General features: G+C 41.3%; 4 protein-coding genes and 1 pseudogene across 5 annotated transcripts in view; 2 read left to right on the plus strand and 3 right to left on the minus strand.

The window, feature by feature from the left end:
• Positions 1–31,011: 31,011 nt before the first annotated feature.
• Positions 31,012–48,550, minus strand: LOC105938068 (ATP-sensitive inward rectifier potassium channel 12). Its single transcript, XM_036148063.1, has 2 exons — positions 48,363–48,550; positions 31,012–32,626 (listed from the first exon to the last, which is right to left on the minus strand). The coding sequence occupies exons 1-2, from the start codon at positions 48,548–48,550 to the stop codon at positions 31,012–31,014; spliced, it is 1,803 nt and encodes a 600-aa protein (XP_036003956.1).
• Positions 48,409–52,945, plus strand: kdelr3 (KDEL endoplasmic reticulum protein retention receptor 3). The gene is made up of 5 exons (XM_012879682.3): positions 48,409–48,822; positions 49,180–49,280; positions 50,691–50,849; positions 52,026–52,278; positions 52,377–52,945. Exons 1-5 carry the CDS (start codon positions 48,732–48,734, stop codon positions 52,418–52,420), a joined length of 648 nt encoding a protein of 215 aa, XP_012735136.2. The 5' UTR covers positions 48,409–48,731; the 3' UTR covers positions 52,421–52,945.
• Positions 52,946–53,304: 359 nt separating this feature from the next.
• LOC105938037 lies at positions 53,305–55,150 on the minus strand (annotated as a pseudogene).
• Positions 55,151–59,509: 4,359 nt separating this feature from the next.
• Positions 59,510–89,146, minus strand: LOC105938065 (ankyrin repeat and fibronectin type-III domain-containing protein 1). The gene is made up of 19 exons (XM_012879681.3): positions 88,972–89,146; positions 82,937–83,242; positions 79,957–80,224; positions 79,645–79,845; positions 74,260–74,373; positions 71,436–71,533; positions 71,065–71,155; positions 70,381–70,488; positions 68,078–68,177; positions 67,625–67,754; positions 66,348–66,467; positions 66,002–66,111; positions 65,699–65,813; positions 65,427–65,593; positions 65,135–65,312; positions 63,978–64,140; positions 62,398–62,564; positions 62,031–62,235; positions 59,510–61,280 (listed from the first exon to the last, which is right to left on the minus strand). The coding sequence occupies exons 2-19, from the start codon at positions 83,096–83,098 to the stop codon at positions 60,574–60,576; spliced, it is 3,204 nt and encodes a 1,067-aa protein (XP_012735135.2). The 5' UTR covers positions 83,099–83,242; positions 88,972–89,146; the 3' UTR covers positions 59,510–60,573.
• A 5,981-nt stretch (positions 89,147–95,127) lies between these two features.
• The window catches only part of LOC105938036 (meiosis inhibitor protein 1), a 110,176-nt gene continuing 61,124 nt past the window's right edge, over positions 95,128–144,179 (plus strand). Inside the window, exons 1-15 of one of the 2 annotated variants that reach the window (XM_036148702.1) lie at positions 95,128–95,186; positions 95,354–95,511; positions 95,662–95,785; positions 105,104–105,154; positions 105,845–105,918; positions 108,613–108,718; positions 115,544–115,753; positions 122,816–122,994; positions 123,953–124,067; positions 125,858–125,977; positions 129,512–129,611; positions 132,700–132,834; positions 138,001–138,115; positions 143,671–143,762; positions 144,054–144,179. The exon at positions 144,054–144,179 is cut by the window's right edge and continues 22 nt beyond it. In XM_036148702.1, coding sequence (XP_036004595.1) covers positions 95,368–95,511; positions 95,662–95,785; positions 105,104–105,154; positions 105,845–105,918; positions 108,613–108,718; positions 115,544–115,753; positions 122,816–122,994; positions 123,953–124,067; positions 125,858–125,977; positions 129,512–129,611; positions 132,700–132,834; positions 138,001–138,115; positions 143,671–143,762; positions 144,054–144,179 — 1,691 coding nt within the window. In that variant the 5' untranslated portion in view covers positions 95,128–95,186; positions 95,354–95,367. Of the gene's footprint in view, positions 95,187–95,353; positions 95,516–95,661; positions 95,786–105,103; positions 105,155–105,844; positions 105,919–108,612; positions 108,719–115,543; positions 115,754–122,815; positions 122,995–123,952; positions 124,068–125,857; positions 125,978–129,511; positions 129,612–132,699; positions 132,835–138,000; positions 138,116–143,670; positions 143,763–144,053 lie in introns of those variants that run through there. The other variant, XM_036148703.1, reaches the window with a different exon arrangement.

Raw genomic sequence — 144,179 nt, forward strand, 5'->3', positions numbered from 1 at the left:
CTATTTTGACAGTGAATGCACAATTTTACTAAAGCTTTATTTGCTAAATAACATTTAGTTTTATCGGTTTAGCCTCAAGCCTATTTTTTAAGATTCTAATAACATTAATTGTGGCTCTGTGCCTGAAAACGATATCCGCTGTTATCAATGTAATCAGTATAATCTATTTGCTGTTGTTATAAAAATGTGCTACCAATCATCAAGAAAAAGGTCCTTTAGCTATTAGCAAAAGTTGTAAAATCAGTTTAAAACTGATTTAATTTTAAAGACGACAGATGAAAGATGGCCTACTCTTCTTAAGGTTCTTTTTCTGTGTATGTAAATTTAAACTTACCGATTTAAACTTACTGAGCATAGAATTAATAATCGGTTTATGAAGTTTGCCCCTAGGGTGTAGCTACTGATGTTATTTTTTGGTGACAATTTCCTTTGATGAGTTCTTTATTATATAGTAGCCTACTTTCTTTCAGGCTAAATTGTTTATTTTGTGTTTGAAATAACCCCTTTTTGTTTCTTTGCTCGTTAATTGGCCTAATTAAACTCTACACATGTGTAAACTCCACCTCTGACATGCTGCTGTCCACAGGGCTGTCTCAAAGCATCTGAAATGCATCACACTGCTGAAGACTGAGGCTGGGCTTGTTGGCAGGTGCTTGTTTTGTTACAGCCTTGCAGGAGTTTCTCTGGCCCGGTACATCATCACGCCTCTTGTTGGTGTGTGCGTGTTTTGTTTTGTTTTTTTTTAACTGGATCAGCACCTTTCCACAAACTGAGACACGAGCGCTCGGTCAAATCAAACAGCGCTTGTATACACACAGAAAGGAGAGACTAGAGGGGACATCATGGGCCGCTCCGACACAAACACAAGCGCTGTTCCTCTCCACAATGACCCCCTGTGTCCCCGCCATGCGACTCACACCGGCCCCACGATCCAGAATTCACCACGTTTTTCATTAGCAATGAATGTTGACTCTGATAAGAGAGTCCTGGTTATTCTGCAGCCTCTTTTATTCCTAGTCTCCCCTCCTTTCCCTGTACTGTTTTCCCATCTCAGGTGAATTCTTATCATGCGATCAAAACGAGCGCCCACTTCCCCTTGTGAACAGAGAGAAGAAGGGAAAAAAAAACAGAACAAAAAGAAGTTTTGTGCAAAGCTATATGGATGGGGTTGGGGAAAAAGACGGCATGAAAACAGTAAAAAGGCTCGCGTCTTGTCTCAATCCTGACACCGAGAAAGAGAGCCTTCAGAAGCAAGGCGGCCTGGCCCGGAGAGCCGGACGGGACAGTCCGCCTCATGGTTCTGTGACGCGGGGAGCTTCAGAGCGCCACTCCGGGAGAGGCTGGTTGAGGACGCAGCTGGGGATGCGCGGCTCGGCCTTTGGTTTGCTGGGGAGTCCTCTGGAGTGCGTATTTGTGGAGTGATCGTGGCTGCCAAGAGAAGATTTAAAAACGGAGACACTCATAGGCGAGTACAAAATGATAGGAAAACGCTTTTTAATTTATTTATTTTTGCATTTTATTTATTTATTTTTTTACCAGCTCTTGGAGAAGATTGAAGCCGTTGTGTGGAAATTGACAGTATGGTTCAAATATCATTCCTGCGCTCTGAAATAAATAAATAAATAAATAACAAAACAAAATACAAAAACTTGGAAATTTGCTTTCTTCACATTTAGTCAGAGTCGAACAAAGAGCCGCAAGAGACCACATGAGCTATGTTTTTTTTTTATAACCTACTCCTTTTTTAAATAGAATACAATAGAAATTAAATGTTTCTGTCATGCAGTGATAAAACAGTGGAACTAGACTGTAAAGGCATGCTTCATCGGCATTGCAAAAGTTAATAAAATTCTAAATATACTAAAACAATCAATAGATGCTATTAACAGCTGTTTTCTCCTTGTTCTCTGAAGATGTTGGTACTGAATAGCTATGAACAAATGAAAATTCTGTAAAAAAAAAAAAAAATCTTATAAAAAACATTTGCACATCTAACAAAAAGTCTGACAAACATTTTTTGTATGTTAGGGGGAAAAAAAGACTATTACTATTCTTTTAATTAGTTATTTTTTCTCTTGCAACGCTTTTTAACTAAAAAGCATACAGCAACAACAAAAACTGTTTATTAGAGCTTTTGGTTAAAACCACTAAAATCCCATGCTAATATGGGAAATAAAGATAATGAAGTGGTTGGTTTGGTTTAAAGGAATAAAATGATCAAGTTTTTTTCTAATTTGTGAAGAAATACTCATTGTGAAAATTATGGATTTTTTTCTGCAAAAGTTTGAATGTAAATGTAAGTTTTCTATGTGAGAGGTTTGTGAAAGGGGTATGAAACAGATATGGCGCACATTTGAAGACAGAACTACAATTTCTCTAACTATAGAGAAAAAAGAGAACGGAAAGGAAAGGAAAGTATAGCTGGACCTGCACAAAAACATTCAGAGATCAAAGCATAACATGAACAGAGGAAAGGAGCTGCCAGCAGTGTGTCTGCCGTAAGGTCATCCTCTCTGACCATGTGACCTCAACCCTGAGGGACTCTCAATGTCAGTGCTTTATTAGTTAGACTATTGTAATTAACACGAATGTGCACCCAATCCTGATATCTGTTAGCCTCGTGAGACCATCCTGATCTCGCGAGGTTTCAAGGTTTCACTCGCAGATCAGTCTGGATACTCTCCGTTAAAGAAAATTTGGAGCCGTTCACCAAACGAACGTCCAATCAGCGTTGGCTTTGAGGCAGGTTGCGGTGTGACGCAACGGGAAGCGCGTCAGTTCAGTCTAAACAACATGGCGGCTTCAGCCGATGAAACTAGCGTTAGCGCGGCTATCGAGCAAGTTTTATCGGAATTACAGAGTATTTCTCTGCTGAGCTAACGAGCCTTTACTTGCAGCAGCAAGAGTAGCTTGGCTTGTGGTTGTGTTTTCGTCGTCGCTCTGTTACGAGCGACGACGAATCTGATTGGTTTATTTGGCCCGTCTATCACCAACATAGGCCAATCAGCTGACCAGTATTTTCACCCCTTCCCAAAATTACTTCAACGGAAGGTTTCCAGATGGATATGCGGAGCAAATCTATCTGGCGGAGTCAGGTAAGATATCTGTGCCAACAGATTCATTTTCTGCTTGGTTTTCAAATAAAAATTTAAATAATTTAAATAAAAAAAGGACAAAATCATCAAATAACTTATTCTGAACCTATTTCAGACAGGCTTTCAGCTGCTGAAAAGTGAGCACAGAAACTGGATAACTTTTAGTGCCTATTTGGTTGCTTGGATTGTATTCAGTAAAGTTCTCTGTACAAAAACACAGCCATAGTATCAAGATTATATGTGAATTTCCTTGGACCTTTATCTATATCACCTCACATGTTTGGTGGTAAGACATCTCCCGAGCTTCTTTACTCTATTAAAAGTAATTTAGGGGGATGCTAAACATTAGCCATTAAAACTTTTACACATTTCCTTCAAGCATAATAATTTATAAACTTAATTTTCAACAGTAGTTTCAACTGTAGCTAAATTATTTTGGGAATAAATCCTAGCTAAATATTTTGAGTAGAGTTGAAATGAAGATGATGATTAAGGCAAAAGTCAACCATCCTCATTCACCATGTGCAGCAGAGAATGGTAGCCAAACTGGGTTTTTTTATATATGGGCTGCATGAATGAATAAACAAACTCAGTAAATGTAAAGAACTGCTATGTGGCTTGTGACTGAGAGCTTTTCTGTATTGGAACAAGAATTTGCATTTGTATTCAGCTTTAAAGTCCAGCGACAGCGCTAATGCTAAGGCCAAAGCTTTGCTTCTTGATTCTAAGGCGGTTGTTACCAACGAACAGCACATCTTGGCTAAGGTCATCATAGAAAGGGTTTAAATACCACCTTCTTAGAATAGATTTTCAAAGTTTATTGCTATTTTATGCCTTATTTAGTTTAGCAACACTGAAGCTTAAGTCAAACCTGCTAGCATGCGGAGTTATTTAACCCTGAGGCAGTTTTTGCAAGACACGTGTTAGCAGTTGAAAAAAAGTTTCAGAGAAAAAGTTTGAAGAATTGATTTACAAATTTGAATTGTGTTCCATTAGCATCCTGCCCCAATATAGCAAAAGTAAACATTTTAAAGTCCCATTAAGCTTTATAATCCTTTAAAAGTCACTGCAAATTAACGAAACAGGCGGTCTGGGGAAATAGTTTAGGCGCATACTTTCAAAATGCAAAATACGATTTTAGCAACATTTTGTGCCTGGCTAGTTTTGTAACAACACTTTGTATAACTTGCTGCACTTCTTAAATGTAAGGCAGTCATTGGCGATGGTCAGCACACATCTTGGCTTTGGTTGTCATGAAAATGCCACCTTCAGTTTACCAGCAGTGCTAATGCTAAAGTCAAACTTGCTGAGCTTCTTAAAGTACGATCACACCAAACGCCAACAAGACAAATTTTTCCTGCTTGCCCGTTCCTGTCTGTTCAACTCACCGTGGCGGACATTGGTTTTACTGAGCAAGTTACGGTGCTGTATGTAATGTGGGAAGACAAAAAAAATTGCATCAGCATCCCTGGGTCCACCAGCACCGGAGACGCACCCGGTTCTGTGAGCACCACCACCTGTAGCTGCGTGTGGATGATGGTCGCTCTCAGCGGTACTTCTGTCTTTCTAGGAACCCAGTATGCGTTGGGGGCGGATCACAGGCCTCTTAGGTCAGTAAATCCATCATTGTTTAATAGAAATATAGCCTGATTGTACTGTCTAAATATGTAGCATATAAAAAATATTTTTGCTCTTAAATAAATGGACGAGGACCCTTAGCATGATGCGAATTGACAGAGAACTTCAGATTGTTGAACTTGAGCAAAATTCTGCTTCGCTCTAGACGTGCGTCCACATATTCACAGTTATGCTTCGCTCTATTCACACATCTACCGCATTGTTCGCAGTTTCGCTTCATTCTGTTTGGTCAGTTTGCAGCATTTGCATCACTTGAAACTTGTCATTTACATCACGGACCGTTAATTCGCTTCTGAACGCGCCTTTACTTCCACTCAGTTTGGTCGCGTTCGGTGTGAGCGCACCTTTACTCCTTGGTAGCTCCTTTCCAGATCTTTGGAATAGATTTGAAAAGTTCACAACAACTTTATGGGTTAAAAACAAATCCATACTTGTTATTCTTTAAATTGTAGGATAAACCTTAATCTTAATGATAAATCTGAATGTAACTATTTAAATCACTGAGCAAAATTTAAGACTTGCTTGGACATTAAACAGTTACTTTACCTTTTTAGAGGTTGAACCTACGTAATATCAAATCAAGAATATTGATTGAATAGTGATTGAAATGCAAATTGCCACTTTTATTGATTGAATCTTGAGATTTTCAAAACCAGTTTAAGGTTGTTTTATATTAGAGTGGACCTGCCTATCTTTTATGCACCTGTGTGGGACACAGCAGGTGGGTCTCTAACTGCCCTCACTGAAGTGGATCAACCAACCCTGCACAAAGATCTGGTATTAACTGAACCGTTATTTAGTCAAATCAGCTCCGCTTTTTTGCTGTAATTCTAGCCTGACTTCCTCTGACAGACAAAAAAAAAAAAAGATATATTAACAAGATACTGATCGATCCCCTTTAATTGTCCTACCCAGAAGGAAGAACAGGGTTAGGCTCGCCCACAGAATGAAACGACCGGAACAGGGTTTGGCTTTATTGATGGAAAGCTGTAAAAATAGTGTTTATGTGCAGATTTGTGTACTTTACCAAGACTGCAGTGCAGCTGGGGAAGGAGATCTTTTTATATTCGTAAATGAATGCAGGAAAGTCTGTGTGCACAAGCAGAATCGTGTATGTGTGTTACTTTAATGAATAGCCCATTGTGTTGTTCTGTTTCATGTGTCCACTCAACAACCAAAGGAGAGGGTCCAGTTACCTCTGCTGTGTGAGAGGAAATTGATATATGGGGGTTAATGTGGGTGGATTGGGGGGGGGGGGGTATTTGGGGTGAGTGTCCCAGATGATCCTGCTGGTATTCTGTAAGCATGTGTCTGCGAACCTGACTACATATGTGTCACCTCTCGGTCGTACCCAATATGTCTATGTGCTCGGGTATTGCTCAACAAACTGCTTCTAGATGAACAAGATTTAAGCACACCTTGTTTGTGCTATATTAGAGACTCTGTGGACTCTACTTAATTGCCATTTGTTATTCTGTAACAAATGAAAACTAAATGATGCTCAGAACCTTGCAAAAGTATTCAAATCTCTTAAACTTTTTCTGCATTTTGTCATATTACAACCATAATAGATCATTTTGGACTTCATCTGATAGACCAACAAACAGGCCAACAAACAGTATCACATCAGTTTGATATTAAAGGGAGAATACTATGTGGTTTTCACATACTATTTAGTATGTTTGTTAGAATAGTATTCATGAAGAGGCCTCACAGTATCATACTAAATATACTAAATATACTATTTAGTATATTTAGTGGTTAGTATGTGGTGTACATTTGTAATCAGCACCCAGAGTGAGTACTTTGCAAGCCCACATTTTTGCTACAACAGCAGCAAGCCTGGGTATGTTTCTACCAGCTTTGCACATTTACAAATTAGATTGCATTGAGGCTCAAATCTTAAATTTTTTATCACCTGACCGGAGAACCTTCTTCCTCATGTGTGCAGTGTCCCTCACATTACCAGTGGCAAGCTGCAAAAATGGCATTTTATGGCTTTTGCTTTTTTTTCCTTGCCACTCTGTCATAAAGGTCCAATTTGTGTAGTGCACAACTGGTAGTTGCCCTGTGCAGCTCCTCCAGAGTCACCATCAACCTATTGCTGATTAAACAGTGCTCTGTGAGACAATTTGGGGGTTTAATATCTTCACCCTGGTATAAGCTTCTCCACAATGTTAGGCTTGACCTGTCTACTGTTTCCCTTGGTCTGCATGATGCTGTTTGGTCATTGATATTCGCTAAAAACAACCCAAAGGCCTTATGGGAGCAGCCGCATTTATACTGAGAATTAATTCCACACAGATTTGCCATTGAGCTGACTTCTGTTTGGACATTATTGCCCTCAACTTTATTTAGGGATATTACAATAATGGGGTTGGAATACACTCACCCAGCAAATCCTCCCCACATCACCATATCTTCTCCTCTGTGCTTCCCAGTCTTGACAGATTGGAGACAAATGTCAAATTTGGACCAAACAGATATCATTATCCATGTATAGATAAATGTTAGATGGGATTCTGCTGTCTTTCTCTGGCGGTCACTGTGCAAGGAGTGTGGAAAGGTGTCTAGTCCATTGCCAAATTCAGACATCACTCTTTCACCCTGGAAAAAATAAGCTTTTAAAATTCTTCATTAAAAGCCCCAAACGACATTTGTGACATTCATCATCTTGTGTAAAAAGTTCTCATCTACAAGGTAGTAACAAGTCTTTTTTAATTAGCATTTTCTGTCCTTTCCCAACGTTACCTCTGAATTAGTTTTTAAACAACACATTTGAATAAAACACGAAACGTACAGCGACAGAATGAGTTGTTCCTGCAGTTTTCTAAAAATAACAGTCTTGAGGATATTCCCTTATTTTGTCGCATAATGCAACAGATACAGATTGAGCAAGTCCACAATCATTGGTTTTTCAGTTTTTACACAATTCTGCATTCAGATAACTGCAGCCACAGATGCGCTGAGCATCCCAATAATGCTGTGACCATTAACATTAAATGCTTTTGTATGACCCACTAGCCCATAAGGTTGTGTGCTGCTCAGCGCTGCTGCAGCTGCGTCTGTAACAAGAGGCCAGAAACACAGGGGGAAGGACAAATAGGAGACCTCAATGGTTCCTTGTGTCCCCTTTCTCCCTTGGGATAAAACCAGCCACTTTTTTTGTCACCGAGTTGCTCCATGTCCCACGAAGGGGAAATTAGTACATTTGTTTGCTTACCATTCTTATTATGTCTCAGAAAACTAGCCAGAAACTCCCAAACAGCTGATCTCCAAGGGAGGAGAGGACGTGTTTGAAAAATGGTAATTGAGCGGAATGAGAGGCGAGGGAGATTGAGTCATTTGAAGGGAAATGTAGAAAATGATGTTCAAGAATTCAGCTTTGGGGACAAGGGTGTCCTTTGTTGGACGGTTTCTGTCTCATGTCTGGCTGGTTGCTGTTTTGGAGTTAATGTCACAGGGATGATGAGCTTCTCTAAAAATGTTCGGTTTTAATGGTTTTCCAGCCCTCTGGACACGAAAACAAAATTCTCCATAAATAATTAATTTAGTTTGGTAACCTTACTGGTAGCTGAACAAAAAACAAAACATGCTTTTAAAATGTGTCTATTTGATTTTTTTTACTGGTCATAAGTATTAAAATTTTATGTTACCTTATACAATTGATCAAAAGTAATCAAACTTTTCACAATTTGCTTTGAACAACAAACTTCAATGTGTTTCATTCATAGACCAGTGGTCTGCAACCTGCGCCCCTGGAGCCGCACGTGGCTCTTTGGACGTTCCAAAATGGCCCCCAATAGCTTTAGTTAAAAATGAAAATGACCTAATTGTGTTTTTAAATTTAGATATAACAAATTTTTTAGCTTTTAGCAGCTTTTAGCAGCTTCTCAGATTTTTTCATGGGATAATTGCATTGCGTTCCAACAACAAAATGTCATGTGCCAGTATTATTTGGTTTTTGTCATATGGTTGAAAGTGATCAGCTTTTTTGACTTACAGTATTTGCCACAAATATCATCACACCATAGAAGAACATGTATCCATCATCTTTTTTGCAAATGGTTTATATTGGTCTTCACTTTAAGACCTACAAATATTAATAAAACAGAGGTTCTTTAAAAATGACAGCTAATTTCCAAAATTATAGGTTGTGTTTTTTTAAAAGGTCATGCAATATCATCAGTTCTAATTGAGTTTTATTGAAAAGTTGCAGATCCCTGTATAGATCAACACAATATAGTGCATAACATAGGTGGAAGAAAAAAGGTTTTCAAAGTTTGCTTTTTGTAGAAAACTGAAAAAGTTTGTCCGTCCGTCCGTCCGTTGTCTTCCGCTTATCCGGGGTCGGGTCGCGGGGGTAGCAGCTTCAGTAGGGAGGCCCAGACGTCCCTCTCCCCAGCCACTTGGGCCAGCTCCTCAGGAGGAATCCCAAGGCGTTCCCAGGCCAGCCGGGAGACATAGTCCCTCCAGCGTGTCCTGGGTCTTCCCCTGGGCCTCCTCCCGGTGGGACGTGCCCGGAACACCTCTCCAGGGAGGCGTCCAGGAGGCATCCTAACCAGATGCCAGAGCCACCTCAACTGGCTCCTCTCGACGTGGAGGAGCAGCGGCTCTACTCTGAGTCCTCCCCGGATGACTGAGCTCCTCACCCTATCTCTAAGGGAGAGCCCAGACACACTACGGAGAAAACTAATTTCAGCCGCTTGTATCCGGGATCTCGTTCTTTCGGTCACGACCCAAAGCTCGTGACCATAGATGAGGGTAGGAACGTAGATCGACCGGTAAATCGAGAGCTTCGCCTTTTGGCTCAGCTCTCTCTTCACCACAACGGATCGGTACAGCGCCCGCTTCACAGCAGACGCTGCACCAATCCGCCTGTCGATCTCCCGCTCCATCCTCCCCTCATTCGTGAACAAGACCCCAAGATACTTGAACTCCTCCACTAGGGGCAGGACATCCTCCCCAACCCGGAGAAGGCACTCTACCCTTTTCCGGTTCAAGACCATGGTCTCGGATTTGGAGGCACTGATTTTCATCCCGGCCGCTTCGCACTCGGCTGCGAACCGCTCCAGTGAGAGCTGTAGATCACGCCCTGATGAAGCCAATAGGACCACGTCATCCGCGAATAGCAGAGACGCAATCCTAAGGCCACCAAAGCGGATCCCCTCAACACCTTGGCTGCGCCTAGAAATTCTGTCCATAAAAGTTATGAACAGAATCGGTGACAAAGGGCAGCCTTGGCGGAGTCCAACTCTCACCGGAAACGAGTCCGACTTACTGCCGGCAATGCGGACCAGACTCTGACACCGGTCGTACAGAGACCTGACAGCCCTTATTAAAGGGTCCGGTACTCCATACTCCCGGAGTACCCCCCACAGGATCCCCCGGGGGACACGGTCGAATGCCTTCTCCAGATCCACAAAGCACATGTAGACTGGTTGGGCAAACTCCCATGCCCCCTCAAGAATCCTGCTGAGGGTGTAGAGCTGGTCCAGTGTTCCACGGCCAGGACGAAAACCACACTGCTCTTCCTGAATCCGAGATTCGACTATCCGACGGACCCTCCTTTCCAGAACCCCTGAATAGACCTTACCAGGGAGGCTTAAGAGTGTGATTCCTCTGTAGTTGGAACACACCCTCCGGTCCCCCTTTTTAAATAGTGGGACCACCACCCCAGTCTGCCAATCCAGGGGAACTGCCCCCGATGTCCACGCAATGTTGCAGAGCCGCGTTAACCAACACAGCCCCACAACATCCAGAGCCTTAAGGTACTCAGGGCGAATCTCATCCACCCCCGGAGCCTTGCCACCGAGGAGCTTTTTAACAACCTCGGCAACCTCAGCACCAGAGATGGGAGAACCCGACCCAGAGTCCTCAGGCTCTGCTTCCTCAATGGAAGACGTGTTGGTGGGATTAAGGAGGTCTTCGAAGTATTCCGCCCACCGACGCACGACGTCCCGAGTCGAGGTCAGCAGCACACCACCCCCACTGTAAACAGTGTTGGTACTGCACTGCTTCCCCCTCCTGAGACGCCGGATGGTGGACCAGAATCGCTTCGAAGCCGTACGGAAGTCTTTCTCCATGGCCTCTCCGAACTCTTCCCACGCCCGAGTTTTTGCCTCGGCGACCAGCAGAGCCGCCTGCCGCTTCGACTGCCGGTACACATCAGCTGCTTCCGGAGTCCCACAGGCCAAAAAAGCCCGATAGGACTCCTTCTTCAGCTTGACGGCTTCCCTCACCGCTGGTGTCCACCAGCGGGTTCGAGGGTTGCCGCCACGACATGCACCGACAACCTTGCGGCCACAGCTCCGACTAGCCGCCTCAGCAATAGAGGCGTGGAACATGGTCCATTCAGACTCAATGTCCCCCGCCTCCCTCGGGACGTGTTTAAAGTTCTCCCGGAGGTGGGAGTTAAAGCTCTGCCTCACAGGGGACTCCGCCAGATGTTCCCAGCAAACCCTCACAGTACGTTTGGGCCTGCCCGGTCGGACCAGCTTCCTCCCCCGCCATCGGAGCCAACTCACCACCAGGTAGTGGTCGGTGGAGAGCTCCGCCCCTCTCTTCACCCGAGTGTCCAAGACATGCGGCCGCAGGTCAGATGAAACGACAACAAAGTCGATCATTGAACTGCGACCTAGGGTGTCCTGGTGCCAAGAGCACATATGGACACCCTTATGCTTGAACATGGTGTTTGTGATGGACAATCCATGACGAGCACAGAAGTCCAACAACAAAACACCACTCGAGTTCAGATCAGGTGGGCCATTCCTCCCAACCATGCCCCTCCAGGTCCCACTGTCATTGCCCACGTGAGCGTTGAAGTCCCCCAGCAAAACGAGGGAGTCCCCAGGAGGGGCACTCTCCAGTACCCCTTCCAAGGACTCCAAAAAGGGTGGGTAATCTGAACTGCTGTTTGGCGCATAAGCGCAAACAACAGTCAGAACCCGTCCCCCCACACGGATGCGGAGGGAGGCCACCCTCTCGTTCACCGGGGAAAACCCCAACGTGCAGGCACCGAGATGGGGGGCAACAAGTATGCCAACCCCAGCTCGGCGCCTCTCACCATGGGCAACTCCAGAGTGGAAGAATGTCCAGCCCCTCTCAAGGAGACTGGTTCCGGAGCCAGAGCGGTGCGTCGAGGTGAGTCCGACTATCTCTAGTCGGAACCTCTCAACCTCGCGCACAAGCTCAGGCTCCTTCCCCACCAGAGAGGTGACATTCCACGTCCCAAGAGCCAGCTTCTGCAGCCGAGGATCGGAACGCCAAGGTCCCCGCCCTCCACTGCTACCCGTTACACATTGCACCCGACCCCTTTGGCCCCTCCAACAGGTGGTGAGCCCATCGGAAGGGGGACCCATGTCGCCTCTTCGGGCTGAGCCCGGCCGGGCTCCATGGGCAAAAGCCCGGCCACCAGACGCTCGCCAACGTGCCCCACCTCCAGGCCTGGCTCCAGAGTGGGGCCCCGGTGACCCGCGTCCAGGCGAGGGAACACGAGGTCCAATAATTGTATTCATCATAAGGGGCATCATAAGTATAATCAATAGAATACTAAAAAGTTTGTATCCCTTTTAATCCTCTTTTCAACAGATACCATCTCCACAGTGTGATATGGTGGTAGCAGGGAAAAAAAAAACTTTGGGAAAAAAAAGTATGGAACTACATAAAGGAAAATCCTGGAAACTGCAAAGTTCTAGAGTGTTAACCTGACCCTAGCCATATGGATGTTGCTCCGCCTAGCTTCACTCACATCCATCTGGGACCTCTTTATAGGAATTGCCTTTATTGAAGGCTGGGTCTTATCAGAAATCCTTGCATGTGATTGGATAAGCCACTTGTCTGTCATCTTTATCGACGTTCTATTTCAACCACTCACACCGAAGCTAACGCTGTGAGAGCGACGCAGGAAAAAACTAAACTTTTTTTTTTTTAATGTGTTTGCGGCTCTAGTGGCACGCGTTTTATTGACAGTGAGCTGACAGGAAGAGGGGGGAAGACAGGCGGCAAAGCGCCGCGGGTCGGAGTCGATCCCGGGCCGACCGCGTTGAGGACTAAAGGCCTCCTAACATGGTTCGCGAAAACATGGTTTCCGCCAACAAAAGCCTTCAGAGGCGTTCTCTGATGTTCTTTTAATGAAACAATATTAAGTAGATTGGACAACACGGAAGAAATAGCAGCATCAATGTTAACGCTTGCTTCCTCGATGCGAGCCGCCATTGCTATCAAAACAGTCTCACGGTCGCTTCTCCACTACGTCACATCTATGAAACTCCAGCCCTGCGTCCTGATTGGCCAGACAATAAAATTGGTTGGAGAAATCACTCTCTATGGGAGAGGTCCCAGATGGATGTAAGTGGAGCTAGGCGGAGCGAAATCCATATGGCTAGAGTCAGGTTACTAGAGTGTAGGCCGGAGGTTCAACCTCAGTCAGTCCAGACCTAAATTCAGTTGAGTGAGACTTAAAATATGCTTTTCACAGACACTACCCATCCAAGCTGACAAAGTTTGAGCTATTTTTGCAAGAAGCATAGGCACAAATGTCAGTCTCTATGTGCAAACAGCTTGGAAGTGTAATGGTAGTGAAAAACAGTTTTGCCAAGTTTTGAGTTGCCAAACACTAAAAAAAAAAAAAAAAAAAGCGCACCACAGTTTTTACTTGCTATTTGGTGTTGGTCTTTCAAATACAATCCTGAAAAAATATATTGAAATGTGTGACTGTTATTTAACAAAATGTGAAAAAGTTCAAGTAATGTTAATACATTTTCAAGGCACTAAAATTTGTGATACCACTTTTGGTGATTTGTTTTTTTAAAGAGAACACTCTTTAGCTGGTGAAGATTTGCTTAACATAAGAAATACTGTATATGGAAGAAATTTTGAGTATTTTATTTTTTCCCCCACTTTGACAATATATTTTACGCAAAAAAATGAAAAACGGTCTCATGACAGCGGGACATTGGAATTAGGACCGGCTAAACACCGAGGCAAATTCGATGCTGCTGGGTAATTATTATACTTAAGTATAAATGAAGCAATACTGGTTAGAACTGTACGTCAAGATACACACAAATGCCCTCAATAAAATGCGTGGTCCAAAAAGACGTCCGATGGTCTTAGATTTACCCTGACCTAAATCTTAGAACTGTTGAACAGTACAGCAGTTTTTGGAGCTAGACTGTTGTATAAAGCATCACCAGCTTGAAACTGATTCACGTTGTAATGTGATTCAAGCAGTCACTTTGTGTTTTCAGGAAAAAGAAATTCAAGTGAAAGGATCAATTGTTTTGTTGTTTTGTGGTAAGTTACAATAAGACAATAGCTGTAAATGTAAATCTGTTGTTATGCAAAGCATTGTGCAATGCCTCTTATCAACATTTATGTATTTTGGTGACAATGACAGAAGAACAGTTGTTTAGTGGTACAAGCATCACTATAATGAACTCAGGTTATGTGAAAAGCGGTCACCGTTTTTTTGTGTACTCGTGCATTTCTTTATAATCTTATCATCGGTTTGATTGTAGTTTATGTATGTCTTACATTTGTGACACCACATGCATTTTTTTATGTTTATTGCAGTAGCTTAGGTTCACTGATGGTTGACCAGTCATATAAGTTTAGCATTTCATTTTTGTAATAAGGGTATAGTATGTGAAATTACTGCCATGAACTGTTCTGATAAGTACCCAAATTGTAGCAGTTACATTTTGTACCAATTTGCTAAGAATCTAGTCAACTAAAATAGATATAAACACACACACACACACACACACACACACACACACATTATATATATATATATATATATATATATATATATATATATATATATATATATATATATATATATATATATATATATATGGCTATGTAGCATACATAGGCTTGATTTTCAGCCAAATCCAACAGCAAAATATTTTAAAACATGTTTTTTTTTCTTCATCTGTGGCTTTCAGAGATGCAGTTTAATATGCTGCACTTTGGCTCCACTGCTGCGACATTCATGAAGGTGATTCTCAAATGTCACAGCAAAGACCCACTCCAAATATTACTTAATCTTATGCAAGACTATGCAGACACTCTGTCTGCAGGGAATATTCTCTCACTTCAGCATGCTTAATATTTAAATTGGCTTCTACAGGAGAGCAGTCCAACAATCTTTGCGATTATTTCAGCTAATAATTATTTGACCAATTGGGTGCCGTCAAATAGACTGTATATTAAACATTTAACTTTCATCCACAGATGGGCAGGCACTCTTTATGTATGGATAAAGCAACTTATTCTGTTCTGATGCAACAACCCCACTGTATTTTATACCCTTTATTCATTCCAATACAATGTGCAATATACAAAAACGGGGTATGGCTGATGCAGAGCCATGATGAAAGATGGATTTAATGAGGAAAATGGAGAAATTTCCAATAACCAGGGGAAACGAAGAGCAAGGAAGTGACAGACAGAAGAATCCAACGGGGACAAAACAGAAACTAGGAACTTAAATAGAACTGGAGAATAATTAATTATGTGAAAACCACGTGAGTATAATCAATAGAATACTAATCAGCCGGGGGAGGGGAGGACAAAGGCAGGGAACTGAGGAACGGACAAGACAGGGAATCTAAATATACGCAAATAAAATTGAGGATCATGACACTGTGAGGCCTCTTCATGAATACTATTCTAACAAACATAAGCATAAGTAAGTCAAAAGTTTAGAAAACATGGCTTTATTTGTTACTGGAGTCTCTTAAAAAAGTAATGTAAAGGACAAATTAACCCCCGGATGCCTGAATTAATCTAGAATTTTTAAATCATAAATTATTTGTTTCTGCCGTCAAAATTCTGAATTTAAAATAAATCTTTTGTTTGAATATAGCACAAATACTAAATATAAATGTAGTATTTTGTAAGCAAATTAGCTAAATTAAACAAAACTGGGCATAAGTCTGATTACTAGACAGCAGCATAGTAATTCCCACATGGTCCTTGGTATGTGTAGAATATGCATCAGCAGGCAGTGTTGGTGTATATATGGCATTATGGCTTTGTGGGGTGGTTTCAGGTGCATTTGTGATTATAGCCTACAATAAAGCCTACAATAGCATAATGTGATCCTCCAACCACAAATGTACAGAAATCTGGTGCTGTTGCTTCCATAAGTTGTTCTTCATGTCTTCTTTCAAGGAAAGTCGCTGCAAATTTAATCCGGATGAATTCAGTTTGGACCCTTGTTTTTTCCGACTTGGTACCTTTGTCTTCCCCTCCAACTTTCCGTTTTGTACCTGTGAATAAACCATTTTCAACCTGGAGAGACTCACACATACAAAAAGAGGCAATTAGAGAGATTTATTGACATAAATTAGAAAGGTTCTTTGGAGCTCGGACCCCGGCTGAAGACGTGAAAGCTGCAAATGTGTATGAGCTTGGATGTTCGTTTTAGGAAGAGGATTAGTGAAGTCTTCCCCCCGGGGTCAAGACACTGTTGGTGGAGGTCTTAGGGGAGAAGTAGTCAGGTGAAGCTTGAGAGCGTGAAGGATAAGAAGGGGTGGAGGAGGGTCGAAGCTCAGCTGAAGAGCAGGAGAATCCATGAGTGGAGCGCCTTATAAGCAGTCTTGTGGGATGGTAGGATGAGGATTTGATGCAGATTGGCGTGTGGAAGCTTGACGAGGCAATCAGTGGATGCAGGTGCCCAGGGGGTGAGTCTTCCAGCTTGAACTTTCGTTTAAACTTCGTTTGTCATAACATACTGGAACCATTACAAATCATTTAGTTCTAGTGAAAGGGATAGTATGTCAATCAGAAAAAAAGTTTTTATCTGAGGAATCCCTCCTTCTGAGTGGGTATGTTTCGTTTTCCTTAAGGTGTTCGGTTTGTAGCTATAATGACCACTTCTTAAATCAAATAAGTGAATGCACACCTCCTAACAGATAGTATTTTTGTAGTAAGACAACCATATTTCATTTTAGATGTGGTGTAAGACTACTTCTGGTTTGTGCAAAATTCTGGCAAAACGACCAAAGCTACATAAGTAGAACAGCGGTGAACGGATAATAAGCTGCAAGTGTAAAACATTTAAAGCATTGGCCAACATGCCATGGTCTGATCATCCAAGCAGGTTTACCCAGAAGTGAAGGCTGAAAGAAGTCTCCCATCTGAAAATGGCATCATTGCTGCTGTTGTTATGAAAGTGAAGGCCTCTACAACCAGAAAGACACAGAAGTTTAACCTCAATCTGGGGGTGAGAAAGGAACAAACCTTTGCCCTCTAAGCAAAAACAAGAAGGCAAGACTAAAATTTGCCCCACACACGGCAGAAAAGCAGCAGGACATATGGAATAAAGTTGTTTGGGCCGATTAACTGGACCCTAGAGGACATGTTCGGCATAAACCTCATACCAGCTGTCAAGCATGTATGTGGAAGGTTTGGGGACATTTGCTGCAGCACGACCTGGCTGGCTCACCATCATATACTGCAACATTAATTGGCTATTATGGGAAAATGCGTGAGCAGAACTGAACCCTGCAACATGACAGTTGCCCAAAACACAAGTAAATCCTCCAGGGACTGGCAGAGATGCCCGTCAAGCCTGTCACTGGTGGAAGTAAGGAAACTTCCTTTTTAGAGTGACGTAAGGGACTGGTAGATGGCTACAAGAAGATTTTTTCTTAGAAAAACACACTTTTGCTATCTTTAAAATTAGGTAAATTTTTGGTATTCACTTTCTTTTCTAGGTGTAAATAAACCAATGGTAGAAAAGATTATGACTGAGAACATATGAAGAAGAGGTAAAATGACTTTGCTTGGTTGATATTACGCCTGTCAGTCAATTAGGTTTTGGTTCAAATAAGTAACCAAACACAGTAATCCAAGTCTGAACACTAAAGTGACCATCATAACATTATAAGCTTTTGCTTTCTGGTTTTTTTTTTTTTTTTTTACAAAATGGTGCTCGGAGCACAAGCATGCCGTCAGTATTTTTTGTTTTTAAAATACTGCTTTACTCTGTCCTTCATTGCAGAGAGAGTCGACCCCAGCTTTACTTCATATGTGTTGACGGGGCGTAAGTTGCTCTGATGTAACTAAAAACCGAATCATGCAGAGCAGGAAGATAGGGTGACATTTTCTTAAAGATGTCTAAAAGGAAGATCATTTTTTTTAAAAGTCATTTTCCAATCATGAGTTTCTCTCGGAACATCGAGTTAAGCAGCATGAACGGTTCGAGGCCTCCGGGGTCTGGGGGTGGCTGGTGGCAAAGCAGGCTGGAATCAAAGGGGCCGTTGTCTGATGCTGGGAGCCGGAGATGAAAGGGAAGAGGAAGATGGCAAGTTTCTCCAGCATCAGTGTCCTATCGCCTTCTCACCCTGCGGCCCTCCCTCGCTCTGCCCATGTGAGCCAGAGTTCAAACACAGGACCCACAGCTGCGCCTGAGCATATGGACGTCCACTTGTTCCAAAACTCCTGCTTAACTAAAACTTGCAGATGTGCAGACCGTGACACGAGATGTAGAATCGTGTTGACGTTGTTTACGAGGCGTACAATGACATTCACCTGAAGGTACTGAGCAAAAGACAGGCTCTCATCTTAGATGAACAATTATACTTTGTGGGGGTAACAAGTCATGCTTTAAAACATAACAAGATTTATTTATTTGCTGTATTAAGATGTCATGGTTGGGCTTTTGAGCCTAAATCGATTTGTTTAATCTGGTCTGCAGAGACACATCCTAAATACAAAGGGCAGTGTGGGTCAGAAAAAAAAACAGCTTGCCACGTGTTCAGCTGATCACCAGCAGGACGAATGGAGATGGGTGTGGGGGATCCATTTCTAACATAAAAGTCTTTCAAAAGACTGGATTAGTTATATAAAAGTTTATTTTAAGAAGCGAGAATGGAGTGACTCATTCTATCCAGGAAATAATTACGGGAAGGCATGATAAGGGGGGGATCTCATAATTTTTTAGTGGTGACCCGCACTTGAGTGAGATTACTTTCATAAATAACGAGAAAAATCAATAGAGAGCAGATTTTAAAATGAGTTTGTTTGCGATTGTAAAAGTATCTTTTGCATGAGACTTGCTTGGATTACAGATTATCTTGACTCCCACAGAACAGTTTGTTGATTGTTCTTCAATGTTCAAAAATGGCTGCATACACCTTCACGCTCCAGGAAACCTACGTTTATTTTTGATTGTAGTGCATGTACCATTGCCCTACGATGGTGGATTTTTCCTTTTCTAATGGAAATGATGGCCTGGTTGATAATATGTGGGGGATTATGCACAAATTGTGGAGGAGGGGCTGCATGGCAAATTGGTGAAGGAGCGGCCCAGCTGGCTGAATCAGAGTGAGAGAGCAAGGCAAGTTCCTTTGTATAGGACAATTTATACAAAAGCTAATTTGACATTATCTATGGGGAAAACAGAAACCAACATTTTAAAATGGCAAATTGATAAAAACTAAATAAATTGAGAATATTAATTAAAAGAGAAGTCTTCAGTCCTGATTTATAGAGCCAACGGTTTTTGCACATTTTATTAAAACCGAATTCAATTCAATTCAATTAAATTTTATTTATATAGCGCCAAATCATGAAACATGTCATCTCAAGGCACTTTACAAAATCAAGTTCAATCATATTATACAGATTGGGTCAGATTATACAGATTGGTCAAAAATGTCCTATATAAGGAAACCAGTTGATTGTTTGTTTGAATGTTACCTAAACACTGAGTTAACATATATCTGGCCAGCAACTCTGAAATTTATTTGGGCCAACGATCACTTTCTGCCTTATGGACCAGCAACAGAATTTGAAAATCTATGGCTGCATCCGAAAACATCTTTTGGGTAAGAACTCTTTAGTCAAAGCGGAAGTGTGTCAGCGGTGGCCATGATAAAGGCTGTCTGAATAGTGCAGTCAGTAAGGAAGGAGGTAGGAAAAGGAGCCTGTGTGCTTCCTCTCACAGCTCCTTTAGCATAGGAACCTCGTGATGTCCCTTACCAGCGCTAAAGAGCTATAGGGAATCCTTTGCATGACATGACATATTGGCACAGCCCACCTCACAGAAATTGACAAAAGTGCCCGGAGAGAAGAGAGAGCGCACTTATAATTAGCATCATTTACTCTTTCACATATTACATGACTTGTTGGTCATCCATGTGGATAGGAGGCCTTTGGCCATCTCCACCTTTGTTGTACTGCAGCAAATAAAATCCGATAGACAGTGTACCAGCAAAGTTTTAAATCAAAAGAAGGAATAAAATTGCCAACTGTAATGTGATGAAATGGGATGTATACACATGTTAACCTTGAAAATTAAACTGGGATTATTTATGTTGTACACATTGTTTATTTCGCATATAATGTGTATACACCATTTTCTGCTGAAAACACAACCCATACATAAAATGAAAACAAAATAAATAAAACAAAATCGTCACCAGTATGTCAACTCCGTTTAGCGCGACAATAACAAGCAATTGGACCGGTTACTGCTAGAACTGGAAAGTCTGTATAAGTTTACGCTCCTTCATCTGTTTTGGTTTGCTACATTTGTCTACCTTGCGTGTTTTGTAGTTCTTTTTATGGAAGGCTGTCGGCCCAAATTTCACTCGCATCATCCATGTGCGTTTCTGTCACGTAATGACATATGACATTAACGGCTGTCTTAATTTGGCAAAGTGGTCCAAGCTCCTTTTCTACCCACGACGGAGTTCTTACTGTTAACCCCATGAAAGGTCGAGGAACAGGACGCAGCCTATGCTTTTACAGACATGGAGCCACAGCGGTGGTTTCTTGTTTGGTTTGGCATGATCGATTTTCCTAATGTTGCCCAAGAATCTGGCAGCAACACTTTGGATGAAATCCAGCTAACTTTTTTTTTACTGCTTTTGGACTTTTCAGCAGCCTTTCATATCAGACCGCAATTTCCTGATATCTGGTTGGAAGACGTGGATATTAAAGGTGCTGCTCTGACCTGCTTAAAGCCGTACCTCACATACAGGAGCTTCTCTGTCAATCTAGTGACTTATTTTTCTTCTGCAGCTTGTTTTCATTTTGAGGTTCCCCACGGATTCATATTTCATTTTATTCTCAAGGAGGTGGAAATGTGAGTCTTTGGCGGGGTTTCCTAACGTTCTGGTACTAAGGAGCATATCATTCAGATTTGCCCAGTGTTTTGAGTTGATAACACTGAATTTGGTCCAGTTGTGTCGGAGTTCCCAGCTGATGAATGTGGGATTTATCAGGTACAAGCTCCAAATGAAAACCAGTGTTAACATGGAAGAGGGGCCAATGAGCCTTTCAGCAGCTCGCTGTTCAGAGGTCACCGTCTATGATGGTATTAATAGTAGGAAAAAGTTGTGAGAACAGGAAGGAGTCTTAAAGGGGTCAGCCAGTAACAGAGAAAGCAGCGGGGCACCGGTGCCTCGAGGAAGGATGGAAAGGAGAAAGGTGAATTGGAGGAGTGTAAATCCCAAGAGAGGGATGGAAAATACCAGGGCTTGATGGATTCTCACTGGCACAGACAGAAACACACGTCCCATAATTAGCATGCTAGCAGGCAGTTAAACGTCCCACACAAAGGCTCATTGTAGGGCTCCCGTTGCTCACTTTGGAGACAATGCACAATAGGAGTCAGCAGGAGCCCCCAAATCACCCTAATAGCTGACGCGGCCCAGTACGGCCTCTCGTATTTTACCCATCCACTGAACACACTCCTTCACTCACTCACTGACTCGCTAATGAAAAGCTGATAGCCCCAAGGCTTGAGGTTACTGAGCTGCTTGCCCCTTTATCCTCCTCTCCCTCCTTTCATCTGTTCATCAACCAGCAAAAAAAAAAAAATCCCTCTCCAGTTGTTTGGAAATTCAGATTCCAGTAAATAAAAGAACAGCCTTAGACCGACTGACAAAGATAAGGAACGCTTGATTATAGAAAGATTAGGACTGTTGTTCATCATTAGGAGATTCCTACACTTGTACCTATACAGGGCCGTCAACATTTGTTGTAGTAAAGTTGTAGCGTACAGAGTCAGGGATCTTTGAAAAATATCTCTATGTCATCCAGGGTCCTTGGTCCTCTCTTGTGCTCTCATCTATTGGATTCAGGTCCGGTGACTAAGACAGTCAGAAGAGGAGGATGGGTTTATGTCTGAGGAACCATTTCTGTGTTGATTTGACTGAACGTTTCGCACCATTATCCATTCAAAGACCCAAATGATGAACAATTTTCAGTTTTCTGGAAGAATCAACCAGATTTGTATGCATAATGTATTTCAGAGTTCATGATGCCATCCACTCAAACAAGGTCTCTGGACCTTTTTGTAGAATAACAGGCACACAGCATCACAGATCCCCCTCAGTCTTAGTCTCATTTGACCAAAGCACAGAATTCCCGTCAGAGTCCCAAAAGATATGCTGACAAACTCAGCATATCTCTGTTCATGATCATATAAAAGTGCATGTGGTTAGCATCTAATGGTTGCTCTGGAGACTTGGTGAACCCAGGATGGTACTTTTAGCAGGAGTACTTTAGCAGTGAGCTTCAGAAATGTTTACCTGATTGTCCTGCTTACTATGTCGGGGGAAGGAATAGCAAGGATAACTAGTTAGAAGTTACTAGAAACTCTCATTAACTCAAAAAACTGAAGTAGAACTTAAAAGAAAATACTTTGGGTGCAATTATTTACATATTGTTAGGATTACCAATGATTTAGCTAGTTATTGTGTCTCTAAATACATGCTAAACAGAGGGTAATCCTAGAGCAGGGGTGTCAAACATCTGGCCCGCCGAACAATTTAGTCTGGCCCGGTGACTAAATGCATTATCATTATAAAAAAAAAAATATATATATATATATATATATATATATTTTTTTTTTTTTTTTTTTCAGTGTCCTGTCTGGCAATGTGGCAATAAGAATTGTTGTCTTAATGCCAAAAAGAGCTCATCAGATTTGACTTTCACAAGTGGAGCAGTACTGCTTTTGCCATAGTGCTCCGCTTGATTTATGAATGTGAATAGTTTTATTATGATTCATGCTGGGAATATCTCAAATGATATGGACACTACAATAGTTAAGTAGGAGAGCAAAGAAAGAACAAGAAGAAAAAAAGAAAAGGTGAAAGAAAGAGGAGATAAAAGGAAGAGAATGATAAAACAATTATTGAAAAAAACATGTACTTCGTTTAAGTGAAAATATGCAGTTCCTATATTGTCCACGAGGGGCGCTGTGTTTTAATTAGCAGATTAAGCTTCAGGTGTGGAAAAATTTAAATCATTTGTTAATTTTTATTTGTTTGATGTATTTTGTCATGCAGGACAGTGTTTTTAAGTTCCAAAAAAATTGAATAAATGTTTTTCAACATTGTACAATCACTGTGATCAGTTCTTATGCATAATGCACAAGTAAATGTTTAACTGAGTAAAAGTATTGTTGAAATTGCACATACTTTTCTTAAAAACGCTGAGGTTATTCATAATATATTGTGTAAAAGTGAAATTAACTTAATATAAAAATCAACAACAAGTCCACATTTATTAGTTCTATTTAATCTTGCAATGAGTTAACTCGTGTGGCCCTCTTGAGATCAGATTAAGCTGAATGCGGCCCCTCAACCAAAATGAGTTTGACACCCCTGTCCTAGAGGGTAGCCTGTTGTAGGCTGCTAAGAACTTCTGGAGTTTCCTGTTCCACCATGAATACAACCTTAAACGTAGAGTCAGAGCTGCAACGCAAAGGTTTATATGGAAGCATATTCATAAGTTTGAATGGCCCAGTCAAAGTCCAAATCTAAATCCAGCTGAGAATCTGTGACAAGTTGAAATTAGTTTGAAAAAAATGGGGCAAAAAAATACAGTCTTTAGATAAGCTAGGCTGTTATAACAATAACCCTAAAGAATTTTGCAAATGAACTGTGGCGTCTCTGCATTTGGGGCTAGTGGGACATGGCCCCACCAGATGTCACTGTGGAGCTCTATGTTTGCAACACTCAGTGGGACCCGATCATTCTTTACAGAGTAATACTGTAAAAAAACATAGATTCCCTTACCAATAGAATTATGCTAGAAACATTTGTGTCTATTTTTCTAAGTCTCCCAGAAAACTGACAAGCTTGGTGGTCAAAATCCTGTTTGTTTAAATAATGGAAATCTGAAATCGCAGTGCGCATGCCCAACACGCTCTCAGAAGACAACCGTGGGGCACAAATACTACGGCCCCAAGCTCAGATCGTCCAATCAAACATTTGAATTGCACACGTTACGTTTACTTTCCACCGGATAGTGTGCGACCATCTAGGCAAGGTAAGGCAAATTTATTTGTATAGCACATTTCAGTACAAGGACAATGCAAAGTGCTTTACATGATTAAAACATTGGAAAATAAAAGCAGAATAGTTGGAATAAAATGTAGGGGGAAAAACAGTTGGAATAAAATGTAGGGAAATTTAAACAAAATAGCAAAATGGAAACTAAAAGCAAATATTAATCTAATGTCAGTTGACCTTGCTAGCTCATTGAAGGAGTGATGTGAATCTTTTCTGTTCAATAAATGAACATTATGAGTGAGCCTTTATTTGTAATTTTGTGTATAAAAATTAAAGCACATTTAGCTTACATAAAATGGCTTTTCTAGTGTGTTGGCTTATTCTAATTTATCTGTTTAATTTAAAATTGATCAAAATCAGGTTGTATGTATCACAAAAAAATGAGTTGCTGCTAATAGGTGTTGAGTTTTTGTGCCCCACTGAACTTATCATGTCAGAGAAACCACTGAAAACTAGTAATGTGAAAAGGCACACCATTCTGTAAAAATCCACAGAGCTGTGTGCAGGTTGGCGTTAGAGTGTCTCCTGTTTTTTCCTCTCATTACAGAGTATGACCGGCGGGTTCAGTCTCTACAGCTGGAGCTCGCTAAGACTCATCAGCAGGAGCTTAAGGAGGAGCTGGTTCCATGAGGCAGATGCCAGATTGTTTGGCTCACATGATTGGTAATCAGGCTCTGATCTCCTCAGTACTAATGGTCTTCGGGTCCGGACACTTAACCCTTTTTGTTTCTCTTTGACAGTAACCTGTTTCCCTTGCCTTGCTCATCACTTTGACTCCAGTGAGAAGCTTCTGCGTTCCTTGTGTCTGTTGGGTGATCTCCCCCAGACTCCTTCCTTGAATCTCCTCCCGGTTCATCCAGTAGCCGTCCTGGAACTTGCTCCCCAGAGTTCTTATCGTCACACTCACTCACCTGCTTGTCCACCGTCCAACGTTCAACTGTATCTCCTCACTATCCTAGAAGAGAAAGAAAAAGAAGACAATCATTCAGTCTGCCAAACAACAATTCCCTACCTCTCTTTGTATATACTTGCCTTTTCCTGCAACCTAGTTTCCTTCACCATCAGTAAGATCTATAGTCAGCTCTTTATTACATCCTAATTTTACTCTGTCCAATTATGAGACATCAACCACAACTTATCTCTCCTCTGCAATCCAGTCCTGAAACTAACAAGAACTTACCTTTGTACCCGTTTTCCAATTAACCTTCTGTTGTCCGGGTTTTTTGCAAGCATTAGAAGCTCTTTCTCAAACAACATGACACACTGTGATTTTTATTTGTAAAAATAGAATTATGCACTACGTGGGGTTGGCCTGTCACATAAAAGTCCAAGAAAATACCCGTTTGCAATTGAAATGTGACAATATGTGAAAATGTTTAAGGAACATGAATAGCTTTACAGAGGGCAGCGATTAGAAAGGCTCATGACCAAACATGAAACATCATCATCATTACTAATACGTTTATTTTATTAAAAGTAATAATATCAGCTCTTCGCTAACTTCTGTACATAGATGCTAGTTTCCCTCAGTGTATGTGTTTACAATAACATCTCTTTGGACAGCTGAACATTAAAAGTACCATCTCTGCACAATAAAAGTAAATGGACAAGTGGCTTTTTGCTAGTGTTGCGCCGATGCCATTTTTTGGCCCCGATACCGATACCTGGCTGTGCGGTATTGGACGATACCGTCTGTTTGAAACTGATTACTACTTAGGGTAGTAGAACTTTTTATTGCCTACCTGGAATGGGTGACAATAGTTGAATAAACTTTTGTCTCTCAAAGGCCAAAATAGTGCAACATTGGTGAAATTTTAACATGTATAATAGTAGTGCAACAGTAAGACTGTAAAATTACATTAATAATTGAATAATCTCTTTTAAACCCTGATTTTTGGCTCTCAAATGCCAAAATAGTGCAACTTTCATAAACTTATATAACATGTATAATACTAGTCGGGAGAGAGAATGCTGTGTTCAAGTGACATACAAACATCAAAATGGTTTCGGTGCCCTGTTTGTTGGTACTCGCCGATACCGATACCACCATTTTAGTGCTGGATCCGGGCCCTGTCCCATACTGGTATCGGTATCGGTGCAACACTACTTTTTACAACCAGCTGGGTGTCTTCTTTCAGATTAATTGGAGAATAAATTTTAAATCATCAGACGGGATGGAAAACTCTACTCTTCAGCTAACTATTATGATTGATGGACATCTTGGAAGATGAATACAGGCATACAAAGGAATTCAATTTGCTTTTTGGGGCATTATGTTAGGACCCCATAAGCTTTTTATGTGCTTTGTCTTAAGCCCTTTTCATATATGCCATTGAGAGACTGCTCTGTACAAAATTTAAACGGAAACAGTGTCCTACTTGTAGTTTACTGCGACAAGAATTTATCTTTTTTCTTCAGAACTCATCAACTGATATTAGTTCACATTAACCACCTGAACTAAGTAGCAATATGTTCTCTTGAAGACTGCTTCTAAAGGAAAGGATACAGCGGGTTCATTTGTTAAGCCAGATTTTACAACTGTCAGGTGACGTCGCCTTGAGCTTCCCACCACGGCGTCTCATCCCACCAACAGTGAGATCTAAGCCATATTCAAAAGAAAAGTGCCTCAAGATGTTCCCAAAGGAAAGAAAGTTCAAGATTCTTTTTGTTTTTTGGAAAGGATCCCGTCGCCTTTTTGGAAAAGTACTTCCCAGCTCAGACAATATGGAAAAAGAAAGCAACAGTATTGAATAAGATTTGCCTAAACAGTTTATCTCCTGTCCACGTGTTTAAGACGTATGTTCTTCATTTCTTGTGTCCTTCATGCCTTCATAGAACCTCCCCTCTTTGCTTGCTTTATTTCTTGCACCCTAACACCCTAAACACTAAGGGAATTTAAGTGCTTCAGCATTAAAACGACCACGGAGACATCTAGTGGCTGCCGATGGATGCAGCAAACTGTAGAGACGAGCTTCACAAAGATCTCGGCAGAATTGCTCTGAAATTCTCTTCTTTTAACAAGCCATGAAAATAACAAAGATATGTAATTACTTAAGCATTTATTTACATCATCAAAGGTGAACAATGAAAAATAAACTGCTCTGTTTCTCTAAAAGTTAATGTACAATTTATTCCAGTTAGGAAAATAATTAGCTCAGTGTTCAAGAACAGATTAGAAATAAAATAACAAGAGTCATTGGGGAAGGGGGGGGGGGCGGGAGCAATCTGTTGATTTTGCTGTTCAGGAAGACAGAGAAGCAATTTAGATTAAAAGTGTTTTCGTTAATATAGCGTTTTGATTTTGCAGATGTCAAGCATTATACAGCACAGCTTAAAACCGCATGCGGTATTAAAAAGGTTTTGGTCCACTTCCGTTACTTTTCTGACTGATTTCATGTAAATGAAGCATAAAGTGAAATAGAAAGTCAAGTTATCATTTGTGCTTCTGATTTGGAGGACATGGCCCACCACCCAGGATGCCACTCTGCAGAGGCCGAGAAAAGTGCTTGACTAAAAACAGTTTTTGTTTTGTTTTCTTTTGTTTTCTTTAACTAATTTCCGTTATTACAGTATGCCAAGATTCTATCATTCGTAAAAATAAAAACATTTTATTTTCTATCAGTATATGTCATTCAGTTTTAAGAGGAAGGTTCTCTCTCCCCACCCCCTCCCAACACTCATTTAATCCTTTTTCAAAAAAGGAATATCAAGAACTTTTGCTCATACTTTTGGTAATGATAAAACACATTTTCTTCAAACCACTGCATTAACATACACAAAAAATGATAATTGCTAAAAATAAAAAATAAATAAACAAATGAAGAGTATCAATCAAATTTGGAAAAGCTTACAAATCTCTATTCTGAGATTACGCTTTGCAGTATTTCCTTTGTAAAGCTGCGGTACTATGTTTGATAGCTGCATGTGTAAAGAAAACCTGGATGATGTAAAACCCCATGATGCATTCAAAACAGAGGAAAATCTTGTACAAAAATGAAAAATATTTTCAATCAGGGGGTTACCACAGAGGTTGATGGTGTAAATGCAGATTTTGAGTACAGTGAAAAAAAATTTGGGAACACCATAAATAAGGAGTTATTTAAAGGGAAATGTTTACAAATCAGCATAATTCCATTTTCAATCTCTTCCAAAGGGATTTAACTGTACTCAAACGACAAAAATCAAGACATATCAATGAAAACAGAAGGAAAAATTTAGGACACCCTAACCTCTAACAACTACTCGGAATCCCATTGGCTGAAATAATGTCAATAAGAAACTTCTTGTAGCCTTTTTTCCACTCTCTAGCATCGTCTGATGAACGTTTGCTCCACTCCTCACTTTTAGCCGTGAGATGTTTAAACGGTTCTTGCATGTACAGATTATTTCAAGTCACTTCCCAGCATCTCACTGAGATCAGTGACCAGGCTTTTGACTCAGCGTACTACTTTCTAGTGCCTGAATTATCAGCCAATCCTTGGTGGACTTATGGGAAATGTTTAGGGTCATTGTCACGTTATTGGATACAGTTCTGCTTTAGCATTCATATTTTTACAGATGGTCTCACATTTTCCTAAAGGACACTATGGTACTTGGTAGAAGAACAGGTGGATTTTATGAGGGTGAGCTGACCCAAACATGTCCTATATTGGTGTCCCAAAAAATTCAGTTTACACTTATTTGTTCATAGAAAAGCATTCCAAAGCTTCTGGTCTTTCATAGGATGTCCTAATTTTTTCACACCACAACTGCTCACCTTTGCAAGCTTTTGCACAAATGTGTGAATTCAATTTTAAGTATAAATGTAGCTTAAAGTGCTGCTTGGGATGACATCTTGAGAGAATTAAAATCTCAAACATAACATATTTTGTGTTATGTTTTTCTTTTCCGGTTTCATGTAATAATTCTTTCAAAAGGGTTTTAGTCCTGTAATCTCATCTATTACACAATCATTGAACCGACTCAGTCCAAAGCACTTTCCATGACATTCAGTTACTCTTGAATTAATCCTCTCTGTGCAAATCCAGCGACATGTTGAACATGTCCGATGACTGTCCCAGCAGCCTTCATCCCTTTTGTTTCCTGTTGTGCCTCACAGGCGTCCTATCACCGTCCTGCCATCACAGACACCAAGTACACTTAAGCTGCCCTGCTTTCTGCGTTATCCACATATGGAATCAGAGGCACTCTCCCTTTTACTCTCAAACTACAGACCTTTGGCAAACAGCACACACACAAGGTAAAGCCACGTCTAAGTGTCCTTTCTACTATCACAGGCCCCACCTTCACAAGAGAAATAAAACAGGGGAAACATAATTATTAGCAATCAAGCAAGTAATCAAGTAAAGAACCCACTACTTTGATTATTTCCAATTATAACAAATCAGTTTGTTTCCTGTCTCCATTACTGCTTTACCTAAACGTCAATTTAAGCAATACGCATTTGAAATGCAGAGGTTCTCTACTTTGTAAAAATTCAAAACAGGCAATTTAAAAACACTGTCTTAGATGAATTTTGCTTTCTTGTTTTTGTGTGGAGCGCTGTGGAGCAGTCACAGCCTGTCTCTGGCCTCCTTGCATCAGACAGCAGTCAGGGTAATCTCAGTTTCTAGAAGCGGGTAAAAATGCATGGTTCTCACATTGTGGTGCAGTACTACTGGTGGTACTTTGGGTGCCTTCAGCGGTAAAGTTATTTTCTTTTCCATTAGTTTGTACCTGTTAAAGAGTGAATGCACTCTTGCTAAAACATCTGACCGATGATCAGATGAGTTCACAGAAAGCTGTTTTCCAAAAGTTCTTCCTCTACATAATGTGATGCATACAGACTTCATACTGTTTTTAAATTTCCTTTTTTGTTTACTTCTGTCATTGCTCACTTTTTCTGTCTTTAGCTTTCTGTCTTGGCTTAGACTATAGAAACTGCAAGTCACAGCAGATCCAAGGCTAAACGTCATTCTACAAAGCTGGATGATCAGGGTTAGAGTTTAGCAAGAGAAGTTACAATTTCTTATGTGAAAGGGAAAAATATCTAATTATAATATCAAAATGAACCGCTATGTAATTTTTATTTTGTGTTATTTCAGATGGTTACTTTCTGAGTGGCTGTTAGCTTGACTCATATGAGAATGTTGGTGAGTTTCCCCAACTGAGATTACTCTGACTACTGTTTACTCCAGATTAGATAGTGACTGTTCATAATTACTCCACACAACTTCACTGAAGAAAAACCTGAACTGTTGCTTTAAGAAATGTTAATAAACCCATCTGCTACACTTAGAGGATGACTTTAGAATAGTCAAGTTAACCCTATCATGTTAAACAATCATAAGCGTCGGATTTTGAGCAGTTTCCAGCAAAGATGTGCAAATATGACATCTACTGCAAACTACTGACAATATGAGTCACAAGCTTTCCAACTGCTGATGAAATGGTATATCCTAACAACTGGCCCTTGAAGCTGTAAGCTCTGGGTTTTCAATAAAAAAGATAATCTTTAACCAAATCTCGATTGCTTTCTTCTAAAAATCGCTTAGTTACTCTTCAAATAAATCAGATATGTTATTCGAAGGTAATTTTCCTTGCAAAATATACACACATTCTAAAATATACTTCCTGTTCTTGGTTTTAACATGCCTGTGCTTTTGATTTGGTTATGAAGCCACAAAAAAGCCAACGTCTGTCAGAGAGATATTATGTCCGCATGCTGAATCAGTCTCCTTGGTCACTGCGGCTCTCCAAGCATCTTGAAAAAACCATATTGCCAAAATTAAAATACAATGAGTGGAAATACAACAACTTGAATAATAAAAAAAGAAAGCACTGGAAAGGCAAAATGAGTTTCAGCTCCCCTCAGCATGATGTTCATGCTGAACCCTTTCTGGGTTCACGCTGAACCCAGAAAGGGTTCATGCCGGAGCATGGGTTGGCCTAACCAACCCATGCAACAGTTTCTAGGCCTCTTGCTCACTCTTATAGGTGAAGGGATCAAGAGGAATCGCAGTATGTAGGCTGTCAAACTCCATCTGGTTATTGTCCATGTCCAGAACACACATGACATTGTGACTGCCTGAGGTTATGGTCGCTGTGTCATGAAAGACACTTTGAAAGTCAACGGACGTCCTCCTCTCCTCTACCTTCTCCTTCCCTACCATCTGGGCAGAGTCAAATATGTCTTCCTCTTCTTCCTCTGCACAGCTCAGGGCCACCTCGTTCTCATAGCAGAAGGCAGTCAGAGACCGTGAGATCAGGTCTTGTGTGGATCTATAGGCTGACGGAGGAGATGCAGGGAAGGATGCCTGGCTCCCAGCCTCGTCCAGCTCTTTTGCGCTGAGATGGGGTGTCGACGGGACCTCGTAGGTATTGTGGAAGCGTGCGTAGTCTATCTTGTAGCGGTCCCGGTCCTCGTAGATCACCGGCTCAAACCTGTGACCCCAGAAGATTTCTCTCGCGAGGTAAGAGCTACGAAACTGCGTGGTCATGGCTGTGGCCTCCACCATCCCCTCCAAGATCACGACGATCTCGAAGTCGTCTGCTTCCAGGTCTGCTCGGCTCAAAGTGTACAAAGGGCTATCCTTGTCTATTTCGTGGATTATAACCAGCGGAGACACTAAAAACAGCCTGTCCGTGCCTTCATCGTAGCCCACATTGAGGTCCATCTGCTCCAGAGGGATGAACTCGCCCTCGGCTGTGACGTATGACCGTATGAGCTGTGCACGGACGTGAGCCTCCACGATGTGGCTCCTCCGCAGGTTGCCCACCCTCCACATGAGGCACAGTTTGCCGTCACGCAGAGCAATGACAGCGTTTTTGGAGAACAGCAGGGTCTGGTTCCTCTTCTTTGGCCGAGCCATCTTCGCCATAATGGTGCCGATCATAAAGGAGTCAATGATGCAGCCAAGGATGGACTGTATAACCACTGTTAAAACAGCCAGGGGGCACTCCTCTGTGACGCAGCGCCAGCCATAGCCAATAGTAGTCTGTGTCTCCATAGAGAAGAGGAGCGCCCCGACAAAGCCCTGAACATGCAGTATGCAGGGCATCCTTTGTGTCTGCCCCACAACCGAGGGCCCAGAGGAGGGCCCGTACATTCCTGCCACCAGCCCACTAGCTTTCTGCTTAGGAGGCTCCTCAAAGTCCCCGTGTGCAAGGGCGACGGTGTAAAAGACTAAGCCAAATATCAGCCATGAGATGAGGAAGCTGGTGCAGAATATAAGTAGTAGATATCTCCAGCTGATGTCCACGCAGGTGGTGAAGATGTCTGCGAGGTAGCGTTGACGCCGGTCCTCCATGTTGGTGAATACCACATTGCATTGTCCGTTCTTCTTCACAAAGCGGCTCCGGACTTGGTTGGAGCCCCTCGTCAGGACCTTCCCGTTGTAGTTATTCATACCTCTTTGTCCGCTAGTGCCAGGCACCACTGTGGAGGCTCCAGGCCTCCTCCTACCGTCCTCTCGTTCGGCGTCTCTCTGCTCCTTCCCTTTGGCAGAACTGTGACCGTTGTAGAGTGCCAAACCAGAAATCCTCTGCAGCTCCTCCTCTGGTATGATGTCTGACACAATGCTGTACCTGTCAAAGGGCAGGATTAAGGTAAATATTTTATACGTGTACATAAAAAACACAGTAACAGTGCTGATGAACAGCTGAGCTTCTCCCAACAACTGCGTTAACGTCTAATTAGCCTGGGGCCTTTGAGGATGAATTTGATCTGTTCTTTTATCAAGGACAAACTGTCCATAAACCATGTAACAGAATAATATTAAAAAAAAAACAGGAGTTTGAATGTATTGGGTGTTTTCTAGAACCCAAACATGATAAAAATTTGTCACACATGCTCAGCCATACAGATTTAGTGGCCACTTTATCAGACACACCTGTTCAGACACTTGTTAACACAAAAACACAGATCAACCAATCACGTGGCAGCGACTCAATCACACACAGGTGAAGGGGACTAGCAGTTCTGACCAAGCATCATGGTTGGGAATTAAAGGGAATTTAAGTGACATTACATTTAGCCATTGCTGGTGGTGCCAGGCAGGCTGAACTGAGTGTTTCATGGATCTACTGGGATTTCCACACATAACCCTTTCTCGGGTTAACAAAGAATCGTTAAAAAAAGACAAAGGGAGTAACAAATATTCAGGATTTCCCCACTAATGAGCTAAATGCCATTTGTACCCCACAAAGCCCCCAAATAGGTTTCCCCTAGATTAATTGCCTTTCCAGTCAATGGGATATAACACCCCCAAAGGGGTTTTTAAAAGAAACTGGCCCAGATTTGATCTTCTCTAGTTTAAAATGCAAAATAATGACAGGTGTAGCTGGCTCATCTGCATGCGACCTGGCAGCTGAGTGTCTGTGTGTGAACATGTGGACAGCAAAGATAAAGTTAAAGTGTTGTGCACATGCACATGCACAACACTTTAACTTTGTATTCTTTGGGGCTTGTATTCTTAATGTAGGCCTAAATCACCTGGCTTATAGCCCTTCCCCTCATCTCCTCTCACGTTAAACGTGACAGTACCCGCTTCTGTTTGGCTTTATGCATAAGGATGTAAACTGTGTAAGGTTTTAAACTGAAGGATGCAACCCCCCCCCCCCCCCCCAAAAAAAAAAAACCTTTTCCATTAATAGTTGACATATGATCAGTTCACTCAAAAAGGAACCGTTCAAATGCATAAATAAAGGCCCAAAGTTAATATGGCATTCATTTCCATGGCATTTACCAACATTTCACCCACATCATATATGCTTCAGATTAATGCATCAATACATACATTTCCACCACTTGACGACTTATCTTGTCAAGACTTGAAACTAGAATCATATCAAGGAGTTGAGAGAACCTTGCAGAAAGCTGGAAATGATCTAAATTATCCAGGTACAGAACGCCAAGGTAAAAAAATCAAGGCCAACGCTTATCTTTGGGATCCCTGTGTAGGTTTTAGGGCACACAAAGGATCTGTGGCCTCTAGTAGCCTCAAATATGGAAACATAATTTAATTCCCACAGTTATATGGAGAAATTAAGCGCTTCTTTTTGTCTCAGAAACAATCTACTCAAATTTGCCAAATCACTGTTCAAAAGAGTGGCTCGTCCAAAGTAACCTGTCTCTCCTGGAGGATTACCTGCTGGGAAGGTGAGTTCAGTTTAGCAATCTGAGAAGGATTGCTGTCATCAGATTATGGGATTAGATTTGAATCAGTGTCAGTCTCACAACCTATTTTGGGCGTGACGCATGTTTATGTCATTTTGGTATGTGGGCAGACGGTAAAACTCCCAGTCAATCATCCGTCCCCCCCGGCTGAAATGTAATCGACGTGGTCCGGAGATGTTCTTTTTTTTTTTTAATGCATGATTGATGAAGATGTATAAACACCAATCTAGCAACATCAATGGACACTTACACCAAACTCTGAGAGAGGAACCAGTACACAGACATAAACGGACACAATCAATCAGAGCCTCGTGTGAATAAAACCTTTTAAGCTCAGTTATGCTGATCCGTTTTAGAAACCTTCTGCGTTAACGTTGCAAATCTGTTTCCGCTGAGCAATTGCTGTAGATCTCTGTCTGCCCACATGCAGGGCAGTGTCGGGTCGGCCTTGGCCTTTCTGCAGCTCTTCCTGCTGTAAATACCCCTCAGCTGAGGCTGACTCACCCGGCCAAGCCATATTATAAAGCACTTTGGGACAGTCACAGCTCCGATAGAAGGGTTTATGAAAGCGAATAACAACATGTAGTCAGTTGAACAACGCTTGAAGGTGGAGGCCGTTCCTACACACCCACCTGTTGGATCTACTTGTTCCCATGGCACCTGTCATTGCTGTGAAGGGGCCCCGGTGGGACGACAGACTGTGCCGTGGCCCCAGACATTAGGTCTCCATGGCTGAGGAGGTGCATCTGAAGAGCCAGTAAAGAGTTTAGGGAACCTAAGCAAGAGCAATAAATTAATATTACAAACACAGCATCAGAAGCGCCCGTGGGGATTTTCTGAATAAACGTTGTAAGATTCAGAATCACAATCAGATTAGTGGCATTCATATGCATTTTGTGGAACTACATATATTGAGTCGTGAATTTATATTTCACCGTCATATAACATTTCAAGAACGTAAAAAAAAGTAAACAATGTAGGAGTGCAACCAGAAATGTTCTGTTGTCTGCTGGCAGCATCCTGGCACTGGTGAATACTCTGGCCGTGGTTTGGCTCTGGCCGCTGCATTTCAATCATCGAACTAAATATCTGGATTTCTTTTTGATCCAATCATACAAAACATTCAGAGCCTCTGTGGACTTGTTTGACCTTCTCTTCTACATAAATACAGCGAAGACAGGATTATCCCGTCACGTTGGGTTACATTGCCCAGGGGGACGTCTCCATAGCGGGACATGCGTCCCATTCCACATTCCTCCATTAAAGTCAGACCAGTTTAGTATTTAGTTGAAAAGGGAGCATAAAACCCAAAATCTACAGCGCCTTACAAAAGTTTCCATACCCTTGAACAGGCCTTTCTCGTGTTTTTACGTCGTAACGACAGGTTTCAGTGATTCTTGGGATTTAATGTGACAGACCAACACAAAATTGCCCATAATTTTGTAGTGAGAGGAAAAAGTTTGACAGCTTTCGTTTTTTTCTTTCTTTTTCCCTCTTAGATTCAAGTCTTTGAGAAATTACTCTTCCAGCTGCTAAAGGCTATAATTTTCTCCAATTTCTTCTCTCTTTGAAAGCTCGGATCAGATGAAGAGTGTCTGACAACTTCAAACTTCACGCCTTGTCCCAGACTTTTGATTGGACCCAGTCCTGGACTTGGACTTGGTCATTCAAACTCTCGATTATGCTTTGATCTAAACTCAAGTTTAGGGTCATTGTCCTGCAGGAAAATTAATCTCTGGTCCTTTGAAACCTCTAGTAAGTTTTAATTCCAGCTTTTCCATGTATTTAGCTCCATGCATCTACACACTATGAGCAACTTCTCTGTTTAGGTCATTTCATGTTTCTTAGGTCAACACTCTTTCCATTTTCAGATGATGGAATGCTGTACGCAGCACAAAGCTGCATTTATGCTGACTTAAAGTCCACATGGGTAGACTTGCTCACTAATCAGGAGGCTTCTGAAGGTAGAAGTCGCACTGGACTTCGTCCAAGGGTGTCAGAATAGGGCCAGTGACCACAAATGCATGTCTGGCTTTTTCAGACATTTATCTGGTGAGCTTTTGTATGTTTTTCACCCCAGTCACAATTAATCGCCGCTGTGTGATGGTCTATCAAATAGAATCCCAATAAAACACATTGAGGTTTGTGGTTTTGACGTGACAAAACGTAAAACTGTACACAGGCCCTCCTGAGTGGTACTGTACTACTGTATTACCGAACCCTTGTAGGACTGGAAAACGACACCTGTGCACTGGTGCACCTAGAAGGCCACTGGGGTTCAAATCAACCTTCCCCACAAAAGAACAGCTGAGCTGGGATTGGGTGTTGGAAGATCCAGGCCCAGAATGCCAGTAACAGAGTCAGGCCTCTGCCAAAACCTTCAGGAATACTCCCCCTGTGCTCACTACTGGCTTCCTCCCACAAACGAGTTAAACTGGTTACCGGCTAAATTAATTAGCTACACCAAGTAATACTGTTTTCTTTTTTTAAATGTGTCTATTTGGACAGACGTTCAAGCGGAAAACATCAAAACAGACAGTGTTTTGCGTCTTGACTGAACAGTTTGAACACACTTGTAAACATGTTCCTGTACGTCAATTAGCACTTAGTTTTGAACTACAACCAATCGCACATTGATATTTAACAAAAACAAAAAAACAAAAAAACAATTTGACCAAGATCTGTCAATGTTTTAAATATGTATTTTGTTCAAATTCAGAGTTTTCCGAGACGTGCTCAAATTCTGTTTCGGTTTCATCTTTAATAAATAGCTGCATCGGTGTACTGGTTTTTTGGATTAAAACAATTTTCAAAGCTGTTTAAAAGCCCCATGACTACTACACTGAAACCGTGCTTCTCTTTTATATCACCTTCATTTTTTGTGGCCATGATTTTGTGTCACATAAAAATATTTTCCATAAATCATGTAAATACAGAAGAAGTTCAACTGAAGCTCCAGGCTTTTGGTCAGACATTTGTCATTTCTGCTTTTAAGAAGGAACATCTGAAACAATTCAAAGCACAAGTGAGATGCGAGCCGATTAATGGTAATCGGGTAAATCTGGCTTCTTTCTCTGAAGCCGGTTCCCACCGGAGAAACAGAGAAGAGGAGGCAGTGTTCGGTTATAGGCTTTAGAGAGGTGGTGGTGGGGATTCTCATACAATATTAAATGCTCTCATGAGTCTCAGGGGGATGCGGAGCTGGGATGGAAGAGCGAGGGCATACAGTGCAGCAACACAACACCTACATTTCACTTTAAAAATATTAAAATGGGTTACACTGTTTCAGAGTGAAAAAGCAATTGGGCTGAGTGGACCATTTAGCCGGAGTTACAAACACTCAAGTCAAAGAGCATCTTTCTAACACTTTTATCTCTGGAGGAACAGCCACAACTCTGGTTGTGTCTTTAAAGATGCATCTGCAATGAGGTTGCTGCATTGATAAGCAAGAAGAAGGAATAGGAGGAAGCACCCCAAGATTTTTTGTTGTTTTCACAGAAACTTAAGAAACTTTTAACTTTTTAACTTTAAAGACACATTGTAATATTAGACTACATATAAGGGATTACTTTTACTGTTACATTGGTTATTTCCTCATACTGAAGTCCTTTAAGCGGCAAATCCATTCTTCACTTGTGGACATGATGAGTTTGCATTGTACGGTATGAAGGCAGCCGCACCGTGGAAACAGGCAAAAGTTAATTATAGAATGAATTTTAATGAAATCGTGCATCACTAATACAGAAGTGAAAATCTGCTACCAAAATAAAATAAAACCATGACTAGCACAGCGTGGATAGCAGAGTGTTGGGTCCATGTAGGGCATCGCTAAATGACATTTACAGAAGCAATTATGCAAAGTAGTCTTTGGGCAGGTCATTAAAAGGAGGAAATGAAGTTACCGGCTTGGAAAAGGGTTTGCATAATTACGTGATGCATTCAGCAGCAGGTTATAGAGCAAAGTTTCCTGGACGGTTTTAAAATAGAAAATGACCTTTACAGTTGTGTTGCGACCTTCGATTTGATTAAAATTAGTCAACTCCAAAACGATTGGAAAATAACCTATTCACATTCATCCTTGGATAAAGCATTCTGCAAAGATTGTGTCTTCTTTAATTATGTAAAACTTGTTAAACAATCCTCTGTAACCTTTTTTTTTTTTTTTCATCATCCAACCTGCAGGGAAGAGCTCAGCCAAAGAGAGCTTTCTTCCCACGCTACTCAGATCCTACATCACCTCTGCTGTGGCTTCATTTTTAGATCACTTTTATTTTCTTCTGTTCTGTTTTCAGATATATTATATTTACACTTTTATTCGACACAGTGGCCAGCAGTACGCCAAACACACTAATGCATAATTATGCAAAAAGGTTATCTTGAAAATGATCTTTGGGACACTTTTATTTTCCTTTGGAATAACTAACTTCCCTCATCTTGAGTTTTGCATTTCTGTTTTTACCCTTTTGTGACATCACGGATCCGTATGTTTTACAACCTTTTTAGGGACAGTTTACTTTTCTCTCTGATTTGATCAGCGATGAACAAAAACCTGTCACCTTAAATTCCTCCAGATATACCTTCTCCGGAGCTTATGTTTGAGCTCCTCTGGTGCTTTTAAGCTGTGACTGGATCAGGTGAAGACATCTGAGTGAACACTCGAATGCGCAGAAGTTTCCATGATAGCAGACCTGACTCAGGGCTTCGTCTGACATGTTTCCAGAGGCTGAGTGTGCATTCTCAAGACCACATTTCTCTTTGCTGAAAAGTCTCAAGTTCCTAACAACAGTCCACGAAGCTAACATGCTCACATCTTCTGATTATTACAGTAAAACAGCTGTGAATCCATCAAAGACTCTACTCACCCTGCAGTTTAGTGGGTTTTGCCTTGCTTGGGTATGATGTATATTCCTTGCGTATGTCTTCACTTTGTCAATCCCACTTTCACTTCTCAGTGCAACGCTTCCATCGTCTTCATTTTCAGTGATTCTTCAAGCCCTGCCTTTGTTCCTCTCGTCTTTTTTTAATTTCTTCCCTCAGTTTCACTTTTGTTGCTTATCCTACAGTTGTTTCTCTTTTAATCCTTTACTGTCCTCCTCTGCCTCCTTCACCGATTATAATCCTGCCTACTCTACTGTGCGTTCTCATAGAACAGACTGAAAGTGCTGTGTCAATCTCCTCTGCAGAGCATGTTGGGAGGGGGAGACGGAGAGGAAATGAAACTATTAGGAACTGCCTCCCTGTCTAAGCATCCATCTTTACCAGGGGGTGCCACACTTATTGGCACCCCCTGGTAAAGTTGTGGAAAAAAAATCATGTAAAATAGTTTGTTTGTTTCGTTGCAGAAGTATTATAGTGGCTAAATATTTCAGATTTTTTTTAACAAAATCACCATCATCACTTCTAGCAGATCCCGTAAAATGAATGTAACAGAAGCTTTATAGTTGTTGGTCGCATTGATGAACTTTTATTTCGAAAGCCGTAACTTCCTGCTTTTATGTATTTCCTTTAAAATAGGAAAGACGAGAAAACATGACATTTAAGCTCGATGCGTGCTGATCTTGGAAAATAAATAGAACGTCTGCAGGAAAATGAGACCTCCCCAAATCCTGACCACATCCACAGTCAGAGCAATAATAAAAAAGTTACAATTTTGTGACTAACCAGGCTGGACGAGGACCCAACTTCGTCTTGCAACCACAGACAGTGAAACAGAGGGTAAAGGAAACTAAAAAAGCTCGCTGTAAGAAAACTGTAGAAGAGAGCGGCTGCTGGGTGTCACCAGGACTCCATGACAACCGTTTCTTTTTGAGGTCGTTGTACACATCTTTACCAAAGGTCCCAATAATTATACAGTGCACCTTATGTGGGCGTTAAATGCTCATCAGGCAGGACATACTCTAAGGTTTTGCAGTGTAGGACTTTAAGAGGTCAGCCCTGAACCACACTTAACTGCAGACTGATGTGAAGTGTCCTTTTCATTGTGGGTTTATAAAGTGTCATTTGCTTGTTTTCCTTTGACTGCATTGTGCATCCTTATATGGGCATTGATTAATGAATTTCTAAACAGTTCCCCTGATTGAATACTTTGTAGCATCTTCTTTCACTGTCGTTAACGATGCAAGTCTTTTACGACAAGTCTCTGCCAGCTTTTCATGTCTATAGTCCAAATTTTTCTGCCCCTTCTTCTTCATAAAATAGCTCACGCTTGGTCAGATTGGATGACGAGTCTCATATCACTTTTCAAGCCATCATCTGACAACCAAAAGCATATGGCACAACTGCAAACCGACCAAGACATGGTCATCCACCTAAACTGACAGGCTGGCCAAGGAGAGCATTAATGAAGGAAGCCGTCAGGAGACCCAGTGTAACTCTGGAGGAGCTGCAGAGATTCTGTCCTCAGGTGGGACAATCCACTGACAGGACTCAATCTCTTACGCGCTCCTCGAGTCTGCTGTTTGTGGAAGAGCGGCAAACCTGGAAGAAAACCTGTTAGAGGCAGCAAAAGACTTTTCTATTTCCTGTTATTTCCACCACAAACAAGTTTCACTTTCTAACTCCAAACATTTGCAGTTACAAAGTGAAGGAAATGTGGAAATGCTTTCTTCAGGGCACTGAGCCCACTGCCACCTTTAAACATAAGTCACAGCCCTCACTGGAGAAAGGGTCAATCCCAGCTTAAAGAGGGAGAAGGAGGAATATATCTGAACGCTTTCCCGCAGAAAAGGAGATATGATGGAACTAACATTTTCGCATCTCATCACCCACAACAAGGTAGGCAGACTCACCATGCTGTGTGTAGGTATAAATAGCTTCTAATCAGGCCTGGGTGTCAGATTAGTTCCCATAACCTTTTGCTCGGCTCACACTTATTATGGCAGCCTTTACATGGGTAAGCTCCGTCTCAGGGGTGTCCTCTACGACACATCGCTTGCTCTTTATCTACAGCTCAGCCTTTATGATTGTCTGACAAAAAATGCAATGATTAAAAGGACATACAGGTTTTTTTTTTACATATTTTACATGTGTGCTAATTGCATCCTGAGTCTTTATTTTAACATGAGATGTTTCAAATTTCACGTAATATAAACACCTAAGAAGGCCAATGAATGACTGCTGCATGAAGCTCAGAGGTATAATATGAGCCTGGTTGAGGTCGCCGTGTCTACTCAGTTGAATCGAGAGAAGTGGTTCAAAGTTTACGGTATGGTTCTGCCTGTGGTGCTGGTGTAACTCAAACTCTCCTCATATGCAGCCAGAGATTTACTCCTCTACCACATGCACTACGGGTTGTTTGGGGGAACGTTTCTGGGAACGTGTTATACGTGGCCTCTCTGATTCCCTTCTCCAGCTTCCATTGCTGGAAAGAAAAGCAGCCTGTGGGATCATGGGCAGGGTTTTACGTTTACTGAAGAGCCATGGTGTTTGTGGCGTTTAAAAACTTTGTATGAATGTGTAAAAAGCTTTAAAGGAACATGTGTTTCATTTAGGAGCAACACCTTCAACTAAAACTTTTAGAATCCCAAATAATAATAGAAAAATCTTTGCTTTGAACTGTATCCCCTGTGGTATAATTATTGGTAACCCAAATTTAAAATGAAGATTTATTTATTTATTTATAAAGAAGATTGTATAAAAACTCCTAATTAGAAAAAACACGACTTTCAGTTTCTCTCTCGTATACATATAGCATGACTGCCCATTTCCAGGAGTGGCTATGCGAGGACTCGTGTTTATCTTGTTGCTGCACACACTTAGTAGGATCATAAGGGAGGGGGTAGTGATCTCCCACGCTTATTTTTAATGCACCACTGCAGAGAGTGACATTTTAGGGTAAACATGAGGAGTTTGCTGAATTCTGCTGGGACTTTAACTAGAAATGTGTGCTCTGATCGGATGTGACAAACAACCTGCCCAGATGGGTCTGGTGTGAAAAAAAACATGAACGCTCGTACTCCTCCACAGGTCCTGGGAACCTTGCTGGAGATCATGGCATCATAGCTTTCCTAGAAAAACAGGAGGTGTTCAATTGATGACTGGTGAAGTTGTCTTTAAGCAGGATAATGATGTAAAGAGGGGCCAAACCGACACAGAAATGTCCCACCTGATAAGCAATTGACCTTCATCAATGTCTCTGCGCTCAAATCCTCTAGAAAACCTGTTTGGTGATCTGAAGAGCAAAGAATAAGAAAACATCCCAGGCAACGTTGCCCCTAATTTTCCATGTGTCAGAGCATTTACTGGACCTCTGTGAGCAACATCACACGTGCACACTAAGGCTACACCAGTATTACGCCTGTCCAAAACCTGAGATTATAACAAGTTACATTAGTTTTTTTGCATGACCATGACCTGGATGACTGAGAATCTTCACCAGCAACAAGTTACATGGCTTACTAAAATAATCAAATTACAGCAATAATCTCTTTTAGATTACTTAGTTTAGATACAGATGATTTGACCCGATTACATGAAGACACGATTGCGCATGTGCGCAGCTTTGAGGGACCAATGATCCCAGGACTCTGGGCGATGTAGGGAGATTGTGTAGAGAGGAATGGCCAAAGATCCCTCTGTTAGGAAGACAAAGAGATGCCACTCCAGCAAAAGAAACAAGTAAAGCTATTTAGTGTTATACCTTGATGTCTTTACATGCTTGTATGATACATTATTATGTCACAATATAATTGTTGTGTTATTACAAAAGCAAATCATGTCACGGTACAATATAGTGATTATATTGTTAATCTGACACTACATTGTAAAAAATAACATGAAAACTAGAACTGCAAGCAGTTATTAACGGGTTCCAAGCCCATGCACCGCCCCCTTTGAGCATGTTCCTGGACTTCAGCCCGCCCCCTTTGAGCATGTTCCTGGACTTCAGCGTTTAACACCCTCATCCCACAGCATCTGGTGGAGAGTGGTGAGAACAGCAGAAGGGATCATCGGGGCTCCTCTCCTGTCCATAAGGACATTTCATCCCTGCGCTGCATGTCCCGAGCCCATAACATTATCAGAGACCCCTCACACCTCCACCGTGGACTGTTCTCCCCTTTGCCCACTGGGAAAAGGTTCTGCAGCATCCGCTGCACGTTCACCAGTTTTTGCAACAGCTTTTTCCCCGTTGCCATCAGACTGTTGAACTCTAAACAGCAACAGTAAAAGTGCATATTCATACATATATACCATGGGTTAAAGCAAAAATAATCAGTTTGACTGAAAAAAAATTCAAGTCAGCCCATGTATTCCCGGGCCGTGGACATAATGCCACATCAGTTACCTCACTTGTTTAGTGTGCAAAGTCAACATTAACCAAATCTGGTAGGTCTACAATATCCACTGACCATTCCTGTATCTCTCCCACCTTTCAGCTTCAGAGCCTTGGCGTCATCCTGGCCAGCCTCCCATCCTGTCCTTCACTTTCCACATCATCACCTGGTTAACTTTCATCTCGGCAGCATCAAGTTCTTACTTCACACTGTTGTCAAACTGGTTCACAGTCCACTCACCTCTTGACTTTACAATTTCAGCTCCCTTCCCTCCTTGTCCTCCAGAAAACCTCCATAAACTGCAGCTAGTACAAAGACAGCAGCTTCATCATTACATCATCTACTTCACTCCTGTACATTAACTCCACTGGCTCCCTGTCACATTCAATATATACCAATCCTATGATCATACAAGGCCAACCACAAGGATGGACAATGCAGGACACATAACCAATACTATGATGACGTCATATATTTTAATTTAACACAGACCGCACATTACAATAATCAGTCTGTTTTTCCTATTATTGCACAGCAATTAATTATCACAACTCATGAGTTTATAAAAAGGCATTATTTAACTTTTTTGAAGTCTAATAAAACGGTTATATTTTAGCCCTGTTACTGGCGACCTGTCCAGGATGTAATCTGTGTCCCTGACTAGGAAGAGCCACCTGCCGCCCCCCCCCCACCCCCATTACCCTGTTTCCCCATCAGATAGGGCTTGACGTCACACCTGTACCGAAAACCGAGTATAGAAAATCCATGGATGGATGGGATCTTAAATTTTTGAAGTTCAATAAAATTGCTAAAAAGTTTATCAGAAAAAAACATTAGTTGCTTTTTAGGATGAACACTTTAATTAGAGAAATGTTATTAAACTTTGCATAAAGTTAAATATTGCTGTAGGTAATCTTGGCTGCTGTAGCTTGTCTCTCTGGGAGGTGATTTTGGGTTGAATAAAATTAGTTCATAGAACCACAGGAGGCTTTCTCAGCTGGTTCTAGTGCGACTTGGTTCTACAATGTCGTTTCACTTCACCTTCTACACTGTTAAAAAAAAAAACTTCATAAAAGTTTTCTGACAATGGCCTTTCTCTGGCCTCACCCAGTTAGAACCCGTTCTCCAGTCCATATTGTAGCTGCAGTTTATTTATTTTTATTTGACGTAGTTTCCTTAATAATTTGAGTGAGAGTGTGTATGTGTTTGTGCATAATGTTAAAGATGTATTTTGACTGAAAGTAAATTGTTACTTTAATAATAATAAAAAAAAAAAACACTTCGAGTGATCCTGTATTTATATAAAATGGTCTGGGCTAAGCCCCGGATGTCCTTCAAAGCTCGAAATGTCCCTGGTCATTAATACTATGTCTTATCAGGCGCGGGCAGATGGCCTCTGCTGACAACTGCGCGCAGTAATTGCGGAGCGCAATCAGCGCGCTGCGCCTCTTAGACAACCGATTTCAGGTTTGTTGGATTGTTAAAGGAAGAAAAACAACTTTTCTCTTTAATAAAGCTAATCAAAACATCACACAATCACCTTCACTCAATCCTGAGGATTTCCTCAGCTCAGAGTCTAACCGTGAACATTGATAAACTGTTTACATCTAAAAAAAAGCACTCACCAAGATTATGTTTCAACAAAAAACGTTTTTGTCTTGCTTAACAGGTTTCCCACATCTTGTGCCTTAAGAATACGCTAGCTCTGAGCAGCCAGGAAGAAACAACTACGTTCAGCTGTGGTGCATTCAGAGTTCATGGGACAATTCAGTACTCAACAAAAAACGTGTTTTTCTTCAATCAATAAAAAAAGTATATATATATATATATATAAACATTTTAAAAATAATTGAACAAAAACATGTTTCTTCTTGAGTTTTGAATTGTCCCATGCACTGTGAATGCAACACACCAGCGTTGCTCACAGCTTCTTCTTTGGATGAAGAGCACTGTGAACAGATCACAAACTTCATAAATTTGTTAAAATTCAACGGTTTGCTCTAAAATTCTGAAAATATTTACGTATGTCCAAGAGTGCTTTATCTAACTACGTGATTTTTAATATGGTCATTAATGAAACGGTTTTAGAGAAAAAAAAACATTAAACTTTATAGTCCTATACACGTAAATTTTAATTTCTTGTAAATTGGTCAAATTGACCTGGATTTTTACCAAACTGAAACACAAGTTTATTCTGGCTGTGCTTTACAGATAGAGGCCATTTTTATTGGCATTGACCAATATTTGTGGAAAATACATTGATTTCTCCATTTTACAAACTTTTAAAAAATCAGAGTGTGCAACTTTCAGAAACCTCAATACATGCAGTGTGAGAATTGTTGCACCTTATTCAAGGAATACATCCTGAAAATCTGAGCTTGTTACACCACACAAGTGATTTTAGGTGAATTTTTGAAGTTTTCAAGTTTTTTTCCACACTTTTGGAAATAGGCCCCGCCCACTTGTTTCAATAAATACCATATTTAATACTTTAGTTAAGGGCAATGTCTGGAAGGGAATGAAGAAGGTTTTGTAAAAATCCGATCAGCCATTCTTGCGTAGTAGATTTCTTGACATCACAGCGCCCCCTAGTGATGGACGATCCTCAAATGCGGGTCACATGTGCAAAATCTTATTTGGACTATGGGTTATGAAGGACATGTCAAAATCTGTTATGGTTTTACAATAATCAGCAATTACATTTAGAGCTAGCTAGCTAACAATCACTTATTTTAGCGTTACTTTTCGAAAAAGTCAAAATTCAAAAATCCGCCACGATAACTTTTTTATTTGTCCATGACACGCTTATATATAAATTTTTGCGCGGATTGCACAAAAAATGTAGGAGGAGTTTAACAAGAAAGGTTTAACCTTTGTAGCCATGTAGCGCGAAAACTAGCTGGGAAACGAAGGGTGTGCCAATTCCCTTTATTTTGCAGAATCATCCAATAAACAAAGTGCCATCAAGTTTTTGAGTGTAGGACCAGTAGTTTGGTGGTTACAGGCGTAAACGCGTTATCCTTTATTATAGCGCCCCCTAGATGTTGAGGGGTCTGAATTTCTGGGTTTGAGTAGGGGCGCACGTTCTGAACTTAGATACCTGATCCAATTGATTCGTTACAAATCCGCGTGGGCTCCACAACGCGTTTTAATTCCGTAATAATAATAATAATAATAATAATAATAAATAATTTAAAAACACTAGAAAAACAATAGGGTTCTCTGCTCACAGAGCAGACGAACGGCATAGCCGTTCGCCTGCGCTGCGGGCTTGGAACCCTAATAATATTGATGATAGTATGATAATATAATAAAAATTAGGGGTGGACGATAATTCAATAACAATATATATCGATCGATAGATGTATATCGGTGACAGAAAAAAAGGGTAAATAAAAAGTTTAGTAGAACAGTTTTCCTTCTTTATGCATTCTAGCCTATCATGTAGGTTAATATTACAGTCGTTGCATCCTACCAACCAATCACAAACACAGACCTAGGAACCAAGCTCTGCCCCTTTCAAAGAGTTCAGAGAAAAGTTGGTTAAATAAAGGGTTGAGTTTGAATTTAGTGTTTGTGTGTTCTGTATCTAAAAATAGGTTGCTAAGGAACAGCATAAAATGGCCAGAGCTGCAAAATGTGTTTTGAATTAGTTAATTATCAATATGATTTCTATTTTATCGATATACTTTTTTTTTCTCTATCACCATCCCTAATAAGAATGGTCATGTTAAAATATTATGAGATTGGTTACAGTGCAGACTATTACATTTAAGGCTGGATTTTTCATCTGTGTAAGATTTTGCTACTGAAATAAAATTATTTATTTTTAAGATTTTTGTACCTTTCCAGGAGTGCGGAGAGATTTGTTAGCGTCTATGTTAAAACGTTAATGTCCTTGAGAAAACCATTCTTTAATTTTCTAACCTTGTCATACAGTACTTCTTGACGTTTTTGAAGGACTTTTTAAAAAAAAAAAAAAAGAAAGTCTTTACTTTGGTTCCTTTTCTGCCCAGTACCTGTACCTGACTTGGGCTGCATATTGTACAGTGAGCACTTTAAATATGGGGAGTGGACAAAAGAAGTGTCATGCCTGAACAACAGTAAACACATTAAAACACTGATAATATAATTGAAGTATAAGGGGGAAAAACCCTATAAAGATAAATCCTACTGAAAATAAAAGCATGGCGCAGTGTTTGCTGTTATGATCTTCCAGCACTAAAACTACCGTAGTACAAGCAGTTTATCAAGGTTCTTTGACTATGAATGACGGATGTCAGTACTGAAGCATAATGGGAAAAGCAATATGTTCCTCGTATTGGTGCTGGAGAATAATATTAAACATATCAGTGAAAGGACACTAACAAATTTTATTTGTGATGCTGCTCAACAAGACAGTGATTGCACAATGTGCTTTGGAAGGTGTCAAAGGTAAAAAGGACGAAAATGAGAATGAATCTTAAGCAAACTGTCGTATTACTGTTGCAATATGTTTGTAATACAATTTTGTATTCATTATAGCTGTTAAAATCTTCCCGAAAATGAAATAAAAAGCATTTCTTATTTTCAGATGACTGTATGGATGGGTTTTAACGCTTGTAATTTCTGGTAGCTTGTCGCCACCTGCTGTTTAATAAAGGATTTTACATGTTAAAATGTCCTGCAGCCACATAAACACAGTAACACCGGCACCGGAAATCCATGTGAAACAATCAACTTTCAAAATAAAAGCTCCCTATTCTAACGAACAAAACCCACAATTCTTCTCTAAATGGTCGAAAACGACAGCCAGTCTTTTTCTTTTTTAAATACTCGTGTTTATGTTTATGTGTATGTTATGTTCGTGTCTCTAATATTCTAACTGGGTTACGTCTGAACCGACGCAGGGCCTTTTATTTTGAAGGCAGCGTAGCTGTCAGATCCTGGTCGGGCTAGCTTGATAGCCAGCCACGTCACCTCCTCCTCTCCCAGCTTGCCTGTCGGACCTTTCTTTGCGCACTCATAGCAGAAGTTCGTCCAGGATTCTGCAGACTTTCCATCACTTTTGCTGACGCACATCTCGGACCAGGAGCCAGCGGAGCCGCCGCCCACCTCAAAGCTGCTAGCTTGTATCCCCCCCCCCCCCTCCCGATCGGCTCCGTTGATCTGCTCCGGGCTTATCTCCGCTTCTCCTTTGCGGAGAGTCGGCAGTGTTGTGGGAGTTTGAAGGCCTGCCAGGAGTCCCCTGAAGTTTGACAGCATGAACATCTTTCGGCTGGCGGGAGACGTGTCCCACTTGGTGGCTATCCTCATCCTCCTGATGAAGATATGGAGCTCCAGGTCCTGCGCTGGTGAGCTGCACTCCGAAGCAAAGATCTCCCGCTGTCTGCGCCTAGACTTTTATGTTTCGGGTACTCGGGGTAAAATGAAAAACAACAACAACAACTCATCGCCAGAGCTTTTGTAGTTGTTGCATATTAAGAGTTGCACGCAGTTTTCGCATGGTTACGTGGATGTGCGTACAGGCGACGTGGCAGTGTCAACAAAACCCAGCTCCGCCTACTTATCACCAAACTCCTCCATTAGCGTTCACTGGTTGTCCTTCACCGCATTGTTAGCGTTCATCTGGACGCCTGTAGGTGCCCTGATCTGCTGCTGCTCACAAATCAACATTTTCTCTCCCCCTCCCCCTCCCCCTCCCCCTGTAGGCATCTCCGGGAAGTCTCAGGTGCTGTTCGCCCTGGTGTTCACCACCAGGTACCTTGACCTGTTCACAATCCACATTTCAGCCTACAACACCATCATGAAGGTAAGTTTGGAGCATCAAAACCTGCCCTAAGGGACAACCTGCCCTTCCCAAAGCCTGGGTGTGTGAAACGAAGCACACACGTTCACAGGCGCATCCTAATAGAGAAAAACATCATGCATATATGCTGGTGAAGATTCTCAGTCATCCAGGTCATGGTCATTCTAAAATTACAAGGCCTTTGTTTGAGCAGTAGTATAAAGCTTGGTACTCCACATTACTCCAGACTTTTTGTATTGAGAAAGCTTCCTGGAGAGGAAGCGAAACATCTTCAACTATGGAAAACAAGTCCAGTTGCTTTGTTTTTTACTTTTTTTTTGGAATTGTTCAAATATGTTAGAAAGAATCATTTACACGCACAGTGAAATATAGCAAGTGTTTGTCTGTGTTCCTTTTTGTGGTTTCGCCTTACAGCCAGAAACAAAAACCTCGAATGCAACACAAATCTGCACAGGACAACTGAGCCTCGTGGTCTGCGCCATCGCAGGGAGGCTGACTTTACAGGGCCTTGCAAAAAATATTCAACCCCCTCTGCTTTTTACCCGTTTCGCTACCTTCCAACCTGTAACTTAAGTTTTTTTTTTAAGCTTATTTAATCGGATGGATCTGCATAGAAAAGTCTAAAGTGGGTGAAATGAAATGAGAAAAAGATATAGTTTGGAAATCCTCAAAATGGGCATGTGCCACATGTATCCACTTGTTAATAAGAGGGTGGATGCATAAGAAGCTCTGGTGTGACCAGTTCCCTTTAGACGTCCCGTAAATTGTGAAATGAAGTCCTCCGGCGTGCAACCTAAGTGTCACGTGATCTGTCAGGATAAACACTCCTTTTCTGAGAGGCCCCAGAGGCTGCAGCACCCGCTGAGCAAGAGCCATCACACTAAGGAGCTCTCCGAGCAAGTCAGGGACAACGTTGTTCACAAGAACAAGTCAGGGTGGGGTTATTACACCTGTCTCGTTCAGGGAACATCGGAAGCATCAGACAGCTAATCACACATACATTTTGTTTTTACAGAAATTGATTGGATATCATACGCCTCGGGCTGCGTGATATCAGGAAACCCTGGCGCTGCAATGTTGTTATTGAGTAGCGGAATAAGGAGATGGATTGATACTAACCAACATATTCCTCACCAATGTTTTTCTATCCTCACCGGTGGCTCTGAGCCGCCGCATCCCTTTCACTAAGATCTCAAACAGCGTGGCCATAAAAGACTGTCAATGTTCACCCAGCCGGCCCAATAGTGTAAAACACATGCAGCTCTAAGTCTGGTAGCGGCCGTATGTGTTCGCAGTTCGGTGTGTGGAGCGGCTCTAGTGAGCAATAAGGATGCAAAGCGGGCAGCTTCGTGCGAAACGGCGAGCGCCAAGTTGGAAGCCTTCTCTTTAATCGGCGTTTGACTCTGTCCTCAGGTGGTGTTCCTGGCTCTGTCCTACGCTACGGTGTACCTGATCTACATGCGCTTCAGGAACTCCTACAATTCGGAGAACGACACGTTCAGAGTGGAGTTCTTGTTGGTTCCGGTCATCGGGCTGTCCTTCCTGGAGAACTACGCTTTCACTCCCCTAGAGGTGAGAAAAATAGCTAGACTCTGAACGTCCTGGATCCACCTTTCTATCAACAAAGTGATCACGTTCACTTTAAATGCATTGTGTGCATCGCATACAACCAGTGCATGTTTATGTGATAAAGCGAAATGCGGAGTAGCATCCGCTTTGCTTTTGTAAGTGGCAGGGAAAGGATCCGTGTTTTCTGATACCACTAAATAAAATCGAACCAGCTGCCCCAAAGAGACGACTGATATGTAAATAAAGTCCACCTGTGTGTAGTTTTAGTCTCAGTGTAAACCCAGCTGTTCTGTGAAGCCCTCGGCGGGTTTGAATCCCACAGGCTGCCACTCTGGGTCCCTGAGCAAGGCCCTTAGCTCCAGATTGGTCCCCGGGCGCTGCACAGGGGCAGCCCTCTGCTTCCTGAGGGATGAGTTAAATGCAGAGGACGCATTTCATTGGAACGTACATAAAGTTACAGAGGATGATTATTATTATCAGTGCTATGATAGCATCGTGAAAACCAAGGAACAGATCAGATGGCTCCGTCTGAAAGTGGTTGAAGTGTAACGCACTTTCTCTGTGAAACATGGTAGTTGCAGCATCATGCCAAAGGAATGCTTTTTCTGCTGCCATATGAGAACAAAAAGTAAAAAAAAAAAAAAAAAATCTTGAAATGAGTGTCCTTGATTTGAGCAGGCAAGTTTAAATGATCTACCTATGGAATACGATTTTTGCACGTAGAATAGGAACAACTCATCTCCATCTTAATTCAAGTGCAGTATATCTAATTATCTTACTTTAGGGGTCAGAATACTCATTCCATTGGCAGAAAGCCCCGTTTACCTCCTCAAATCAAGTACAAATCCATTCATTATAAGAAAATGTTACTTTCATTTCCCCTTTTTTGCAGTGTAAATCTGAGCTTGAGCTGCTGTTTTAAAGAAGAATGAGCAAAAATGTCAGCCTCTAGGAGTGCAGAGCTTTGCAGACGCATAAACCCGACAGGTGCAGCAGCCGTCACAGCAAAAAAAAGCACAGCGCACTGCTTGAGTTGGTAGCATTTTTAGTAAACCGTGGCCCTCCTCTTCACTATTATGCAGCCCCTTCTGTATGCCTGTCACAGAAAATCCTCAAACACGTTCAGGTTTCTATCCCCCGTCCAACTCAACGGTCACTGGATGTGTCCCTCTCCCTCAGATCTTGTGGACCTTCTCCATCTTCCTGGAGTCGGTGGCCATAATGCCCCAGCTCTTCATGATCACCAAGACGGGCGAGGCGGAGTCCATCACCACCCACTACCTGTTCTTCCTGGGCCTCTACAGGGCCCTCTACATAGCCAACTGGGTGTGGCGCTACCACACGGAGGGCTTCTTCGACCAGATCGCCGTGGTGTCCGGAGTGGTCCAGACCATCTTCTACTGCGACTTCTTTTATCTGTATTTCACGAGGGGTGAGCCCATGTAAAATTGAGCTTGATCACCTCTATCCTGAGGTACAAGAGGCCGTTCTCAGTTTTTTCTGTTGTTTTCTTTTCTTGTTTTTTTGCAGTGCTCCGAGGAAAAGGAAAGATGAGTCTGCCGATGCCGGTTTAGAACGGACCTCTGAGGCTGCCGCCGTCCTGCGTCGGGGGGGAGGGAAGGGGGGGTGCGGTCCTTTTGCCTTTCCCTCTAGCAGTGCTTTAGCAAAGGGGACTGAAGGTCTTACATCTGTAGACCAAAATTAAATAGATTTTTTTGATTGATTGTTACTTTAAGTCTGTGTTTGTGCATAATTTTAAGTTTGTACACAGCAATGCTGTGCGACCGTGTCATTCTTTCTCCCCCGAGAGGAAACCGTGACGCCGGCCGCGTGTGTCTCTCCGATGGACACCGCGGTCTCCACAAGTCACAGCCGTTTTGGTCCGACATTTCCTTTTTTTTTTAAGATACTTTTCTTTTATATACCTGAGATCTTTCAAATAACCTGAGAAGTTTCAATACGAACAGCTTTGAATGTGAAGTCCAGGAAAGCGAACCTGAGGGTGGGTCTCAGCGGATGTTTTGAGTCCTCCAGTAGAATGTAGATTTTAGCTTTTTTTAGAGGTTCCTTCACTAAATATGATCACCAAACGTCCACTCCTACATGTGAAAAGTCAACTTTTTTTTTTTTTTTTTTTTACTCACCGTTTGTACTGATAGGCACTCCCTGAATAACTTACTGTTGCCAACTATGTTATTTTCTTTGATTTTCCTTGTTTTACTTTGTCTCTTGTGTTTTTGGTGTATTTTGTTACGGGGGGGGGGTAAATGAGGGCTAATCATCATATTGTGTTATAAAAAGCCAAAGACGCTGCAGTGTTGTAGTTCAACTTGTTTTGTTATCTTATCTCTATTTTAATTTCACCAGTGAGACAAGTGCTTTTCAAAGAAATCAGAAATCCACATGTGTTTTCTTTAGTACACGATGAATTCTCTTTCCTCAAAGATCTAGTTATGTCTTTTTTTTTTTTTTTTTTTTTCTTTTAGTGCGAACTGAAACACGTTATTTCACAGTCTTGCAGTGCTCTTAGAGGTGATCCACTGATGTGATCCGCGGACAGATGCTGGGAGTTTCCCTCTCGCTCATCATCTCTCCGTAATAAAGGTCATCCATCTTGGCTCAGAGACCCAAACGTGTAGCCGGTGACTCTGTCAGTGCAGCAGAGTCTTTCTGTGTTTCTGCAGCACCTTGCTTCCTTCTTTCACCGCTCCTTCCAGCACCTTTGCAGCTGATTTGATGGAGAGGGGCGACACTGCCATACCCATCGCCTTCTCCACCACCTTGGCCTTCTTAACCGGCTTGCTTTTGTCCTTGCCCATGATGCCCGCCCCCTCTGCGGCGCCCCTGCCCAGTGCGGACATGAGCTCGCACCAGAAAAGCCTCTCGTCTCTCTTCCTGGCCTCTTCTTCCTCCTTCCTCGTTCTCTCCGAGGCCGCGGCGTTCTCGCCCTCTCCTCCGCTCTCGCCGAGAGAAGCCTGAAGGTTGGGTCCTTGTCCCGCCAGGATCTTCTGCCGCGCCTCCCTTATGGCGCTCTCGGCCTCCTTGTACATCACACTGCTGTAGCAGCCGCCTTGGTTGCTTGAAACCATCTCATCGATCTTCTTCAGAAGTTGAACGACTTGCTCCGAGCGCCCCGGCGCCTCTTCCCGCCCGCTGTTGTCAAAGACGTGATAGCCCCCGTGGCAGTGGCCGACAAACTCGGCACAGCTCTGGGCTCTCCTCCAGGAAGGACTCGACGCACTTGCCCCGCAGCTGGTCCCCCCAGGTGAAGAGGACCGCGGTGAACCTGGATACCTCAGGCCCAAACACCACCCTGATCCCCTCCAAGGTCTCCCTCTCCTCCTGGGTGTACCGGCCGCCAAGCTGCAGGGTCACCAGGAACACGTGGGGTCCCGGAGAGTACAAACCAACACTCCGACCCACCTCGGCCATGACGTCCTGCGGAGACAGGTTTGTGTGGAAGAACCCCGGGGTGTCGATCACCGAGACACTCCGACCGTGTGCCGTCCCGGTCTGCCTCCTGCACCTTGAGGTTACAGAAGCGGGGGACAGCTCGACCCAGAAGGCTGGTCTACCCAGGATGGTGTTTCCTGCGGAGCTTCTACCTGTCCCAGTCCTACCCAGCAGAACAATCCTCAGAGGTTCAGACTTCGATAAGAGGGATGGCTGGCTGACTGAAAAAGAAAGGAACAGACAAGCTATTGACCCTTTCTAAAATAGTGGCCACTACACTGGGCTGCAATTCAAAAGCCACTATAAAAGGTTTAACAGATGGAAGTAGGGAGCAAATTAAGGTCATTTACTAAATTTTCATAGAGCAATATTGAAAATTTTGAAAAATCTGGCAATATATTTAGCTATATTTGCAAATTATTTTAGAGCTTTCTATCAATTTAGCATTGCTAATTAGTTTGGCACCCCCAATAAAATGCCTAAAGATGACTGAACGGACAGACGGAACAATCCTGGTTGAAATGGTTAATGAATTAAACTGCATTAATCATATTTCGTAGCTGGATCAAATGTGAGGATGTCGGTCTGAGCCAAACTTCCAGTAGGCTACAGCAAGGCACTGGCCTGGTGCAGTAAAGACCGGGACATGTACATACCTTCCAGTGACGCAGCGTTTTCAGATGACATCCTTGTCAGGAAAGCGCAACAAAGCCTTGGCTGCGGTGATTATTCAGATGATAAAGGACACCTCCACATTCCTGTGTTTTCTTGCTGCGACTCCGATGTCCTCTTAGAGATGGAAAATTATTACATTACCAGCGTCAGAGCGCAGCTGCAGGAGGAGCAAAGCGGAGATCCTTTCTGACGCGCATATTGAACTGATGGGAAGTTATTTTAAGCACCAACATGCTTAAGCTTCCTACCTGTGGAAATTGCTATTACAGTGAAGCAAATGTGTATTAAAATGACCGAAAAGTACTTTGAAATACAATATTTAAAATAATTTGTATACATTTAAAGGTACTTTGTAGTTTGCGTACACTACCACTAGGGGGCAGTAACTGCCCACGGTCGGAGGCCTCCAGATAGGATCCATGCGCACATCATTGAAACAACTTTAGACGACTGCGGCAATTTTTAAAGATTATAATAAAGTCTGACCCATTTGGGAAATAGTTAAAAGAAAGCAATCTCAATACCTTTTGTAAAGAACTACACATCTATGTGTAGTTCTTTACAAAGGTCTTGACTATACAGGACTGTCTCAGAAAATTAGAATATCGTGAAAAAGTATACTAGTAGGCTATTCAACTAATTACTTGAATCGTCTAATTAACTCGAAACACCTGCAAGGGTTTCTTGAGCGTTGAAAAACACTCAGCTTGGTTCAGTAAACTAAATCACAAGTATGGGGAATACTGCTGATCTGAAGACCATCATTGACACCCTCCATCAGGAGGGTAAGACAAAAATAAATTTCTCAAAGAGCAGGCTGTTCACAGACGTGTCCGGGAAATGGGCTACAATAGCCGTATTCCCATGGTCAAGCCACTTCTGAACTCAAGACAACGGAAGAAGCGTCTGACTTGGGCTATGGAAAAGAAGCACTGGACAGTTGCAGAGTGGTCCAAAGTCCTCTTTTCAGACGAAAGCAAGTTTTGTATGTAATTTGGTAGTCAAGGTTCCAGAGTCTGGAGAAAGGCTGGAGGGGCGCAAAATCCAAGTTGCTTGAAATCCAGTGTGAAGTTCCCACAGTCAACGATGGTTTGGGGAGCCATGTCAGCTGCTGGTGTTGGTCCACTGTGTTTCATCAAGTCCAGAGTAAATGCAGCTGTGTACCAAGAGATTTCAGAGCACTACATGCTTCCATCTGCTGAAAAGCTCTATGGAGATGGAGATGGAGATTTCATTTTCCAGCATGATCTGGCACCTGCCCACAGTGCCAAAACCACCAGTAACTGGTGTACTGACCATGGCATTACTGTCCTTGATTGGCCTGCCAATTGCCCTGACCTGAACCCCATAGAGAATTTGTGGGGTATTGTGAAGAAGAAGCTGAAAGACACCAGACCCAACAATGCAAATGAGCTAAAGGCCGCTATTGAAGCATCCTGGGCATCCATAACACCTCAGCAATGCCACAGGCTGATTGCCTCCATGCCACGCCGCATTGATGCAGTAATCTGTGCAAAAGGATTCCCAACCAAGTACTGAGTGCATTAATGGACATTTTCAAATGTTTGATTTTGTTTTGCTGTTATAATTATTTTTTTTACTTGGTCTGAGGAAATATTCTAATATTTTGAGATAGGACTTTTGAGTTTTCTTCAGCTGTACGCCATAATCAGCGATATTAAAACAATAAAAGGCTTGCGATATTTCAGTTGATTTGTAATGAATCCAGAATGTATGACATTTCATGTTTTTTAATTGCATTACAGAAAATAAAGAACTTTATCACAATATTCAAATTTTCTGAGACAGTCCTGTATAACGGTGTTTCATCACCAACGGTGACCCCTGGGGTGATCTCAGCTCCCAAGGTTAGTCCTGTACGCATTTAAGCGGTGACTTGGTGATAAAGTGTTAAAACTAAAAATCAATGGGGAAAAAAAAGAGAGTAACAGGGCAGGGTTGAGAAGTTAAAAACCCCCAAAGATGAATATTTACTGTCTAATCTCGTAAAATTATCAGACAGCATGGGATTAATTTCCACGGTTATGCTGATGACACTCAGCTATATTTATCCATAAATCCTGATGAATCCAATCAATTACTTCAACCGCACTCTTGTCTTGATGACATCAAAAGCTGGATGACTTTAAATTTCCTGCATTTAAATTCTGACAAGACAGAGGTTGTTATCTTTGGACCAGAGTCCTCAAAAAATAAACTTATTAATCAATCACTTAATTTGGCCTGTGGTAATAAAGTAAAAAATCTTGGTGTTATTTTTGACCAAGACATGTCATTTAAATCTCATATTAAACAGGTTTCCAGAGTTTCATTTTCACTTCTGGAATATTGCCAAAATTAAAAACATTCTGTCCAGGGGTGACGCTGAAAAACTAGTCCATGCATTTGTTACTTCAAGGCTGGACTATTGTAATTCTTTACTTTCAGGAAGTCCACAAAATGCAGTTCAAAGTCTTCAGCTGATCCAAAATTCTGCAGCAAGAGTTCTGATGAAAATCAACAAGAGGGATCATATTTCTCCTGTTTTGGCTTCCCTTCATTGGCTTCCTGTTAAATCAAGAATAGAATTTAAAATTCTTCTTCTAACGTATAAAGCCCTTAATAATCAAGCTCCATCATATATCAGAGCTCTGATTACCCCGTATGTTCCTAACAGAGCACTTTGCTCTCAGACTGCAGGTCTGCTGGTGGTTCCTAGAGTCTCTAAAAGTAGAATGGGAGGCAGATCCATTAGCTATCAGGCTCCTCTCCTGTGGAACCAACTCCCAGTTTTGGTCCGTGAGGCAGACACCCTGTCTACTTTTAAGACTAGGCTTAAAACTTTCCTTTTTGAAAAAACTTATAGTTAGAGTGGCTCATCTTACCCTGAGCTATCTCTATAGTTATGCTGCTATAGGCTTAGGCTACTGGAGGACATCAGGGCCTATTTTTTTCACTCTGCTGAGTTCTACTGTTCTCCAGTTTGCATTGCTTGTCGTCATTTTAGCTTTTAACTTTTTGCTCTCTCTCTTTTTTCTTCATAGTAGGTACACCTGGTCTGGCGTTCTGTTAGCTGTGACATCATCCAGAGAAGACAGATCTCCTGCTATTACCATCTAAAGTAGAACAGATTACTGGATCAATGTGTGCTTCTGTGCTTTTTTGTCTCTCTTGTTGTGTCTCTGCTCTGTCTTCTGTAACCCCAGTCGGTCGAGGCAGATGACCGTTCATACTGAGCCTGGTTCTGGAGGTTTTCCTTCCCGTTAATGGGTAGTTTTTCTTTCCACTGTCGCTTCATGCTTGCTCAGGATGAGGGATTGCTGCAAAGCCATGGACAATGCAGACGACTCTCCCTGTAGCTCTACGCTTCTCCAGGAGGGAATGCTGCTTGTCGGGACTTTGATGCAATCAACTGGTTTCCTTATATAGGCATTTTTTTTTTACCAATCTGCATAATCTGACCCAATCTGTATAATCTGATTGAATTTGACTTTGTATAGTGGTTTGAGATTACATGCTTCATGAATTGGCGCTATATAAATAAAATTGAATTGAATTGATTTGAATAAAACAAAATGGTTACTAATTATTTGACTCAGGGGTGTTGAAACAAAGGCACATAAAGTAGATTAAAAGGTGCAGTACACCAGACCTTAAGGACTGTAATAATAATAATAATAATAATAATAATAATAATAATAATAATAATAATAATAATAATAATAATAATAATAATAATAATAGTACCCCTTCTAGGGCAGCATCCTGGGAATCCAGAAAGATCTCCTATTCTGGACTCCTGTTTGGTGCAGCAGAATATGGAACTTGTTCTTGTGGCACCTCGAACAGACAACGTTTTTTCTCACCACAGAAACCCCCAACACAGATGAGCCTTGGGCTTGTGGGAATTCTCCTTCATATCAGGCTGTTCCCCCTGGGCACCCCAGTCAAAAAAAACAACAACAACATCCAGATCGTTCTCAAGGAGTGGCATTCCAGAGCAACATTGAATATTGATGTAAGCCCAAATATAGTCTGTGTTGCTTTACTTCACACAGCAGCTTCCCTCTTCCATACAAGTTGGGGGGCTTCCCGTGCTTTCTCAGCCTGAAATTCAAAAGGACCACTTTACTTTGATGGACTTGAACATCCCTCATGGTCTGTGACCAGTGCTGTCTGGGGGGTGCCTTTTTCTGGTCAGACTTGCATTGCAAATTCTCCACATGGTAATGGCTAAGACTAAGAGCTAATTAAATACATGGAGATCAGCTACAGCACAATAACCTACAATTACTGGATGCCCATATCCTGCATGGCTTCATTCTGAATCTCTGTAGAATCTCTGTAGTTTTTGAACCATTACTGATGCAGTTACACAGCTTAAGTCGACTGAATATCCCCGGGTGTACACAGTTTCGCTTGATGAACCTCAGAGTCTGATTAAAGCTAACTGATCATTAAATACCAGAGGAAACATAATAAGATTTCTCGTTTTTAATGAATTGAACCACCAATCAGTAATACCAGAAGGATGCTTGCTTTTAAACTCCAAGGGAAGCACTTTTATTTGACTGATTTGAAAGAGTTTGTTACAGCTCAGACGAGCACCAAAGGGGCTGTGTCCTGTAGTGAGCAAGCAATACCCAAGTCATTTCTACCACTCTAGCTTATCATTATCACTTTTACATTTGAAATACAGGTTTAGTAAACTAAAGTTGTGCTCAAACGTTAACATACCTTGGCAGAACAGGAATAACCATTTCTGTCACCTGTGGTTTCACCCAATGATGCACTTAGTCATTCAAGAACCACGAGGGAAAGCAACATCCTCATCGAGGGATCTGTTAGAAGGTAGGCGAACTTCATAAAACAGAAAAGGGACACCAAAAGACATCCGAGGAATTCGGAAGGACAATCAGCAGTGTTCAGATTCTAATTAAGTACTGGAAAAATGAGGGATCAATTTGGAAATGCTAGACCAACGACAGCTTCGACCACATCTTCCAGAAGAGTTGTTCAAGATGCAAAAAAAAAACCCACAGATTTCTTCACTTGACATATAAGGCGCATTGTTTCCAGATGCACAATATGGAGGTATTTGAGGAAGAAGGGCTGCATGGTTGAGGGGCAGACACCCTCGCTGGTGCTGGTTCCATTGAGGCAGACGGGGACAACAGCTATGTAGGTCATGTAAAGTGAGAGGGTCTCTCAGGTAGTTTCGGCTGTCCTTATGATTTAAAAAGAGCAAACACAAATGCTTGGTACCAAACGACGGCGTCAACCACCAAGCAAGCGTAAAGGTTTGGTATTATTTTCATATTCAGAATGTAAACCTACGAGCACAAGTCTACATGCTAGAAAAGAAGACATGAAAGGATTAGAAATGTGCAAAAACAGGTCTAGCTTTACATTTATAGTCATCAAACTGGGAGCAACATCGCAGATGAGGCTGCACTGTACCTATATCTTACAAGACATCCTCATCTCATTTTCTGCTATTAATAAATACAGTGATCAAAAAAAAAAAGCTCAAATGGGACTTCATTCCTTCATTGAGAGCTGGAGTGTGACAGAGATTCGATAGAGACAGAGTTTGATATCAGGAGGAACTAGTGGAGGGTCTCTCCCATTCTACTTGGCTTCTCGCTGGAAGAGATGCTCCCCTGCTGGGAACCTCCTTGGTCTGAGCATTGTCTCGAGGAAAGTCGTGCCCCGGAACAGGCCGGTTGCTTTCTGAAGCATTTAGATCAGTACAAGAGGGTGTTACTTCCTCTCCGTTTGATATAATACCCTTACAGAGCATCTCGCTCACGCTGTTTGTCTCCGACTGCCCCCCGGCCTCACTCAGCAAGCTTGGGCCCTCAAAAATAAAATGGGTGTTTTCCTCCCCGATTCCAAGTCCAAAGTTCTCCAGCATGTCCATTACAGATGGCGTGAATGGAGCGGTGGGGTTCTCCTCCTCAATGAGACTCAGCGCCGGCAAGATGTCCACCAGCTCCGCCATCTCCATCGGCCGGAGGACGTCCGTGATGCTGGGGGTAAAGTCCATTGTCTCCAACACCGTGGCCTCCAGCTGTTCCACAGCAGCAGGGTTTAGTCCAGACTCTGTCAAAGCACCGGCGTATCCGCCCTCTGGCAGGCCGATGCCGGTCAGGTCCGCTGTCGACTGAAGGCTGATGTCAACGGGGTAACCTCCTTTCACAACGCCTTCCATCAACATGAGCGCTGCATCCTTGGGGACAGCTGTGATCCCTTCTGGAGTGGAGATCGCGGCGCTACCCGCTAAGGGCGCACTGACAGAACCTCCTGAAAAAGGAAGCAAAAATGAGAAAAAAGTTAAAAAGGGACCAAGTCTTGAGACTTAATGGGATCACGACAATCAACAAAGCAGTGGATGAATAGTGGAGGGAAAGGATGCGTAGATTAAGACATTTTTTAACAAAGAAAAACCTGAGTATTGTGGCCAGTCCTCTTTATCCTGATGCCCTCAAATAAAATCCCTAAAGTTACCACATTAGATAAGGAAGACTTTGAGAACCGTGTCATTTTGTTTCCACCGCACAATTTTACGCTTCAGCGGTTTTTGGCAGTAATGAAAAAAATATTAATAGGTCAGGAGATATGAATAACGTCCAGGTGATGTGCAGGTTAGGAGAGAAACGCTCAGGGTTATGCATGGTCACATTTTACAGGTTTCATGGGTTCTGACATCTGTCCCGTCACATTTACTCTGAGCTTTTTAAAGAAAAATATCTAACTATAAATAAACGCGGTTACAGAGGGGAGATTTGAGGAAAAAGACTGATTAGCTGTCAGATGGTCTCTGGTGGAACAGCGTTCACATGCTAATAATACTGACATTTTAATTCATCTTCCTGGTTAGTCAAACCAACAGCCTCAGCTCATGTCAAAGGGTAGTTTAGGATAAAGATGTTTTATTATAAGCTCTAATACAGACCATCTGTGCCGTTTACCTTGTGCAACACTTTTAAATCCTTAAAATAGAACTGTTTTAAATTAAATGAGATGTGATAACCACCCATAATGCTCCACTACCTGCTATAGATCTTTGTGTTTGCAACCGGCTGGGCCATTTCAACCTGGCGGTCAAGCTGTCTTCCTCTTCTTCACCATCCGGACATGGTGGGGGGTCCCCACCCATCACCAGGCCCAAAGGCACTGCTCCCACCCACTGCTTGGAGCGGACACACTGCAGACAGTCCATAATCCATCGGGCGTCCCTCCACACCATCTCCAAACGCTAAAGAAACATATTTTTAATCAATTTTACTGACATCTAGGGTGTTAAATTCCTTTATTACGTTTTCATCAATCAACAGAGATATGTAAGAAAAGATTCACAAAAACACTTTTTTAGCTTTTATTCCAACTGGAGGGGGGGGAGCTGTTTTGAGGCTCTTACACGAGAAAGGTCAGTGATGTTGTTGAGGCGCTCCCGGGCTTCCTGCACCTCCTTGGTGTCCAGCGCCTCACGCAGCGCCTGCTGGGCCAGATGAGTGTCCAGCTCCAGCCTCACCCAGGCCTGGCAGTACTGACACAGGAAGTCCCGCTCGTAGATCCAGAAGTGAACTGGTTGACGAGCCACAGAGGAGACAGCAGACAAATGAATACCTCAGAGCAAACACGGTCTGCTTCAGAGCTCATTAATACACTTTATTTTACCTGAAAACATCAATAATCAGATACTTTGTCTAAAGTTAGCAGAACTGCAAATTTATTTGTTCTTTACTTCCTTAGAAAATGACAGATGTCAATCGTAAAGGAACACAACCCCCAAAATAATGACTGCTATACGTTTATCATTATGCAGTAACACATGTTCTCAGAGAACACAATGCTATTCTTGCAAGGTTTCTTTCATAGGTCCACATGAGTCCCGCTTTATTCAAGAAACCATCCACTTGTGTTCCCGCCTCACTTGTGCGAAAAACTAACCTGACAACAGCCAGCTGCATGTATCGCTCCGCCTAGCTCCACTCACATACATCTGGGACACGGCTCATTGAAAGTGATTTCCCCAACCAAATTTTTGGTCTGGCCAATCAGGACGCAGGGCGGGTGTTTCATGGATGTGACGTAGTGGAGAAGCCACCGTGAGATTCCAACAACAATGGCGGCTCGCATCGAGGAAGCAAGCGTTAGCATTGATGCTGCTATTTCTTCCGTGTTGTCCAATCTATCTGATATTGTTTCATTAAAAGAACATCAGAGAACGCCTCTGAAGGCTTTTGTTGGTGGAAACCATGTTTTCGCCCTTCTCCCGACCAGATTTGGCAAGTTTTGTTTTCCGGGGCGCGTACGCGTTGCGCGTCCGCGTACGCGCCCCGGAGCGGTTAGCGCGAACCATATTAGGAGGCCTTTAGTCCTCAACGCGGTCGGCCCGGGATCGACTCGGCGCTTTGCCGCCTGTCTTCCCCCCTGTTCCTGTCAGCTCACTGTCAATAAAAGGTGTGCCACTACAGTGTTTCCCGCAGGAATTTGCTTATGCGAGGCGGACCGACTCGCGGAGCGGGGGGTGGGGTGGGGGGGTGGACCGCACGTTTTCCGCGGACCGGCTCGCGGAGCGGGGGGGGGTGGACGACATGTTTTCCGCGGACCGGCTCGCGGAGCGGGGGGGGGGGGGGGACACGTTTTCCGCGGCCGCCTCGCCAAGATAGCGCTGCGGGAAACCCTGCACTAGAGCCGCAAACACATAAAAAAAAAAAAGGTTTTTTTCCTGCGTCGGTCTCATCAGCGTCACGGGTTAGCTTCGGTGTGACTGGTTGAAATAGCACGTCGATAAAGATGACAGACAAGTGGCTTATCCAATCATATGCAAGGAGTTTTGATAAGGCCCAGCCTTCAGTAAAGGCAATTGCTATGGAGAGGTCCCAGATGTATGTGAGTGAAGCTAGGCGGAGTGATACATGCATCTGGCTGTTGTCAGGTTAGCGAAAAACATCATTCTTGTCAGATCTGGCCTAATGATGGCTTTCCACTCACCCAGCTCAAAGATCTGCAGAGGCATGGTGAGGCCGGGCTCTTTGGTCCCCACCAGAGGCCAGTAACTGGAGCTGAAGTCCTCACTGGGAGGCAGAAGCAGCAGCATGGAGACCTTCCCACCAAACTGCAGCAGCTCCCGTGTGTACACGCCATACTGGTAGGCCTGGCGCAGACACAGTGGTACATGCAGTAGTTAAAATGTGCCTTTTATTAACAAGAACTACAACCACAATCCTTATGGTAAATTACTGCAATAGACAAGCGCCCTGATAAATATGTGTAACTTTGTAGCGACAGAAAAATCTAGCTGTTTTTCAACTATCTCTGGCATGAATTTCTTTCCTTGTTACCCCTAAATAAATATAGCACAGCCAGGTGTCTGTAAAGGTCATAAGTAATAGAGTCCATTTGTTGTAAGCATAAATACAGGTTTTCTGTCATGGCCAAAAAGTTTGTTTTTTTTCTTCAGAGAGCGATTTAACAAACAGCATCATGAAGACACACGATCACAGCAAACAAACTGACTATTTTTACAATATTTAAAAGGAGAAAGTTGAAAGAAGTCTAATTTAGAGTTTGTTACAAGCTGGGGTTAGATAGGACTGACCAGACGTGAGCATTTTAGCCAACATGTAAGCCATCTGTGGGGGAAAACTGACTTAGCTTAGCACCGTGACCACATGGTGAAACATGGCGGTGGCGGTATCATGCTATGGGGATGTGTTTCTCAAACAGGGACAGGAAATTTGGTCGGAACTAATGGGAAGATGGATGGAGCTGAGCCTGAGCAGGAGGTTTAACTTCCTTCTGGATCGCCCTAACCAAACAGCCAGAGGTAGAGTAAAAATGATGGCCTAGTCAAAGTCCAGATTTAAATCCAATTGAGAATCTGTGGCAAGACTTGACAGATGCTCTCCATCCAACCTCACCTAATTTGATCTATTTTGCAAAGACGTATGCAAAAAAATTGTCAGTCTCTGGATGTGTGAAGTCGATAAAGACACCACCCAAAAAGTTGATTATTGACCTATGCAGCACTCTGTGTTGATCTAGTAAATAAAATCTCATGAATATACATTAACTTGGCTAATCTAAAACAGTTCAACAGGAATGGATGCAGCTGCAAGGCACTGTGATGCGTTGAGACGGATTTTTACCCTGTAGAGGGGGATGTTGAGCTTTGTCAGGAGATGTGTGACCGCGGCTCTCAGAGACCTGACGAAGTCCACCACACCGCTGCTCTCCATCGAGCTCTCGTCCTCAGCGCTCAGCAAGTTCTGAGCGGTGCCGCTGTGTGCTGTGTAAACATGATTCTGCAGCCAAGTCCACTCCTCCCTGTGGCCCGGTGACAAAGCAGTAAAAAAAAAACAGAAAAGCATGTTTATATAACTTCTGAGCAACGTTTCGCTGTGAACTTCAACGGGACGTCCCTCTGTCTAACAGGGTTACCTGGTCACGTGGGGATTGTGTCGGACCCGCGTGTGGCAGAGGAGGTTGGGCAGCTTCTGAGGCACCAGGACCCTGATCTGGTCCACCGAGCTGCACAGCTTTAGGATTCCCACGTACAGACCGGGCTGGGCCCACTGAATGCTGTGCCTGTGGAAGGACAGTTTGCCCTGGAACGCAGAGGGACACGTTTGACTTTAGATCAGGTTAGCCATAGCGAGGCTGGGCTGTAATGTAACGCTGCTCGTCTCTCGTCTAGCCTAACACCAGCTCACCTTCAGCTGCTCGTAGAGCGTGTCCATGGCGGTGGGCTCAGGCAGCAGCGGAGTTCTGCTGCGATTCTTCTCCAGCCGGTCCAGAGGCATCCAGTGAAATGGGGGTTCAGGGGGGCTGAGATAGACAAATAAGAAACAGATAAAAACGTGATTCTTCAGCAAAAGTGATAACTTGGGTAATTATCTTCTTTAAGAAGCAAAACATATAATTGTATATATACATAGCAAGCAGAGTGAGAAAAAAAATCGGACATCTTTGTTGAGTCAAATATTTTGCTTTTTATGAGAAAAGGTTCTCCTCACCCGGATGGAGGATTGGGGAACTCCCTCAGCGTCACTATCAGCACGTTGCCCTGCCTGTCTTTCAGTGGTTCATAGTACACCTGGCCCAAATCCATTGTTCCTAGAGAAGACTGACAGCACACACAAGAGGAAAGGTAAAAACAAAACCCACGAGACAGGAAAAAACGTTTTTTTTAGGATGTTACGGATTAATGCATTAAAGCCGTGTTTGTGTGCAGAGTGAATGAGCTTGGCAAGAAGGAGACCGGGGAGGCAGGGGTAGGAGGAGATATCGGGAGGTAATTAAAATCGCAATTAAACCAACATGGCGGTTCTTATCTGGAGAATAAGAGGCTTAGCTTCCTACCTGCAGCTGAGAAACGGCTCTTAAGATGTTGTGCCTGTTCTGGAGGAGGGAGGAGGGAGAGGAGTGAGCAGAAGACAGGCCCTGCTGAAGCCAGGGCACCTGCTGCCATGCGCACGACAACTACGACAGAGGGACAAAGGGAGGTTTAAGCTGCAGCGCATTAACGAAAAAAATGGTTTTTAGACATTCAAGATGCAAAAAAACTGCAATGTCAGTAACACAGTTCCTTCAGAGGTTTACATCCGGTCATCCTGGGCATTAAGGTTGTATTGATTTCGGCCTTTTATTGGCTTTTTTGAACAGTTTTCTGACAAGGTGGACTGACATTAGAACATACAACATTAGGGTTTTAGTCAACAATGAATGGGGGCACACGTTTGGATTCACCGTCAGACTTATACATATACCCAAATATACTCAAACACTCTCATTCCTAGCAACATTCCTGCTGGATATTTCACCACTTTTTTTATCAGAAATGGTGGAGCACATTTAAATTAGTTGGTTTCCCGACACACACTGACTTTTGAACATAGTCCAGACTTTTTCAATAGCATTGAGGTCACCGTTATTTTAGAAGCCATATGTCAGCCGGATTTATCCGCTCCAAAACCGGTCTGGATGTGTTTGGGATCACTCTCCTGCTGCAGCACCTTACAGTCTCACAGATTCAACCATCTAGCTAAAGATTTTATCCACTCTGTGCAGTGCACCAGTACCACTGATAGCAAAACTGCCCCAAACCATGATGTTGCCACCGCCATGGCTCACAGTTGGGACAGTGTTCTTAGGCTTGAATTTTTCGAGCTCAATCTTTGTCTTGTCTTCCCCATTCTTCACGAGACTTTCACTCTTCCATGTGGGCAGCTAAGGATTTTACTTGAAGGGGGTAAATTTTCTGTTGTTGATCAGGGCGCGCTCATTCAGTGTCATTCACAAACCTCATTGTGGACAATGACGCCGACTGGACCCCAAACTCTGCTTAGAAGTCGTGGACTGAACTTTAAAGTCAGGGTCAGTGCACGAAAACAAACAGTTTAAATGAGCTCTACCAATTCTGCAAAAAAAAAAAAGTTAAAATTTACAACCAGAACAGCGCAAGCAGCTTGTTGATGGCACCAAAACGCTTGTGGTCAAGGTGAGACATAAAGCCAAATATTTTTGGAGGTGTTTGTTTATTTTTGAGCCTGTCATGTACAATGTTTGACATTAGTTGATCAGAGACAATCCACCATGAATGCGATCTTTTGCACCCATGAGCTTATGGATCCGCTCACCTTGGCAAACCACAGGAAGTCTTGGATTATGGAGGTGGAGCAGCACTGGATCTCCACCAGCGGGATCTGATCCTCAGCTGTCACCAGGATGTTATCCTTGTGGTAGAAAACAGTGGCCAAGTACACGCCCCTGGTGATACAGAGGACATTTTCTCTCACATTAAAAGGAACAACGAAGGAAATCAATGAGCGGTGAAATTTTCAATCCCTGTTATTGACAGTTTGTGTGGCTTTCTGATGATTTTTAGAAAAACGAGGCCTTAAGAAGCTTGGCTTTTTCAGAAGCTTAATATTTTCAGGTGATCTCTCTTTGCTTATCTTTAAGCTCCAGTGCAGAAGTCCTAATGTGAGAATTGCTCTTTTCACTCTGTGCTATCTAATGCCATCCCATTTAGCTGCCCTGTCTTCTTACTCTCAGGCCGCGGCGGCACAGGCCAAACAGACGGGACCTACCTTTGTAGGAGACGAACAAACTTGGTGGCAGACTGGAAAAGTTGTTTGATGCCCCGAGACATCGACAGACGCTTGCTGGGGCTCGGCGACTTCGAGCTGTCTGTCGAACATGACAAGAGTGGAGGAAAATCTGTTTTTAACCTGCAAAACTCACCTGCCTCAAAGGCAATGGATGTTTAACCAGGGGCCGATTATTGCACCGTCAAATCATTCTGAAGCGTACTGGACTAAACACCATTCGGCAAACTCAAAATATGATACTGACATGCTGAATTTCTAACAGATATGTGACCTTTATGATGTTTTGTTAAGGAGAAACAGACGTGTACACGCCACCTCTTCATGGCTTGTAGAACAACCTTAAACAGAAATACCTTCAAGTATTCGGGTTCTGTGTGACTTGATCAGTTTCTCATATTGTGTTGGTAAAAATTTGACCCAGTGGTCTTCACAGCGTTGCTTCAGTGCTTGTATGATGCGGTTAAAGCAAAGTTTCAGCAGTTGGTTCCTAGATTTTAAAAGTCGGGGTGAGGGGTCGGTTCTGATGTGCTGCGTTCGGGTCTCTCCATAGATGGTGCTGCAAATGTCTGCTGCGTAGAACATTTTGCAGACCTAATTCATGCTGCTATATTCTTCTGGCAACAAGTCCTAACTGTTTAGTTTTTCTGGGTTTTTTTTCTAAGCGTCCTGTCCCAAACTTTAGTGATTAACATGCAAACTGAGGCAAATTGATGACTGCTTAAAGAGGAAAGCGCATCGGGGATACATTAGTGCGTCAAGACGACCGGCGCATTTCATGCTTGTTGGACATCAGCTTGCTGAAGACCACCAAGACAGAACGGATTACTGGATCGGACAGATTTATCAGGAGCACTGATGCTTCTGAGCACAAAACGTTTGAAAAAGATTCACTGCCAGTGTGGTGGTCTGTTAGAAAATAAGCGGGTTATATTTTGTTAATCTGGTGATCGGGCATCAACAGTTGCTCCTCTAAGGTTATTGCTGATCTCTTAACACTTTGGCATTGTGTTAACGCACACCTCAATGCTCCAGAGCTACGAACCGCTCTTAGAGGCGGTGGCCACACAGACAGCAATTTAGCAACCTAGCGCAGCACCTGTTCCACCACATTTCAATTTTGGCCTCATCTTTGTTGAATAAATGACACCATTGCTGTAAATAAAGGAATTAGTTCTCATTAGTTTTGTCAAAGCACAATTTAAAAGAACATTATTCTGTCCATTCATCAAATGCATCATGTGTAATGAATGGAGAAGCTCCTCCACTCTTTTGGTTTCATAAGAATTGCAATTTGAGGTTAGTACCCGTTGAGTTATTTAAGAAATTGAAAATAAAATACTTTGATTTAGGTGTTAGGGTCAGTGTAACATTAGTTCTCAAACAAACAAAAAAAGTATTTCAAAATAATCCAATAGACATAACCTTTTTTTTTTTTTTTTTGCTTTTTGTTCTGCTACAACCATAAACAACCTGCTACTAAATTTTGTGCAATAAAGCAGCACTTTGGGTGGTCAACATGACTGGAAAAGCACTATATAAGTTCAGTCCAAATAACCTTTACCATTTACAAATAAAAATCTGTGACGTGTCATTTTTGTTCGGCTCTGCCCTCGAGTTATTTTGACGTGTGTCTCAATGTCATTTAGAGGATTCAGGTTCTGCCTGTTTTTCTATGCAAAAAAAGCTAAAGCTTAGTCAGATAATTCTCAGATCCTGCCACAGATTTTCAGTTGCCTTTAGGTCTGGACTTTGACTGGCTCATTAAACACGCAGGTATGCTTTTATCTAAACTATTCCATTGTAGCTCTAGCTGTACATTTAGGATAGTCATCTGGCCAGATGGGAAGCGTCACCCCGGTCCAATTGCCTTGTGTCTAACTCCATCCATCTTCACACCAATTCTGACCATCTTGTCTGCCCGTTACTATAGAAAAATATCCCCACAGCATGATGCTGCCATCAACATGCATCTCTGTGATGACGATGTTGTTCAGGCTAATGTGCAGTGTTAGTTTTCCACCACACGATGCTATGCACGCAGGCCATAAGAGCACCTTTTTTCCCGATAGTCGCTGTGTTACCCACTTTGCGATGCTCAATCACATGAAAACCTAATAAAATTAATTAATGTTCTTGGTTCTAATGTGCCAAAATGTGAAGGAGTTAAGTTTTGCAAGGCAGTTACCAACAGTAGATGTATCGATAATGTTTTTTCCCCCCATAGCAGCAGTACATACATTTGCCAGCTGTAAGAACTTACATCGCTAAATGCCCATTGTTACCTATATAAAATCCTCTGTAGTGGGATTCTTTGGCATCTTCCAGCAGTTTCCTCACAAGGCTCTCGTGGTTTCTGAGCAGCGACTTCACACCGACGCACTCTCTCCAGCCTGCACAAGAAAGAAACAAATCATCTCCTTCATGCAATTAGGAGGGGGAAAATCATTCAAAAGGCAAGAATTATTTTGCTGCCAAGTCCTGAGTGCTGCTTTCTCTGAAAGATAAGGAAGCGCGCGTGCTTGCATGACAAAACACCAGCATGCTGTCTCTGAAAGTTTCCTCGTCGATCACTTCTGAGCTTCGCCGTAAGGTGGATGCAAATGAAATGAATCTAATTGCCATTGTTAAATACTTCAAATACTTGTACTCCAATAAAAAAAAAAAAAACACTGCGCAGCATTACTGGAGGAATAAACTGGAAAGGAAAAGGCTAGTAAAGTGAGCAAGAAGGTGGGAAGATTGCGAGCCCGATTGAAACTCAAGGGAGCATGGCTGCAAGGCCCGTTGATTCACAGTGACATCCCTGATGCTCCATGTTTTAATAATTCACACAATCTGCCAACCTTCACTTGTTTCACGTGAAGCCGGAAGTCAGCTGAATCTAAAATTTAAAACATTGCTCCAAGGACAGAAATGCAGAAATGATGATGAACTTTTGGTCGTGTACTGCAGTTCCGCGTACTCACTGGAGGGGGCAGCGCTGACCGGGGTGGAGCACTGAGGCGGGCCCCATCCCTTCACGTTGTAGGCACTGGCTCTCGCATAGTAATGCACTCCCTGTATTGGAGAAGCACCAGAGTGCCAAATTATCACTGTGCATTAAACTCGTGAATCAGCCACCTCAAGACAAAGAAAAGACAAAAAGCTCTCCTATTATTAATTCATCTCGTTAAGCATTAAGCTGTGGGAGAGCGTTCTCCTGTGGAACGTGGCTCGATAAGCCATAAATTCAGCCCATGTGTGGCTCCAGACTTGCTGCATTTGCACTGTATGATTATATCTATGTGTATTTTTGTCAGCAGTGTTCGTGGGTGTATGTCCGTGCTGCTTAACTCACTGCTGTCAGTCCGTTTATGATATAGGAGGGATTCCTTGTTTCTGTAACCTGGGCTGTACCCAGGATCCGTTTGAAGCTGGCCGAGGTGCTCCACTCCACTGCGGAGAAGAAAAGGAAAACTGTCTCACTGACAAAATTCTCTCTGGCTTTTGCTCAGAGCTCCAATAAGCAAGAACAAAGGACTTGAGTATTTACAGTTCAAAGAACATGGGCTTAATCTACTCTTGGCAGAAGGATATAATGCAGCTGCAGAAGTAACGCCTACTCTGGATGCAGGAATAAAAGGCTTTTTTTTTTCTCCTCGCCAGCTTGGCAATGTGTGGGATTCTGATTTTATTGAACTGATACAAGACTCCATCAAACGCTTTTTTTTTTCTGTTTTTGGTCACATTCCAAATTATTTTTATCTCTTTCGCAACCCATCCATCTGTTTTATACAATTGGGGTCAAAATAAAGAACATAGTACAACTGACCTGGTCTTCTCCATGTTCTAAAAGGATTTAAATCAAACATAGTTCATACAAATGCACACAACGGATTCCGTTGTGTGTCGATTTATTAAAAACGGGTTAGCCACTCAGCTCACCCTTGCTGCAAACACAGGATTTAGGAGCCAGACGTAGCAGCCACATGCAGTGAATTGGATCATCGGCAAGCGTGGCCACCTTTATAAAAGCAGTTTTATCCATTTTCTCCTCCAGAACACACAGCTGTGTTTTGACTCAATGCCAAGGCAGAAAGACATCAGCAAGAATCACTGCTGTTAATTAATCTGGGAAGAGTCATAAGGCTGTTTCCAACTAATTTGAACTTCATCATTCTACATTAAGACACATTACTCACAACCAGTAAACATTTAAGACAGTTACTACTTTTCCCAGGAGTGGACATCCCAGCAAATTCACCCCAAGGTAACACTGTCCAACGCTGAGATAACGGGCCTTAGTCAAATCTTCAAGTTTGATAAAATATGCAAAAAAAAGAACACATTTGTGCACATTTGTGAAAACCACATCCAACATATCCGTGCAGACACCTCATGCCAACTGTCAAGCATGGCGGTGGCGGGGTCATGATACGGGCTTGTGATGGAGACATAAGTTCTGGGTACCTTTTGGTCATTGAGTCCACCGAGGATTCCACGGCATACTGTATCCAGTATTTTAATACGGATGTCACCAGCGTGATCACCTCTGTAACAGCAGGACTTTTGGCAGTTTTGCCGCTGTGGCGCATATAGCCATGTGTTAACGTCTTGCTAAAGACATCCAAAATGACGAGGGACCAGTCAACCTGGGAATAGTTCCAAGCAATCTGAATTCCGTCCATTCTTCTACAGCGAAAGAGTTTATGGATAACTGGAAAACATTTAAGAAAGCTGCTAATTTTCCCAGGAGTTTACATCCCAGCACATTCACCTCAAGATCGGACCATACAAGGCTTAGAGAAGCTGCAAAACACCCAAGGGTATTATGAAACCCTGAGAGCCTCTGTTAACATCGTTAATGTTAAAAGTTCAAGACGTTCCAGTTATAAAAAGATTTTTTTTTTTGGGAACGGATGAAGGAGAAATCCCTCGTCTGTCAAAATAATACGACAGCATAACCTAGATCAGGAAGTTTTGTATCTGAATGAACCACGAGACTGAATGTAAAAAGGTTTGCCTACGAATCAGTGAGACGTCGGGCAAAGATCAAACACAGCAAAGGACACCTTTCAGCTGTTGAAAATAGCGGCGGAGTGGAGATAATGTTGGGTTTGTTTTGGAGACACACAACCTCGGGCGCTTTGCAGTCACTGAGTCCACCATGAACTCCTTGGTGTTGAAAGAAACGCATCTAGAGGTGCAGCCAGATTCTGCTGATAAAAGGAACTCGATCCGCTGACCACCATCAGGTTGGCGACCTATGTAAGGCAGGCGATTTGGGAGCTGTCATTAACAAAAGAGTGAACCAGTACGGCTTGTTTAGAAGGGTTTCCAAAAGAAAGTTTCTTCTTTATAAAAGAATATCTCTGCACTTTGCCTGCCAACGTGGCAACCAAGAGAACCACAAGTCTTCTGAAATACTCTCCTTTAGACAGAGGACACAAAAACATGTTGTCAAACATGGCAGTGGCAGAATGATGACCACCGTTGGGCCTAGCCAAGGTGAACAAGTTGTTTTGAACACCCAGCAGCTGTTCTTCTTTGTAATCTTTGAAAGCTAATTTGACCTAATTTCTAATCAACACTGACCTGTATGTAACTGCATTCTTTTTTAGAGCTGTTTGACTTTTATTTCCTGATAATCAGGAGGTGACCTGACTTGGTAATTTTAAGTAAAAAACCTATTTATGTTAAAATTTGGCCTTGGCACTTATTCATTTATTTGTAGCCAAATCAAACCCATTGTTGCACAATAAAAGGAGCCAAGCAACTTGCAGCCAATGAGTTGGCCGTGAACTCGTCTGCATACCACAGTAGACTAGATCCAAATGTGAGGTCATCTGCCTGTCAACTAAAGCGTGGTCCAAACTGGATCATGAAGAAGGCTTGGATCTCAATCCTCCACGGAGGCAATTTTACACCAAATAGCAGAAAAAAAATCAAGACGTCGCACCGGCCCAGTCAAAGTCCAGGCAGTGAGGTGTCTGATGTTTTTCCACACACACAGCTTCTCTGTTTTTGCTCTGTTTTGTTAAACAAATGACTTTCTCCTGTGTGTTTGGAACATTTCAAGTTAAAATATATTTGTTCTGATATCCTTCAGAATTTAAAAAAGGAGCAATTTCCTTTAACTCTGGTTGTATCATCATTTTTCCCATCTTAATCGCGCCACCTACCTTTATAGCGGGTGATGAGCCCCATGGTGGTACCCTCTGGCTCCTTGATCACTACGCATAGGGAAGAGGTGCTGGTTACCAGTAAAGACACGTGGCTGGGAGGGCCTGGGAGCTCTGGATGGAACAGTTAAAGACAAAAACTGCATATTTAGCACAAGCTCAAAACAAAACATGCAAAACTTGCTTAAAAACATAATTATGACAATTTACTGTATGTTAAAAAAGATTAGATAAAGCAGCCAAGAGCCCCATGGACACTCTGGAGGGGCTGCAGAGAGCCACAACTCGGCTGGGACGATCTACTGGCAGGAAACTATTATCAGAAATCGGGCCTCTATGTGGGAGTGGCAAGAAGAAAGCCACAGTCGATAGACGGCCATAGGAAGTCCAGATCCGTCTTTGAGGGCGAGAGACCAGATTTGAGACCAAAACTGCACTTTTTGGCCTTCATGCAAAAACTTTCAGAGCCAGATCCCTAACTCACCGTCCCCACAGGGAAACATGGTGGAGGGAGCATCCTTTCTTAAGCCGGACCAAAGAAGGTGGTGAGAGTTGATGGGTAAAAAGATGGAGCTAAATACAGGCCGGTGCTGGAGGAAGGGCAGCAGAAGGGTTCCCTACCAGAGAAGCAAGTCTAAAAATACGGCCGCTGCAACAACGCATTGTTTTAAATCAAAGCATATGGACGTCTTAGGATGGCCCAGTCAAAGTAGAGCCTGAAACGCAATTGAGAATCTGCTGAAAATGTTACAGACCTTCTCCATTTTTTGCTCCACGCAACTGGTAGTTAAACCTGTCTTGGATGTAAACGAGCAATTTAATGTTCTTAGATCTCACTAAAACCAAAATAAACCTTCGTTTGAAGCTTCCCACGGTTCTGGAACACCGTGGGAGCTGCTCATTATCATCCCCGCCTGTAACCGTGCCTCAGACTTTCACCTCTGCGATCAAATGCAACCGTGCTCTGCCCACCGAGTCTAGACAAAGGGATTTACAGTTTGCTCACGCTCAGCAGTGACCTGGAATTGAATGGATTCCCACTAAGTCAAGCACCTTAGGCCACATTTCATGTATATTTTAGATTTTAAACATTCAGCCAACGTTCCCCTTCCCCTGGGTTTTGTAATAAGAGTATGCATAGTTTCACTGCACACAAAAAAGAAGACCCGGGGCCTTGTTCTCCTCACAAGTGTGATTATAAAACAGCCAGGGAAGAGATCTGAAGATCTTTGAAGGAGGAATGAAACAAGTTCTAACTAAAAGCTGGTAATAAACACATATAATAACATAACAACTAGAACAGCCCCCGCAACTGATTGAACCACTGAAGGGAGAAACAGAATGAAGACATAAATGGGGTTTTTGTGCGAAGTAAAAAGCACAGCAGCCTTGAGAAGCTGGCCTTTTGCGGACTCCTGCTCATAAATCTGCCAGCATCGAGGTATTATTCGATCCAGACAGCCAGCGGAGGGAGAGCAGGGCACGGCAATGAGGATTTGGGCGGCGTGATGACAAGGGACTCGGCTGGAAGTTCAGATGAGGTTACAAAAGGAAAGGAAAAGAAGGCTAGCTTTTAGTGAAAACGTAACAAAAGAGCTGAAGAAAAAAATCAGTCAAACTTAAAACAGTGGGATGACTGATCTCAGTGGTCTAGTCGGCACTCACGGAGGGGCTTTGTAGATTAGAAACGGAGCGAAAGCGTCTCGTTGGCTGTTGCTACGCTTTAAAGACAATTTCGCATAACGATTCTGTGTCTCGTTAAAACATCCAGCTGAAGGTTTTCTGTGATGCATTTTTAAAAGCTTCGCATCCATCCCTTTCCAGCGGAGTCACGCAAAAAAAAACGATGCAGCAGTGCAGAATTCACATCCCACATCCTGCACGGCTCAGACCAAGAGCAGCTAATGCTGTTTTTGGCGCTACCTTCTTTCTTTTGCAGGTCTGCTACCCCTGCTCAGCTGGAAGAGTTTGTGCTCGTGCAATCGACAAAACAGGGGACACACATTAGCGTCACCTTATCGGCCTGTGCAAGTCAAAATAAATGAAAGGCAGGGGAACTGAAGGTTAGCTGCTTTGGTAATCTCATCACGTTGCTGAAAGTGCAGGAAAGACCAGGATATCAGTGTAATTACAGCAACGTGCCGAGCCGAGTGTTCATTCTTCTTAAGCTGGTTTACATTTTGTCGTGTTGCAGCCACAAACTTCAATATATTTCACTGGGGGGTTTTGTATTATAGGCCATGACCAAGTGGAGCATAGTTGTGAAGCAGATCGGAAATGAGGTTTTTCTTTTTACAAATCAAAATCTGAAAGGTGTAGCATCCAGTTCAGCCCCAACGTCTGAGATTACAGCTCCTGGTCTTTTTGGGATATGTCTCTACCAGCGTAATCTAGAGATTAAACTTTTACAGTCTTCTTTGTAAAATAGCCTTAGCTCAGCCACCCCAGAAGCATGATGCTTCCACCTCCGTGTTTCAACGTGGGGGTTGGTGTGCTATGATAGTTTTCGGCCACATCTGGTGTTTCCCATGTAGGCCAGGTGGTTTAGTTTCGGCTCATTTTACCAGAGCACCGTCTTTCACATGTGTTCCCTACATGGTGCGAGGCAAACTGCAAAAGAAATTTTATTAATTAAAGTTATTTTATAAAAGGCCAGATTTGTGGAGTGATAGACTAATAGTCGTCAACAAATTCCGCCACCTGAGCGGTGGGCCTCTGCACCTCCTCCAGAGCTGCCATGGGCCTTTTACCGGCTCCTGAAATTTGGTCTGGTGCCGTGGACAGCCATGTCACAGCAGGTTTGAAGTTGTGCCTTATTCTATCCATTCTCAGAGGACAGATTGAACCAGATGACATGTTCAAAACTTAGGATATTGTTTCATTACCTGACCCTGCTTTAAAGTTCTCCAAGGCTTTCTCACTGAACTGTCTGTTGTGTTGTTTAGTTTTCATGATGCTGGTTTATGCTTGATGCTGTTAATAGAACAGCTGCATTTATACTGAGATGAAGTTACCCCTGAGTTTGTTATTTACTGATGACTTCTGAAGGCAACTAGTTTATTTAATGGTACCACAATTAAGCTAGAGAACCCGAATGCAGCGGAATGGCACCGCCATTTTTGCAATCAATTCCAAAAGTTCACACCGGAAGTCTAGTGAAATTGACTGTAATTCATGTTGTTCATGACACGAGTAAAGAAAACAACAAAAATAAAAAATAAATAAAGGTACTCCCAAATTCACAGGAAGTCGGCCCAGGAAGTTAATGAATCCACTGACTTCAGGTTTAGGTTTTCTTACCTTTCTCTTGGTATCCGCATATTATAATATCCAAAACTTCCAGTGTGGACTTCTGGCATTGATTGTAAAAATGGCAGCGCCCGGTGCCTACAGTACGCTGCCCATCAAATTAAGGATGCTGAATATAAAAGCACGGCACACTTTATAAAAGGGTAAAATATTTTTAAAACAATGTATTCTTCCTCATTCTCCATCAGAATTAGTAATTACTCTGTTTTGGTCACGTAAACTCTTCCTGAAACACATTCAGGTCTGTGGCTGTAACCTGACAAAATGTAAAAAAACATTCAGGGGTCTCAGCACATCTGTAAGGCGCTGCAAAACGTTCTGTGCAAATTACACCCAGGGATCTTTTTGTTTGGTTTAATTTTTTTTTTTTGACTGCTATTTTTCGATTTTTTTCTTTAGCCTATTGGGATGCATTTGATTGTTGTGGGACATCTTCATTTGCAAATGGAGCATGGCGTTTTATTCTCCTGTTTAATAAAACATGAGCATCAGCAATGTTCCCTGGCACGGTGTCTCGTAGCAGGATTACTGGTGAAGGAAGTGTGCTTTCTCTCACGCGCACAGGAAGAGCGAGGAGCATGCCTTAGAAAGGTGACACTGACTCATTTGCATAGTCATGCTGAATGAGGCAAGAATGTGAAGTTAGATCTAATCCATTTTAAGGCATGAAGGGGTTTAATGAACGAATAAGAAGACAGAACATGAAAACATTTTAGGGTGGAAATAAAAAAATCTGCTGTCTTTAAAAGAGCAAACAAGTTTTAAATCTTCACAGACCAAAACTAGAATTTTGGTCTTGATGGCTTCATAGCTAACAGGGTATTTTTAGGGGATAAAACGCATTGTAAGGGTAGGAAGCAGCAGGGGTTCTAGACCAAACTCACCAGGGGGTGCTACAGTTGGGCCATCTTTTTATGGGACCACAGAACAAAGGAATAAAAAAAATATAAAACAGCAATATTTCAGCGTTTAATGTGTTAAGTGAGCCACAGAGTCAAAAAGCCACTTGTGGCTCCGGAGCTGCAGGTTGCAGACCCCTGATCTAGCAGATGAATACTGGGATCCTGTCTCAATACGGCTGAAGCTAAAAGTGCAACACCCTAATTTTTAAATCACTGTTAAAGCAAAGCTGTAAAAGCAAAAAAATAAAACTGGTCCAGGGGACCAATCAGTTACAATATCTGTGCCATCATAAGAATTTTATTCAATATTATGTCTTCAGTATAGGGGCCAAAACAGGAGCCAGGACACGATCTACAGGGCCACTGGCCCCTGTCTAGAACCGCTCATGGTAGTAAGGACTGTCTCGGTGCTTTGCAAAACTATTCACACCCCTTGAACATTTTCCCATTTTGTAAACTGTAATGTGTTTTCTTACAAATTTTATTTGATAGCCCAACACACAATTATACATAATTGTGGAGTGGAGGCAAAGTGCCATTTTCAAAAATGCTTATGATTGTTTTACTTTTATATTCAGAACTACATAAAATCCATGCACCACCGACACCAAAACTGGGCATTCTGGCTTTTGGTAGAACTGACTCTTCACATTTCCTGAGCACACCATTCCTATGACATGCTGTGGCTGGATAGATGAAAATACAGGGCAGTCCTGGGAGAAAAACTTGGTGTGATCAAAGCTTATGTGTAAAAATGGCCTAGTCAAAGGCCAGACCTAAATTCAATTGAATACATGTGACAAGAAATGAAAATGGATATTCACAGACTCTCTTCATTCGATCTGACTGAGTTTGTGCTGCTTTGCAAAGAAGAATGGGCAAAATGTCAGTGTTTTGATGTGCAAAGCGGTAATTACAATTGTGTCTGTAAAAGGTGGTTCTCCAAAGTATTGACTCTTGGGGCCGATTATAAGTGCAGGTCTTTACTAGCATTAAATTCTGCAAACCATATATCCACTTTGCATTGATGCTTTACTTTATGTCGCATAAAATCCTGAGAAAAACACACCCAGGTGTGTGGATGTAACATAACGTGACAAAACGTGGAAGAGTTCAAGGGCTAGGAGTACTTCGCAGTTCATAAAGTACTACAATCTGACCCGACAGCACTGACCTGTGTTCTGGAAGTTCTCTCTCATCCGGCAGTACAGCTGCAGCCGGAGTCTCCAGAGGCGGGCCTGTCTCTGGACCTCAGCCTGCGCCTGGGGGCCTGCTCCTGTTTTTCTGGCCAACTCCGACTTCCTCTCCTCCACTCGATTACTGGCCAGATCCACCAGGGCATCCAGCTTGAGCCCCCAGTCCGCTGGCCGGCACACTGAGAGGTGAAGCACCAGAGGCAGACAGTCAATGTACGAGACTTATTAGGTAAAAATGAACCCCTAGCTATTTTCATGCTCTTTTTGACCAATTAAATCACAGAACTTACATATAGGGTTATGTCTGGCTCCTGCCTTTGTCAGCACATGAAGAAGAGGGGAGTTGTGGGTAAGTGCCGCCACATCCAGCGGAACCAGACCCTGTTCGCTCACTCTGTTCACCCCTTTCTCTTTATCTCTCTCCCAGTCCTTCTCTTTCTTCTCTCCTCTCTCCCACAAGCTTGTTCCTCCTCCTCCACAGCTGGCATGATCTTTGGACAAAAGGGTTTGCACAGCCACAGTGTCCTCATTTTCCACCGCCTCCCACAGGGTCTTGTACTAATGGGGAGAAGGAGGAAGGGTGCGCCGCCAAAAGGGAGCGTAAGAAAGAGAAAGAAGGTTTAGATGTCAAAAGAGATTTATTTAGCAAGGTAGAGGGAGAAGGGAGTCGCAAAGACTGAGGGGGGAAAAAAACACAAAATCTATAAATCAAAGCAGCCGAGGACGACAAACTCATACGCTACCTTCATGAGATAGAGAAAGCTTGGGAATTGGAGTTGCTACTGAATAAAATGGTTACCGTAGATGAAAGGAAAGTGGTGGTGATCTGTTCAGAAACGTTTTCTTTTTCTTTTTAGTCCAACTCTTTATAGGGGAGATCATGCTCTCTATTAGGGCTGCGCAATCTATCCCAAATGTGTCTTAATCACAAAATCACATATCGTACTATGCATATCATAAAGAATCGCTTGAAGCGCAGTAAGTATAAGCACCCTGCCCCTAATATGTTTGGTGACATCATGTTTGATGCAACAAAAATGCCTGAGAAGGTAAAGAGGTGGTCCGGTTGATAAGCAACGACAGCTAAGTTGTTGCATTGCCAAGACATTACGAGTCGGGCAGAGGCAACCTTTTCACTGATGGAAATGATGAATGTTGTTGTTTTTTTAGAAGCGGGATAGACTAAGCATCTCATGTTTACGTTTGCTACGATCCTAAAGCAGAGAGACATTAATGCTTTACCTTTTTCTGTATTTATCACAAGCCATATCATTAACGCAACAATGACTAACATTATCGCATACTCTCTATTGCAAACAGTCGAACGTTACGATTTTGTAAGCCGTTGCTTCTTGGAAACAACCTGAAATACGATCCACCGAGCAGCCAAGGTCGCGCAGATGCAGCAGACGTAGTTATAACTCTTCACCACAGAACAGGTCAAAGCCACAACGCTTCGTGCAAGCTCCTTTGCATACACTCAGCTCAGTAATAGCGCAAACACTGCTCGTCTCGTCGTGAGCTTCTGGAGAATCAGCTTTGCGCTTCAAAACAAATGCCAAAACGGCCCAAAACATGCTGACCATCAGTTACTCTACCTAAAGGTACCAAAATAATACGGTTCCAGAGAGAGGTTTACGTAGTGTCACTTTAATTTGTAATTTTCTAATTATACTCTGGAAACTTTGTTGTGGGTGGAATGACTCATCAACAAGGTTCCAATAACAGTCTTATTGGAAAACAAAAACAATATACAAAATCTAATTTTCAAATGACAATTTCATTTAGGGGGGGGGGGAAATCAATTCAGAACAACCTGGCCCTGTGAGAAAAAAGTAATCGGCCCCCCTTGTAAATTGGAAAGTTGAGGTCAATTTTCACCAGCTGCACACCCCGGCCTGATTACTGCCAGACCTGTAGAACCAGGTACCCACTTAAACAGAGTCCATTTGACAACATGCAGAAGGCCAAAGGCTTTCAAAAAGCAACACATCATGCTCCAGTCTGAAGAAAATTAAAGAACAGACGAGAGTCTAAGTCACTGACCTCAGTCTGTCTGGCAAGGATTACAAAGCTACGACTTCGGGACTCCAGCGAACCAAAGTGAGAGATGTCATGCACTGATGGAGAAGATATGGAACAGCAGGGTAAACCTTTCAGGAGCAGCCGGGCGGACAGAATTACTCCAGGAGCACGTTAACAATTCATCCAGGAGGACACATAATGACAAAGAACAGCAACTTAAGCACTGCAGGCCTCGCTCGCCTCAGATAAGGTCTGAGTTCATGATTCAACAATAATAAACAGACTGGGCGATCACTGCATCCACGGGAGAGCTTCAGAAACCACCGCTGACCCAACAGAACACCTAGGCTCACCCCATATAGCTAAGAAAAACATCTTGATAGTCACAAAGACTTTAGATAAAAGTAAGACTTTTGGAAAGTGTGCATCCCATTACATCTGGCAAAAAACCTAACAGCATTTCAGAAAAGATCATCATATGAACAGTCAAACATGGTGGTGGTTAACATAAATGGTGGAGCCACGAGTTCAGCCCGAAGGAGAACATCAGGCTGTCATTTCGTGTTGCTAAGGTATGGGTAACCTTGAGTAATAAAGCGACGGTCCAAAGCACACCAATAACTCCACCTCTAAATGGCTAAAAAAAAAAAAAACCTGAATGAGGGTCTAGTCAAAGTCCGGACTGTAGACCCGAGAAAATGCTGTGGCGTCACATGAAAACTGTTCATGCATGTGGCTGAATTAAAACAATTCAGCAAACAATGGCCAAAATTCCTCCACAGCCCAATAAAATTGTTGCCCGGTGGTCAGAGCAGGGTGTATGTGTCCTGGCAATGTTACAAGCCCCCCCCGGTTCGAATCCCACAGACTGCCACTCTGGGTCCCTGAGCAAGACCCTTAGCCCAACAAGGCTCCCCGGGCCCTGCACAGTGGCTGCCCGCTGAAAGGTTAAAAAAAAAAGACACGTTTCATTGCAATGACAAAATAAAGATTTTCATTAGATGGCAGTTGGTGTCGCCACGTGTGGCACAAGCAATCATTAGTTTAAGGGGCGATTACTTTCTCACAAAGCCCAGGGTGAATTGGATAGCCTTTTTTTTTGCTCTATATGTTTATGAAAATAAGTCACACACGTTCTCAGAAAACAGTAAGGTATAAAACAGCTTCGGGCTGGGCTCTTTGTTGACGCTACATGTGGTTCGGTGGAGTAGAAGGCAAGGCGTGAAGAGAGTGCGAGCGTCTTACGGCTTCTGCAGGCCTGCTGGTGCGCTTGGGTGCATCCACCGCCGCGGCAACGGAGGACTCTCCTCCCCTCAGCCTGACGGAGAGGTTCCTGTAGATTCGTTTGGGTGAGACGGGACCCAGAGAGCGCCGGCGTTGAGGTGGGTTCCTCATGGATATGGACATGACAGAGGAGACGAGGAGATGGAGAGGAAAAAGGGCAGGCAAAAGGAGAGGCGGGGGACAGGAGGAGAAGGAGAGTAGTTGATGACAATGTCGGGGGGGAAAAAAGATGTGAAACGTTAGGGAACTGCAGGAAGAGTTAGAACTCTGAGAGCAACAACGGGGGAGATTGACAAAAGTCGGGAGAAGGGTGAAATGTAAGGGGTGAGAAAGATGGGAAACAAGAAGAAAGTAAATAAAACAAAACAGTGAGTGAGGCTAAATGATTCTTTTTTTCAATGAAGACAATTTTCTGCTAACTTGAGTGCTGAAAATTGGCTGAGAGCTGTTGAGTGAATAAATGGACACGGGTTATGCCCGTTCAAAGTAGATGAAAAATGCCTTGAAGGATTCAGCTTCTGCCTGTTCTTTTGCTTGTTCTCCTCTTACCTGCTGTTATGTGACCAGGGTCTCCTTTCCTCTCAGAGCAATCTCCCAACAGACCGAACTGTCACTTTTATTAACCGAGAATTGGAAAAAAAAAAATCCCAGAAACACATAATTCTCTCTCACTGTTACGAACTTAAATCTGTTTTGTATTAGCAGCTTCAGAGCATAAAACGCTTTGCAAAAACCCTCCTGACCTTTTTCACATGTTACAACCACAAACCTCGGGGTTTTATGCAACGGTTCAATACAAAGGGGAACGAACGTGATACGTGGTTTTCTTAATTTTTTTCTATTCATTGCCCCTCTGATATCACCAGGAAATTAAAATCCAGCTCAGCCAGTCACTTTCAGAAGTCAACCTAATTAGTAAAAAGTCAAAAGATTGTGCAATTTATTCCCAGCATAGAGCCAGCTTCTGTTCTGATGGCCTCCAACCTAGTTTCTCTGACCCAGAAAACATTAAAATCTCAGTTACAGGGGAGTCCTGGCCATCCTGGTTAGAGAACATTACAGAACAAACAGCGTCGTGAAGATGCAGGAACACATCAGACAGGTCAGGGAAAAATGCTGTGGACAAGTTTAAAGCAAGGGTTACGCTAAACCATTTAGGGGATAAAGCAAACATTAGGAAACGGGTGCTCTGGTCACGTGAGATTTCCTTTTAATCTATGCAAAAAGATTAATAAATAAATAAAAAAACACCACATCTCCACAGTGAAACATAGTGGTGGCAGCATCATGCTGTGGGGATGATATTTTGTGATAGGAAGCTGGTTAGAGGTTTGACGTTAAGATGGATGGAGCTAAATAAAAACAGCCAAGAATGGGGCGGAGGCTCACCTTCCAGCGGGACAACAGACAGCCAGAGTTAGGATGGCGTGGCTCACATCAAATAACTTGTGTTCATGTGTTGGGACTATCCAGTTCAACTCCAGTACTAAAGTTAATACAAAAAGTTTCAAAAAACTGATATTCACAAAAGCTTTCCAATAAAATCTGACCGAGCTTGAGATATTCGGTGAAGAACAATGGGCAGTTTTTTTATTCTCTAGACGAGGAATTAGATTTTCATCAAGAAATGTTTTCCAAGTTCTACTTCCAAATGTTTGCCATGATTGCCCTCTACCTTCACTTACGTACCACTGTATTGTGACCTATGACATCAAATCCCTGTAATACACGGACATTTATGCTGTGATGTGACAAAATGTGAAAAAGTTTAATGGGTATGAACAAATTCGTAACAGTAATGATAGTGCAGGATGGTTTGAAGCCATGTGATTATGATTGGGTTCTGGTGCATGGTCCCCCCCCTACCCACCACCCCCTTCAGTCAGCATGTCTCTTTTTGTGACACTGTTTTTCTTTTCATCCTCTCCACAGTTTGGAGTCATTTTTGTGTCGCTTCGACTTCATTTCAAAAGCCTCCCGGCTAGAAGAGCGTCTTTCTAAAGGCGGGACATTCACAGGATGTCAGATATGAATAAGTGGATCTGTCACCATCGTCATCTCATCTCCCTGGGGAACCAAGTCTTTATGCGCTAAGTGGGGAACTGTCCTTGGGAGAAATCAACTACTCCCGCGGTGCATTCTGATTTAGCCATAATGATACCACACCCCCATCGTGCCTGTTAACCCACGCCGTGGTTCAGTAGTCTGCACAGTGCATGCACTGTCGCTGCGTCTGGATGCAGGAGTGCAAGGGCCTCATCGAGAGCTACTGGAAGGCCTTGTCTCTGTTTGTTTATTGTGTCCTACAAAACTCACCGAAAGTGCTGAGGAGACATTAGCTGGAGGAGATAAGCTCGTGTTTAGTGTTTGTCTTTCAGATAAAACAAGACAAAGGAGGGTTCTTAGAAACTGGAAGCTGCCCTTTAGAGAATACGTGAGCAGGGTGCAGTGAAACACTGACCTGTGAGGGGAAACACACCACTGATCCACTGTGGTTTTTGTCAGCCTCGCAACTCTAGGCGACGCTTTCTTTTTTTTTCTCTCTATAACCTCTGCAAAGCTCTATGACGCAGACCTGAGAGTGTCGCATGTTTGCAAGCGGGCTTTCCGGTTTGTCAGTCTGCGAAATGCAGTGGCTCTCGAGCTCTGCAATGAATAATGCTGTTTAATCCCACAGGAAGTGACGGTGCACAGTCAACTGTGAGAAAGGGTTGGATCATAATTGATTGATTTATGCCTAAAAGTAAGTTTTTAGACTGAATGGATTGTCTGTTTGAGGTTAATAAAGGGCACGTAATGGTAGCAAAAAGTCCCTTGCATCCAAACCAATCTGTAGTAGTGATTCTGATATGGTTACCTGCCCAGGGACCCATAGTGTCAGATGTTTGCTCTAAAGTGCTTGAAAACTAAAAAACAAAAAAAGAGTCTATAAACCTATAAATAACTTCTGTGGTCAAAGCAACTTTTCTAGAGTTTGATTCAAACCCTAATTTCCAGTCATTAGAGAGAGAGCATTCCCTGTGTTGTGCACCATGAAGCAAATATGGCCAACAATGCTGGCGCTAAGCAACACTTGGACCATTTGAACAGAAAAAAAAATGCTTCGCTAAACAGAGGTTCTTTAAAACCCAATTTGAAGATTTGTGAAACTTTATTTCTGTTTGTGAAATCACAAAAGATTAGCTACTTTAATGTCTTGGCATCAATACAACCTACTGATTGTTTAATTGAGGCAATTTTGAAGCTAAACGGAACTGGATTATTCCTTACTGCTTACTGATTATTTAAAGTGCAGTTTCAGTTTGTGAAACCTATTTGTGAAAAGAGAAAAGCAAGTGGAGATTCTTAATGTATCTAAAACTGTCTTCAAATGTTGTTATCTCCAACTTCTGAACCAACATTGGACACAGAAGAAGAGGCAGAAGATGGCCCAGAGTTGTATTTATGCAAGAACAATCAGCCATGATGTTAAAAAAAGACATATTAAGTAAGCAACTCTATTAAAATATCATCTTAAAACACACTATTCTGCAGGGGAAATGACATTTGCTACATAATTAAAGATTTTTATTGACCAATCACACCCAGATGGGTCTCATTTCCTGAAACCAAACAAGGGGAGATGAGTTACAGACTCCCCCCACTTCAGAACTAAGACCTGGCATTAGATGGGTGGTCATGATGATCAGCGTAGCTTTATCAATGATCTGGATCAATATCCAAAACCACAGAAAAATAAGTTATTCTGGTTTCAGGATGTATGGTTCAGCGCTATTTCTAAAAAAATTCCTTAGAGTAAGCACAACGCACTCTAAATAATAAAAATAATAATAATAAAACACCAGTTTAGATATTTTTGTTTTGGTATATTGCATTTCAAATTCAAAATAAATTATCATTAGATTTTTTTATATGAAAAAAAAATTACTGAGATCAACTTATTATGATAGGTAATTTATTTAAACAAAATGAATGCTGGTCATCATGCACAGTCACCATTTGGTATTTGTTTAGTTGAGGTTGTTTTGTATACATCTTTTTTTTTGGGACAAATCAGTTCTGTCCATTGAGGGATGTTCATACCAACTATGAAGAGTTTTATACTCACTATGAGAGCGTGTAATACCCATTTTGACAAGAAACAATTTAAAGAGATTTTTTTACATTCCACTGCCTTCTACTTTAGGGAGCTGTATGGCCCCAGAAAATAAAATGTAGTAGCTACGGTGGTGCAATATCACATGGCATGTAATTGCAATGGTATTACTGAATAAATTATCATAGCTAACCAACATTTTCCTGACTCTATCCTTTTTTCCCCCCCATCTTAATAATGACTCCACCATTTTCTGTTATCTTTAGTGTCAGTCATTAACAATGTACTTGCGGTGTGAGCATCAAGAGCTGTTGGCAGTCTGGTTAAGCCGCCTAAACGTGTTACTGGCATGCACACTTTTAATGCATGGTACCTAAAATTTTACTTTTCTGTTATTGCGTCCAAGGAAGCCATTGCAGTTGACATAATAAAATATTGTGATTTAGATTGTGATTCTGATTGAAAAATAATCTGTGTTATTTTATAAAGTCAACTGGCCGAAATGGGGACCAGAACCCATGCAGTTACATGTGAATAACACTAATAATACATAGAGCTCAGTATTTTTAGATCCACATATCTTCATAAGTAATGATAATAGTTAAATGCATCTAAAAATGAAGCGACATGCTATGATTTTAGCACGTCTGTCCGAAATTGCTTGTTTATAGGATTACAGAAGTAGATGAAGACAATGTCTTGGTACCTAAGGTTCAGGGGGTGAACTGAGGTGGAGCCTTAAAAATCTGTCAGTAGGAATTTTAGTTGATTACTCCACGTACAACCAGATTCAACACATCGCATGTTGCATCAACTGGTCCCATCAGGGTACTCTCTAACTCTAACACCGCCATGGACCTCTGTGGTCACTTTTGAACCATTTCCATTCTTGCATAGAATGACTTGTCACTACTGGGAAACCCAAGATGACAGATATTTGTTATACAAACACTGGGAAATTGTGAGAATGAGATTCAGCTCACAGGGAAATGCTGTGCTGTTTTTTTCTTTACATCTCACTGACTAATCAAGGATTTATTGTTGAGTGAATGAGAGCAATGTGCTCGAGTTCACCTGCACCATAAAGTGATTATTACAACTTCTGGGGTGAAATAAGGCTCAGATCAGGTAATGGAACCATCTGTCTCTGAAATTTAACATTCTATTTGAAGCTACGAAGGAGTTTTCTGGTCTCATGATTTGTACACAAACCCATTTTACATCAGTCCTCCGGTTTGTGTAGGTAATGCAATTCTCAGAAAGGGGTCGGTTTCCCTGCGTACAGCTGCTTCTCTGTGAATATGGTGCTTCATTGTTGTTCCAGCTCCTTATTCATAATATGACGCTTTTGGTTACCTAGAAGTTGCCATTATAACCTGACCCATGTCTTGGAGTGATCATTGTTGGTTAAATAGTGTTGAAGACAAAAAAAAAGTCCTGTAACATAATCCAGTTGTTCATGAACTGAGTAATGAGGAAGTTAAGCTCTGTAGAGACGATTTTGAACCACTTTTATTCTGACAATCAACTTTTTAGAAGTTCTTAGAAAAAAAAAATTTCTTTTTTTTTTCTTTTTTTTTATCATCATAGGCTGCAAATTTACAAGAACTCTTAATTTCCCTCCAGGACCTCACTCACTGACTGAGAAAAACTTGTTTCGCTTCAGATCAACAGTTCATCCTTAATTTGCTATTTAATGGGTGAAAAAAACTTTTGCAATATACGGGTCTGATCTCCAACTTTTGATGCTCTTGAGGCAAGAATGAAATTCTGAGAACGTTTAAAAAAACTTTCAGACCACACTTTCACCAAACAAGGTCAGGAGATCTTTCTGTAAAGCAGCTCCGCCTTTTAATACCATCGTTATTATGATCCTGTTTAACAATCCAGCATCTCTTACCGTTGAGTGATTGTTTTCACCCGAATCGGCCTTCTGTGCGGCGCTGCAGCGACGCTACTACGACATAGTTTGATTTGTTCAGAAACGCCAGCCCGCTGATCGGATAAAATCCATCGCCTCGCCAAGTTTGCGCCGCAGACTGAGAGGCGCACCTGACCGTCAGAGCCGCCGGGGGACCGAAGATTGTCCCACTCCCACTCACGCGCGCACGGTTTTCCGTGCTCCGCCCACTTCCTCAATTTACGTCTTTAGAGTTAGTTATGCGTAAAAAAAAAAAAAAAACAACAACAAAAAAACACCTTGAGATAATGTCAGTCCTCTATGGTTGTTACAACTACGGATGCCCTCTTGTTAGCTGGTTTTAATGTCCAGAGCTGAACTTTTTTTGTTATCACTTGATCACCTGCTGCGGTTTCTATTGTCAGATTCCTGCGATTCTGCAGCGTTCCGCTGGGGGTGGGGGTGGGCGGCCTGTCTGCAGCCCCTATTTATAGTGCAAGACTGCCTTGTCACAAGCAGACAACCAACGTCTGCTTGTGGTTACGTCTGAAATGTCAGGACAAAAACCTTGAAAAGTACAAATAGATGAATGAAACAGTGCTTCCCTGCAGTTATTGCCGCCCTTATGAATTTGTTGGAAAGTTAGTCGGCTAGAGAGCATCTGTGAAGAATATTTTCAAGTCTGGACTTTGACTGGACCATTCTCAGACATTGATTTACTTTGCTCTAAACCAGGGGTCTGTGTGAGTCACATGGATCACTGGTGTCCAAAGTGCGGCTCAAGGGCCACTTGCAGGCCTCTGAATGATTTCGGGTGGCTCTCATAGTTCAAGCATTTAAAAAACACATACACACATAAACTACTCTTAAAATGGAAAATGCAAGACACAAGGTTTGATTTTGTATCAGTCATGTTTTCTGCTTTTAATTTAAGTTAACAGTGAATAGGACCATGATTTTTTTTGTTGTTTGTTTAGTTTTTTTACCCCAAAGCAGACTTGGGTGTGCCCATTTATTTATCCTGGCAAAATAAAGCAAGAGGGAGTCAAATTCTGTTGTCATTGCTGAAAAGATGTACAAAAAACAAGAAAAAGATGATCAACCAATAGGATGGTGTTTGCTGGGTGAAGCTGCAAGAGAAAACTGGAACGATTTACAGATTTCCTTTTTTTTTTAATATTTTTTTTCTTTACAGAAACCAGACTAATTTTCTTACTTCATTAAAGTATTTTGTGTGTTTAGTTTATTGTTGAGCAGGTAAAAAAATAAAATAAAAGATTTTGCACTTTAAATTTAAAAATAAGTTGTTTTGATTTTGTGGCCTCTGAGTACTCTCTACGTGACATTTCTGGTGGTTTTTGATAACTTTGTTCAAAAATGACAGGGACAATGACAGCGAGCAATGTTTTAAAACATGGTAGTAATTTAAAAAAAAAATGCTAAGTTTTGCAGTTTTCCTCTTTGTTTATATGTGCATGGCATATCCAAAAAGAATGTTAATAATAGTGTGAGGAATGTCATTTTTCATGTAATTTTTCTATAAAAATTAAATGTCTCATTGAAGAACACATATTGAACCTAAAAACAAAAATGAAATTGTTCTTTTATTTATATATATAAACACCTCTCCTAGAGGAAGTGTCATAAGAAAATGTTATTGTTATAAAAAGTCATGTTGCTTTTCTGGTACTAATCAAATTTTGTTATGGCGGGTGGAAGGAAAAATGCAACTTAGAGTTATAAAATCTTCCAAAGATCTAGTCTAGAGTCAGTTTCTCAACACACACACACGATTTGGATACAAACTAAAATTTTATCCCTGAACTGATCGATGTTTTCCGTGGTATTCATGATGCTGTTTGTTCACTAATGTTCTGTAATAACCACCAAGGTCCTCACACAACAGCTGCTTTTATCGTGAGTTTGAACTACATACAGGTGCACTCTGTTGGATTCAAAATCAGAAATGTACCAGTTAGGTGATTTCTGAAGGCAGTTATTTGCATTGCATGTCTTTTAGGGGTATGAGAGCAAAGAAGATGCTTGACTTACTTTCAGATTTTCAGATTTGTCAGGAAATTTGAAAACCATGAAATATTATGCACCACTCTGCTGTAGCTTTAATTACTCTTATGGTAACAGTCACAGGCAACTGTATGCTATTTTAGTGTGAGCTCAGTAATTGTATGACAAGACCGTGTTTACAGGAAAATGGTAGAGGGGCTATTTTAGGATTTTTCACAGCGCCCCTACATCTGGCTTCTGTATGGTTGGTGGAATAACATCAGTGAAGAAAAAAAAATAGCCTGCCACTCTATGACTGTTTCACACTACAGCCTGAGGTGTGAGTGTTTGTGAGTGGGTGTTTGGGGGCTCAGAGGAAGTGGTTGAAGCCGAGTTTTTTTTTTTTTTTACTGACAAAAGGGAATTAATGATGCATAAACTGTTTCCATTTGAAGTTCTCCCGCTTCGAAAGAAGTTAAATTCATTCTTCTCTACTTCCCTTTCCTCTGAGGAGCGGCCCGTGAGAAACTGTCATCAAATGAGGTTGACTGATGGGCCTCACGTGGAACTCCACAATGCTGCATCCTTGGTGGCTGTTCGTCTCCTCCAGGAGTCGATACCCGTCCTGACTGATCGGTCTGGTCCCAGACGGAGGCTTTAAAGCCAATTACCTTCCAACGGGTTGTCAGAGTCTAATACTCCTCTCAGCCCTGCAGTTCTTTGACCGCTTAATTCAATTTGAGTCCCAACACGGCGGACTTTTTGCCTCCAACATGTTTGCCGGAGCACATCCCATTTGCTAAATTTAATAGACTGAGGAACAATTAGGAACAAGCACCCTGCCAGTCGTTTGCTACGCAGAGACACTCGCTGAGCTACGCGTTCCCTGCACTGATGTGCAGAGCAGGCTGTTCGTGGAGAGACGGACAGAGTTGCCAGTAGATGATACACGCCCCCACACACCTATCAACGCTTTAATGCTCAGCTGCCGAGAGGAGTCAGTTGTCATGGTGATGACCATGCAGCGGCCTTCATGGGTAATGCAAAATAAAACCCTCACACCTCATTACCTGAAACTCAAAGCGTGGTATTTAACAGTGGCATTCCTAAGAGGGGAAAACAAAAAAAAAAAAAAAAAAAAAACAGGGAAGATGTATGAATTTAAAGATACTGTTGTGGGCCTTTGGCCTATTCTCTTTCACTTTGAAAGTTCTCCACATCTCATCTCCCTGTTCATTCTAAGGAGATCCAAAAAAAAAAAAAAGGTGATGTGTTGTGTTATTTGTTTCTCTTCCTCTCTCCTCCTACTTTCCTTTGCGCTGATCTTGTTGAGGACGGGGCTGTCCCTCCCTCATGCACTACTCCCGTCAAGCCCCAAAATAAGGCCGCTGGAGTTGGTGGACAATCGTTCACAGCTACAAAGCCCTTTATTGCTTGGGTGTTTTTAGATGCCAGAGCTGAGCAACGGCAACATGCAGATTCCCACCATGCACAGCACTCTGTACCTTGTAGTAAAGTCGAAATATTTCTCACTGGTCAATTGGCATCTGGAGTTTGGGGCCTGGAGGAGGAGCGGGCTGCCTGGTCAGGTTTGGGGCTGGGGATGAGCATTGGGTCCTGGGGGTCCACTGGGGCCCACATTTTTGTATATTTTTCAGTGATGATATCAAGGCGTTGGTTGTTGGTTGTACCTGTAATACTTTATCGGTTTGTTTTGTTTTTCTTTTTATATCTCTCTTTGCAGGTGTAGAAGCAGACTCTGAGGATATTATGTTGTTCTTTTCTTTTTCCGCTCCTTTTCTCATTTTGAGCATTTGTCTCATCTTTTTTCTCTTCTACCTTTCTGTGTTTGTGTCCATTGAACATGAAATAGTTCCAGAATAAAGCTTTATGTATATATAAATAAGGCGGACCACTATAACGAAAGCCATAATGCTACACTTGACACACAAAAACATTATATATAAATATATATATATATATATATATATATATAATTTGGAAACAGTACTGTGTGATGTTACTTTGGCACCTCAAATCAGAGGTAACGGAAACAGTACTGTGTGATGTTACTTTGGCACCTCAAATCAGAGGTAACCTGGTACATGTCCACTAAAAGAGCTCTAGACTGAACATTTAAGATGTAATTTTATTTTTTTCTAAAGCTGCGAGTTGAAAGGACATATCTAACAGTTTGGCAGGGAGAGGATGTGATGGTCAAACCTATGGCCACACTCCGTTAAAGTTGGTAATTCCCTTATGCACTATTATTCATTCAAACACCAAACAATTTTAGTTGGCAAGAAAATGTTTATTGATTGGTTTAAATACATTTGTACTATTTGTTAGCACGCCCATTTAGTTTACTTTTGTGTTTTCCTCAACCCATGATTCATGATTCATTTGTTTGTTTGTGCTCATGATTAATTCTTGTTTCTTTTACTGGTATTTACCTACTGTGATCCCTAACAAAAGAGTGGCCTGACAAAAGATGGTGGCCAGGGCTGAGTACACTTAAAAACATTGGAATGATTGTTCCTGCTGGAGAGGGGGGGACTTGGAGTTTCTTTGTTAAACAAGATTTTCCATTTAAGTGAATATTAGTATTGAAAAGTTAAGACATTTTGAGTTATCCAAAAAGGAAACTCTGAGAAAAGACTGCCCATTTTTGCAAGCCTACACATTTTAAATTTTTCACTTTTAACTTATCAATATTACTTGAACAACAATTCTTCCATAAAATACTAAAACAATTAGTAAAACAACAAGAAGACACATTGCACCATTAACAATTGAAAACAGATGTTTACATACAGTGAACAAATGGACACATATTCTCTCAGTATCTGACATTAAGTCAATAAAAGTATTTCCTGTTTAGGTCAGATTGGATGATCCATATCATTTCCATTTGCTAAATGCCAGAGTAAACAGTGAGATGATTTTTTTTAAATATTTTTTATGAGACAGTGATCAGGGCTTTGTGTTCATCATTCCAGAACATTGACATTGCTTGACATTAAGTCACTTTGTAACTAATTGGATCTTCTTTTAGAGGATTGTCTATAGGATCCATCTGTACCCAAGCTGTAACTTCCTGGCAGATATCTTGAGATGTCACTTTAACATTTCCTCATAATATTCTTTCCTCATAATGTCATCAAATTTGTGAGGAGCGCCTAACCTTCATCCTAACCGCTCAACATATGCTGCCACCCCTGAACATTGAACTTTACTTTAATCAAATTACAGGTCATAGTGCTAAAATGTAAGGTGTTTGTCTGTGAGAGCATTTGTAATCTATTTTTTCGTGCTTTTAGAAAAATGGCTTCTTCTCCACTGAGTGACATTTCAGCCCTGTCATTAAAACATTTTTACCAACACCAGCATTCAGCCAGTGTCTTCATAGTATGGGCGTTTGTTATTGGGGTTCAAAAGACAAAGAAGTGTGCCTTAAAAAAAATTATTTCAACTCAGATGAATTAATGTATCAGAAGCCCAGAAAGCCCTGGCTTCATCCTGTAGATGTCACAAAGCAGTATGGTTTAGGACGCATGGAAATGCTTCTTTTAATAGCAAACTGAAAACTTAAAAGATCGAGGCGATACAATGGGGGACAAACGGAGAATCCAGTAAAAGACGCAAAAGGGCAGGGGGCAAAGTAGAAACAGGACGCTGATAAATGAATCAAAACACAAACACCCAAAGATTGTGATACGTAAATATGGTTTATAAATAAATATGGATCCAATTCTGTTTTTTTGTGCGGCACTTCCGTTTCAGCACCTTTCTAGGCCAACTATCATTAGCTTGACTGAATTGGTAAACTGTCGCGGCAACATTTCCAAAAATTGCAGAGCAATGGAGGTGGCAGTTCAGTGTCACAGCCTCAAACTATTCATTATTGAATTTGAAGAGAATATATTTTTTTTTAAAGGAGAAATATAGCCTATGTCTCGTTGTGTCTGACTGTTTTTACGTGTAATCTGTGTGCATTCTGAGTCGTTGTCGCACAAAAATGTTATTTTGGTAACACATACGATTCTGTCTCCTGCTGTTAATAAAGTTTTGATTTTTCCCGCCATTGTGACGACAGCTAAAGCTAGCTTAATAATTGCTGCGTCATTCATAATTAGCGGCGCAGCTGTCGGTGATTGTTTCACAGATATTGTTTTGAGAGAAAAAACGAGCGTCAAGAAAAGCAAGAGGAGGTAAGTTTGCGTTTGAGGCTCACAAAGTAAAGCGACGTTGTTTGTTAATGTTACTTTATGTTAACGTTATAGAGCGTATTAATCTCGATGAGTGTGGCATCTGACATTTGTTGACATTCCCTTACTTTTAACATAAGTCACCGCACGGTGTCGTGTTTATTTGACAGGTGAAACAAGGACAATGGCGAGCGTGGATATTGTTTATGAGCAGGTCCACTTCAGACATGACCCGAAGTGGAGCGTCCGCCTGCGGCCGGCGGAGGGCGGCGGCCCGCTGCTCTGCGTGGCCTGCGCCATTGAAATGATGGAGACGGCAGAAATGGCCGTAAGTATCCCGCTATTAACAAAGATGTGAAGCTCCCCGCCGATTAATTGGCGCTGTTATCTTCTTGTTTTGAACTTTGAAGGTGTTTATTTATTTATTTATTTTTAAGGTGTTTATTTAGGGTTTATCCACTTTACGTGTTTATTGCAGTCGGTGAGGAAGTGTTTCGCCTTGTCGAGCATAAGCGGCGTCCTGAAGAGCTCTGCGGGGGTTTTGAGGGAGCTGTTCCGACAGGACCACAGAGTCACTCTGCACTTCATCGCCACATTGTTAGGTGAGGAAAACACGCATCAGGGCACTATAAGGCGAGGAAGAGTCCTGGAAGAGGGATCAGAAAACGAAGAAGGCTGTTTATTCACATTTGATGGCTTTTATTGTGGGAGTTTCTGAGCTACAGAACAATACCGTGGCCCGGTGTTTATGCCTCTTCAACATTTTCATTGCATTGCAGCCACACACTTCAAGTTGATTTGATTGCTAAGTCACATAATTGTGGAGCAGGGGAGACTTTTTTTTTTTTAAAGTTTTTAACAAATATAAATTTGATCAGTGTGACACATGCTACGTTTTTAAAACACAAACCACCTGTTTGTAATTTAATCTCAGTATAAATACAGCTGTTTGTTTTTTTTGTGACGGCCTTGTGGGATTCTTGGTAGAAAATTAGTAAACAAGCAGCATCAGAAAGAAGAAGCGCGTCAGAAAAGCTCAGGGAGAAAGTTGTTTAACCTCAGACCAACCAAGACATGGTAATCCATTTACACTGACAGGCTGGGAAAGGGGAGTGTTATGCTGCGTTCAGACCAAACGCCTTTTGAGCATCAAAAACTCCTCAATTTGGACGCTTGTGCGTATAACGGTCCAACATGCTGTCTAGAGCCTCAACACTCTGATGGCACGTCTAGCAAAGGGATTCCCCTGGGGAGGCAGAGGAAAAGTATACAGGACTGTCTCAGAAAATTAGAATATTGTGATAAAGTTCTTTATTTTCTGTAATGCAATTAAAAAACATGAAATGTCATACATTCTGGATTCATTACAAATCAACTGAAATATTGCAAGCCTTTTATTGTTTTAATATCGCTGATTATGGTTTACAGCTTAAGAAACCCAAATATCCTATCTCAAAATATTAGAATATCGTGAAAAAGTATACTAGTAGGCTATTCAACTAATCACTTGAATCGTCTAATTAACCCGAAACACTGCAGGGTTTCCTGAGCCTTGAAAAACACTCAGCTTGGTTCAGTAAACTAAATCACAAGTATGGTAGTGGTTAAGAGACGACATAAGATTCTCACAGTAACTGGTGTACTGACCATGGCATTACTGTCCTTGATTGGCCTGCCAATTCCCCTGACCTGAACCCCATAGAGAATTTGTGGGGTATTGTGAAGAAGAAGCTGAAAGACACCAGAGCCAACAATGCAAATGAGCTAAAGGCCGCTATTGAAGCATCCTGGGCATCCATAACACCTCAGCAATGCCACAGGCTGATTGCCTCCATGCCACGCCGCATTGATGCAGTAATCTGTGCAAAAAGATTCCCAACCAAGTACTCAGTGCATTAATGGACATTTTCAAATGTTTGATTTGGTTTTGCTGTTATAATTTTGTTTTTACTTGGTCTGAGGGAATATTCTAATATTTTGAGATAGGATTTTTGAGTTTTCTTCAGCTGTACGCCATAATCAGCAATATTAAAACAATAAAAGGCTTGCGATATTTCAGTTGATTTGTAATGAATCCAGAATGTATGACATTTCATGATTTTTAATTGCATTACAGAAAATAAAGAACTTTATCACAATATTCTAATTTTCTGAGACAGTCCTGTATGGTGGACGTCCACCATATACTTTGCATGTAATTCCGATGCCCTTGATGCTCAAAAGGCGTTTGGTGAACGGCGCATTAGTCAGAGAAACAGCCCAGAGATCTATGGTAACCCTGGAGTCGCTGCTGAGAACCACGTTCCAGGCATCTTTACAGGACAATTATTAGTCGCGCACACCACAAATCCAGCCTCTCTGGAAGAGTGGCAAGATGCAATCCTTGGTGAAAGAAAGCCACAAGAGTCTAGTTTTTCCACAAGCCGTGTAGAGGACTGATGAAACGCGTGGAAGAATGTTTTGTCATCCAATAAATACGTTTTGGCCTACATAGAAAAATATTATGTATCGTGGAAATCACCCTGATCACACCGCTGTGGTTAAGCGTGGCGGTGGAAGAATCGTGCTGTGGGCTTGTTTTTCTTCCCCAGCATGGTCAAGTCAGCTGATCCAAGCTGATGAGGATGAGGATGGAGCTAAAAAGAGAGAAACCCTAGAAGCAAACCTGTGTGAAGCTGCAGAATACTGGAACCTCGGGCAGAGATTGGCCCCAAAGCTTGACATCGGCTGCTTGCTGTGGACACGTCAGAGGCTTGTGTTTAACTTGGTTTCAGGAGATGATCCCCATCACTAACTATTACGTTCTATAACATGGAGCCCTTCTGACAGCGCGGCCCTTTCCTGTTTTATTCCTACTATGCTGGTATCAGACTTTAGGACCAGCTGTTTATTTATGAAGGAGTGATGGAATGAATGAATGAATGTCTTTATTGTCATTGCACAAGTACGACAAAATTGAAAATGCAGAGCTGAAGGCACAGGAGCACTAATTATAAAAAACAGCAACAGATAAATAAATAAATAAATAAATAAAACACCAAACACTCATGGATCCAGCTACTACACAGTAAAGAGCTCGCCCAGAGTTTTAGTGCACACATGGCTCTGGGGTAGAAACTGTTCCTTGTTCTGTTTGTTTTGGTTTTAAGCGTCCTGTACCGTCTGCCTGATGGTAGAAGTTCAAACATGCTGTCCAGAGTGGCACGGGTCTCTGAATGGCACACATCTCCTGTGTGTGTAACTGAGTCAGTGGCTTAATACTGCAGACGGTTAAAGGGATAAAATGAAGTATTCTGTAGAGGAGTGTAGTGTAATGATTGGACTGGATGGGTTGACAGCATCCTTTCAGTACGGAAGGATTTGAGTAACAATTCTACGGAGCCCTAGAGGGGTCATCGCAAAATGTTTTGCATGTTGAGAGAATGTGCGCTCGTTTTACTATATTGTGCTCTCGTTTTACTATAGTGTGAGCTCATTTTACTAAATTGAGCTCTCATTTTAAGCATAGTAAAACGAGGGCACTATTTATTAAAACGAGAGCACAATTTAGTGAACATTGTTATAGAACATTGTGTGCACGATATACTTAAACGTGGCCACAATATGTAAAACGTGCACTCAATATTGTCTTGACACATGTAAACATGAGCACGTTATAGTATATTCGAGATCTCGATCTACCAAAACGCACCCACGAATAATTAAAACGTGCGCTCGAATAAATTGTGTGCACAAAAAGGCTATGGTCAACAATCCAGGAGGTAGTGGAAGCTGGTCGAATAGCTTACATTTCCATTTCGTAGCCTTTGAGATGGATCTGGTCAGGATATACCATGGTTTGGGCATGGCGTATAAGGAAATATTGAGAGCTCTAGCCACCCAGCATGGGATGGTTATGAGTTTAAGCACATTAAAAAGGATGCTGAGGGTTCGAGGACTCAATTAAAAGAAAACATGCTCACGTTTTATTAATTAGAGGGCTCAATTAAAGGAAACGTGCTAAAAAATTATCACGACCTGAAAAAAACATCACTTAAAGTGAGCTCTCCCGGGCTCCGTACAATTCAGCAATAACAAGCAATATTTAGTGTCTTACCCCCAGATTCCACATCCTCCGTGACGGCTCCGTTCATGGACGTACACGTCCTACTGACCGACGGAGCAACTATGTTATTTTGATTTATGAGAATGGTTCCACATCCTCCGTGACTACTCTGAACGCCGCCGTCGGTGGACCTGCTCTCCGTCGTTCACCGTCATAATGCGGGAAAAACTCCAATTTTCTGCTCCGTTCCGGTCCGTCGGGCTTCGGTTAGGTCAAGCTCCACAATTGCAATTGTAGCAAACAGGAAAAAGAATGTCAACAATGTTTGTCAAATTTAAATGAAGTAAAAAGAGATTGTTAACCAGAAATTAAATCCTTTTTTAAATATTCACAATAAAATTACTGTTTTATATATCGGATGCAAAACATAATTTTTTTGCACCATGTAAGGGAGCAGATTTGACGTTTCAACGTTTAATTTTAAACTTGGTAATCCCCTCCAAATAGATTTGCATTCCGCTTGCTTGCATGATCACACATGCTCTCCTTGGGCTTCAAGAAACTTCGTAGCGGAGCTGGACGGAGTAACCGTGGCTGTAGTAGGCTTTGCTTTTCAGGGGCGGTCTGGAGCAGAGGAGGATGTGGAATTACGGGCTAAAGCATCATTTACTGTAAATAAATCTGGTCTTCTAGTACTAGGAAAATCCCTGCATACAAATGAGATATTTCCGTTATAATATCTAATAGTCATTAGGGTATAAACTGTGTGTGCTTTATTGTGCAAAAAGTATTTCTTTCCCTGTTTGTGCAATATAATATCTTGTTATGTATATTTACCACGAAAACGTCTCATTTTCGTAAAATCTAAACATGGTAGAACTGTGATCGTTTATTGCATAAAACATGAAAATGATGTCAGAACAATAAAGCTTTCACGTCACAAAGTGATACCTTTTGTTATCGCAACATAATTTATGTTTCTCGTACGGCATTAAGAAGTTGATGACGGTGCAGAGAAGGAGTCGATAAAACGTCTCGTCAGCGAAACTTGTTTCTAAGGTCATGCCTGGGTTGAGCAAAGGAGAGGTTTAGCTGTCATCAGGCATGTTGGGCTGTATTGTGATCCACATACTGAGAAGGGGCTTCAGACGCACGGGACCGTACGGACGGACGAGTGAACTAGGGGTCATGGGCGGCTCCCTGGATACAAACTAAACCGCCTGAACCGCATTTGTGCGGGTTATGCTGTCACGTAGAGCACCGTGAGCCACTTCCTGAAACATCTTGACCCCTATCGGGTTGAGCGAAGACGCAGAAACGGTTTAATACGATGCCTGTATGTAAATCCTGGTCTAAAAGAATGCCGCATGTTGACTCTAACTATAAAATATTCTGACGACATCCTGTTGATGTTTGTACAATAAATTGTGAGGTTCATGCAACACAAGTCTAATACTGTAAAAGGTTTGCATTAACGTGGTAATTATTTAAATAACGTTATGATGAATCATTGTGCAAACATGAAAGAGTTATGGTTAGAACTATAAAGCTTTCAGGTTTTAATGTTATACATCTATTTTCTGTTTGCTGCTGTGGCAGCGCTCTGCTTCTGCACTGCAGTGAGGCGTGCAGTTACGTTACAGCTTTTTCTTTTATCATATAACCTAAAAGCAGAAGGTAGAAATGTGTCTCATGTCATTAAAATGTTAAAAAAGCAAAGGAAATACATTTTGAACGTTTCGTACATTCGTCTGGGTAAAAATTCAACTCCCAGCTTTAGAGTCATAAAAGGGGAAACCGTTTTTGTTGTACATATTGCCGAGCCTATTTACAATGCACAATGTGCAGTTTTACCGACTGCTGTAATGAATCTGGGATGAAGCAAGTGTTTTATGCTAAATAAATTGACCACATCAACCTTAATAACCTGGACAGTCTAGCCCACGTTTTAAAGAACTGACTATCTGGACTTTATTTACCTCTGATGAACCCCTCACTCAGCTGATGCACCGTCTGCGATCCAGCAAGGCATCACTGTGCTGGACATGAAGACGTTTTACTCTCTCCTCCTGCTTCTGTTTCCCTATTAGCGGTCAGACGGTGGGGTGGGTGGACTGACAAGATCAGGTTAGCGGTTATTGTTTCCTGAATGTTTGCAGTGGCAAATTAATATGACCCGAGGTAAACAGGTGGTCCTATTCTGCTAATAGACAGCATGTCTGTGCTTTATAGAAATGTATAGTGGAGTGTTGTTGTGTTATAATTTATCTAAGTGATTAACAGTTTAAAAAAAAAAAAATCAATACAGGAATGTATTTGATTGATGCTGCGTCTCGTCTTGCATAAAATTAAAGGCCATTAGAAGAGCCAGTTTTATTTTGATTCAAATATTAACATAATCAGGTTTGCAGCAAAACACAAATGTGACGTGAATAGTACAACTAAACCTTTCTTTACTCAAATGAGTGAATTGCTGGTGTAACAGGGTCACCGCAGGGTCTTTAAACCTCACAAAAGTCTAAAAAATGTAAAGTTTTTCCACAATAAGTTCAAAATAATACATCTTAAATTTGTATGCCATTTATTGTTTTCTTCATCCATGAAGAAAACAATAAATGGACTTATTATTATTTTATTGAGAAATGCACTAGCAGAATTAGTTTCTGATGTTTGTTGTCATTCTGGTTAAGGAATTTTACTCTGTGACATAACTGCAAAGTTATCTGATAAAAAACTATTATTTTCTAATGTTACATATTAGTTGTTAAATCATTAAATTATTCATCTAGGTTATCAAAGTAATTTTTTTGTAATGCATGCAGATCTTAAACTGAGGTCATAAGGTTCCCTAAAGAGTTCTCCAAAAGGTCAAAACTTCACCCCCCTGATGTTTGGAGACGCTTCGTTGCAATGCCAATTTTGATAGAAAAAGTAAAATGATTTATACTATGTCAGTTTCAGAAATCACCGAGTGAGAAGAACATGTTTTGAACTCACAGCAGAGGGGTTGGGCATATAGTACAGCACGGGTTGTATGCAGACCACACAGCTATGCTGAGTCATATACGTGGAGCCCACTGAGCTATATTATACACTGGAGTGCTAATCGCCCGCTGTTAGAACGAGTCGCTTTGAAGCCACCAGCCGCCATATTGGTACTCCCTATTTTCCTCCAGTAACTAGGGAATATGTGCGCTACAGCATCGAATAACGAGGATTTTCTCATGTTCAGGGGGTGCTTAAAACTTTTAAAATGTCAAATGTCATATACTTTTGTTATGTTCCAAAACTATCAAGTACTGAGAAAGTCATGTGCTGAAACATTTTGCATTTTATTTATTTAAATATATATATAACATTTATAAATATATAAATAACAATATACAAAAACATATATTTACATATGTATACATATATATACATATATACATACTTATATATACATATATATATTTAATATGAATAACATGTAAAATATTTCAGCACCTAATGTCCTAGTAGTTGATAGTGTTAGTACATCCACTGACTGTAGAATTACCTGTGAAACGTTTTCCCACAGCCAGAAAACTGCTTTGTTGTTGCAACCAAATCCTATGGGATTCTGTGAGAGTAGGGAGGAGCAAGATGGCGGCCAGTGACTTCAGTTTTTCGGCAAAATCAGCACTCCAGTGTATTATATAGCTCAGTGGTGGAGCCGGGTAATGGACAGAGACTGCTGAGCAACTCCAAAACTCCCTCCTGCACTGGTCCTGAGCACTGCCGGTCAGCTGGCTGAAAGAAAGTGTGTGTGTGGGGTGGGGGGGGGTTGCAGCTGCTTCCATGGATGCGTTCTCGCAGCGGAGCGTTGGGCAGTGCAGCTCGAAGGGGCTGTTCGCCAAGCTGATAACAGCTAGCGTTAGCTTGTGTTCGGGAGATTTACAGCAGCGCTGATGCACGTTAGAGCTTAACTGACCTTTCTATGTTGCTCTCAAACATCCTTACAAGCTTTCCGGATAGGAAGCGAAATGTCTTCAAACTTCGGAAAAAAACAAAAAGTCCAATTGTTTTGTTTTTTAACCTTTTTGGAGTGACCTTGACCTGGATGAGAATCTTCACCAGCATACTCTCAAACATCTGCATCGCACTGACCGGTTTGCTCATTTAACGGTCTAATTTCAGCGTAATTTTGACAACTTTCAATGGTCCGTTGTACACGAATGTGCTGGTGAGGACCCTGGCCGTGCCACCCATCACTTCAGTTAAGAAAGTCAGAGTTTCAAACTCTAGTTGCTGGATGGGGGTGCGTGACAGAAGGCTGAGCAGAGCTGTTACTAATAATAATGATAATAATGACAACACATTTTATTTGTCAAGTGCTTTTCTAGATCCCCGGAGACACTTTACTTAGGCACTGCATTCAAAAAATATTACAACATAAAAAATGGAAATACATAAAAAGGGCAGATTAGATATTAAAAGCAATTTTAAACAGATGGTTTTGAGTTCTTTACCTTATTATCTTACCTTATATTACGTTACCCAGCCAATATCAGCTGGGTAATGTGTTCCTTTATACAAGCAGAACAACTAAAAGGTAGAATATTTTGTATAATAAACACTTTTTACACAGTTTGATCAGGTCCTACATTTTCTGTTTATTTTGTAAATATGTTGTGAGTGTTGTATTTTTACTTAAGGCTATCATCGTGTAAGAGGCCCTAGGTTAGCTGCTACTTTAAAAAGTAAAAAAGAAAACCGTAAACGTGAAAGAACTGACATTTCATTACGTTTTCTCTTAAAAGATTTTTTAAACCACGTTAAAAACCACGTGCAATGTTCATGGCAGAGTTAGTTAATATTACTCTGTGGAAACATTTGCTTTAGAGGAGAAAAGGGCCAGAAACGACTCGGTGGATTGAAGTGATGGTAAGAGCAGCGTTTGGCCTGCAGGTTATTCAGTCCTGTGTGCCTCTGTGTTGCCCTTTGACGGACCGGCGACCTGTCCGGGGCGAGCAGAGGCCCAGCCACCACCAGCACCCCCGCGAGCCTCTGTGGAAATTAATGGACGTTACTAATCGATCCTCACCTGCTGAAGCAGCTACACCCCCAGCAACTTACAGCTACAGTAAACTATGTGGAGACATTAAAACCTCAGTAATATCGCCACGAAAATCAGAAAGCTATCTCTAAACTTGTGCGATAGCCTGATAAAAATATATAAGATTCAGGGCTGGACGATATAGAAAAAAAGCAGAAAGATAAAATAGAAATCATATTGATCGATATTGATTATTATCAACAAAATTCAAAACATATATTTTAAGTGCAGCCCTGGCCATTTTATGCTGTTCCTTAATGGCCTATTTTTAAAGAAATGGATTCAAACAACCCTTTAATTAAGCAACTTTTTTACCAAAACTGTAAGTCTTAAAAAAGAAAAAAAAGATTGTGTGCTCTCTGAACTCTCTGAAGGTTAATGGAGGTTCCTGGGTCTGCGTTTGTGATTGGTTGGATTGATTGGAGGATGTAACGACTGTAGTATTAACCTGCATGATAGGCTGGAATGCACCGTTCTTTTATTGAACTTTTTATTGACCCCTTTTTTCCCTATTGAACCACATGTCTATCGATCGATATATATCGTTACTGAATTATCGTCCAACCCTAAAAAATATTAGCATTCAGGAAAAAATTTATTAATCCCTTGAAGGACAATTAGTTCAGACAGTCTAAGAAGGGATTGACCAGAAACGTTTCAAATCAATCCTGCTCCAATGTTATGTACAAGATTATAACTAGTGACACATTTAGTAATTTTTTCTTGACTTGAACGTTTATTTTGTTTGTTACTATTACTATTTCTCTTACTATTTCTCGTGCCCTTCCTGTTTCCCAGGAATGCTCCAATCGGAGGAGGAAGCGGCCACCGTGGAGAAGGTTGACCAAGGTGAAGGGACTCCTGCTGATGCTCTGGTTAACGTGTTTGTGTGTTTTCCTACATGTGCTCCCTCACAAACACATGGGCAGTACATGCGGATGAACACGTTCCACCCACATCACGCTCACACCGACACAGAGAGGAGGACTTTAGGTCCACGATGCAGGGTCACCGCCTCTGCATCCTGCTAAGTGTTTCTAGACCGCTTGTCTCAAATTGCATGTAGGTAGTTGTCCATTTTAGAACTTGTAGAGGTTTGAAATCCATTTTTTTTTGTCTTTATTTAAATGATTTATCTCCTAACGTCTCTAGCTGTAATACTTTTTGTCTTTCAGCCAAGCTGTTCTGTCAAACACGCAGACTTTTACCGTCTGAAAATGTTTTGGTAAAAACGAATGAATGATTAAATTCATGGCTGCTGTCCCAGAACGCCTCAGGGAACGCTTAATTGTAAAAGTTAGCAGAATGGGAATAGTTTAATGTTTATTTCCTCTCTGCGCTGACATTGGAAACAGTTTTTTAAACTCCCCGAGGCGCAGCCGGAAACGTTTCCAGGGATCTGGAACATCAGATGTCCTGTTGATCTGTTTTAAACTGTAAAACGGTCTCCTCACTGCTGCTGATTGAACCAACGGCTGTCTGATTTCCTGTTTGTCGCCTGTGTGCACGTGCCGTCCTGTGTGTGATTCTGCAAACCAGTGCTGGTTCAGCTGCTCCAAGAGTTTCAGAACGAGCTGCCGTTCCACTTTGTGCTGGACGAGGTTCACAAACAGGTAAGGCAAACACGGGTGAAACATCTGAAAACGTTAACCTGCCTACTAACCTGTCTCACAAGGCCGTTTAGTAAACAATCCCCCGGCTGCTGTCGTCTCGCCTCAGGGTGAGGAGATGGTTCAGCATCATTGTGTGATGACGATTGACGGGTCTCATTTATCTTACTAGAGTACATCTTGTTTAAAAAAATGTTTTGGTAAAGAACTCCCTGTTTGGACCAGGAGGCAGTTCTTTTTTTGGTTCAGTAAATTAGACAGTTGTCTCACGTGACTCGTTTCCACCTTACTTACAATATCCTGCAACCACTGTGGGAATGAAGCAACTTGGGCAACGTTCACACTGCAGGGAAACGCGACCCAAATCCGATGTTTTTGCCCATATGCGACCCGTATCTGTCTTCGTCATGGCAGTGTGAATGGCCCGATTCCGATCTTTTCACCCAAAAAAATATCATATGTGGAACGAATTTATATCGGATATTTTTCTTTCTAATAATAACAAGGAGAGATGCCGACCGCTATCCGTGTTTTTTAAATTTTTTTTATTTTTTTTTTAAGCAAAAATTTATTGAACACTTCTAGAAACAACTGCATTAAAAAATCGGAATTGAGCATCAAGACCTGCGGTGTGAACGGCCCCTTCATAGCACCTGGATAAAGTGTGCTGTGGTGCATCTTTGTTTTATTCAGGCACATTAGTGGTTGTTTGAGCATGAGGAGCCTGTTTAAGGTCACACGTCTCAGTTGGAGTCCAATTCAGACTAACAGCGCCACTTCAAAGCCTTCTTCTTTTTTTCTGTGCTACTCACATGCTGACTGGCTGGTGTGTTTTTAGTCGTTGTCCTGCTGCAAACCCATAGGTGTTTGTGCTGAATTCACAGTTACATTATTTATAGTGAGCCCCTCCGGTCCAGAAAGGTCCCAGACCTTCACACAAACACCAGCTGTTGTGTGATGCTTTTATTCTGAAATGCTGTGTTTGTTTTACACCAGATGTAATGTGACACACACCTAAACGGTTTCATTTAGTCTTGGTCTTGGTGAACAGACCTTTGTGTTGTTTGGTCAGCAGTGGTCTCGGTAATTCTCCCATGGAGGCCGCTCAGTGTGAACCCTGACCTCAGCTGTGGCAGGTGAGGCCTGCAACACTTTAGATGTTGTTGTGGGTTGGTTTGTGACATCCTGGGTGAGTTCTTGGTGTCATTTTGGTAAGCTGGCCACAACTGGCAGGGTCCACCGCTGGTTCCTCTGTGGATACTGTCTCTGGTTTACTGGAGTCCCGCAGCTTATAGTGTTGTAAAGCTTTACAGACTGATAGATAGGGCTGGGTATCATCTAGGATGAGCCGATTCGATACGATTCCCGATACGTAGCTCATGATTTGATACGATTCTCAATACAGCTCAGCTTGATTGGATTTGACTCCAATATCGATATTCATTACTTTAAAATTAATGCTCAAAGTCATTCAATCAACAAAACCAGCTAAATGTTTTATTTATGATCAATTTATTGAACACTGATATATTAACAGGAAAATTAAGTGCATCTGGTTCAGTGCACTCAATATGTCACAGAAACCAAAAATGTGACCAAAAGTCTGATTTTAGGGACAAAGACGCTTCTAAAATCCCGTCGGTCGTTCCGCAAATTCCTCTCACTTGCTTTTCCTCGCTGTGAACAGTAATGGCGCACTGTAATAACGCCCCCTAGGGGTTGGGAGGTATATCGATATTGAAAGCCAGAAAATTGATATTAAATCGTTTTTAAAAATATTGATATTAATCTTTGTATCGATTTTAATGCTCAGCCCTACTGATAGACGTCAGCGACTGTTTTCCTGTGGTCTTGACTTTCTTTAGATCAGGGCATGATGTGTTGCCGTTTGGGATCTATTAGCCTACTTCATGTTGTCAGGCAAGTTGGATCTAGGTGATTACTTCAGGCATCCACCCAGCCTTTAATAGATGTGGTTAATTACTGTATTAATCAGTGCTGCATGGTGTTAGAAGATATTGAGATAGTGATACCAGTTGTGTAATATGCCTATTTTCTTCTTTCCACTCTATATCTGTTAGCCAACAACGATTGCACTTCAAACAGACCTAGGAATGTTGCATAACCTCATCTTACAATGACGATATATGTTGTGCAGGCCTGGTGTTAACAGAGAGATTTGTTTGTAAAGACACACAGAGCCAATAGACTTTTTTCCTGTGTGGAGCAAATTATTACAGGTTCATTTTTGATGTTTATGGGTTCATGTCTGTATTCCAGTTTATGATGTGAGGTATTGCATTTGCTAGTTGCTATAATATTATATCCAAGGGTAACCCTGCTCCAGGAATCAGAAATGCATTCTTCTTTACTCGTTGCTGATCTTGATAATCGACTTGTTTCTACTCCTTTGTTTCACATCTGGTCCAAAGTTTATGGCATTCTGTCTTTTTTTCCTCTCTGACATTTTAATTAAACATTGAACATTGAATCACAGATCTTGCTGAAAAGATTTTTTGTAATCCAGTCATCTGTGTCACTTCTCAGCCTTATTCCAGTTATATTGAATCAAATTTGTGTTTTCATTAATGATCTGTCTCTGCATGTATCAGGTATATTTGTGTGCCACACATTATTTATTTGAATTTAACATATATTTGATGCTATTGTGTGTGTGTGTTTTTTTTTTTATCTTAGCTGAATAGCCAGCTTAGTGTGAAGCGTTTTCTGCCTACACTCAACTTCCTGGGGAACCTTTTGAACGCCGTCCCCAACGTGGCCCTCAGCCTTCTCTCTCAGTACGGTAAGACTCTGCAGGTCCGTCTTTACGTCAAGGCAAGCAGGCGTTCACAGATGAGGAATCTCTAATAGGAGAGACTTCAAAATCAACACTCTGGCTAATTATAATAGTTGTATAATTTTAAATGATATTTAGAGAAAACATTTTGGTCTTAATATTGACGTTTGTTTTCTCCATATAGTTTATAAAATCTTACTAAGACAGCCTTTTAGTTATAAAGAGACAATGTAACAGGAGATATTCTGTGTTTGTAATGAGATTCTGAGTGTGATGATTAAAAATATTCCTTTTACAACTAATATTAAAGATTTTTTTTATGTTTATGCATCAGGAAAACTGAGTATTACTACTGGTTCCACTGCAATATATTTAGTTTGTAAGAACAATTTTTTTGCATATTTCCATCAAATTTCCTCCAATATTGTGAAAAAAACTGATAATCATGATGAATATACCCACAACAATCATCCTATAACACTTTCATATCGTTTCAGTTCTGGATGTGTTTCACTGATGCGATCCATCACTGTTAGGGCTTCTGTCTCCTGCGGTCATTGGGCGGGAGGCGCCGTACACCTTGGACCGGTCGCCAGTCTATCACAGGGCAATCGCTCGGGGTTGCATAACATCAGAAAAAACTATATTTTCTGCTGTATGAGGGAATATTCTGATGCCAACCCACATGTTTCTCACTGTTCTCTTGTTTCATTCGTCACGATGACCACACTGCTCTGCCTGAGCGTTAGCATCTTCACCACTGATGTCTATCAGGTGTAAATAAAACAGAAAATCCATTCAGCTGGTCAAATATGGCATTGGCAAACTTAATGTGAATACATGACACCTGAAATATAAAAGCCTATCCAGTATTGACCCCAAGCTGTCTAGTTGCAGTATTGCACACTTTGAAATTACGACAGAGACTCAGTAAATGATCCGTCTCTAAATGATGCTTAGAGAAACAAAGCACTTTGGTCTCATTGGTAATGTTTTCATTATTTTTGTAAACTAAATAATACTGGCCCGGTTTCATTTTCTCTGTGCGGGTCTAGACTAGAGATGAGGTGAAATTAGGAAAGTATTAGTCAGCACAGATGTGTTTCTGTGCCACGATCAGGTTAATAGTTGTTAAAGTGATCAAAGGAAGGAAATATCCTCAGGGAATCACATTTTTCTTTTCTAGTATTACATCGTAGTCAGCTCCATTTTTCCTCAAAACAATTTGAAACTAAATGAATGTATTTATCTGTTTTGTGACTGAGTGTGGCCCCGGGCCTCCTGCTGCAGCAAAGGGAAATGTCCCCAATCAGTATCAACAGACAGCGATGGCAGAAGACTGGCAGGGGATTGTGTGACTCAAGCTGTATTCAACATCAGACGGGAGGCACACAAGGAAATCCCGGCTTGTTTTTATAACCTTATAAACTAAACCACTGTTTGGCGTAATGATGGGATCAGACGGCGGTCGCACTCTCGTGTTTTTACAAGCAAAGAGACCGTGAGCTGGTTTAATTTGCATGTTTCAGTCGTCCTGGTGAAGCCGGAGGTCCACGGCGTCTGAAAGGTTGCAAACAAGCGGAATAGAAGAAAACAGGCTGTTGTGAATATTTGCAAACAAGCAGCCAAAGGTTATCTTGCTTCCCATTGGTTGCTAAGCAGCTGCATGTTTTAGACTGCTCGTGCCGTTTACTTCTGCGTGCAGCGGCGGCAGAAACATTTAGCAAAGTATTAAAGTCCAAATTACACCTACATTTAACACGTGATGATCTTCTGTGGTTGAAATATCCCAGTTCAACCAATTTTTATGTGTAGACCGTTTAACGTAGATTTCAATGGCTATTTAATTTTAAAATTGTATCGCTATTCCTTGGAATTATTATCATGGTAATTATTAATGACGATTATACAATACAATACAATACAATACAATACAATAACGATTTCATCCTTAGTAGCTGTACAGCAAACGCATAGAGATACTTATATTGTGTCTAATTTCGAATCAAACTTTTCCCACATTAAAAAGACACAGCTGGTTGTTTCTGACTCCACTGTGGCTTTTCTCAGCAGAGTCTCTTGAGCTGTTTTGACCTTTTTGTCGCACTCTGGTCGCACATAGATAAGAATTCAGATTCACGTGGCTAACCTGAGAGCAGGTGCTGCCAAATTAAAAACAACATTAGCCCTTGTTCATCTAATCGTTTCTCTACGCGGCCATACATCGGTAGATTCATGTCTAGAAGACGGTCCAGTACAGCATTATGATGCACCTGGCCACCTCTCCCCGACAGCTCTGATTAAATCTCTAAATCAGCCAGCTACACAACGTCCGTCCGCTAATGGCTCGGTTGTTTGCTCCGTTAGCGGGGCTTTGTTAATCGGGTTCAAGCGTGTGTCAGTAGCGAGGCGTCTCGTCACGACTGACTGCTCGTCTTTTCATTTATGAACAAAAGCTAGACCTGCGCCAAAACACCGGCATTAAAGCCTTTGTGTTTTCCTTTGTGTGGCCGCCTTCTGTGTATATTCCTAAGCAGACACAAGTAGGAATGGTTGGCCAGGTTGCTGATGTAAGATGTGGGCTGCCGTTATTGACTGTGTGTGTCTGTCTGCGGTCCGTCACTCAACAAGTCTCTGTGGGCCTGTTTGGACTGATGACAGCGGCAAGGCAACGACAACAGAAGCTCAGATCGTTTCAGACTCTGCGTCTACCTGCTCGTCTTGAAGATTAACCCCTTAGTCTTTCTTCGTGCCCTCATTTATCTCCCCTCGTGTTCATTTGCTTCATTGTTTGTCCTCTTTTGTGTGTGTCATTCTATCAGAAACAGATTGAGAAAACAAAACATTGAGGACTAATTTGAATATTTTTCAAGCTCTGGACAAGCGTGAGAATATAAATACATGCTTTGGGAGGGAAATTGTGGACTGAGGGTATCGTAGGGGGGGTGAAAAGAGCATGTTGAGGATCTCCTCAGTGCGGTGACCATGTCCTCCATGGAGGAGGCAGAGGCTGAAGACTCGGGAGAATAACGTGGCAGAGGTAGTGACAAGGCTCCCTGGTGTGAGTGAGATTTAGCCTGAGTTTCTGAAGGCTCTGGCCATTGTGGGGCTATCATGGTTAACACCCATCTTCAGTGTTGCACGGAGGACCAGGACAACTCCCCTGGAGTTGTGAACTGAGACCAGAGACTGTGGTCCAGTTGTCAAGAAATCACACTTCTCAGCCTCCCTCGGTAAAGCTTAGGGGGTCAGTCTCTGCCTCAGGCGGAGGAGGTTTAGTATCACGGTGTTTTATTTATGAATGAAACGAGTAGAAGTGGCCAAAATGAGCTTCCTCTGGACAGAGCCATCAAATAGGCTCTGCCTACTGTGTGACCGCACAGGGCCTGGCAATACTAAATAGATTAACTAAATAAAATTAGTTAATTTTTTTTTTTTTTAAATAAACGCGTTTGTTATATTGTCTGTTTCTGTCAAGGACACATAAAAATGTAAAAGAAAATGCAACAAATTCCGGTTTTTATTGTTGCTATCATTGATCAGTGGTTGCTATGTCATCATGCCTCCCCAAAGGACGGAAGAAGGGGGGAAGACAACATGTCAGCTGCAAGAGAACCCGATCGATTTTGCAAGCACAACTAGTTGTGAGAGAAAGGAAAAAACAAAAAGGAGGATCTCAATCGATCACTTCGGGGCTCGCTTAATAAATTTATCAACACTTCCAGAGATGCGGTGGCTGAGCTGATGCCCATAGCGCCTGAATATGTTAATGTGGTGAAACCCAATCTTCACCGACACGGCAGCAGAACCTAGCGGGGTTCAACAACAGAAGGACCGGAGGGTGGATACTGAGGATCACGATGTAGTCCGAGATGAGTAAAAATAAGTAGCTGTGTTTGACAAACATCTTATTATGAGGCTAGAGTGGTCCCACAGTCCCACAAACTGAAACAATGACTGGGTCAGATGCAGAAAAGTCAAACATTTATTGGACATGGGCTTCGTCGGCTGTCGATCAAAAGATGCAGCCGTGCCCCCACTCACGAGCAGCTGCGAGCCAGGACGCTCTTAAAATAAAACAAAAAATGATTTTGATGCATACACAAAACTACGTCAAAGTAAAGAAAATGCTGCTACAAAGACTGGGGAGCAGTTTCTAAATGAGTGAGGCCAGAGAAAGGGGATTATCTGAGAGCTCTTTGTGAAGTTTGCCAAAGTTATTTTTCAGCTTCACACGGAGAAGAGCGCGATGTAAAGCAAACACTGTGGAAGTGAGAAAAAGCCTCCCGCTGAACAATGGACTCGTTACTCAAAGCCAAACATACCGTCCCAACACACAAGGTTCAGAAGCCCTTAAACAATATTTAACTTTGTGCATAAGCTTTAAAAAAGTGTTAAACACAAAAAGTGATCTTTAAAAGCAGGCAACATTTTTTTGCTGGTAAACTTAGAACAATTTGATAAACTTTTTTTAAAGCTTAATATCCTATCCATCCACGTTCTATCCATTAATCTATCTAGAGAGATAGATTAAGGTAATGTGCGATCTGTACGCATCCATGTCAAAGAACAGGGCGTCCATTTAAAGTTCGCACAGGTTCTCTTACCCTACGTGCGACAGTCCTGCCTCAGGAGGCTGGCCGGGCTCAGCTCCACAGACGGGGTGAGGAACTCTGTTAGAGATGGTCCTTGTTTTTACCGTCACAAGAAGCTCAAGACTGTATGTATGTACAGAATGAGAGAAGCACCTGAGAGGCTCTGTGTTCGGTCCGTCTGCTGTTTTTAAATGGCATCTGTCTTCTTGTTGTACGATTCATTTGACTTTTTTCACTGATTTTTTTATTTGTTTTCTTCAATAAATACATAATAGCTTAGCAGCTCTGTTCGATGCAATTGATTCAGAGATCTAATGAGTTTACTTTGTAGATTTGCTTGTGTCCTTAACTACCCCTCTTCCCAAAAAAAAGAAAAAAAGAGATCTGTAGGGCTCCCGCTAAAAGAGCAACCCCCCCCTCACGTTGGGATTTGCTGGTATTTAAACTAGAAGTTGAGAGTTCAAAAGGCCCAGAGCCATTGAGAAAAGGGTCCAATTAAATATTCTGCAGTGATGTGAGCTCAACAACAAAGAAACACTTTGTAGCTTGCTAGGGTAATAGAGGGATGTTTCAGTGCACGCAGCATCAGTTCGGAAGCAAAACATGGAAATTAACCCTTGCCTCCTCTGTTGACAAAGGCAAAATACGGTCTATTTAGTTTTTGTTTTATGTCGTTCATTCATCTGTGTTTGTGTGTGGCTGAGTGTGCTGCTCAAAAACACAGTGCTTTATCCAGCCGTCCTCTTCGTGAAGGTTTTAGCCTCTTTGTTCTGCTCTTTCTTCACCCTTCCCTTTCCTGCTAATGCCTTAATACCAGGCTCTCATCTTTGCCACCTCTTATTTCTCTGGTCTAATCAAACATGTCCTCTCCTGGCTCAGATGAATTTTGATCTTCTTGACAGAGCAGCTGTCAAGACGATCTCTGTCATCTCTTTCTTTCTTCTTTGCTACTTACAGAGTCTGCGTTGCTGTTCCTCCTAACTCTGCACATAATGCAGTGCGGGAATGGTGTCTCTGTCCTCTATCTTTGGTTCTCTCAGAGGCGTCTGAAGCTATTTTCGGCAGCCCGCCTAACTTGAAGTCGTGCTTCAAGAAGACACCTAGTCATGAATCGTAGCACATGTCCAAAGATCGGTATTAAGACCTGCATGTAAAAGCTGGAGCTGTATAAAGCCGGTTGAGAAAACTAGCTTAGGAGCTCTGCTTTGTGCATCCTCAGTCAGAGAGACTTGTTACTGTAATTGTTGCAAGAGAGCCAGCGTATGCAGTCACAGCCACATGCATTTTCAGCACTTTCGCTAATCTGTTAAGAGATCTCCTCAGATAGCCAAAGGAAGGAACCTTAAAGCAGCTGGCTCGTGGTTTAACTGTGAGGCTGTTATAACAATCTTCATTATGTTTATCTTTACCAACAGATTTTGATCAGAAACCTGGCACCGTTCCTAAAGCCAATCTAGTCCCAAACACATTTACAAGCGTTTCACTCATAGTTCCCTGATTTGTATCTGTGAATCAGTGTTAAGCAGCTCTTGTCTTGTCCCTGTAAAGTGTGAAATATGTCACACATTCGTTAAAGTTGTAACACAACAAATGCTAATCTTATGCGCAACTCTGCACCAATTGAAGCAACCGTTTTCTAATGCGATATTTCAAAACGTTTATTAAAAAAATGTCAACGGCTACAGTCTTTAGAGTAAAAGTACAAAAACATCAAAATTCACCAAAATCGAAGAAAGAAGGTCAGACTTCAAGGAAATCGTGATATTGATTTCTGCCAGGAAAAGTCTAATCAGTGAGTGCCTATTTAAAATCTAATCAAGTCAAATTTTATTTCCATAGAACATTTAAAAACAGCAGTAGCTGACCAAAGTACTGCACAAGGGATGAAGTCAACAGTAGTGTTAACAGCTAAAAAAAATTAGAAGAAACTAGGCTGTAATATAAATATGCTTTGCAGTTAAAAACAAACAAAATCTCAGATATTCTGTTCAACTGGGACTGAAAGCCAAAGTACAGAGGTGGGTTTTTACAAGATCCTTGAACTAATTAACAGTCGTCTAGCTCTGATGAGCAAAGCCAGGTTGTTCTGCAGATTAGGCAGCGCCACTGAGAAAGAAATATGCTAGAAATAGAACAAGATTTGACTGACTTTACTCTGCACTTAAATGTTATAAGTGTGTTTTATCACTTTGATTTTGTCAACTTTTTAATAAACATTTGTTTCTTTGTTTTCCAGTGCCCTTGTTGGATCACCTGTTCACAGCTTTGGTGTATCCAGACGAAGCGCTGAGGACTTCGGTAGTGTACGCTTGGCAGCAGCTGCTGCAGACATCTGGAGACACGGGGGCACAGTATCTTCCCGTTGCCACAAGGGACAGATTATGCACCTTGTTTTTGCAGACTTTTAGCAACGCTAGCTCAGCTCAGCTCATTAAAAACTGCGCCGGTGAGATAATATTTACACTACTTGCCTCCTACAGTGTGTAATACTGGATACAGTTTCTGTCTAAAGTTTACATTCACACATCGTGGGTATTTTCTTCTGTCAGAATAAATATACAAGCAGCTTTAATAATTTTCTAAAACAAGAGTTAGATGCACAAGTTTGAATTTATTGTGAATTTCCTTCTTTTTGTTGTAGCCACCAACAAGCTTCTAGCTTCTTGCTGGGTACATGGTCACGTTCTTAAAGGACCTGGTAGAGTCATTTAAATTGTTTTGTTTGGTGGGATGCGTTCTCTCAGGTTTTTAAGCAAACTCAAAACATTATATGTAAGTTGAGACTTTAGGCGCGCCACTCCAGAAACCTCATGTTAACCTTTGTTTTCCTTTTCACAACCAGTTTTGATGTCTGTTGGGATTGTTATTTTAAGTTTCCACCTCATGACCCAATACTGTCCTTTAACCTTTAAATAAGGAAAAGCAACCAAGACACAAGGGTTTGTGGTGAGTGGTGAGCAGGGGCGGTCTTAGCCTTTTTGTCGCCCCAGGCGATAAAAAAAAACACAGGCACACTTAGGACTTCTTTCCCATTTTTATGTGACAAACATGGAAGACACTAACACATTATCATATACAAACGCACCAAGACACAAACAAACTACTGCTGCTCAAGTTACAAGTTAAAAAACACAAAAAAAATTGAAATAAATATAATAAAAACAATACAATCATTACTATAAACATACATATCAAAACAAAAACAAATAATACTGTGTAAAAATACAAAAGCAAAACTAGAAAAAACAGTACAAATAAAATAAATAAAATAAAAATAAGACCATTTTAAATTGCACCAATACAAACACACTTGTGAAGTTATGTGCATAATGGCCCGTTGATAAAGACATAAATCTCACTGAATAACTGAAGGAAGGTGTGACCTTTTTTATAGGATAATTTACAGTGTTTGACATTTTTCGGGGAAAAAATGAATTGCACAACTGTTGTGTTAAGTCCATCATTAAATAAGTGACTACTAATTATACATATTCCTTTCAAACAAGAAATAAAGATTAAACTGTACAAATGAACATTGAAGAACATCTGTTTGCTAGTACTGCTGTTCTTTGAACAAGATACAGTTTAATATGCACATCAGCTGTCACCTAAATGTTGACCCTCCTTGCCTTCCTTGATGCCAAGTCATCAATAATATCATCATGTGAAATCTGCATAGCAACTGCATGGTTGATACTGATCACTGCGAGGCCACTGACACGTTCCTGAGACATAGTTGACCTCAGATATGTTTTTATCAGTTTAAGCTTTGAAAAACTTCTCTCTGCTCTAGCCACCGTGACAGGAAGGGTCACTGCAATTCCCAGAGCAGCCCACAAATTTGGATAGATTTCTGAGAGGTCACTTTCATGGACAAAGTTTAGCAGCTCATTAGCTGTCATAGACTTTGATGTTAAATCAGGCAAGTTTCTTAATTCCCGTACAAGCTCTCTGCCATCCAAGTCTGAGTTCCCCTTAAAGTGCAGTGCTGTACTGAGAGCCATGGATTGTTCTCTGGGGTCTTGATCTGAGAGGTTTGGAAAATTTGTGAGCACCCCAAAATTCTCTCCCATATCTTCCAATGTGGCAAATTATTCCTTAATGGCAGACGCTGCTAACCTGACTCTCGCCAGATGAATTTCGCTCCGCCTAGCTCCACTTACATCCATCTGGGACATCTCCCATAGAGAGTGATTTCTCCAACCAATTTTATTGTCTGGCCAATCAGGTCGCAGGGCTGGAGTTTCATAGATGTGACGTAGTGGAGAAGCGACCGTGACATGAGACTGTTTTGATTCAGATAGCAATGGTGGCTCGCATCGAGGAAGCAAGCGTTAACATTGATGCTGCTTTTTCTTCTGTGTTGTCCAATCTACCTAATATTGTTTCATTAAAAGAACATCAGAGAACGGCTCTGAAGGCTTTTGTTGGTGGAAACGATGTTTTCGCTCTTCTCCCAACCGGATTTGGCTAGTTAGCGCGAACCATATTAGGAGGCCTTTAGTCCTCGACGCGGTCGGCCCGGGATCGACTCCGACCAATGGCGCTTTGCCGCCTGTCTTCCCCCCTCTTCCTGTCAGCTCACTGTCAATAAAACGTGTGCCACTAGAGCCGCAAACATTTAAAAAAAATAAAAGTTTAGTTTTTTCCTGCGTCGCTCTCACAGCGTCACGGGTTAGCTTTGGTGTGAGTGGTTGAAATAGCAAGTCGATAAAGATGACAGACAAGTGGCTTATCCAATCATATGCAAGGATTTTTGATAAGGCCCAGCCTTCAATAAAGGCAATTCCTATGGAGAGGTCCCAGATGTATGTAAGTGGAGCTAGGCGGAGCGACATACATCTGGCTAGGGTCAGGTTAAGACGCTGCAGCATCAGCAACAAAATTAAAAAAGATCAGCTAAAGCTTCTTTAGAGCATGACTAAAAAGCTCATCAAAAGATTCATAGGAGAAATGACACGTTGTGGATCTCGGCATTTTCTGTTGGAGAACAGCTGCTAAATTCATGTTCTCACAATTGTTCTAGGCAGAAACTTGTGCAGATCCAATGCCTGTTGCCCTGTAGTCATGCAGACCTCTTTTCTGTCTTGTTGAGATTGACTGCTACATCAAGATGCATGTCAGGAGACTATGAGCTTGCTTACTTGTTTGATCTGACTGAGGATGTCATACCACACCACTGAACAAATACTAAAACGGTATGATCCCACCTATTCAGATAAAGACTGGGCCTTAATCTTTATGGCAGTCATTGGTGTTGTCTCTGACTTCAATCAAGGCCTCTCTCACTGCACCAGCTTGAAACCTCAGTGGCTCAACACTGTTGATTTTATCTTCCACCATGTTTCTGTCCACATCTTCAGAGTAATGTTCACATGTTTTTTCAGTATGGCCCATCTCTGTGTGGAGGCTGAAAACAACATGTAAAGCTTTTGCAAAATACCAAATTAGTGTGTGGCATTAATGGATCCCTCATTTTGTATGTGGTGACCGACGCAGCTGTGGTGACTGCAGGTCGCTTTCTTGACACGATTCAGAAGTTCTTCCATTGTAAGGTCAAATTTTACCATCAGTTCAACTTCTTTCAGAAAATTTCCATTTGATGGTGAAAATGGTGCTTTTGTGTGTCCCCTAAGTGTCAGATTTCTAACTCCTAAAGACTATTATAGTAGTGAAACATAATAGTCCATCAGGTGAGCAGAGAACTAGTATGTTTCCAGTCTGTCAGTCCTGAATTTGTCAGACTTGTATTTCTTTTAGAAAACAACTTGCAGCAGAAGCAGAAAAGGCTGTCCTTTTTTTTTTCTGAATACTCCAACCAGCTTCTAAACATCTCTTCCTAAAATACTGGTGGTGGCAACTTCTTCCATCAGCCTTGTTCTTAGGAAAAACAAAGCCAGGTGTTACTTGACTTTGTCCTCTACTAACCAGCAGTGTGTGGATTTTCTAATTCAGCACTTAAAGCCAATCAGCAGGGCCAGTAGGCAGGTGCCGATCTTCAGCAGCAGGACTTGGTGGGAGTTCAGCAGCAGTCATTTCTGTAATGGTAAAACCTTTGTGTGAGTGCACACATGCTGTTTGGAGTTTATAGTGGAGTTTATGGGAAATAAAATTTAATAAAAACCTTTTCAAAATGGCCCCCTTCCCCTCTCCATGCACACACACAAAGACCCACCTGAAAATTCCTGCTGGGAGGATGTAAATGTAGATGGGTCTTCATCCTCAGGATCAGACAACACATGCGGAGATGCATTTGTGGGTGAGGAGGAGGATAGTTCCTGTCCTTCAGGCTCAAAGTCCATTGCTGAAGATGGCTCTTCATTCTGGCCCGTGGCAGTGGGTGCTCCAAAATATTTCAGACGTGGCCTTGAATTTTCAAAATACCACCATCAATTGTGTCATCATCAAACATTCAGAATTCTATCCCTCGTGATGGTTATTTAAAAGGCTATGAAACATTTGTTAAGTAGCAGCCTAATGCAATAGAGTAAATACAGACTGGATAACATTGCTTTTCTCAACTACATATATTTACAATTTATGAAATTCAGAGTAGGATACATCTTTGTTGGTGTGTGCAGAAGGATCAGGATTGATTACTCGAAACGGTGAAATAAATCCAAATAAATAAACTATTTTTTATTAAAATAAAAACTATACATTTATTAATGAGCTATAACAAGTCATTCTTTGTTAAGGAGTATAAAACTAAGTATTTCAGTGTAAAAGCATATATTTTATGTGTGATAGCATCATGTATCATAGCCACATCTCTGCCGTTTCTAACAAAGCAAACCGCATGAAAATCGGGTATAAATTCAGGAAGCTATGATTATTTTAGTTGGACATATGACTATTCTCAGTCATTACAAATGACTACACCGCGGGCACGACAGGGATCCTTCCAAGATGGTAGCCGTGCTGAAACATTAGCTCCAACGGGCTGCCAGTCTTCGAGGCATCTACATATACATGGTCCAAACGACATCTCAAAATCATTGCCTTTAGAAATTATTGTGGCCTATTATTACTTTTCCATGTTTGTTTAGATTAAGAAGAATTTCAATCTTCGAAACGGTAATATTTTCTTCTGTTAACCAAATATGTCGTCCTTAGCAGCTAAATGTTAAAAACAGTTAGCGTCTTATGTTAGTAATAATAGAAAGTTTATCTTACCCACGGCTACAGACTACATAACACAGTTCACCCATCACAAATGACACAGTTGGTGCTTACCTTTACCTTTTGTTGTTTTCCCTCTTCTTCTTTTCTCTTTTTCCAAAACTGCACTCCTGATTGCTTTGGCCTTTTCCTCTCCATCTTCCATAGCGTAATGGGGCTTTACTCAAGTGACGACACTTTGCCAAGCAACAGCTTGAGTTTTCCGGATGTTCAGATAAGCAGAGTAAAAACTAGATTGGCATACCACTGTAATCGTTTTGGAAGATGACGACTTCCCAGGAGCTTCATTTTAACATGCTTCACTTGAGAAATCCAGTGTAGAACAGCTTAAACATTGGTTAAAATTAGATTAGATTTTTAGATTAGATTCAACTTTATTGTCATTACACAGGTACAGGTACAAGGCAACAAAATGCAGTTTAGGTCTAACCAGAAGTGCAATAGCAGCAAGTGCAGAATAAACAATGGTTCCAGAAGTACAGGACATGGGTTTTTACTGAATAAATATAGAGATGAATACTATTATAAACAGAATTTTACTGATAGATTTGTCTTATGAGTATAATACAGTACATAGGTAACTAGTATTGTGAACTAAATTTACAGCTGGATATGTACCGAATATAATATACAGGTGGATATTACTATAAATAGAGTTTTACAGATATGTGCAATAGCATAATATACAGATGGTTGTTATTATAACAGTTTACATGTACTATGAATATATGTACAGATGGCTATTACTATAGGCAGAATTGTGAGCATGATATACAGGTAGCTATACTATAAAATGAATAAATAGAGTTTGGACAGAAGCTATTTAAATTAAAGTGTAGTGGAAGGTAATTGCATATTACAGTTAAAGTACAGTATTGCAAATGTATATGTAAACAATTGTGAATAAACAGTCAGCAGTGCAAATCAATATTCAGTCATAGTTAGTAGTGCAGGATGCATGTAAACAGTTGTTACAATGGTAACAGTCAGGAGTGCAGGTGAACATTACAGTAAATAACAGAATAACAAAATGAAGGTAGGTGTGAGGAGGGAGAGGAGAGTCTATCAGTGAGGGTTAGAGTTCAATAAAGAGACAGTAGAGAGTAAATATAAAATGTAGAGACCTCAAAATAAGTAACATCAGTAGAAAGGTAGGAGAGGCTATCATCTCCCGCATAATGGATCAAACGTGAAGAAAAAACATACTGAACCTGCATAGAATTACAGCTAATACTAAGAGAATATATATATTATTACAGGCCTATGTTTTAAGTTATTATTGGGCTTATCGCAGAAAATAGACCTAAAAAACGCTTCCTTCCTGAAGTTGTAAAGACAATCATCCCACTGTAATCAGAAACTAAGATTCCATCTCATTTTCACACACCCCTCTGCACACACACAAACAAAATCTCCCAATCTTGCAAGAAAAATAAGCGACTTGATTATTGAAAACAAGCCCAAAAGTCAAGAAAACAACCACACTGTATTACAGAGGCCGTCTATAATCATCACAAATGCATGTATTTAGATTAGAGGAGTAGAATATCATTGAAAATTTCATCTAATTGAGTAATTCAGTTCAAGTCAAAACACATTATATAGATGAATTACATAGAGACAGACGTATTAAAGTCTATTGATGTAAATTATTCTGGTTTTCTACCCAAATAAAATACACTTTTAATACAGTGATGTAGTCTTAAAAAAGCGCATGTTTAACACCTGCTTAAAGGTTGGTATTTTCAAAAGGTACTTTTAAATTACAATTGAGCCTCATCAGAACGCCTGTTCTTATTCACGGAAACTTGACTGTAAGTGATCGAGTATGTGTAAATATTTATTCATGTGTGGATTAAAGGAACTTCTGCAATCATTTCAAACATGTGCACCCAGTTAGTTTCTGTTCCAGTATCAGGAAAAAAGAACAGTTATGTCAATTCTCGTATGAAAAGAAAGCAGAACAGAAATTTAAATGTGAATTTAAACAAAACATATTTATGGATCTGGTCACGGGTGAGCATGAAATTGTCGTCCTTTAAAGGATATATACTGTCTGGAAATAAAATTTAGTGAGAGAAGACGTGGGCAATTAGTTGCCAATGCTAACCCTTCAGCTGCATTGTCAGGATTGTACTTTTGATCAATCAGACTGATGATTTATGTAGTTATTAACATGAACTATTTTCAACCTAGCGTTAAAGAAATGGTTGTAATGTGGAGGTTAGATATATCATTTAAGCACATTGCAATCCATTTCTAATGGATCTTCTTGTTAAACTTTTAAAGCGTGACATCAGTGTCCGTTGTGTCTTCGGTCTGTTAGGCCTGCTCTGGCAGCTAGTCAGGTTAGAGGACGCCGTGTCAGTTCTGATGAGCAGCTCAGGGAGTCAGCCCTTGAGCAATGCGAACGAGGACATCCTCACCAACAACAGCCAGACCCTCATCCAAGACCAAGAGCAACAGCCTGCCGACCAAAGCCTACTGCCTCTTTTGTTGAAAAAGGTCTCTGTCTAAACATCCTGCTCCCACTCCCAAGACCTGAACTCTCGCTCTGACTGTAATCATAACAAAAGCTCTAATCCTGGATTAATGCTCCTTTGAAGGGGGCTTCGGCCTGTACAAATATTTGTGCTTCATGTCTGGGAAATCAACGTGTAGATTATGTTTGGTTGGACTTTCTCAGTGGTTTTCTCACTTCTTGTTATGTTTAATGTAAAGTGTTAACTCTCATTACAACAAGCTAAAGATAACAATGTTTTCTATAAAATTCTATTTAATCTGGCCAGATAAACAGTGACTTCATTTATCGATGCCTACGTCAGCTGTGGCCTCGATAATTACCTCTTGAAAATTGAACCCTACATGACACCTACCCCCCCCCCACCCCCCCATCCCCCTTTTCTGGATATGAACCGCTGTTTTGAAGTCCTAGCATGCATGAAGTCACAGTGACCGCTCTAATTTTAGGTAAATTATGACGTTTATATTCACTGCCAACACAATGTTGTTAGACTTCACGTGTGATACTCCATCTGACAACTAAATATTTACTTCTTAACTTTATTTTCCCATTAATGAAATATCCAGCAAGAAAGCCAGAGACGCCTGAATGATACAATATGTAATCAGGACCAGGGGATCATTTCCTCCATAGCCGGACAGGTTGTTTGCCGTTTTTTTCTATGTTATAGTCGGAATAAATCACTGTGAAATTGGTTTTATGGAGCTGGACGTCTCAGCTACAGTTGCTGGAAGTATAAAAGTAAAAAAATTATAGCTTCTAATCCCTTTTTTGGAATAGAAACGAGGAGACATATATTTTGGAAGGGAAGCAAAGTGGCGTGGTTAAGACAGACGCTTGGCAGTGACATGTGTTTTGGTGCCAAGCATCTTAAATTTCTAATACATTTTGAGAGTTCATATTCTAATTGATCTGAATAAAATGTTTCTTTTTTTTCAGTTGCTGTTGAGTGGTGATGAGATGCTACAAGTGGCCAGTGCGAAGAGCATTACTGCCATTTTGGTTCATTCTCCCAGTCAGTACTGCGCTCTCTGCATCAAGGCTGACTTATCAGGTGGCATGCTACAGCTGAGATGGACATTTTTTTTATTATTATTTCATACTAGTGTCATATCTTGTTTTTATTTATTTATGGAAGGAAAGTCATTTAATTGCTGGTAGACAACAAAAATTAACAACAAAAAGAAGCTAACAATGAAACTGTTCTGAGGGAAACAATAGCACACACATTTCGATTTGCCTTTTTGGTTGAAATAATTTCAGTGAGATGTGTTGTAGATGTTGCCATCTACCAGTCTGACATAGATCTGAGGAAAGCCTGTTTCTAGTCACCCCACAGCATCTCAGTGAGATCAACATCTGTGTTTTGACTACTTCAGGACATTGTCAGGTTGCAAAGTCAAACAGCAGCATAAGCTTGCTGTAGGTCCCATGGGGACATTTTAGGGGAGACATTATTTTATTTTATTTTATTTTTGAAACCTCCTTCCTTCAGAATCTTATTGCCGTTCTCAGGATGAATTTGCTTGAATGGCCTGACCTCCGCATACAGTTGTTTTTCCTCTTGTAGAGTATTTTCCATACAGTGGAATTGCTAATTTTAAATTAAAATTTAAACCCCTTACCAGACTCATAAGCTGCTCCATTTCTCTTTATGTATACCTCAGGCAGCTCTTTTGATCTCCACATGGTACTCGCTCTCACTCAAACAAAACCAAATGTCAGAGGTATAGCTGTGGCAGACCTTCTCTAAAACGTTGAGTAATACTCTTCCCAACATGTTAAGTGTTTTAAGCCATTTTAGATAGAAATGCATGTGGGGGTGTCCTAATTTGTTATTCATGCATTTTTTTAGGATTACATTCTGGAAAGCTTTTCTTAAATTCTTAAGCTTAAATTGTTTAGTTATGTTGCAATAATCTCTCAAGAAATGATGTTAAATATTCATAGTACCAAACAGTTGCGGCTGATGAAAACAGAAATTGTGTGTGTGTGGCCATGGGGCGCACAAAAGGTTAGGTTTTACAGCACAACAATAAACCACTTAAAAATAAATTCATCCACATTCACTTGCCTGCTGCTTGCTTTTAAGGCTAGTCAGTCCAGTCCACATTCTTTTATTGCTCAAGCAAAAATCTTGAGAGAATATTATTTAGTACATTAATGACAAAATGTTGTTTCACTGCACCATCGTGTCATGGCTTCTCTTTTTCTGGCACTAAATGTCACAATAAGATTCACGCAGACACATCTGAGGTTCCAGGGGTGTGACTTTGATTGACAGGTATTATGAATTCATCTGATTGGATGACGAATGAGACAAAACACACTGATTTGGTACGGGTGTAGAGTTGCGCCCTGAGAGGAATCCTTAAGTAAACAATTAGAGACCAGCATGAAGTCACATAGAAACTAAATGTGTTAGAACGTACACACATTCCCACGGCATTTAAAAATGGGATTTACACGAAAATAAAATAACCTTAATAAAGGCCAATAAAATCAAAAGATGGACATGATTTATGAGAGAACAGATAATACTAATAATTACTTTTCATTTTGTAATTTAGGTTTACTGTATCTATGCTTTTTTCCTTCAATTATGGTGGGGGCGGCGCACCATAATTGAAGCTAGCGCCCCCTACTGAGAAGCCGCCACTGGGTCCAGATAAGTTAGAATATGCACAAGCTGTTGTAGTGTGTCCTTTTTTGTCCCATGTATTCATTTTCTACTTCTAGTTAAGAACAGTTTGATGGAAATGCAGAGTGACTACTTGTACAGTGAAATAAATCCAAATAAATAAACTGGCTGTACTTTGTCTCTTGTGTCTCCATCTCTCTTAGGTTTTCTTTTTGATCGGCTGGCCAGCAGCAGTAATGAGATGTTGCTGTGGTCTGTCTACAGTTGTTTGTTGTTACTGACTGAAGAACCACTTTTCTTCTCCCAATGCCACTCTGTATATGGTGAGAACCCAGACTGGACTCACACACACACATACATATATATATATATATATATATATATATATATATATATATATATATATATATATATATATATATATATATATATAAAATATATAAAAATGTGTGTATATATATATATATATATATATATATATATATATATAAAAATGTATATATATATAAAAATGTATATAAATATATAAACCGATTTGACAGAGTAAAAGAGCAAAAGTGTTGCTCATAAACGATTGATTTAATTAGTTAATTTTCTGATTTAGTTTTAAGTCAACTTTCATGATTTTTAAAATCATTAATGGTCTCTGTCTGACATGAGACCTGCGCTCCATCCGAATACCCTTATAGAGCAAGGACTCTTCAGCCAAAGCAGAAGTGTGTCAGCGGCCATGATAAGTGCTGTCCAAATAGTGCAGTCAGTAAGGAAGGAGGTAGGAAAATGAGCCTGTAAGCTTCCTCTCCTGGCTAGCTTTCCTTATGAACCCCGAGATGTCCCCTACCGGCGCTAAGAAGCCTGAAGGTATCCCACAATCCTTTGACATGACGTATAAGCACGGAAATCAACAAAAATGTCCGGAGAGATAAGAGCGTGCTTTGTAGTTCATTTTCAGAAGGCAATATTGCTGGATTCAACTCGCATCATCCATGTGCGTTTCTGTCAAATAATGATGTTTGAGTTAAAGGCTGTCCGAAGCTCCTTTCCCACTCATGATAGTGTTCTTACTGTTGACCCCGTGAAAGGTTACGGAACAGGAACTAGTAGCTATTATTTAAAGGTATTCAGATTGGAGCAAGGCACACCTTCATTCCATGTGGTGATAGTTCATTTCAGAGCAGAAACACGCAGTTTTGGTGCGTACTTTGCAGCGTCTGGTGTCAATTGACACTTTTGAAACCCGCACCTTACACCGGGCTTACGTTACATGCCCGGTGTATTTCCTCCTTAAGTAGCAAAGAGCTTTCCGCTACAGGCAATCATTCACGCACACATTCACATCCACTCACACACGGTGGTGAGCTACATTGTAGCCACAGCTGCCCTGGGGCAGACTGACAGAATCAAGGCTGCCAGCATAATTATGCTTTTAGTAATCACACTAATATAATGATAAATTAATCTAGGCAATAAACAAACAAATATGAAATCTGACTAAAGTGAATTATGAAAGAGTTGGAGGATTCAGGTTTTCTTTACCTAGTAAAAGATGTAACATTATTAAATAGTCTCGATCTGGGCAGGTAAACTCACCGTGGATATTCTTAATTAGAATGTTCTAAATACCTGAATTAACATGTGAAAAGTTTGAATAAAAATATGAAGAATTGACCGAATGAAAGCTCTCAGCACATCAGACTAGGTCTTTGAACTATGGTTCTGAGTGTCCTGGTCTCAGACTTGTTTCTCCAGGAAGGACACGGCTGATTTCTTCTTGGCACAGGTGTTGGAGGTTCGGCAGTTCCTCTCTTTAGGATTCAAAGCAAGTTGTAAGCAATTCAAAAAACTGTCTTGTTGAAAGATGAAATAATGTTCTGGGGAATAAAAATGATGGCACTAAATTTTAAACAACTGGATCAAACTTGTTTATATAGCCAGTTGAGTATGTCTCTTGTTTCGTTGGGTGTTTAGCATCATGGTCCGTCTCTGTGGCTCTTCATCCCTTCTCATCACTCTTTATAACACACTCTTGCACTGTACTGACTTTGCTCTTAGAAAACATATATGTACTCGAATGCATTTAAATTTGAGTAAAGATGTTTTAAATATTTATATTTTTGCTGCATAATAAATCAAAAGCACAGCTTGTGGAATTAAAGGATGATTTAGTTCAATCTGATGTAACCTGAAGGCATTAGCACATAGCCTAGGTCTGAATAGTGAATTGCTTTTACTTACCTTACACAAGTATGTTCAAGGTCAGTTTTTATGTTTCTTAATAGTATTTGGTCAAGGTATGAGAAGCGATTAATGGACCAAAGCGCAAACAGGAATTAAGGAGCCGCATGCTGAGTTGGGGGATTTAATGATAAACAAAAGGAAACCTATACAGGCAGGAAAACGGGCATGAAGCAGGCATAGAACAACGGACAATCCAGCAAAAAATAATGGCCACCACACAATATAAATACAAACGGGGAGAGTGTGTCAAGAACGGGGACAGGTGGACCCAGTATTCAGGCCGGACAAAAATAATATTTTAAGGAATTTATTAAAGGCTGTCTGGTAAGACAGGGACAGGCAGGTTGGTCTTTTGCACTTCACAACCACTATTGAGCTTTTTCCCCAAGGATAAACACACACAAGCGCACACTCACAAACACCTATAGGTGCTTGGATCTGGCTACATACATACTCATCAGTTTTTATCTTCAGCTACCACTTTATACATTTTGTACTGATTAATACTGTATATACTTCAGTGATGGTATCAAGGTGTTGCTGTATTGTATCTGTAGTTCTATTGGTTGTGCTGTTCTTTTTACATCTCTCTTTGCAGGTAATGAAGCAGACTGATGAAGTTTTGTTGATCTCTCTTCTTTCTCCTGTTTCTTTCACCTTTTCTTTCTTTTTCTTCTCATTTCTCCTCTTCTATGTTATCAATGTAGTGTCCACATAACATGAATTATTCCCTACATAATAAAACTATTTACATATATAAATCAAGCAGAGCACTACAGTATGGTGAAAGCAATAATACTCCACTTATGAGAATAAAATCTGTTGGGCTCTTTCTGGCATTAAGACAACAATTCTTATTGCCACATTGCCAGACAGGACACACACACACAAATAATAATAATAGTAATAATTATGTTGTTTTTTTGCTCTTCTAATGTTATAGTAAGATAGCAAGGGACAGTCATTAATATGCTATATGGACTGCTTAGAGCATCTATATCTGCAACAGTGCAGCCTATATACCACATACTGATGCTGTTCAAGGATGCATCATGAAATGCAGCTTTCTCTCCACGATACTCTTTTCAGTCTCAGTTGTGTTCTCTGAACAGCGACTTTAATGTTTAAACGTCTTCATTCTGGCACTAAGAGTTATGGTGGAAGAAATGTGTCTGCCATGCGTTTGATACGCCTCTCACTCATACGCTTTTGAACAACAGTCCTTAAGAGTCTGACTGAAAATGAATGCCAGTGCTGGGTAAATATGGCAGTATACCCAATATCTGCTGATTCCTTCTTCAATATAATGTTCAGATTGGAATCTGTTGCCTGATCAGCATAAAAAACGAGCTGATCACAGCTATGTCCACATGGAGGTAAATTGGAAACACGGATCATTGCCGCTGTATAAAATGAGTGAAAACGAGGGTTGCTGTCTGTGTGCATCATTACGTCTGTATTTAAGGGATTTTCATATATTTTAATGTGGGAAGCTGCTGTACTTGATGATGTACAACATGCAGGATGTCAGAACACTTGAGCAAAGCGAATCGAGTGCTTGTGGCTGCTTATTTGTAATATTCATCCGTTTGCGTGTGTGGTTTGTGTTTGTGTGCTAGGTATGGACTCCCTGGTGCGCAGTCTTAAGGAGGCTGTGCAGCTGGCCAATCTGGAAGTCCCACAGCAAGGTTTTCTGCTCCTCACTGAAGTACTTAACAGGTACGCCTTTAATTAATTGTCAGATTAATATTTGATATTGAGAAAAGCAACTGGTGCCAAAAGATACATTTTAAAACTTGCTATCTAAGCAGTTCTACATTTTGAATCAGCACTTTTTTATCCATTGAATTGGTTGTCTTTTATATCTAAATTATTCAAAAATAGGTCTTCTGTTATCAGTCCAAGGGCATTGTAACATACGATTACTGTATTTGCATTTTTGTCAATTAAATCAACCAAAGAAACATTTTCAAGGACGCTCTTAAGAGTTGTGTTTTGAGACGCACGCACATTATAAGTATCTATTTGGAGACAAAATCACATAAGGCACATTCTGTGTAAGATTTCTTTTTTATCTACTCTAATATATGTCTGTCTTTAAGTATCAAGCCCAAAATAATAACGGATAAAACAAACTGTGTTTAGCTGGGCAAAGCTGGGTATGTAAAACGACAATAGGTCTGCTGGGACGGCTGCAGGTCCGGATGGCATCAGCTCCAGACTCCAGAGGTGCTGCGCAGATCGGCTGTGTGGCATCATGGGACAGATCTTCAACACTAGTCTGAAGCTGGGGAGAGTAGCACAGCTGTGGAAGACCTCCTGTGTGGTACCGGTCTTTTGGAGTGCAGGAGGCGCTCCAGAGGACCTTCTTTGACTCTGGTGGCATGTTCTGGTTTGTTGGAGCAGCAGCTTATCTGTAGCTTAGAGGAAGCAGCTGGAAAAGCTCATTAGGAAGGCCAGCGCTCTCTTGGGATGGCCCCTTGGACCTAGTGCAGGTGGTGGGAGACAGAAGGACTGTAAGAAAAAGAATTGATGAACAATGTGTCCCACCCCCTATGCATGGAGTTACTGCAGAGCTGGAGAGCTCTTTCAGTGAGAGACTGCTGCTTCCCAGATGCTCTAAGGAGCTTTTCCGCAGGTACTTCATCCCAGCTGCTGTGAGACTTTATAATATCTGCTGCTCACAACAAATTCAAAACGTGTTCTGATCGGATCATTAATCATTTACACAGTTTCTCAGATGCTAAGGTACACTTGCACACGCCTCATCTACTCTGGGATGTTGCATGTACAGTCTTGCATATTGCATATTTTCATCGTTGTGTAAATCAGCTGTCCTTCCTCTGTTTAACTTAAATATTTAATTTTTTTACCCGAATATGCCTTATTGTCAATAATTGTATATTTATTCTGGCTTTATTTTTACTTTTATTTAACCTTTCTGATAAGTTCATTCTCTGTTGCTTTAGAGCTAACTTTAGATTAGATTAGCTTGTTTTCTCATTACTGATTTAGTGAGCAACCCTGTCTATGCCTTTTTTGACACTGTCATGCAAAAGATTTCTTATGTTATTTAATTGAAATCATCATGAAGATGCAAAATAAGTTGATTTATATGTACATTATTTTCTGGCGATTGCCCAATACATTGTATTTCCTTTGAATTGTGGCCAGGTGACATAAGACGTTCCTGTTTTATTTATAAGCTGGATGCCTTTTTTTTCATACATTTTTTTCAACATCAGGGCCAGTATATAAAAACTAAGTACCAGCAATCATCTGTTGTTAAAGGGGACTAGAGACGTCACTTCTCACTAAAAAAATAAATAAAAAAATAACAAAATAAAAACAAACAACCGTTTAACTTTAGTTTATCCCCTCTTGAGAGTTTGTTGGTTTTTGCCACCATTTTAACACAAGACATGTAAACGCCAGATTACTGATCACTTCCTCTTCCACTGATAATAGCGCTTTCATACAGTCTGGCGGCGGTTCAGCTGGATTGTTGTCCTATTTTATGCTTACCTGTTAAATTTCCAAACTCACCACTGTAGCTTCTGGGCTGATGAGCTTTACCGGCCACTTTGTGATTTTACCTGCATTTGGCCAATGGCATGAACTAATTTCCACCCTAGGTTGACATTTGCATAAAAGACTATGTCTTGTCCTTTATGTTAATTGGTCTGTTAAATAAAAACAGCCTTTTACTTTAATTTAGTGACTTTCCCGTGTTTTTTCAGATCGTTGACATAGTCTTTACATAATGTTACAGTTATAGTGATTTATTACAGACTTAATTAGATTTTTCACTTTTGACAGTGAATGTGAATTACAGTTAGATTACTTGCCAAAAAAAAACTGACCTTAAACTATAACTCCAGCTCCACTGGCAGAGAGAAGTGACTTCTTGTAAAACATGTTAAGTACGGTGCACCGGGGGGTTTAATTGGATTTAAATTAACTCTCTGGTGTCTCCACGATGAAAATGTATGACAAGCTAATAAAACACTGTCCTATTTTTGCAAGGTTGACATAATTTTAATAGAATGCCACTGGTCACATGGTGATGATAGCAGGGATAAAAGATTTAATAATCTAACAGCGAAATGTGTCCTTTAAGAGCCACGATTAATCACTGAAGTGCTGAACAAGCCAAAATGAGTGTGTATGTGGGTGGACGAGGTTGTGTGTGGGTGCATGTGTGTGTGTATAATCAAGGTTTTTACCAGAGTTTGCCACTAACATGTCATGGTTGTACATTTTGATGACCTTGGGCGTTTTGTTTGTTTAGGACTTTGAAAGTTTAGCAGAACCTTGTGCAGTTTTTGTTGTGTTTGTGCACATGCCATTGTGCATGTCTGTGTTATTTAGGATGTTCTAAGCAACAAGTATTGTGGCAACACCGACCCCGTCCACAGCTGTTTTGGTTGTTTATCCTAAAGGCAAACTTTGGAGATATTTGTAACGGTAAGAGGTCAATGCCATCTACTCTGCTTAACCTTAAGCAAAGAAAACACATAAATACATGGGCTACAGTGATGTAGAAGAATGCTGCTGATGTCCACAAGCCTTTGAGCAACACACAAGGAGACAAAACGTCTTGCCTTAGGCTGTGAAAAACACCAACAAAAGTATTTTGATTTGCCCTGTTATTATTCTGTATTAAAGAAAATACAGTACCATAGCTGCTGAGCTGTTTAAAATGACATTGTTACCTCTGTAATTACATTTAGTTGGTAAGACATTTTTTATGTTTAAAGCTGAGATGATGGTCTTGCGTATGTTGTGTGTTTGTGTGTGTGAACAGACAGCCACCAAGCATACATCTGTTCCCCAGTGGATCCGGGTTTGTGGCGGTATCAGAGGCTGTGAAAGCTGGTGTCTCCTCCTCCTGCCTGCTAGTAGCTGCACAAGCTGTCAAAGCTGCAACTGCTTTGTTCAGGTATACGTAAACACATGAACTGTGGACATGCATACATACTTATGTATACACACACACAGGCACACACACACACATACTCATACATATATATACATATACTGTATACATTTACTCTCAAAATTATTGTAAACTCTGCTGATCTAGATTCAAAGAGGTTTTCTTTCAACCAAGAAGTAGGAAGGAAGCGAGGCAGGTATCCTTAAAAATCTAAAAATATATAAAGATACAGGGTAGCGGCAGACAAAAAACATAAAAAGAGAGGTAGAAAGGTGGAGAGAGGCAGGAGCTGGCTCATATTAAGCTGTATTCTGGAATATTAATGGAAAGATAAGTGGTAGGAAAAACAATATATCACAGATTTATTGACAACGCAATAGAATAGATCGCAATATACATATACATTGCAAAGAATTAACCGAAGCACAATAAGTGTTGCTGTCATGACTTCAGAAGTAGGCGTTGGACCAGAGTGCAGACAATAGTCAGGAAACCGCGTGATAAAGTGTAAAATTATATTTTCATGAGTGAAGAGGACTGACAGAGGTGAGGCTGCCATACATCTGACCACCGGCAGCAGGCAATTCGGGTGAAGTGTCTTGCCCAAGGAAACAGACTGAGACGGTCAGAGGAGGGGATCAAATTGGCAATCCGCCAATTGTTGGACAAACCCTCAAACTCCTGTGCCACTGTCCCCCCAAGCTATGTTTACGTACACAAAATTTGACGATTGGATTGAAATGAATTTGTATTAAAAAACAAAATATAATCTGATTGTACCGTTTATATAGGCACACAATTTAATTCAATCATAATGTGCGTGTATATGCACCTGGCTTTATTCAAAATAGAACCACTCTGACATGCGCAGTTATCAAATTTACTTAGAAAAAACACAGAAAAAAAATCGCAAACAAAGCAATAATGTACGAGTTTGTCTTCCGAGTGCCCAGGAGTCCATGTGGGGAAAAGAGGGACATACAGCAGAACTCTCCAAGCTGGTTGGGCAAAGTAACACCAAGTGCCCGTCTACCAAATGTTGGTTTTAGCCACTCAACGTATCAAATTAACAAGAAACTAGTCGAGTCATTTCTTGCTGTTCTTCTGTCAAAAAAGAAATCGTGGATTTTGACAAAACAGATGTGATAGCAGCAGCTACTCATGCATCCTCCTCCGCTGCCATGTTTATTTTTGTTCAGCTGTGGGCTCAGCCGCTCTTGCTTTCATCGCCTCGATATGTCACGCCTTAAACCACAATACTGTGTTGTGTTATTACACACTTTAAAGTTATTTAATGTTTAATAAATAACTCTCTGTCTGTTAGGTATTGGCCGGTGAATATCAGCTCTAGAGCTGATATCAGGACAATAGTAGAAAGGAATGGTTCGAGCACTGGTGTTCTTTTCACAGCAAACTCTGCACAAATATGGAATAAATGAGTGACGACTTCTTTTCAAGTTCAAGAATTTATTAACAGAAATAAAATGAACATCTAGAGAACATCACTATATAATGCTGTTTATCTTAATTAAAACAATATTTCAATCAACAAATCCTCTCTACTAGGCTAGTAAAGCTTGACTAAACTACTAAGCAAAATGAAGATAAAAAGATGCTAAGGAACTATGTACACACAAAAGAAACAAAAGACATAATAAAGCGGTTGATCATCATCATCATCAGAATAGTTCAGTGAATCCTGGTTCACTCCAGATCTGAGTTAAAGAACCAAAGTTTATCTTAAAGAATGTAATTTGAGGTTAAATTAGCTTAACTAATTCAGAACAACATTTGGTGTGTTTCAACCCATAAATAATGCAAATCTTGAATTAAACAAAACATTATTTGATGAAATAACATTTTAAAGAATGATTTTCTCAGTAAAATCAGTATCTTTAGGGACGCCCGATTTTACTAACGCGATTATACCTCCGGGACGCTAGGGGTCGCTGTAGCGAGCGGTTGCTAAAATCGGTTAATCCTAAAGCTATACAAAAACCCCTTTAAATTAACATTAATGTTCCATATTAATGCGGTAATAATGCTCATAGCACTATCGAACGATGGTGGAGCGAAACGAAACAAACCTTAAGTTTGAAACGAACTGTAGTCGCGGGAAGTTATTCGGAAGCTAATAGCTTTAGGCTAGCGGACATTCGGCGTTATTTTAAAAAGCTTCGGCTTTATTCTGATTGTAAAGAGCAAACCAGAAAACACAAACTATCCCATCAATGTATAAAACCCTTATGGAAATAACGTTTGTTATAACCATATGATCTAAAGCAGAAAGATATTAACACTTGTTTTTTTTCTGTATTTATGGAAAACTTGTCCTAATGTCGTGCAGCCCCTTTTTTGTTATTGTCTTGCTCCGTCAGAATATGCTTTTGATTTTTTTGCAAACTTTTAACTTACTTATAGTAAAGATATGTGGATCTGTTTGTCGTTGGACTTACGTGCAGACAGAAAACAGTGGAAAACAGAACCTAACAAAAACCATAGTTAATAAACAGATTATGACAAAATAAACTCATCTCCAGGAACCTAAAATAATCAAAGACCTGGAGATCGTGACAAAAAATAGATGTATAATAAAAGTTGTTCCTAATTTGCCTTATTCAGTCCTCCTAGACCTGACTTTAAATTGGTGGCCTTACAGACTTCAATTATACCTAATTATAATTAGGTCTACAAATTTTGACACCGTTGGTTATGAGTGTTGAAAGTGCTAAAGTATATTCCTTTATTGAACAAACACTATCTTGCACTGAAATTTCTAACCTTTCATTTCTGTACACTTATTCGGTACGCGGTAAATCTTTAAAATCCATTGGTCCAATGAGTATTGGTACCCCTAACATGCTTGTCTGGATTCACATCCATCCAGGATATGGCAAACCCAAAAAAGATTAAACAACAAAACAAATGGAGCTTGTCGAATAAATATAACGGAAGGATTTTAGCGATTTGTACGTTTCAAAATGATCAAAGCGTTTAAGAACTTTTAATAAGTAATCCACGGTTTTCTGTTTCCCTGAGTTATAAAAATGAAACGACCAAGAAACATAATTTCTGTTTTACAATTTTGCAGCTCAGACACCAAAAAGAAGGTGCCATTGAACTAAAGAAGATGTGCGAGGGAGAAAAATCAAAAGGCCCTGTGCCTTATTAAATTGCATTCCAGTGAAATGTGAGAGTATGTGTCTGCTCTCCAGATATGACATGTGCTTGTTATTTTTTTTTAATGAAGGTAATTTTAAACTGGAAGCTGACCCATGAAACATTATCTCACAAAAGAATCAGCCTTCGGGAATTTGGGATACATGCGATGTTATCTGACTGCCATCATTTGACAGCAAATCCAAAACTACATTAAAAAGAAATTGTGTTTTTTTGTTGAAGCTAACAGAATCAAATATCTTCAAAAAAGCAAATATCAGACCCTGAGGCTCACAAGCCTTACGGCCTCCTCCCAGTGGCTACGCCTCAAGAACCAGTCCATGAACACGACTAGGATCAGAGAAGACATGGACTGCATTCCCAAACTATCTGACTGCTAGAGGATCAGACCCCCGGCAAATTGGAGCCTCACAAGGTTGACATGATGATCCTCAGTATGAACCTCCCCATCCCTGCTGCTGGGGAGCTGCCAATGTGTTAGATTTGCCTTCCCCTACTTCTCAGACTCTGCCTACTCCACAAAGGACATGATGACCAGATTAAGGAGATCCTCAAAAATGCACCTAAGATGGTCTCTGCACTCTGATTCTGAGTCTTCAAACAGTTTCCCAGAACTTTTTTAAAGGCGAACCCAAAGTTCTTCAAAATAGCCTCGCTGAATTCCTCCTATACCTGAGATGTTTGCTTCTGCAAACCACAGAGCTGCTGACCTAGTATGTGTCAGCTGCTTCATTGGTCCCCAAGTACAACCAAGCCCTAAAGCCACCCTTCTTCACCAATGGTGCCCTCTGGTGGCTGCTATGGCAAGCACTAAGACCTTCACGCCACAGCTTCTGATGACCACCTCTGCAGCGGAGGTCCTGAACAGGAAACTTTCCCAGACATGACTAACCAGGGGGTGGCCAGGTGACAGGTCCAGGACAAACCACCTATGCACCTTGTTCTTGAACGTCATGACAATTATGGGCTTTCCATGCGTTGAATAGACGTACAGAAGTACACAACACAGAATGAGGAGGCCATTCCTCCTAATCACCTCCAGGTAGCTCCATATTCCCACACAGAGATATTAAAGTCCTCGTTAACAGAGAGGGACTCTGCAGATGGTACCCTTCCTGGACACAGTCCACCGACTTGCAGATATTCTGATGTGCTGTTTGGTGAGTAAGCACAGACAAAGGTCAACACTTTCTGTCTTGGTTGCAGTTACTGAGTGGGATGGTTGTGGGCAACCATCCCACTCAGTAACTGCAACAACAAGGCACTCAGCTCAGCGTATCAGCATCCAGGCTGAGCTGGGCCACGTTTCACAGGTGGCTGGGCCGAGGATGCCCAGGGAACTGAACTCTACACAGGACTGACTCACCAACTCCATGACACTGGAGGGAGAGCACCTTGAGTCACAGACTGATACCACCTCTGCAGGACTGTATGCAGCACGAAGTCCTTCCTACCTTCAGCCATTATCATTATAATGATCAAGATTAGTTAAATCTTTGTTTTTGGTGCACAAGTGTTGCTGCTGTACCAAAGCAGTTTCAAATGAAAGATTAATAAGTTATGTTATATTCTGGTACCACTGGTTCAACTGACACAGGATCTCAGAAAAAGAACATTATTGCTACAACCCAACATTGTGGTGGTTATGTGATGGTTTGGGGTTGTTTTTCTACCTCAGGAGAGAACCGGTAATTGATGTAATTGATTGGAGCACAATATCTGCTCTGGTATAAGGTTGTGAGTTTAAGATCAAATTCACTTGGGTTATAAATCAGGACAGCTGGCTGTGGCATTGTCTGCTTTCTATTGCAGGTAGCATACTGTAAACACACATAACAGCCCACATAAGTCACATAACTCTAATGTGAGATGAGCACGCTGTTCATTTGTTGGCTGTAGTTTATGACATGCCACCTTTATCGTCACAGTCCCTTTCCTTAAAATATGAGCAGCTGCTTCCTTAATTAAATGAATGTCTCTCTTCTTTAGAGTCAACCATCAGCCCAGACCAGTTCAGTACCAAGAGGTAGAGGGACTGATTGAGGCTATCACCAGTAGGCTCTCTGAGCTAATTCTGCCTTCCTCTTCTCATCAGCGAAGCACGGCAAGTCGCACTGTTTCACCTCCAACAGTAACAGCTGCAGAAATGCTTCATCTTTGTATTATCTATATTGTTCAAACCTCAGTCTTTGATGTGATAAAAAAAAATAAAACTAGCATCAAGACAAAACAACTGTAGTCAGAAGGAATTTATGTTTGAAAAGCAGATTCATTCTAGTCATAGTCTTGCCTAGACAGACAAAATGCATGGAGAAAAGGTCCCTGTTCTGTAGTTTAGCTCAACGTAATTATCTTTTCTAAGCGTTAAGGTTAACTATTTTAGACAGTCCAGATCATACTGGGTGCTTTGATGATTAATTTGGTGAGTCAGCACATTCTGTGTATTCTTATTTTACATGTTATGTAATACTCATCTTTTTTATGTTGCAACCTGATTATTGCTCTTCAAATAATGTAGCTATCAAATTTCAATAAAAAAACAATATTGAAGCACCCCCAAAAAAGCCAACAATGTAGAGGTTCTAATTAACATCACTTGTTTCATTGTAAGCCGTTTTATTATGTAACTTCATTGCCACAAGTTGTATTTGTTTGCTTTATCTTCTTTGTAGGCATTAATATTTATGGAGTTTATGTGTCTTTTAAGCCTGTCAGGAAAGTGGAAAAAAATAGTATTTTACCAGTTGCTAGGTATTTACATGCCAAAATGCTTGTTAGGTGACAAGTACTTGTTACCATGGCACCTTACTTATAAGGAAATATCATATTTAAACATATCTGTTTAAACAGTTAAATTGGTAGGCCTGCTTTAAATGCCTTGTCACACATAGTCCAATTGCAGTTTTATTAAGCATAGGGGTATAAAATAATATTTATTGTGCCACAAACAAGCACACTCATCCTCCTGCATCACATCTGCTTACCCGAACCGGAGTTTGTTCGCCTGGGTAAAAATAACCGAATTCACGGTGGAAATAATCTCCACAGAAAATGCTCAGTGTTTTCTCTCATGCAGGTCATGAATACTAAGGAAAGGGCTGAAGATTTCTTTTTTTTAGTCGCATCCCTTAGTCAGGATGGTCTTAGAGTACATCCAAAAATAAGGAAACAGAAATAATGAGGAACATTGTCAAAAAGTCCTCGTTAGGGAGCTGGCAGCAGGTGAGGTGGGTGTGGCAGACACAAAGACAAGCAGTGAGGACGTCTGGTGGTTGTGAGGAGCGACACAAGTGAAACCACAAAAAGAAGCGGGATAAGTAAGCAATCTGACTGGAGTGCTGTGACTGAGACTCATTGGACAGGGCGACATTTGTCTAGTTAGTTATTTTGGCAAGCCTGTGTGAATAGTATCGTCATTTTTCTGTTCAGTTCAGCTGCAGCCCATCTGCTTCAAGGTTTGACGTATTGTGTGTTCAGAAACAGTTTTATTACTCATGCTTTGGCTGTATTGGGTGGTTATTTAAGCTACTGCTGCATTCACGTCAGCCTCGTACCTGTCTGCCTATTGTCCTCTGCACCAACAAGGTGGTTTGGTACAGAATACAGACAGTCACTGGGTATTTTTCCCTTTTCAAGAACATTATCTATAGATATGATCAATGGTTTTGTTTAAAATTCCTAACACATTAGCATTTTCTAAAATACTCAGACCAGCTTGTCTGCCACCAACAAGCGTGCACCGTTCCAGGTCACTTTTTTTATATGTGTCACTTAACGTCTTAAAAATTATCATATACAATAAAATAAAGCAGAATAAAATTGAATTTATGCTTGTTCCAAACATGTAAACAGCAGGCTTCCTGTTCTCAGTAACCAGCGGCACAGAGACAGTCATTCACCTAAGAGCCCCAGGACTGGATTAAGCCAGACGCTGGAAGCATCATATTTGTTGAGAAACTGTCAGCATGTGAAGGTTATGTTTGATATTCTCACGATGTGTGCCAAACGGGACATTCCTCTTAGGGGGCACAGAGAAACAGAAGACTAGCTGATTCTTTAATGGGGTAGGCCTGCTGTTAGGGCTGCTGCATAACATACTCAATTTAGTCTCACGGTAATGTCGGTGCGTACTTTTAAGGGGCATTTTTGGGGTCTTGTAACAGTAGGAGCTTCAGCACAGACCCCTTCCTCCCTCTTTCAAAAGAGCGCACAGGCAGAACTGAATAGAAGGATTGTGATACCGCCTCAAGCTGGTATCATTGAACATAAATAATGCTGGGACCGGACAATCAGTTCCCAAATAGCCTATTGTTTTTCTACAACCATCCAGGCTATGTAGAAAACTGAGGCGCAGTGAAGTTCAAAACCTAAAGGGCTGCGCCTGTACAGAATTTGGGGTTACGATAGATAAATAAAAGCGTTATTTCCTATATTGCTATTTCCTGTAGGCCTAAGACTAATGCTAGCGGATTAAAGGCGACGCAGGAGTCCATGCAGGGTCCGAACTTAACACTCGGCACTCGCCAAATGCGGGATTGATGTGTTTGGTTACTCGAGGAAAGCTATGACATCACCAGCAAAAAGCCCGACTTAGAGACAATTTCATCTATAAGAATATCATCTGCGAGAGATTGCACCATCCCATTTCGCCGTACTGTTACCAGGCAGCCGTCTTTTTCTGTAAAAGCTGCTAATCAGTGGAACACGCTGCCTGATGATGTGAGGAGCTGCAGTTCTCTGAGAGTTTTCAAATCTAACTTGAAACAATAGTTGGACTGCTCAGATATGTAATCATTAATTGAATAATTGTATGTGTGCCAATGATTAAGTCTGTGCATGTGTGTCTGCTTTATGTAGCGTGATTTGTTAGAATTGGTAGTGTTGCTTTATTTAATTATTGTATATACATTTTTTGTATTGTGTAATGGGACTGCAGGTGCAAATTAGTTTATGCTATAATCTGGGGCAGCCTATCAAATGGTGACATTTATGCTTGAGCTGTTCTACAACTCTAATTGTAACATCTTTTAATTCCTTTATTTTGTCTAGAGCCAAGTGATGATAAATCGAATTGTTTTAGAAAGTTTCTTATTTCTCATTTGCAGCAGCTGATGGTGTGTATTTCAGAAATAATGCATTGTGATCTGCCCCTTTAATCTTACACTCAATCACTGTCTATTCTCTATATTAATGAAAAAATAATCTCATAATATAACAATGTGTGTTATCGAATATGTTAAATCGTGTTCAAGAGGGTTAAATGTCTGTCATTTCAATTTCTTCTGAAGATAACTTTCCAGATTTTGATGTTTCTTGTTTTGTTTAGAGCTTGTTGTGTCTAAGTTTTGATTCAAGACGACGTTGAAATCACCCAATCATGATGCCTAAATTTGTTTGTGAGCAATAATTAAATTTATCCCTTTTTTTCTGCCAGGCTTTCTGTAGAATAATCTCCTTAGTTTCAAACTTGAGGAAATGAACTACTATTGCTCTCAGAGTGCCATCCGGACCTGGTTTGTCCGGTAGCTCAGTGGGCACATTGGATTTTGCATGTTGATTCCTTTGGGTAGTTCCTGCTCCTTTTAAAGTGTAACTCACCCCAAAATCATTTTTTTTTTTTTGCAGATAAACTGTATACACTGGGCTAAGGGTGCTACTTTAATGTTACTGTGCATGTTTTTGACATTTTTCTGTCAACTTATTTACATTTAGTGATTCCATCTTAAGGTTGAATGGTGCTTTTGTCACGAACCAGAGACAGTTGGACCCAGTATTCAGCCAGACAAGAGAGGTTTTAAGCAAAAAACTGAATTTAATAATAAAACAGGGATAGGCAGACTCAATGATCAAAAGGGCAGTCCAAAATCCGGTACACTAAAGGCAGTTCAAAATAGGCAGAAGTACAGACAAGGATAAGGCAAACTCAGAATATCACAAGGCAGGTCCTGGTCAGAAAAACAGGTGAGCAATCATACCGGGCAAGAAAATCAGGTTTAGGGATCAGGCTGGCTCAGAGTCAAAAAGGCAATCGGGTCGGTATCAACAGGGCTATCAGTAATACAACGCTGGATAAGAGTCACCATGTGGTTTGAATTGATCTGGCAGATTGCAGAGGTTTGTGACAGGACTATATAGGGGAGTGAGCAGGTGAACAGGAGTGAAGACTAATTACTGACATGGGTGGAGTTTGTCAGGAACAGGGAAGTGACTGGAAGAAAACTGACACTGATTGGATGGAGACTGGAGAAGAGGAGTGACAGGGTGTTGACTAAGAGGTGAGCTGGCAGATAGCTGGCAGGTGAACTGAGTGACTGATTAAAGGCTGGATACAAAGAAGTGAACTGAGCAGGCCAAGTGACTTAATAACAAACTACTCCATAAACCAAAACAGAACCTAAACCTAAGACTAAACAAAACACAAGCTATAATAGAAACCAAACAAGAAAGAACCCAAAACCGATTTAAAAGGCCGGAGAGTTAACTAATAAATCAAAATTAACAAACAGCCAAAACAAAACCCAAATCCTGACAGCTTTGAACTTTACGCTTTGTTAGCAATGATGCTGCTAACATCTCTTTGCCACTTAGAAACTGCACCGAGTCTGTCTTCCACTGCCTCAGCAGCGCCAGCTTCAGACATTGCTGAGGTAGTGCCGTTGAGCCAGTAGCTGATGAGGCTCAACCCCGCTGTGCTCCCTCAGCCTCTGGTGAGGAGGGAGGGGAAAAATGCTCTACCTCTAAAGACAGATCTGTGGAGAAACAACCAGATGTTGCCCTTGTCACTCCATGTGTCAACAGGTCACTTTCCCCCATCCTGACCGCCGCCCTGAACCCTGCTTATAACCCACTTTTTAAAATCTTTAAATGTTGTTAGCTTGCTGCGGAGTTCCTGTTTGAGATCTTGAAATTCGTTACTGATGACAGCGAGTCCAGCTTTCAGTGTTTCGGTGTGGTCCACTTTCTCTGTAATTCACTTTAGTCAGGTATCTCTTCTCTTAAAGACCATTCCCGAGTTTTCTTCAAGGTTTTTGTGTTTTTCTGCCTTTGTTACTCACTCGTCTCAAAGTTTATGATGGTGTTTGTCAAGTTACCCACATTGAGTGGATTTATTTCTGCTGAATTAAGGCTTGAAGCTACACTGCTACACCGAAAATTACAGCCTGGTTGTTTACGATAGTATATCTTGGTCTCAGTAACATGAAAGCTTAAAATGTAAACTCATTAATATATTTTAAACCTTTAACATAAAAGCAACCTAATTACTTTTGGCCTTTGTGGGTATGAATTTAGCATTTTTTAACCGTTGTGCATCAGTACATCGATCTCCATTAAAGGAAAGTAAGCTATAACTTTGCATTTATTTATTCACTCTTCTGGCAATATGTTAGTGTTGCTTGTTGGTTTTTACTCAGCCTTTCAGGTAAAGAAATAATGCTGTCATACCTCACAGGTATGCATGGTTTCAGAACTATGTAATAAGTGTTTTCCTGTTTTTTTTTTTAATATAAATACAGATTTAAATGCACATTTACATACTTGTAAGCAACAAGAGCAGATATGATAAATATTGATAATGTCTTTTTAACACTGTCTTTAAGAAGTTCCACTTTTACTGTGTCTCATCCTTGGTTTAATCAACCAGCCGCTGTTTTGTTTCAGGAGGAGAAACGAATGTCAGATTCCAGCAGCCAGACCTTTCGGTCCAAAGGGTTTCTGCTCCAGGCTCTGGTCTGTTTTCAGGCAGCCTGCAGGTAACAAACTGCTCAATGAGTTAAAAGGGATCATTAATGCAGTCTCATCATCATGTAGTAACCTCACCCAGTAATTTAACAAATGGGCAATATTTTGTTCAAGTATAATTCCCTATTGAATGTTTCTAACTTAGCTTTTAAAAATGTAAAAAAAAGAATGAGCTTGGTTTTTATATTGAGTTGAATAATATTCTGGTAGTTTTCTATGAACCATTTGTATCTCGCCGTTTCTATGTTCTCTCTATATGCAACCAGGATTTTGTGTTTGAAAAAGTCCTGTTTATATTCAAGGCTTGCAGAGGAGTGTGCGTCAGAGCCTGTTCTGATGAAGAACCCCTTCACAGCCCCTTATAAACACGGCGATGGAGAGAATCCACTGGGATCTCTCTGCCAATGTCTGCTGCGCTGCTGTGATTC

Source organism: Fundulus heteroclitus, chromosome 16, assembly GCF_011125445.2.
Source record: "Fundulus heteroclitus isolate FHET01 chromosome 16, MU-UCD_Fhet_4.1, whole genome shotgun sequence".
In the NCBI taxonomy this organism is placed as follows: Eukaryota; Metazoa; Chordata; class Actinopteri; order Cyprinodontiformes; family Fundulidae; genus Fundulus; species Fundulus heteroclitus.

Excerpts from the sequence above, each read along its gene's own strand:
- LOC105938068 (XM_036148063.1), bottom strand. The coding sequence starts at position 48,550 with ATGTGCGTCAGCAAAAGTGATGGAAAGTCTGCAGAATCCTGGACGAAC. Across the intron at positions 32,627-48,362 it reads GGCCCTGCGTCGGTTCAGAC|GTACAGCATTGTGTCAGACA; the intron begins GTAACCCAGTTA and ends GCCCTTTGACAG.
- kdelr3 (XM_012879682.3), top strand. The coding sequence starts at position 48,732 with ATGAACATCTTTCGGCTGGCGGGAGACGTGTCCCACTTGGTGGCTATC. Across the intron at positions 48,823-49,179 it reads GAGCTCCAGGTCCTGCGCTG|GCATCTCCGGGAAGTCTCAG; the intron begins GTGAGCTGCACT and ends CTCCCCCTGTAG. Across the intron at positions 49,281-50,690 it reads CCTACAACACCATCATGAAG|GTGGTGTTCCTGGCTCTGTC; the intron begins GTAAGTTTGGAG and ends CTCTGTCCTCAG.
- LOC105938065 (XM_012879681.3), bottom strand. The coding sequence starts at position 83,098 with ATGTCCATATCCATGAGGAACCCACCTCAACGCCGGCGCTCTCTGGGT. Across the intron at positions 80,225-82,936 it reads CCAGCAGGCCTGCAGAAGCC|TACAAGACCCTGTGGGAGGC; the intron begins GTAAGACGCTCG and ends TCTCCCCATTAG. Across the intron at positions 65,594-65,698 it reads CGCTCTACGAGCAGCTGAAG|GGCAAACTGTCCTTCCACAG; the intron begins GTGAGCTGGTGT and ends TCTGCGTTCCAG.